The following is a 144179-nucleotide window of genomic DNA, read 5'->3' on the forward strand; positions in this document are numbered from 1 at the left end:
CTAATCACTCACCACCATATTTTCAAACAATCAATGTCTGAAACATGTCCTCTATGTCATAACGAACCAATTGATATCAACCTCTATGTCATAACGAACAAATTGATATCAACCATATAATTTTCTACTGTTCCTCTATTAATGAAGCAGAGCAAATACTATTTGGCGGCAAAGTTCTTCCTCAACTCCTATGTTCAATCACTTCTGAAAACATTGAAAACTTACTTACCCTTCTAAAACATTGTTACATCTATCATCTCATTTAAACTTCTCTCTTCTAAAATAAAGGCCGGTACTCTGTTCGGTTTTCGCGTTGAAACTCCATACAAAACCAAAAAATGCGAAAAATTTGCGAAATTTTTTCCATTTGTGATACTTTGTTTTTTCGTGTTGAAAAACTGACGTTTATAGCACGGCGCCATTTGCAATGTGAATTAAGAAATAATTTATTTATTAAAAACTATTTGTGCGGGTTTATAAAACAAACACGGACCATATTTTTGTTCCGAAACTATACAAAGGATCAAAGGAATAGCAGATCAATTGCCCAAGGAAAAATAAAATGTTATTTTGTAAAAACAAGCAACAACCACCAACTTAATCCAATATCGCTCCCTGTAAAATAACGCTCCAAGCTACCTAAAAAAACGCCGCTTTCTATGTGCGAAATAATGGTTTCCATAAAAATTTTTCGCAAGAATGAACATAGTACCGGCCTTTAGGTTTAATGTAAAGTAAATTATGAAGCCAAGGTATTAAATTTGTGTCACTTTTTCTATGTCAGTGATAAACTGGGATAATACCGCAGTAACCAGCCAAATCACCATCTTAGGGATAGGAATTCACCACCCAGGAATATATGGATTGATCCTCACATTCTAAATCACGAGAGCCAGCGAAAGAGAGCCTCTAGATCACGATTAATATAATTTGCTAAATTACAGGGGGAATTAGATTTGGTAAAAGATAATTTTTTTTCGTTGGTTTTTGATTGATAACTAAATTGCAGTCGAAATGAGACGACTTCAAGGCCGGTATGCACCTCTAGCGAAATTTTCGGTAGCAAAAATTTATTTAAGTCTACAAAACAAAAACAGGGCTGTGTACACAAATTTTAAACCAGCTAATCGCTTTTAAACATTGTTAATATATGTTCCAAATATTCCTCAAATAAATTGTTTATTATTTACAGACCTTTTAAAACGTTTACGCACACAATGATTGTAATAAATTAAATGTTTGCTGCCAAAATATGCTTTTGACAACCCTGTTATTTTCATTAGAGGTGCGTATCAGCTTACGAAATTGAACGCTACCGAAAATTTCGTCAGCATAAATAGCAATGCATTTCTTATGGAAATGAAATTTTTCGCTAGAGGTGCATACCGGCCTTCATCGGGGGCGGCGTCGACGGGACAAAAATTGTAGACACCGTCGATTTGTAAGGATAAAAGAACGAATGCTTCAAAACCCAATAAACACAAGCATTGGAGAAATGCTTATATTCAATACACTTTCATACATTTTTTTCAAATACCCTGCCAACATTTTTTGAATTTGGGGGCGCTTCTGAGAATCCCCAGTACGTCGAAAACAATCATATACGATATCAAAAACTCGTCGGAAAAGCGCCGTCACTATTGAGAAGTTGTACCACGCCAAGTTACTACAAAAAGGTTTCGCATGAGTGCAATTATTAGGTGCCTTTATAGATCAATTTAGAACGACGCCAATAAGAGACCCTCCAAACAATCGGAAAAAGCACATTTTAAGATAGTGGTAAAAGAATCATTGTGGTCGAGTAAAACACGTTTGCTTAGATATTTATTAATTTGATTAATCATTTACAAATTCTTAAAAATATAACATTTATACCACTATCACGTCACATTTAACATAATTTTTTGCATTAATTATGATGTAGAGTTACAAGTAGCGAGTTACATGTTGCAGCGTCTATCAGCCAGTGTTTTTATTCGATGGAGGCAGCGTGTCTGTAAAATATTTGAAAAACAATCACTTTATTCCATTTGGAAAATCAAAAATTGTTCACCAATATACCTTTCACAATTGTAAGCGTAAAATCTATGTTTTCAGAACTTTATTTTCGTTTTTATTTAAATAAAATATAGCAAGCTGGTTGCGCTTGGCGTTTCACAAAAAATAAAATGGCTTTTGTAAAAGTAGTGATGGCAAACTACATGTATGAAGAACATTTTGTACTTTATGATATGCTGCCCCCTATCACAGTAGGATGGTTGTAGTGACATTTACGAGTCTGTGGTAGCGATGAAGATGAAATGGAACTTTGAAATGCTGGCAGGGTAATTAGATTAGAATTCAATTTGAGAAATTGTTGAGAAAATCGCGTTCTCAACAAAAAACAGACATTACTCTCAACAATAGAATTCAACACGTTAGCAACAATTTCTCAACATCCCTGCCAGCATTTCAAAGTTCCATTTCAACCTCATCGTTACCACAGACTCGTAAATGTCACTTCAACCATCATGAAAAGGTACATCAAAAAGTATATGCAAGTAATTTGCCATCCCTACTGTTAAAAAAGCCATTTTTTTTGTGAAACGCCAAGCGCAACCAGCTTGTTATATTTTAATTAAATAAAAACGAAAATAAAGTTCTGAAAACATAGATTATACGCTTAAAATTGTGAAAGGTATATTGGTGAACAATTTGGTGATTTTCCAAATGGAATAAAGTGATTGTTTTTCAGATATTTTACAGACACGCTGCCTCCATGGAATAAAAACACTGGTTGATAGGCGCAGCAACATGTAACTCGCTACTTGTAACTCAACATCATCATTAATGCCAAAAATTATGTTAAATGTAATGTGATAGTGGTATAAATGTTATATTTTTAAGAATTTGTAAATGTTTAATCAAATTAATAAATATCTAAACAAACGTGTTTTACTCGACCACAATGATTCTTTTACAACTATCTTAAAATGCACTTTTTCTGATTGTTTGGAGGGTCCCTTATTGGCGTCGTTCTAAATTGATCTATAAAGGCACCTAATAATTGCACTCATGCGAAACATTTTTGTAGTAACTTGTCGTGGTACAACTTCTCAATAGTGACGGCGCTTTTCCGACGAGTTTTTGATGTCGTATATGATTGTTTTCGACGTAGTGGGGTTTCTCAAAAGAGTCCCCAAATTCAAAAAATGTTGGCAGGGATATTACCAACTAGAGGTGTGCGCGTGACACGAAATTTTCGTGACACGCGTGATTCACGCGTGAGTCACGTGATTCGTGAATGAAATTTTGACCAAATCACGTGAATGTGCGTGAATGGGACTGAACAAAAATGTGTCGTGCGTGATCGTGCGTGAACATCAAATTCTGTTCGTGAATGTGCGTGAGTAAATTTTTTTCAAATTCACGCTCACGACAAAATTCACGTTCACGAAAAAATTCACATTCACGAACAATTCACGCTCACGACAAAATTCACGCTCACGAAGAAATTCACGTTCACGAAGAAATTCACATTCACGAAAACTTCACACTCACGATGACATTCACGTTCACGAAAAAATTCACGTTCACGAAAAATTCACGCTCACGAGAAAATTCACGCTCACGAAGAAACTCACATTCACGAAAAATTCACGCTCACGATGAAATTCACGTTCTTCTTGTGCAAAATGTTAAGCAAAGTGGGGTAAAACTCTGGCTTCTGGGGCCATATAAGTTCAAATCGGGCGAAAGCTATATATGGGAGCTATATCTAAATCTGAACCGATTTGGCTGATATTTGGCAAGTTTTTCGAGACTCATAAAATATTCGGATGTACGGAATTTGAGGAAGATCGGTTGATATACACGCCATTTATGACCAGATCGGTGAAAAATATATATGGCAGCTATATCTAAATCTGAACCAATTTTTTCCAAAATCAATAGGGATCGTCTTTGAGCCGAAACAGGACCCTATACCAAATTCTAGGACAATCGGACTAAAACTGCAAGCTGTACTTTGCACACAAAAATACATCAACAGACAGACAGACGAACAGACAGACAGACAGACATCGCTAAATCGGCTCAGAATTTAATTCTAAGACGATCGGTATACTAAACGATGGGTCTCAGACTTTTCCTTCTTGGCGTTACATACAAATGCACAAACTTATTATACCCTGTACCACAGTAGTGGTGAAGGGTATAATAATGATTGAACATTTTTACATTTTTAAATTGAAAACATACTTCCAAATAAAAAATTAATAATTTTCGGAAATAATTGGTTTCATTGGTTCATTAAATTTTGGCTTAGATGTAAAAAAATAATTCTATATAGTATAATTATAATATATGTAATTATAATATAATAAAAAATAAAATAAGTAAACAATAACACTATAAATCATTGATTGCCTTAATTAAAAATGAATTAAGTTTTTCGGCCAAAATCAATCCAAATTTTAATTGAATTTATATTTTGATTTGATTAAAATGTTAATTGTATCTGTTAATTTTTTAATTGAGTACGTTTTCAACTTCAGATTTTTAATTAGAAATATTTTGGCGAATTTGTGTGGGTAGCTCATTTGTATCACGAGCGAGAGTGAGTAAGTTTTTAAGTTCGTACTCATTCGTGAATTACATTTTTTCGTTTGTTTTGTAAGTATAATAGTCGTGAACGTGCGTGAGTTGCATTTTACATCGTGAGCGTGCGTGAATAGTTTTTTTATGAATCGTGAGTGTGTGGAAGTACGTTTCATTGTTCGTGAACGTGCGTAAGTAGTTTTTTTCCGAATCGTGAGTGTGCGTGAATAAGTTTGTTGTTCGTGAACGTGCGTGAGTTGATATATCCCGTCGTGAGCGTGCGGTAGTCACTATTCAGCAATCGTGAGTGTTTATCTTTGCAGGATTTTGGTTCGTGAACGTGAGTGAGCGTGAATCAATAAAAACCTTCGTGCGTGAATGTTACGAATTCATTCGTGAGCGTGCGTGAGTGTGAGCAATTCCAAAACGGGCGTGCGTGATCGTGCGTGAATGTTACGAATTCATTCGTGAGCGTGCGTGAGTGTGAGCAATTCTAAAACGGGCGTGCGTGATCGTGCGTGAATGTTACGAATTCATTCGTGAGCGTGCGTGAGTGTGAGCAATTCAAAAACGGGCGTGCGTGATCGTGCGTGAATGTTACGAATTCATTCGTGAGCGTGCGTGAGTGTGAGCAATTCTAAAACAGGCGTGCGTGATTGTGCGTGAATGACATTTTGAATTTGTGAGCGTGCGTGAAAACTCCCTCACGCGCACACCTCTATTACCAACAACTTTTCAAACTAAATTTCATTTTAATGCTTCAAACCTATTGGAAAATTTTTTGAAAGCAAGCAATTTGCAAGCCCATTTGAAATAATGTTGAAGATGGGATTCACTATCAAATTGATATGGTATTACCTATGAAAAATGCTCATCCTTGTGTTTGTTGGGAATGTTTGTCAGTTTCAGTTTTGTATCAATCTAGCATTCTTTTTGGAATAGTTTATGGCAACACTATTAGGTGACATTGAGCAAACAGCTGATAGTGGGAGTATTTTGATAGTCTGTTTTGATTTCCGTCAACAAATCTTGAATTATGGTTAAGAAGATTTTAATGATTTGCCTTGGTAAGTTAGCCAAATCGAAAATTGATACGAAGTTTGTAAGTATTTTTGTTTTACAGGCAATATCTGCCGTTCGCCAATAGCGGAGGCGGTAATGGCGGACACCATCAAAAAGGCAGGAGTCTCTGATGAGTGGGAAGTAGATAGCGCTGCAATTGGAGCTTGGCATGTTGGAAATTCTCCAGATCATCGAGCTTTAAGTACAATGAAAAAACATGATTTGCCCTACAATAATAAGGCGAGACAAATAAAATCAAAGGATTTCGAGGAATTTGACTATATCTTTGGTATGGACGATGAAAATATGGATGACTTGCAGAGTAGAGCTCCTAAGGGCTCCAAAGCAAAATTACTTATGCTGGGAGATTTTGGATTGCCAAAAGCTGAGAGAATTATTGAAGATCCCTATTATGTAAGTATGCTTGATTTAGATATGAATTTGATGGCATCAGTGGTTGATAAACAAAAATTCGCTTTCTTTTATAGCAACGTGGAGATGCTGGTTTTGAAAAAGCATACCAACAATGTGTAATAGCCTGCGATGCATTTTTAAAAAAGGCTTTAGCTAATGAAATTTAAGTAAAAAAGCAAATCGCTTTATTTTACATATAAATTTTGTTAAGTTAGCATTATGCTATAATAGAAATCTGATTATTTTTAATTTCCGATTTACCTAAAATATGTGTTAGTTGGGTTAAAATAAGCAAAAAAAGGCTATCTAAGAGCTATTGTAATAGAAAAAAACATTGTCTTGAATTATACAAATATCTGAATTATTTTCAAATCAATTCATAGCACAAAATAAAAAAATTGTTGATCAAATTAATTTTTATACATAAAATATTTTTGATTTTTGAAAATCTATTTGAAAACTAACAATTTTGTGAATTGTGTGTTATACCAAGAATTACAAAAATATAACAGCGGACCCCAACTGCTCTGTTTGGCAGAATGTTTCCTATGAGTGAATTGTATGTGATTAATATGTTATGTGTAATCATGGCTTTGACGAACTTTCCGAAGTATTTAAACGTTTTATTTCATAAAATGTTAATATTTAACTATAGTGATTATATTTATATTGTTGAATAGATAGCACACAGTTCAGAGTTTTAACGTATAACGACATTAGTTTGACATCTATGTCTAAAGAGAACGATCGAACATTTCCACCTCTGAAAATAGAAAACTATTAGCTGTCAAATATATAAACAATTGTTTTGTAAATACCATAGTATATAAATTCTAAACTTGCTCGAGAATTTATCGCTAATACCTAAAATTCAATTAGTGTGGTAATAAATCTCGTCCATCGGATAATATTGTGGAAATAACATTGTGATTGGTCTTGGAAAAAATACATAATCACCATGGGACGTCTAAGAATCTTATTTATTTGTATCGGTAAGTTATTTAAATTTTAATAAATGCATCTAAAATTTGTCATGAAAAATGCAAAACATTCTAACACACATTTTTGTCAAAATTAAAAAAGAATCTAAACCTTAATAAAATTAAAAAAACAGAAGTCTAATTTGTGGAAACTATTAGTACACTGTAAAAAAATGTATTTAGGACAAGGATTATGTAAACTACACGTATGATTATATTTTTAGATTTCAAATATTTTTGAATATTACTATTTTGATTAGAAATCTATATTCTGTAGATTTGTTCTCCCATCCTCCCATTTGTTTTTTACCTCTGGTTTCAGGCAATTTGGAGGATCAGTGCGCATCAATCCCCTAACAAAATATTAAATCGGGAGATTGTGGTTCTAAGATACCTCCGCAATTTTAGGACAATAGCATAAACATTGGGGTGTCATAATGTTCAAGAAATCAAATCTGAAAATCGGTCTATAGGGGGGCTTTTCCGAATTCGACACTTGTTTTTGTGAACCTAAAATGCTTCTGGATTGCTAATTTTAAGCACATCGAAGATAAATTGCGGTGTCCAGAAGCCCAAGATGTCAAATGGACTGATACACACAATATTCCGCACATACATATTTGGATTCAAAATATTTTTAAAATGTCCAATTTTATGCAAACCGGGAAAAAACGGAAGATCGGTCTATATAGGGGATTTATCTAAGTATAAACCGATATAAACCAAAATCGAAACACTCGATTTTGTCGACCTAAAATACTTCTAGATTTCTAATTTATTGCGAACCGCTGATTAATTGCGGATGTCAAATAGGGAGAACGGCCTATACGGTAGATATACCAAAACATGGACTGATTCTACACGTATACCGCACATTTATTTTTGAATTCAAGATATTGGATTGCGCTGTTTAGAAACTTAGGAAGTCAATCGAGAGATCGGTTTATATGAGGCCGACACATTCCACATACGGTACACCTATTTGCGGACATGGAGTACCCCTGATTTGCGATGTCTTTATTCTCTCTCCCTAAGAAGATCGGTCTATATTCGGAACACATCTTTGTGAACCTAAAATACCTTTATATTTTGAACTTCAATCAAATCGGATAAAAATTGAGATGTCTAGACCCCCAAGAAGTCCGATCTACATGGGGGCTATACCTAAACATTGGACCGATATACACTATAACATAATAAGTGTGCTATTTGTGGACCAAAAATACCTCCTTATTTCTAATTTCAGGTAGATCGGATAAAAATTAAGGTCTCTATATGGTTCGGACCGGAAATCGGTCTACATGGGCCTATACCAAACCATGGACCGATACACAACATATTCGACACATCTATTTGTGGTGTTAAAGAACCTCTAGATTTTCAATTTCTGGCAAATGGAACAAACACTACGGCTTCTAGAAGCCCAAGAACTCAAATCGAGAGATTGGTCTATATAGGGGCTATACCAAAACATGGACCGATAAACACCATACTCGACACATCTATTTGCCGTCCTACAATTCCTCTAGATTTCCAAATTCAGATAAGTCGGATAAAACTACTGGAGATCGGTCTACGTGGGTGTTATACCAAAACATGGACCGATACCGTCATAAAACACTTTTAAATTTCCAAACTGATAAAAATTGGGATATAGCAAAATATGGACCGATATACACCATATGCGGCTCACCTATTCGCGGTGCAAGTAGATTTTCAATTTAAGGCAAATCATATTAAACCAGGGGTTTCTTGAAGCCCAAGAAATCAAATCGGGTGATATCCAAAATATGGACCTATACACACCATATTTGGCACACCTATTTGTGGATCTAAATTTCAGGTCGATATCTCCATTATTGAAGGCTATAGCGTGATTACAAAAGACAGACGGCCAGTACATTTTATGGTGGTGGGTATAAAAATAGCAGACAATATTTCCCTATCTCAGCAAACCGCGACTCTTTTTTCTTTTTCAGTCGTCTTTCTGCTCTTTTTGCAGTTTTCTGTTGTGCCTACTAACAAATATCTTTTTGTGTGTGTGTTTATTTATTTCAGGAAACACTTGCCGCTCACCAATGGCCGAAGGGATTCTGAAACATTTGGCCCTAAAAAACGAATTAGATTGGATTTGCGATAGTGCAGGTTTGCGTTCATGGAATGTAGGCAGGGAACCCGAAGAACGTTGTTTGAAAGTCCTCGGAGACCATGGCATAAAGTTGAAACATTATGGCAGAGAGGTAAGAGGAAATATCTCCAAATAAAAGTGATCTTATATACAGGGTGGCTTCTATGTAATGCCACAAAGGAAATAGCTATATTGTTTTTGTTTTGTTTATGTTATCCTTTAAAAGCAAATATTGTCGGAAATATTCGAACTGTCTATCTTTGGCAGGAATTATGGCCTTATAAAGGCCGTGGATTCAGATCCTGAGATTTTGGTCATGGTTTCGTAGTAGAATACGAGCAACATCCTGACGGATGCTGGCTACGGTTGCCAATAGAGCCATAAAGAATCTACCAATATTTAGAGCAAAAACACAAAACAATTATTTTATAAAATGTTATTACAATAAAACATTTGTCAAAATTTTATTTCTATAGAAAATTTTGTCAAAATTGTAATTCTATAGAACATTTTGTCAACCTTTTATTCCTATAGAAAATTTTATTTCAATAGAAAATTTTGTCAATTTCGATAGAAAATTTTGATATGATATGTAATGCAACAAAGTAAATCGCTATATTGGTGGTTGTTTGGTGGTGGTTTCGCAGTAGAATGCGATGAACCTCCTGACCAGTGCTGCCGCTACTACTTCAATCGAAGTATTTTGCTTCATTTTCACAAAATTTACTTCGTCACTCCTTCTTCCAAAAATCTGTTTCACTTTTTGTTCTGCTGCAAATTTTTAAAATTTTCCCCATATTACCTAATTGTTTGTCCTATTCCTTTAATTACGATGAACATAGCGGTTTTAATCATTGAATTATTAACCGACATGGACCAATTTTTGCATAGTTGTTAGAGACCATATACTTACACCATGTACCAAATTTCAGCCGGATCGGATGAAATTTGGTCCTCTTAGAGGCTCCGCAAGCCAAATCGGGGGATCAGTTAATATGGGGGCTATATATAATTATGGACCGATGTGGACCAATTTTTGCATGGTTGTTAGAGATCATATGCTGAAGCTATGTACCAAATTTCAGCTGGATCGGATGAAATTTGCTTCTCTTAGTGTCCCCGCAAGCCAAATTTGGGGGTCCGTTTATATGGGGGCTATACGTAAAAGTGGACCGATATGGCCCATTTGCAATACCATCCGACCTACATCAATAACAACTACTTGTGCCAAGTTTCAAGTCGATAGCTTCTTTCGTTCGGAAGTTAGCGTTTTTCAACAGACGGACGGACGGACATGCTCAGATCGACTCAGAATTTCACCACGACCCAGAATATATATACTTTATGGGGTCTTAGAGCAATATTTCGATGTGTTACAAACGGAATGACAAAGTTAATATACCCCCCCACCCCATCCATGGGTGGAGGGTATAATAAAATGAATTATATTGTTTGTTTTCAAAAATGTATGCTACTTCAATTTTATTCAATCTACTCCACTTTCTTCCAAAATCTACTTCACTTAATTTGTCACTAACGGCAGCACTGCTCCTGACGTATGCTGACCACGGTTGCCACTAGCGCTAAAAATAATCTACCAAAATTTATAGAAAAAACACAAAAATCTTATTTTGTAAAATGTTATTTAATGTTCAAATTTTATTTCTATAGAAAATTCTGTTAAAATTTTATTTCTATAAAAAATTTTGTCAAAATTTTATTTCTATAGAAAATTTTGTCAAATTTTTTTTCTATAGAAAATTTTGTCAAAATTTTATTTCTATAGAAAATTTTGTCAAAATTTTATTTCTATAGAAAATTTTGTCAAAATTTTATTTCTATAGAAAATGTTGTCAATTTTGATAGAAAATATTGATATGATATGTAATGCAGCAAAGTAAATCGCTATAACGCTGACCATGGTTGCCACTAGAGCCAAAAAGAATCTACCAAAATTTAGAGAAAAACACAAAAATCTTATTTTCTAAAATGTTATATAATGTTAAAATTTTATTTTTATAGAAAATTTTGTCAACATTTTATTTCTATAGAAAATTTTTTCAAAATTTTATTTCTATAGCAAATTTTGTCAAAATTTTATTTTTCTAGAAAATTTTATCAGAATTTTTTTTCTATCTTTTCTATTCTATATTTTTCTATTTTTTAGAAAATTTTGTCAAAATTTTATTTCTATAAAAAATTTTGTCAAAATTTTATTTCTATAGAAAATTTTGTCAAAATTTTACTTCTATAGAAAGTTTTGTCAAAATTTTATTTCTATACAAAATTTTGTCAAAATTTTATTTCTATAGAAAATTTTGTCAAAATTTTATTTCTTTAGAAAATTTTGTCCAAATTTTATTTCTATAGAAAATGTTGTCAAAATTTTATTTCTATAGAAAATTTTTTCAAAATTTCATTTCTATTGAAAATTTTGTCAACATTTTATTCCTATAGAAAATTTTGTCAAAATTCTATTTTTTTAGAAAATTTTGTCAAAATTTTATTTCTATAGAAAATTTTGTCAAAATTTTATTTCTATAGATTAAAAATTATCAAACCACTTTTATTATAGATCGACTCCTGATGAAGCAATTCAATGTAATTGCGAAATATTGAAAAATAAAGAAACCAATACATACAAAAAACGATCTCAAGCTTGATTAATTATTTTCTATTGGAAAAAAGAAAGATCGAATAAAATCAAAATTTCTAATTTCTTTAGAAAATTTTGTCAAAATTTTATTTCTATAGAAGATTTTGTCAAAATTTTCTTTCTATAGAAAATTTTGTCAAAATTTTATTTCTATAGAAAGTTTCGTCAAAATTTTATTTCTATTGAAAATTTTGTCAAAATTTTATTTCTATCGAAAATTTTGTCAAAATTTTATTTCTATTGAAAATTTTGTCAAAATTTTAGAAAATTTTGTCAAAATTGTATTTCTATAGAAAATTTTTTCAAAATTTTATTTCTATAGAAAAATTTGTCAACATTTTATTCCTATAGAAAATTTTGTCAAAATTCTATTTTTTTAGAAAATTTTGTCAAAATTTTATTTCTATAGAAAATTTTGTCAAAATTTTATTTCTATAGAAAGTTTTGTCAAAATTTTATTTCTATAGAAAATTTTGTCAAAATTTTATTTCTATAGAATATTTTGTTAAAATTTTATTTCTTTAGAAAATTTTGTCAAAATTTTATTTCTATAGAAAATTTTGTCAAAATTTTATTTCTATAGAAAATTTTGTCAAAATTTTATTTCTATAGAAAATTTTGTCAAAATTTTATTTCTATAGAAAATTTTGTCAAAATTTTATTTCTATAGAAAATTTTGTCAAAATTTTATTTCTATAGAAAGTTTCGTCAAAATTTTATTTCTATTGAAAATTTTGTCAAAATTTTATTTCTATAGAAAATTTTGTCAAAATTTTATTTCTATAGAAAATTTTGTCCAAATTTTATTTCTATAGAAAATATTGTCAAAATTTTATTTCTATAGAAAAATTTGTCAAAATTTTAATTCTATAGAAAATTTTGTCAAAATTTTATTTATATTGACAGTTTGTCAAAATTTTATTTCTATAGAAAAATTTGTCAAAATTTTATTTCTATAAAAAATTTTGTCAAAATTTTATTTCTATAGAGAATTTTGTCAAAATTTTATTTCTATAGACAGTTTTGTCAAAATTTTATATCTATAGAATATGTTATCAACATTTTATTTCTATAGAAAATTTTGTCAATTTTTTATTTCTATAGAATTTTTTTTGGTCAAAATTTTATTTCTATAGAAAAATTTGTCAAAATTTTAATTCTATAGAAAATTTTGTCAAAATTTTATTTCTATAGAAGGTTTTGTCAAAATTTTATTTCTATAGAAAATTTTGTCAAAATTTTATTTCTATAGAGAATTTTGTCGAAATTTTATTTCTATAGACAGTTTTGTCAAAATTTTATTTCTATGGAAAATGTTATCAAAATTTTATTTCTATAGAAAATTTTGTCAATTTTTTATTTCTATAGAAATTTTTTTCAAAATTTTATTTCTATAGAAATTTTTTTCAAAATTTTATTTCGATAGAAAATGTCAAAACTTTATTTCTATAGATAATTTTGTCAAAATTTTATTCCTATAGAAAATTTTGTCAAAATTATATTTCTGTAGAAAATTGTTCAAAATTTTATTTCTATAGAAAACTTTGTCAAAATTTTATTTCTATAGAAAATTTTGTCAAAATTTTACTTCTATAGAAAATTTTGTAAAAATTTTAGTTCTATAGAAAAATTTGTCAAAATTCGTTTTCTATAGAAAATTTTGTCAACATTTTATATCTATAGGACATTTTGTCAAAGTTTTATTTCTATCGAAAATTTTGTAAAAAATTTATTTCTATAGAAAATTGTGAAATTTCCTTCAAATTTTATTTCTATAGAAATAAAGGAATATTTTGCGAAGTCTACCAAAATATATAGAATTCTAACCGAGATGTATATCAGCTGATATGAGACTGTGAAACTTGCCTTCACTTTTCAATCGGACCTAATTTAAATATTTTTCATTGTATATGCCACTTGTTTTACAGATAACAAAAGAAGATTTCAAAAAATTCGACTACATATTGGGTATGGATGAGAGCAATCTTAACGAACTTCAAGTTATGGCCAAAATGGCTGGGGAAAATTGTCGAGCCAAAGTGGGATTGCTGGGAGCTTATTTGGATAACTATGAAATGGAAATCATAAAGGATCCCTATTTTGTAAGTGTAAAACCCATTTGAAATTTATTTCACTTTATAAAAAAAAATAACATCGTTATTTTCAGAGTAAGGGTATGAGTGCTTTCTGCAGTACATTTGATCAAATATTTGAAAGTTGTCAAAAGTTCATAGAAAAACATCGGCTCGATGATGTAGCCCATGAAGATGATGATACGCAAAGAGGAGGTGCAGAAACCACTAAAGTCTAATGCCATTAGGTGTGTTTACTGCAATTAAAACTTTTTTTTGAATATTTCATTCAATTTTTTTAAGTTACGTTTTCACATTTTTATAACTTCTAATTTTTCATTTAATTTTTATTAATTTTTGTAATTTTATGAATTTTGCAATTTTATGAATTTTGAAAGTTTGTGAATTTGGAAATTTTATGGATTTTGTATATAAACGATATTATTAAGAATTCTATGAATTTGAATCATTCTGTATCTGAAAATTATCCACTGTAATATAGTCTTTCTCCTTCTATTGTCGGACAGATGTTAAATGTGGCGGTCTCTTTTTCCTCAGTTTTTACTCAATTTTATAGTCCAGCGAGTTGACCTGTCAAATAACGACATAGATTGAGATCTCTTTTTAGTCTCAGCAGTTAACCAAACCACATCGTCCCCCTGCTACATTAAAATAAAACCAATACATATGTAAGTTGATTCTGAAAAGGAGCATTTTTTTTATATTTTTTGGTTGCACAAAAAGGTAATATCCCACAATCCCGTGGCTCAAATCTTCCCCCACATTCCAGTGGATTTGTTGATCTGTGTTTCATCACAGATTTTATATAAAATCGATTTAGAATCAAGTGTCACCTCGGACACAGAAATTTCCACTAAGCTTGAAAATATCTTTTCCAGATATTGTGACATTCACTAAAATTTAGGTCGTTTATAAAACTGTCTAAGTTTTGATATTAACAAAGGGTCTAAATTCCCCAAAACCCTTAACATGGTCCATTCGAGCCTTCCTAGTGATCTGGCAACCTAAGCTTCCCAAAAAATTGCAACGCAGTCATGTTTGACAACTCTTGTTAAACACGTTTTATCATTACTGTAAATCGCAATTTAAGCCAGTGAGAATAGTGAAGGAATAATATTTTTTGATATTTACGTGTTAATATTAAAGAAAAAATAAGAAACTCGTTCTAAGAGTCAAACGATATCTAAAGTGTTTCTTTCACAAACTCAGTTTTTTTGTTCCAACAAAGTGAATAAAATTTTTTGATTTCATTTATATATCTGTGCCTTGATTTGGACATTTAAGTGTAAAAGTGCATGGGGGACAACAAATATTTGATATAATCGTTTACTGTTGTCCCGTCAAAATCTCTTGCTACAAAATTTTAACTGTTCTCAATTTCCAAAACAAAATCATTCATCTCAAGAACCCCCTCACAAATCTACAGAGCAGTACATTTTATTAAACGTAAGTCTCACATTTTTTAACATAAATTCACAAAAAACTACAGTCCACATATATTTCTCTACATATCTATTTTTACTTGATAACATTAATATATATATACAACAACTCCATTTGGTTTTCGATTTTTTCAATGACAAATCCGTGTCTTTAAAACTATCGAACCAATAATTAATGTTATTAACAAGTCAAGTGTTATACTCCCTCTCGCCATTAACATAAAAAAAATCACAACAGCGATTTGTGAAAACGAAATAAAGAGAAAAGAGTGAGCAAGTTTATCGGTTTGGTTTGTGAACTCGCTAATGTTATGTACAAAATATTACTCTCACTATAAATTAATTTATTGAAATATCTCATACACAAGAATACAAGCGATAGAAGAAAACATATTTTTAACACAAAAAATCATAACAGCGATTTTATCAAACATAATTACAGAAACACATAAAATATCTTTCATATTTATAATTCATTAACATTTGCAAACTGGGAACAGTTGTTTCCAAAGTGAAATTACAACTGGGAACAGTTAAGTCAATTTGTTTGCAACACAGTGGTTTGTGAAGGACAAATTTCACTCGAAATACGAATTAAAAAAAAAACTATATATGCTTGTTGGATATTTTTTTATATGTATTTTATTACATATTTACAATTTTTATATTTTGAAAATATATATATTTTATATGGACATCGACCACAAACGATGGTTTTAAGGAATTTTGTTGAAAACTGAGTCCCCTTTCTCGTAAACGAATTTTTTTAAACATTTGTGATTGAATTTTTATTAATCTATTTTATTACAAGTTTTAATCACATTTTATTGATTTTTATATTTTTGAAAAAAATATATATACGAACATCGTTCACAATCGATGGTTTTTTTCGAAAACTGAAACCTGTTTTTTCGAAAGCTGAAACCTGTTTCTCAAAAACGTTTTTTCACGATTTTTTGATTTACGTTTTACTCATTTCTATTTTATCATATTTTTATGAATGCTCGTGTTTTTGGAAAAATATACATAATATATGGAAATCGTTAATAATCGATGATTTTTGTCCATTGTTGAAAATTGAAACCTTTTTCTCAAAACCCGTTTTGTTATCATTTTTTGGTTCACGTTTTTTATGAAGATATTGTTTTTATACAAATAAAAAGTCAATATTATTCTCCGAAATTTCGTTTGTCTCCATTTTAAATCACTATTGGATTTGAGTTATTGGGAAATATATTTTGGTTTTCATACATTTTACGCCATCGATATGAGTGAATTCATATTCGATTCCGACAATTTGGTCACATTCTGTGCAAATTTCGGCGATATCAGGGCAGAAGATCTATCTGACTCACGCCTTGAGATAGCTCTTCAAGAACTTGATGAAAGATGGGCTGCACTTCAAAAATCGTACAAACAACTCTGTTTAAGTACGGATCCGAAAACTGAACAGGGAATATTAGAATCTTCCAGGGAAAAATATTCCAAATGTACACACGATTTTCTGTCATGTAAATCTAAGATTTTAGACGCCCAAAAGGCCCTTATAACTCCTTCCACCACTTTGATTGAAAACCAAGTATCAAGCTCAATTCCTTGTCTAAAAGTGCCACCTTGTGACACAGAAATTTTTTATGGGAGTTATGAAGAATGGCCCTCATTCAGGGATATGTTCTCCGCGGTTTATGGAGAACATCCCAAGCTCTCTGCAGTACAGAAATTGTACCACCTCAGGCTAAAAACTAGAGGACAAGCTGCGCTCATTGTTAAAAAATATAGGCTATGCGGAGAAAACTTTTCGCTGGCCTGGGAAGCGTTAAGATCTCGATACGAGAATAGACGCATTTTGGTCGATAACCAATTAAAGGTTCTCCTCAATTTAAAACCTATTTCGTCCGAGAGCAGCGAAGCTCTTCAGGACATTCAAGCCACGATAAATGATTGTCTTGCTGCTTTAAAAGCCCAGCAAATTTCTACATCGGATTGGGATCCAATCCTCGTATATGTGTGCTCTACAAAACTTCCCCATGAAACCCTTTCATTGTGGGAACAATCATTAAAATCTCACAGAGATCTTCCAAGCTGGAAGCAAATGGACACGTTTCTGTCTAACCGATACGAAGTAGTAGAAAGGCTCAACAGCATTCAGGGTGTCAAATCGACATCTCGTAAAAGACCTGAGTCAGATGTCCATGCCTTTAACACTGAAAGCCAATCAAACTTCCCTTGCAAAATGTGTCAGATGAGTCACCCCCTCAAAAATTGCCAGCAATTTCTCAATATGAATGCTCAAGCTCGAAGCAATTTTGTACGTGATAATAAAATCTGTTTGAATTGCCTCTCTTATACTCATGTGCGTAACGAGTGTAAAAGCAAATTTCTTTGCACAACATGCAACAAAAATCACCACACACTTTTGCATTTTTCTAATTCGAACAGTAAATCATCTCCACCTAAACCTCCATCAAACTCCACAGCCACAGTAAATACAAATCAGGCAATTGAACAACCATCAACTTCTAATCATGTATCAGACCAAAACGTCACTCGCACTTCAGCTCATTACATCTCAAACAATAACCAACTCTCAGAAAATACTCTTTTGCCAACAGCAATCGTGTCCATTACCCACAATGGAGACACATTCAGCGCTCGCGCATTCCTTGACCAAGGTTCTGAAAAAACCTTTATTTCTAGACGTTTACAGCAACGTTTATCACTTCCAACAGAACCAAAAAGTTTTGAAATTCGGGGTATGGGCGGTAATGTCGTTGCACATTCCAATTCTCTGTGTCACCTCACATTATATTCTCCAAACCATGATTGTACTCTCGTCGTTCAAGCAATTGTTGTGCCTAAAATAACGAGATTATTGCCGAATTTTGTTGTATCAAAATCTGACTATGATTTGAGTGAAATTTCTAATTTGAATCTGGCAGATCCAAATTTTTACTCTCCCGGTCCTGTAGATTTGTTGATTGGTAGCAACGTCATCCCAAAATTACTTTTAGATGGTGTAAAAAAATTGTCAAATTCCCTTTTGGCACAAGCCACCATATTCGGTTGGATTATAAGTGGGCCCCTTGAAACTCGAAAATCTTCGACATTTTCCATTGGAGCCACTGAAACTTCCGAAGACCCATTGTTGAAACAACTTAGATTGTTTTGGGAACAGGAAGAAATCGCTACCCAAAAAACTATATCCGACGACGATGAGTATTGTGAATCCTTTTTCACACAAACAACGACTCGTAATTCTAGTGGACGCTATATTGTCAAACTCCCTTTTAAATCGGAATACCCACGAAATATTCCATTGGGTCCTTCTCGTCCTATTGCATTAATACAATTCATACGATTGGAACAGTCTCTCAAACGAAATCCTGAATTGGCGAATTCGTACCACAACATATTAAAAGAGTACATATCCCTTGGCCATATGGAAGAAGTATCTTCAAAAGAGATGATAGAAAATGGCGTTTTTAATTCATACTACCTCCCCCACCATGCTGTGCTGAAGCCCGACAGCCGCAGCACAAAGGTAAGGGTGGTTTTTAATGCCTCCAGGCGAACATATTCAGGAAATTCACTCAATGATACATTGCATGTTGGTCCATCCCTTCAATTAGATCTCTCGACTTTAATTTTGAATTGGCGTTTGTACAAATACGTATTTTCCGGCGACATCGAAAAGATGTACCGCCAAATACTGGTACACCTCACTGACACCAATTTCCAAAGGATTCTTTTCCGACCAGATCCTACAAGTCCTATCAAGGACTATGCTCTTAAAACCGTAACATTCGGTGTTAATTCAGCCCCATTTTTAGCAATAAGAACTTTATTGCAGTTGGCTTACGATTCAGCGGAAACCCATCCCGCAGCATCTCGAATTCTTCAAAAGGAAATTTATGTTGACGACATCCTCTCTGGAGGACATGACATAAATTCTGCTATTGACTCCCTCTGTCAATTAAGAGCCCTACTCAATTCAGCGGGCTTTCCTTTAAAAAAGATTACCTCAAATACCCCTGAGGTGTTAAATTCTGTCCCAAAAGATTGTCTATTAGATTCAAATTTTCTCAAATTCAATGAGACCAGCTCTGCGAAAACACTGGGCATTCAATGGAACGCTCTCACTGATCAGTTTTCTTACCAAATTGATGTAATTTCTCCCTCTGAGCAAATAACCAAAAGACAAATATTGTCCGCTGCATCAAAACTTTTTGACCCTGCTGGATGGATTTCCCCAATCATTGTCCAAGCAAAATTGATTTTACAGCAGCTATGGTTAGAGGGAACAGACTGGGATGAAAATGTAAAGCCCTCGTCATTGTTAAAATGGAACCAATTCGTTCAAGATTTATCCCAGTTACCACATATCAAAATTCCTCGATATATTTACTTTTCCCCTCAAGTGCAAACTCAAATACATGGCTTCTGTGACGCCTCACAGAAGGCATATTGTGCTACCATTTATTTACGTTTTAATAATCAAAATTCAGTCCAGTGTAATCTTCTTGTGTCAAAAACTAAAGTTGCCCCGATAGATCCAATAAGTCTTCCAAGATTGGAACTTTGCGGAGCCCTTCTCCTCTCCAAATTGGCAAAACAAATCATCTCATCACTCCCAATTCATAGTAATGATTTATTTCTTTGGTGCGATTCTACCATTGTATTGGGGTGGTTGGAAAAACCACCAAGTACATGGAAAACTTATGTGGCGAACAGGACCGCAGAAATTATTCGTAATGTTGGCAATTGCTCCTGGCGACATGTCCGTTCCTCTGACAATCCAGCTGATTTGGGGTCACGAGGGTGCAGCTCACTAGATCTAGTAAATAACCCCTTATGGTGGCATGGTCCCATGTGGCTACTAAACCCCCCCGAGGAGTGGCCAAAGTCCACAATATCGTTTGAAAATCCCCCCGAAATGAAAAAAGTTATTGTGTTCCACAATTTTAATGAGGAATTTGAAATATTAGATCGATTTTCAAAATGGGATAAGGCGATTCGTGTTATTTGTTATATTTTCAGATTTTTCTCAAAATTATCAAAAGGTTTTAACTACCCCCTCGTTGAAACCCACAAAATTTCTTCCCAAGAATTTAATTTCGTCAAAATAAGGCTAATTTCTTTAACACAAAGACATTATTATGCACAAGAGTACCACTCATTAAAAAATTTGAAAAATGTTAACAAGAAAAGTTCCCTTTTTCCCCTACATCCTTTTATTGATGAAAACGATATTATACGGGTCAATGGACGATTAGTAAATGCAGATCTTTCATATAATGAAAAATATCCAATTATTCTGCCTGTTCAATCTAAATTTTCTCAATTATTTATATCATTTATACATGATCTTCTCATGCATGCAGAACACTCTCTCATGATAAGAACAATAAGGCAAGAATATTATATTTCACGGCTGCGATCTAATATCAAAAAATGCATACGAAATTGTAAGACTTGTATTATATACAAGCAAAAGACGCAGTCTCAAATTATGGCTGCTCTCCCAACAGAACGAAGCTCTTTCTCCTTGCCATTCAATATCACAGGTTTAGATTTCGCGGGTCCTTTTTCTATAAAGACCTCGATAATTCGTCAAGCAGCATATCACAAAGGATATGTCTGCATATTTGTCTGCTTTAGTACAAAAGCTTTGCATCTTGAATTATGTTCTGACCTATCCTCCAATTCCTTTTTGGCAGCCTTCACCAGGTTTGTTGGCCGAAGGGGTCTTCCCAAACAACTCTTTTCCGATAATGGTACCAACTTCATTGGTGCCGAAAGAAAACTACGAAATGACTTCTTACAATTTATAAAATCGTCTTCTAAGGACATTTCTGAAAAATATGCATCCCACGGTTTTAATTGGTCCTTTATTCCTCCAAATGCCCCCCATATGGGAGGAATCTGGGAGGCAGGAGTCAAGTCATTTAAAACCCATTTTCGCAAAGTGTCACAAAATTACAAATACACGTTCGAAGAGTTCTCTACACTACTTGTGCGTATAGAAGCTGTCTTGAACTCTCGGCCACTATCTCCCATGACCGATGACCCCCATGAAATATTGGCCTTAACCCCTGGCCACTTCCTCAGAGGTGCCCCATTAATAGCTTTTCCGGAATCTCCTTTGGAAGAGATCACATTTGTCGACAGATGGGACAAGCTCAAATGTCTACAACATCAATTCGCTCGTCGATGGAAAGACGAGTATTTGAAGGAGCTCCATCGGCGACATAAGTGGCAAAATGAGAACGAAGATGTGACTGTTGGACAGCTAGTCGTTGTTAAGGATGAATTGCTTCCTCCTTGTGAGTGGCGGTTAGGCCGAATTAAACGAATATATCCAGGGAAAGACGGCCACGTTAGAGTGGCGGATATTCGCACAAAATTGGGCATAATAACCAGGGCTATTACAAAACTATGCATACTCCCCTCCGAGCCACCCTCCTCGAAAAAGTAATGTATTTTTTTTCTCGTACATTCAAAAAAAAAAAAACCTTTCTCGTATATAAAAACAATTCCTTTGTATAATGAAATACCTTAAAAACTCCTTTCACCATCTCAACCAAAAAGCTCCTTTACAGAATCAGTCGCCATACCTTACAATATATTTCTATCAACTCACACAAAAACCAAATATTGCTTTTATAGGGCTCCTAGAAATTCTAATCTTCACCAGTGTCTCATTTGCCGTAAGTATCATCCCATAAAATATTGCAGAAAATTTTTGGCAATGAGCATTAAGGACAGACGGCGAGCAGTACGACAACATGGATATTGTATGAATTGTCTAGCCAGGTCCCACGACGCATCAGGTTGCACATCTCCCGAGTTATGTCAGGTCTGCGGTCATGCACATAATACGCTTCTCCATCTTCCCATTGCTGCAAGACTTCAGCCAAGACCATCGAAGCGAAATGAAACGCAAAATCATGCTCGTCCTCGAAACATCGGCAGGTCCAAAAATCAACTGAATTCTGAACAACGGCGGACATCAACCAATTCTTACCAGCAACGGCTACAAAAACGACGAAATCAAACACATCCACGTAAATATCATGCTAGCCCACAAAGATGTATTAGAATCGCAATCCGAGCTTTGGAATGCCTCGAAAACACACTTTGATGACCACTTTTTCTTTTGGCCAATATTGGCCAAGAGGGGCAGGATGTTTACTGCAATTAAAACTTTTTTTTGAATATTTCATTCAATTTTTTTAAGTTACGTTTTCACATTTTTATAACTTCTAATTTTTCATTTAATTTTTATTAATTTTTGTAATTTTATGAATTTTGCAATTTTATGAATTTTGAAAGTTTGTGAATTTGGAAATTTTATGGATTTTGTATATAAACGATATTATTAAGAATTCTATGAATTTGAATCATTCTGTATCTGAAAATTATCCACTGTAATATAGTCTTTCTCCTTCTATTGTCGGACAGATGTTAAATGTGGCGGTCTCTTTTTCCTCAGTTTTTACTCAATTTTATAGTCCAGCGAGTTGACCTGTCAAATAACGACATAGATTGAGATCTCTTTTTAGTCTCAGCAGTTAACCAAACCACATCGTCCCCCTGCTACATTAAAATAAAACCAATACATATGTAAGTTGATTCTGAAAAGGAGCATTTTTTTTATATTTTTTGGTTGCACAAAAAGGTAATATCCCACAATCCCGTGGCTCAAATCTTCCCCCACATTCCAGTGGATTTGTTGATCTGTGTTTCATCACAGATTTTATATAAAATCGATTTAGAATCAAGTGTCACCTCGGACACAGAAATTTCCACTAAGCTTGAAAATATCTTTTCCAGATATTGTGACATTCACTAAAATTTAGGTCGTTTATAAAACTGTCTAAGTTTTGATATTAACAAAGGGTCTAAATTCCCCAAAACCCTTAACAAGGTGAGTGGCGCAGATCCCCGAAACTAAATCTGTTTGAGGAATACTGCAAATTGTTTAATGGTGTGTATTGTAATTTTATAAAAAAAATACTCTTTAGCATTAAATAGAGAAAAAATAAATAATTTTATTTATTATAAAAAAAAGCATAATTAAATATCTCCCTAAACTACTAAACCATTCAAGACATCATCTATGAAATGATCCCATTTAACTTGAAGCAGAGCATATGCTTTTTTTCTTTCTTCAGCCTCGAATGTGGAATACTTTATGGAATTCCATACTAACTGTTTTAGAGTCTTTAGTCCAGCATTATTGGGAGCCAAACTCATGATGGCATAATAGAAATCATAACTTAAACCCTTAGAATTCCAGAAACCAGGATCATCATTACATATAACCATCGGAACATTTTGAGCAAGAAATAGCGATCCCGGATGATTACGTAGATCCCAGACCAAATCTAAAACTTGATTTGATATGGGACTAACTTCAACAGCAATACCCCGAGATTTTGCAGCATTCCATAGAACAGGATGTTTCATCAAAGCAAAACCATGACCAATGCGAGTGGTATTTAATAATATGGCATCCAAGAGATTAAAATCTGTAGATGATCCAAACCAATCTGAAAAGTTCGAGATGAAAAAGAAAATATTAATGATTTCTGGGATGTGTCCTTTAGTGTTCCTAGTAAACTCACTTGTTTCTCCTGCATGGAAGAAATATTTGGCAGTTTTGGGTAAATCATGGAGAATATTCACAAAGTTAATTAAAGGTTTGCCTTTATCCTCTTGGCCCACCAAATCGAATCCTATGAGATCTTTGGGATATTTTGCACTGTAAATAAATAAATGGAAAATGTCATGATAATTGAAATCACACCATCAAAATGTTCTTCTTGGATCTGGAAGTATGATAAAATCGAATGAGAAGCAATAAAGCTTACATGAGTTGGCCATACACAGAAAGAAAATTTCATTAAAATTGAGCCAAGGATTTTTATACCCTCCACCATAGGATGGTGGGTATATTAACTTTGTCATTTCGTTTGTAACACATCGAAATATTGGTTTAAGACCCCATAACGTATATTCTGGATCGTGGTGAAATTCTGAGTCGATCTAGCTATGTCCGTCCGTCGAAATCACGCTAACTTCCGAACGAAACAAGCTATCGACTTGAAACTTGGCACAACTAGTTGTTATTGATGTAGGTCGGATGGTATTGCAAATGGGACATATCGGTCCATAAATATATATAGCCCCCATATAAACCGATCCCCAAATTTGACCTCCGGAGCCTCTTGGGGGAGCAGATTTCATCCGATCCGGTGGAAATTTGGTACGTGGTGTTAGTATAGGGTCTCTAACAACCATGCAAAAATTGGTTCATATCGGTCCATAAATATATATAGCCCCCATATAAACCGATCCCCAAATTTGACCTCCGCAGCCTCTTTTAGGAGCAAATTTCATACGATCCGGTTGAAATTTGGCACGTGTTGTTAGTATATGGTCTCTAAGAACCATGCAAAAATTTATCCATATCGGTCCATAATTATATAGAATCCCCATATAGTCGGATTCCCAGATTTCATTTCCGCAGCCTCTTTTAAGAGCAAATTTCATCCGATCCGGTTGAAATTTGGTACGTGGTGTAAGTGTATAATCTCTAACAACTATGAAAAAATTAGTCCATATCAACCGATGCCCAGATTTGACCTCCGGAGCCTCATGGAGGAGCAAAATTCATACGATTCGGAAATAGGATAAATTTAGGCCTCAATTTCGGAGATCACCTTTTCATTGCAGCCAAATTTTTTCCCTGCGAGCATCCTTTTGATGTCTGAGAACAAGAAAAAGTCGCTGGGGGCCAGATCTGGAAAATACGGTGGGTGGAGAAGGAACTCGAAGCCCAATTCATGAATTTTTGGCATCGTTCTCAATGACTTGTGGCACCGTGCGTTGTCTTGGTGGAACATCACTTTTTTCTTCTTCATATGGGGCCGTTTTGCCGCGATTTCGACCTTTAAACGCTCCATTAATGCCATATAATAGTCACTGTTGATGGTTTGCCCTTCTCAAGATAATCGATAAAAATTATTCCATGCGCATCTCAAAAAACAGAGGCCATTACTTTGCCAGCGGACTTTTGAGTCTTTCCACGCTTCGGAGACGGTTCACCGGTCGCTGTCCACTCAGCCGACTGTCGATTGGACTCAGGAGTGTAGTGATGGAGCCATGTTTCATCCATTGTCACATATCGACGAAAAAATTCGTGTGTATTACGAGTTAACAACTGCAAACACCGCTCAGAATCATCAACACGTTGTTGTTTTTGGTCAAATGTGAGCTCGCGCGGCACCCATTTTTCATCAAATATTGATGAATGATATGTCCAACACGTTATCTTTAAAGCCTCTGATATCTCGATCAACTTCATTTTACGGTCATTCAAAATCATTTTATGGACGCCCTCTTTCGGGCGTCCACAGCGTTCACCGTCCTCCGTGCTCATTTCACCACGCTTGAATTTTGCATACCAATCAATTATTGTTGATTTCCCTGGGGCAGAGTCCGGAAACTCATTATCAAGCCAAGTTTCAATAACACGATAACAAAAGTTGCTTCACAAAATACGCTCTATCCCACAAACTAATTGACTTACAGACGTCAAATTTTGACACGAATCATTTGAAGCTTGGTTCTAAAAAATAAAATAAAAATAAATAATAATAATGTGTCAGACCGGGGACTTATCAGCCAACCTGTTATATCCACATAAAGAAAATTTCATTAAAATTTGTTTCTACCAGTGTATGTTCTAAGGTGAAACATAATATGTTTGAACAATACAAACAATATTTTGTTTGGACCAATTCTGAAAATATATATGCTTGAAGCAAAATGTATTTGGGGTATATGTTACAGAAACGGTGTAGAGACCAAATATATTTTATCTCACAAGGGATTCGGAAATGGTTCTGCAAACCATTAGCGTAGCTAGACAATTTTCCTAGGGGGGGCTATAGCCCCCCTAGCTAAAACTTTCTAGACTGAACTTATATTTTTAACTAATGTTTTATTTCATAAAATTGAATAAAAAATAGACACCAAAATAACTCGACAATCAATTTATAATAAAGCAACTAAAAGTACCCTACGGGAAATTGGTGCAAATTGCCACTGACGGACCTATCACAGAACTGGTACCCGTGCTCCAGTTAGTTGCAATTTTCACATTTAGTGAAATAAAATTATCAGAATAACCTTTTGCTCAACATATTTCAAAAGTTTTTTTTTTCATTTCGGGTTCGATTAGGAGCCCAAATTGAAAGAGATTTCTAAGAGTTTGTCCGAGACTGGTTCCTGAAGACCTGTTTATGGGTTGCTCCTGCTAAATTGTCCCAGGACGTGTTCTTTGGGATGAGTCCAAGACGCGTCCTAAAATGTAAGTTTACTCCGTCAATGACAAACCCATGTTAAAGTGGACGGTCCCTTCCATACGTTTTGGTCAGAACTGGGACTGGTCCATACACACCAGGGACTAGTCCTGTACCAGGTCTGTGGTTGATCCGTTTCCCGTAGGGTAGTTCCACACTTTTCTTAGCAAAAAATTGGGAGTTGTTCTAAAGGCACAACTTTAAAAGCACTTCCAAAAATGTCCTCACAAAGAAGTTAACTATTTTAACTACACAGGCAGTTTATTTACTTCATTTTTTTATATTTTAATGCGTAATTTGTTGTTTTCTTTTTTCAAATAGTTTAAAAAAAGAGTAAGAATAAATAAAATGGTACAAATTATTCAAATTTTGCTACAAAAATGCTAAATCCATTATAGAAAAATCGATAATATTTGAAAATAGTCGAAGGAAAACGTTTCAAACAAGCGTTAGAATGCATTAAAAATCATAAAAAAGTATAAAAATTATTTATTTGGGAAAATATCACAAAATTTTTAATTCACATTCAAAACACTGAATTCGGATCACACCTTAAGAAGTGATGCAAATTCATTGCAACGGCTGTTGAAACGGTGGACATTCGTTCTATGACAAGTTCATATTACATTCATCGCTTCTCCGCCAATTTTGTACCACTTCCAGACCCAAAAAGAACATTTTCACTTCTTTTTTGGCGACACTTTTTTTGCAGTATTATTAATATTAATTTATTAATTTTAGAGAGAAGTTCACCAATGTAGTATCACAATGGACTGAATAGTCTAAGTGAGCTTGATACATCGGGCTGCCACCTAACCTAACCTAACCTAACCTAATATTAATTTATGAAAGAATAGTTTTAATATCAATTACTATTTTTTATTCAACTAAATCATAAATTCAACCACAGCTTTATTTCATAATTATCAGACTTCTACCACAACCCAAGTAATTCGATTGTGCATGAAAGTCTTTAGTGGAACTTTGTGCGTTGTACGACTATATATATACTTGTTTAATTTTTATAAAAATGTAAAATAGTAAATAGGTTTTCAAATTCTGGGGGGGCTAAAATTTTTCTGGGGGGGTCTAAGCCCCCTCCCCAGAGGCCTTCCTACGCTTATGCTGCAAACAAAGAATCTGACACCAATTTCACTCTGAACTTATTCAGTAGAGTCTAAATGTATAGTACGTTGAAGGAGCATTAGACGCCCTCTTCCAACACTACCTGATCAAGTGTAAATCCTTACCAAGAACCAATCCCATTTGGTTCGGCTTCAAAAGGGACCCGGTTCAATCATGAATGTCATGAGAGATGTTTATAGTCGTCCACCTACAGACTAAATAGGTCTACTACGAATTGAAACATCAGTAGGAATTCCAATAGCTATATCTCTGAAATGGTTCTGCTACTCAAAGGACCCCACACCAAATTCAATCTCAACTCATTCAGTAGAGTCTGAGAAGAGAAGGAATATGAATAAATTTTATGTTTGCGCAGGGAACTTGGTACATTTTTATCGCAAAAGTTTTATCGCCAAACATAAACAGGGTTCCCAAAATCAGATACATCGCTTACGAGAAAATAACATGATTGCAACAAACATTGTTTAAACAACTTTGTGGTGATCATATTATGAACAAATACGATAAATTAATTTTTACTATAGAATACTTACTGGAATTTCTTAAATACATCAAATCGCGTTTGCAGATCCACTGCATTTGTATTACGATTTGGAGATACAATTATTTTGATACCCAAGAAATCAGGATGATGTAATTTGAATTTCTCTACAATGTCCAACATTTCGGTAATACTACGTTCAGTGGGAAATATACGGCCACTAATGTCATATAGCTGAGAGAAAAAAAAAAGAAAATATTCAAGAACATCAACGAAATATCAAAAACTATTTCATACCTCATAGAAATTCATTCGAACTTCAGCATACATGATATTATCATTGTACATTTCTTCCAACATTTGCCAATGATACGATCTGTAGACGGGTAAATATAAAAGGACATCGGACATGGTGATAAACATATGTTGAAATTTACTCCATACTCTATTAATGGTAGGGTATTCTACTGAAAATTGTCCAGAAATGATTATTTGGATATCCATTCGCGATATAAAAATCCGCTTCAAAACTTACATTCCGGTGTGGGAGTATATAAATTGATCAACTTTTCCAAGGCATGATCGTATTCCACACGTGAGGCCGAATGACTTCTTTCCTCATTGACCACGACATATTTAGTAGCACATTCGTGTTTTTCGGGCATTTGTCGGAATGTTAAAATATTAACGCCATCCTTTCGGGTACATCTTAAGAGACCCGGCATATAAAAAATATTCTGAACTACCCATTTTGCAGATACCGAGGCTGAGGTATGCAGATGCAATATAGCACCTTTGGGCATTTGTTGTAAAAAGTGAAAAACTTTACTACGATCTATAAGAGGCTTGGCTTTGAAGAAATGCAGAGCACCAGCATTTTTATCATCATCATGAAAACCTCGGGCTAGTTCTTCATATTTGTATTTTAAAAAGATTTCATCAACTTTGGCTTCTCGACCATTCAAATGGATTCGGCCACCGGTAGAGAGATTATCTTCGGCTTGTATTACAGCTGCCCGAGCATCTTGATAGGCTGCAAGAAAGAACATGAAGATGGGTGTTAACATTTATAAGGTAATAATAAGAGAAATGAAAACGAAATAATAACTACATAGCGAGCAGTTAACACTATCTTTGAAAAAGTCGAAAAGGAATTAATTTCTGGCGGTAAATAAGAATAAAGCGAAGTTGACGGTATCGATGGATAAGATAAGGTGTCCACTTTGGTTAAGTTAGGTTAGGTGGCAGCCCGATATTTTCAGGCTCACTTAGAATATTCAGCCCATTGTGATACCACAGTGGTGAACTTCACTCTTATCACTGAGTGCTGCCCGATTAAGCCTGTGTTAAGCTCAATGACAAGGGACCTCCTTTTTATAACCGAGTCCGAACGGCGTTTCACATTCCAGTGAAATCACTTAGATAAGCTTGGAAACATTCAGAAATGTCACCAGCATTACTGAGGTGGGATAATCCACCGCTGAAAAACTTTTTGGTATTCGGTCGAAGCAGGAATCGAACCCACGACCTTGTGTATGCAAGGCGGGCATGCTAACCATTAAATAACGGTGGCTCCCAAGGTATCCACTTGGTATGACTGAGGAATTTTGTAACTACTTCGACTAGACAGTCGGCGATTTTTTCTATCTTCCTTTCCCTTATATACGCAGAAAAGGAATATGATCTCCTCAAATGTATTTTAGGAGCATAATGTTATTTTTGAAGGGGGGACATGGAACATATTTTATCGCCAAACATAAACATGCTTGCCGAAGTCAAATGTATAATTTCGAAGAAAATAACAATAATTTAACTTAGTGAGCCAGAAAAACGATCTGGCTCACTAAATTAAATTAATTGAACTCCAAAAAATTTTCAATTAAAAATTTAAATGGTTCAACAAATTTTTCAATTTAAACAAGTATATACGGCCGTAAGTTCGTCCAGGCCGAAGCTTATGTACCCTACACCATGGATTGCGTAGAAACTTCTACTAAAGACTGTCATCCACAATCGAATTACTTGGGTTGCGGTAACACTTGCCGATGGCAAGGTATCTTAAAACTTCCTAATACCGTCTTCTAAATAGCAAGGTAGTCCATATGTGGTATATATGGACTAAAAAAAGCCGATTAAATACGTATATAACGAAGTTTGACAAAATTTTCTATTGAAATAAAATTTTGACAAAAGTTTCTAAGAAATAAAATTTTGACAAAATATCTTGACAACATTTTCTATAGAAGTAAAATTTGGACAAATTTTTCTATAGAAATAAAATTTTGACAAAATTTTCTATTGAAATAAAATTTTGACAAAATTTTTCTATAAAAATAAAATTTTGGCAAAATTTTCTGTAGGAATAAAATTTTGACAAAATTTTCTATAGACATAAAATTTTGATAGATTATTTTTAGCTCGAGTGGCAACCATGATTATGAATGACCAAAAATTGGTCCATATCGACAAATTTTTGCATATGGACCAATTTTTGCATGGTTGTTAGAGACCATATACTAACACCACGTACCAAATTTCAACCGAATCGGATGAATTTTGACCCTCCAAGAGGTTCCGGAGGTCAAATCTGAGGATCGATTTATATGGGGTCTATAAATAATTATGCACCGATATGGACCACTTCTTGTGTGTTTTTTAGAGACCACATACTAACATCACGTTCCAAATTTCAACCGAATCGGATGAATTTTGACCCTCCAAGAGGTTCCGGAGGTCAAATCTGAGGATCGATTTATATGGTGTCTACATATAATTATGCACTGATATGGACCACTTCTTGTGTGTTTTTTAGAGACCACATACTAACATCACGTTCCAAATTTCAACCGGATCGGGTGAATTTTGCTCCTCCAAGAGGCTCCGGAGGACAAATCTGGGGATCGGTTTATATGGGGGCTATATATAATTATGAACCGATATGGACCAATTCGTACATGGTTGTTAGAGACCATATATTAATACCATGTACCAAATTTCAGCCGGATCGGATGAAATTTGCTTCTCTTAGAGGCTCCGGAAGCCAAATCTGGGGATCGGCTCATATGGGGGCTATATATAATTATGGACCGATGCGGTTCAATTTTTGCATGGTTGTTAGATACCATATACTAATATCATGTACCGAATTTCAGCCGGATCCGATGAAATTTGCTTCTCTTAGAGGCTCCGGAAGCCAAATCTGGGGATCGGTTTATATGGGGGCTATACGTTAAAGTGGACCGATATGGTCCATTTGCAATACCATCCGACCTACATCAATAGCAACTACTTGTGCCAAGTTTCAAGTCGATAGCTTGTTTCGTTCGGAAGTTAGCGTGATTTCAACAGACGGACGGACGGACGGACATGTTTAGATCGACTCAGAATTTCACCACGACCCAGAATATATATACTTTATGGGGTCTTAGAGCAATATTTCGATGTGTTACAATTCATGAATTGGACTTCGAATTGCTTCCCCACCCACCGTATTCTCCAGATCTGGCCCCCAGCGACTTTTTCTTGTTCTCAGACCTCAAAAGGATGCTCGCAGGGAAAAAATTTGGCTGCAATGAAGAGGTGATCGCCGAAACTGAGGCCTATTTTGAGGCAAAAACCGAAGGTCGTTATAATCGTTGTATTGCTCTTGAAGGGAACTATGTTGAATAATAAAAACGAATTTTGAAAAAAAAAGTGTTTTTCTTTGTTAGAACGGGGACTTATCAGCCATTCTGTTACACAGACAATTTTTTAATTTAATTTTTTTAACTCTTTTTTTCATATTTTTAATGGGTAATTTTTTGTTGTTTGTTTTTTGAAATAGGTTAACAAAAGAGTAAGGATTAATAAAATTTTAAAAAATATTTAAATTTTGCCGCAAAAATGCTAAATCCATTCTAGAAAAATCGATCATTTTTGAAAATATTCCAGGTCAAACGTTTCAGACAAGCGTTAGAATGCATTAAAAATCATAAAAAATTATACAAATTATACAAAAAATTGACTACTCTCGTGGGATGTATGCGTAAAAGGAAGTACCATTTTCGAATTAGACATTTCCATCACCATTATATGTTAATGGACACATATTTCAGAGAAAAGTGTGTTTCATGAATATGAAGATTCTTTCATCGGATTGACGAAAATCATCATCGGTGATATATTACACACAGAAAACAAATTTGTTGTGCCAACCAATTTTTTTGCCAACCAAATTATTTGGTCCCATCTACTATCAGAATATAACCGACAAAATTTGTTGAAGCAACCAATTGTTGTCTGACACAACAGTATATAAAATAGTTTGAAGAACTACATTTTGGGCACATTAACAGTATAATTGGCAATCACAACCAATAAAATTGCATTCGTTTGTGAATTTAAAGAAAAAATCCGTTGAATTCATTTTAGTTTTTATTTTATTATATATTAATGTATATTGTAGTTATTGACCAAAAAGGATCTTGTAAAAAGCCTTTTATGAAGGGTAAAATATAACCCCATGAAATAGCTAAGGTGGAGATTTGCAAAATCTTCAAAAGCACTATCAAATATTTCCAGTTGTTGTTGTAGTACCATATTATTATTATTAGAAGCGTCCCATAGCAAATGAATAACATTGATTTTTCCCAACTTCCGCCAATACTCACGCCCATACATTAACTTTGTTAGTTCGACCACTCACAATCACGTGGTCAATTTTCAGTATGACTTGGGATTCAATCAGGCTCATGTAGTTTTTCTTATATATCGGCAGCAGGGGAATGTTGAGATTTTGGGACCGATGATGAGGCAGACAAACCATATATTTACCTTTCCCAACCTCGGTAATGGTCACATTTGCTAAGATATCTCTACATATTTTATGGAAATTAAGAGAAATGGTGAAGAGTGAGTTGCAATTTGATGTTTATCTTACTTACCTTGAAAAAAATCTAACTTGATTTTTACAATTTTATGTAATTAATGAAACAAAAGATTATTTGTTGCCATATATGTAGTACGTAGCAACAAGTTCCTTTATAACTATCAAATCTGTTAACACAACCAACTTATTGGCCAGACAGACTTTCTGTTGGGTTTGGTGACACATTGGCAAAACAAATTAGTTATCACAACAATATGGAATAAATTGAAATGGTTGCTTACTTCAATATATAAATAACGACCAATATTTGGTCGGGTGTACGAACTTTTAGTCACACGGCTATTATATTGGTTATAGAAACCATTAAACAAGAGAAGTAACTAACATTTATTCCAAACAACTAAAAATTGTAGGTCTCCACTATCTATTTATTGTCGTACTCGAATTCCAACCAATCATTTCTCTGGGTGTATGGAAAAAAAAACTTAAAAATTTTGTCCCCCTTATATTAGAATGTGGAATAACTAGGAATAACTGGACTTCGTACCAACGAAATTAATTCTACCGTTAGTTTTGGGAAACTTTTCCTGAATCAGGGAGAATCGCCTCGTAGACGAAACTGGATCGTGAATGTGAATAACAATAAAAAAAAAGAAATATCGACTGAAAATGATTGATTTTGTTACGTGGCATACCGAAATACTCACATTGACGCAACTTTTCATCGCAAAAAACGAAAACACATTGATGAAACTGAGTCGTCAATGTGACGAACGCTTTTTCTTTCGGTGTATTAACTCTGATTACCCGTAGAAGAGATTGTATAAACTATGCTCAGAAAATGGATTATCTTATATTGCGTGACATATCCCTAAGTTTTGAAATAATTCGATTCACAAACAGAAATTTCATCAATACTTACGTAAATAATACTGCTTTTGTTTGATAAATGTAGTTGGCGGTGCAACTTCAATTATTCCTGCTTTGGTTGTTGGTGTTGTGATCCAGACGAGAATGGTGGCTATTAAGACAAATTTAAATTTGATCATTTCAAATGCGTTTTCCGTCGATCAGAAGCTGAATAAGAATAAAAATTAATAATCAATCAATCCATTTTAAACTATAGTACATATATAGGCTTATTGTGTTGTATAAAAATTATAATAGTGGTTTACCACAATTGCAATATATAATTATTTTTATTATTTATAAATCAATTTGTGTGAACCATTTCATCGTCAAAGCGACATTGGATCAATTTTATTGAAATTCAGCGAATCGTAATACACATTTCGACAAGTCGCAGCTGCCAATTTCTCATTTTTATACCCTCCACCATACACTGGTAGAAAAAGTTTTGTTATATTAATGAAATGTGTCATTAAAATTGAGCCAATTTTCTGTTAGTCAACGAAACGTTTCGTACTATTAACGAACATTTTCATGGTCTTAATGAAAATGTTTCCTTGTACTAATGGAAAAATTGTCGTTGGCTCGATTTTAATGAAATTTTCTTTGTGTGTAGGATGGGGGTATATTAACTTTGCCATTCCGTTTGTAACACATCGAAATATTGCTCTAAGACCCCATAAAGTATATATATCCTGGGTTGTGGTGAAATTCTGAGTCGATCTAAGCATGCCCGTCCGTCCGTCTGTTGAAATCACGCTAACTTCCGAACGAAATAATCTCTCGACTTGAAACTTGGCATAATTAGTTTTTATTGATGTAGGTCGGATGGTATTGCAAATGGGCCATATTGGACCACTTTTACATATAGCCCCCATATAAACCGACCCCCAGATTTGGCTTGCGGAGCTTCTTAGAGAAGGAAATTTCCGGTGGAAATTTTGTACGTGGTGTTAGTATATGATATCTAACAACCATGCAAAAATTGGTCCATATCGGTCCATAATTATATATAACCCTCATATAAACCGATCCCCAGATTTGACCTCCGGAGGCTCTTGGAGGAGCAAAATTCATCCGTTCCGGTTGAAATTTGGTACATTGCGCTAGTATATGGCCGCTAACAGCCATGCAAAAATTTGTCCATATCGGTCTATAGTTATATAGAGCCGATCGCCAATCACACAAAAATTGGTCCACATCGCCAAAAATAATCTACTAAAATTTTATTTCTATAGAAAATTTTGTCAAAATTTTATTTCTATAGAAAATTTTGTCAAAATTTTATTTCTATAGAAAATTTTGTCAAAATTTTATTGCTATAGAAAATTTTGTCAAAATTTTATTGCTATAGAAAATTTTGTCAAAATTTTATTGCTATAGAAAATTTTGTCAAAATTTAATTTCTATAGAGTATTTTGGCAAAAATTTTAGTTCTATAGAACATTTTGTCAAAATTTTATTTCTATAGAAAATTTTGTCAAAATTGTATTTCTATAGGAAATTTTGTTAAAATTTTATTTCTATACAAAATTTTGTCCAATTTTTATTTCTATAGAAAATTTTGTCAAAATTTTATTTCTATAAAAAATTTTGTCAAAATTTTATTTCAATAGAAAATGTTGTCAAAAATTTATTTCTATAGAAAATTTTGTAAAAATTGTATTTCTATAGGAAATTTTGTAAAAATTTTATTTCTATAGAAACTTTTGTCAAAATTTTATTTCTATAGAAAATTTTGTCAAAATTTTATTTCTATAGAAAATTTTGTCAAAATTTTATTTCTAGAAAATTTTGTCAAAATTTTATATCTACACAGAAAAAAATATCACCAAAATATTTCCAATTAAAAAGTTAATTGAAGTTGAAATTTTTTTCAATTAATAAATTAATTGGTACAATTAACTTTTTAATCAAGATAGAAACATTAAGTTAATTAAGTCAATGATTGAAAATTTTAAAATTTTTAATTAAAAAGTTAATTGATACAATTAACTTTTAATCAAATTCGGAAGACTAAGTCAGTTAAAAAAAAACGATTAACATTTTTTTTTAAATTTTTAATTAATTTTTTTTTTTCAAACAATCAATTGTTAATCCAAATAAAAATTCTAAGCCAATTCAGAATGTAATTGAAAATAGTTACCTTTTTTTAATTAATAAATTAATTGAGTTTTGCAATCAACATCAATTAAATTTTTAATTGAATCAATTAAAAAATTAATTGATATTTGGTAATGAAATCAATTAATTTTTTAATCAAGAATTTTTTCTATGCCCAATTAAAACTGTGATTGATACTATCATTTTCGTGATTGAAGACATTTCAATTAAAAAATTAATTGGATCAATTAATTTCGTCATTGAATCAGAAAAAAATTTTTTTGTGTGTATAGAATATTTTGTCAAAATTTTATTTCTATAGAAAATTTTGTCAAAATTTTATTTCTATCGAAAATTTTGTCAAAATTTTATTTCTATCGAAAATTTTGTCAAAATTTTATTGTTATAGAAAATTTTGTCAAAATTTTATTGCTATAGAAAACTTTGTCAAAATTTTGTTGCTATAGAAAATTTTGTCAAAATTTTATTGCTATAGAAAATTTTGTCAAAATTTAATTTCTATAGAGCATTTTGTCAAAAATTTTAGTTCTATAGAACATTTTGTCAAAATTTTATTTCTATCGAAATTTTGTCAAAATTTTATTTCTATAGAAAATTTTGTCAAAATTTTATTTCTATAGAAAATTTTGTCAAAATTTTATTTCTATAGAAAATTTTGTCAAAATTTTATTTCTATAGAAAATTTTGTCAAAATTTTATTTCTATCGAAATTTTGTCAAAATTTTATTTCAATAGAAAATTTTGTCAACATTTTATTTTAATGGAAAATTTTGTCAAAATTTTTTTTTATAGAAAATTTTGTCAAAGTTTTATTTCTAAAGAAAATTTTGTCAAAGTTTTATTTTTATTCGTTTTGTTTGTTATAGTTGGCTTCTCTTCAATCGTTATTGTTGTTTTTGATCTCAGCTTAAAGCCATGCATTGACTAAACTACAAGTGTAGCTTAACCAACAGAGGAAAAGTATGCTTGTCAAATTTATTTGGGCAAAGCCCTATAGACTGCAAGATGGTTGGATGTACAGCTGTTTCGGAATTACCACATTCCTCATCAGCATCCTCTACTTGCAGCAAAACTATCAACCAATTATCAGTATAAATTCGGGTAATTCACTCAACCCAAAGTGAACTACCCTTGAACCTCCCGAAAAAGGGTTTGATAGTCGGCTACTGCCTAAACAAATTTGTCAGCATATCTCTTTTCCTTTGCCAAACTCAAATCATCGATTTGAATGTATTTGGCTGGGTTTGTTTTTGAGCGTGCTTCCTCTATCTTCATTCGTTTTGTTTGTTATTGTTGGCTTCTCTTCAATAGTTATTGTTGTTTTTGATCTCAGCTTAAAGCCATGCATTGACTAAACTACAAGTGTAGCTTAACCAACAGAGGAAAAGAATGCTTGTCAATTTTATTTTTATAGAACATTTTGTTAAAATTTTATTTCTATAGAAAATTTTGTCAAAATTTTATTTCTATAGAAAATTTTGTCAAAATATTATTGCTATAGAAATTTTGTAAAAATTTTATTTCTATAGAAAATTTTGTCTAAATTTTATTTCTATAGAAAATTTTGTCAAAATTTTATTTCTATAGAAAATTTTGTCAAAATTTTATTTCTATACAAAATTTTGTAAAAATTTTATTTCTATAGAAAATTTTGTCAAAATATTATTGCTATAGAAATTTTGTCAAAATTTTATTTCTATAGAAAATTTTGTCAAAATTTTATTTCTATAGAAAATTTTCTCAAAATTTTATTTCTATAGAAAAATTTTCTCAAAATTTTATTTCTATAGAAAATATTGTCAAAATTTAATTTCTATAGAAAATTTTCTCAAAATTTTATTTCTATAGAACATTTTGTCAAAATTTTATTTCTATAGAACATTTTGTCAAAATTTTATTTCTATAGAAAATTTTGTCAATATTTTATTTCTATAGAAAATTTTGTCAAAATTTTGTTTCTATATAAAATTTTGTCAAAATTTTATTTCTATAGAAAATTTTGTCAAAATTTTATTTCTATAGAAAATTTTGTCAAAATTTTATTTCTATAGAAAATTTTGTCAAAATTTTATTTCTATAGAAAATGTTGTCATAATTTTGTTTCTATAGAAAATTTTGTCAAAATTTAATTTCTATAGATAATTTTGTCAAAATTTAATTTCTATAGAAAATTTTGTCAAAATTTTATTTCTATAGAAAATTTTGTCTAAATTTTATTTCTATAGAAAATTTTGTCAAAATTTTATTTCTATAGAAAATTTTCTCAAAATTTTATTTCTATAGAAAATTTTGTCAAAATTTAATTTCTATAGAAAATTTTGTCAAAATTTAATTTCTATAGAACATTTTTTCAAAATTTTATTTCTATAGAAAATTTTGTCAATATTTTATTTCTATAGAAAATTTTGTCAATATTTTATTTCTATAGAAAATTTTGTCAAAATTTTGTTTCTATATAAAATTTTGTCAAAATTTTATTTCTATAGAAAATTTTCTCAAAATTTTATTTCTATAGAAAATTTTGTCAAAATTTTATTTCTAGAAAATTTTGTCAAAATTTAATTTCTATAGATAATTTTGTCAAAATTTAATTTCTATAGAAAATTTTGTCAAAATTTTATTTCTATAGAAAATTTTGTCAAAATTTCATTTCTATAGACAATTTTGTCAAAATTTTATTTCTATAGAAAATTTTGTCAAAAGTTTATTTCTATGAAAAATTTTGTCAAAATTTTATTTCTATAGAAAATTTTGTCAAAATTTTATTTCTATAGAAAATTTTGTCGAAATTTGTTTACTAAAGAAAATTTTGTCAAAATTTTATTTCTATAGAAAATTCTGTCATCCACAATCGAACTACCGCAACCCAGCCAATTTGATTGTGAATGACAGTCTTTAGTAGAAGATTCTACACCCTCACAAAAAATCGCTTCTGTAACATATACTCCCAAACATATTTTGCTTCAAGCATATACATTTTTGGGTATTGCCCAAACATTTATATGTTTGATCTCTTCCAATATATAATATGTTTGAAAGCATATTGGTCTAAACAATATATGTTTGGGTAGTCTAAGTTCCAAACATTTTGTATTTTTGCATCCAAATTCAATAATGTTGTCTTCCAAAAAACAATATGTTATTATGTGAACATATAATATGTTTGGAAGCATTTTGCACCCAAAAATATTATATGCTTAAAAAAATTCTCCCAAACAATATTGTGCTCAAAATTTTATTTTTTTATTTATATATTTACAATCATAATGAATTATGAAAATAAACAGGTAATATAGGTGCTAACAACATAGGTTTTCGACCTGAATGCTCAAAATTTTGTTTCTGCCCAATTGTATATTCCCCCACATCTTTCTCACCTCCACGAGATTTTTTAGTTCTTAGCACCTTTTTCTGTAATACAAACATTGTAGAAGAAATTATTCAATTGTATGATTTTTTTTATTTTAATTTTACCTTTTGCCGGACGGGGATTCGAACAGCGAACCACACAGTTTGTAAGGATCAAAGATGTAGCTGATCAATTGCCCAAGGAAAAATAAAATGTTAATTTTGTAATAACAAGCAACAACCACCAACTTAATTCAATATCGCTCCCTGTTAAATAGCGCTCCAAGCTACTAATCACATATATGTTTATAGGCTATTTCTAAATTAATATATGTTTGCATCCAAGCATATTATATTTAAAAACATTTTATGTCCCAAACATAATATGTTCTAACATATTAACATATATGTCCCAAACATGTTATGCTAGTTTATGAAAATTATATGCTTGCACTCAAAAATATTGTGTTTAAAAATTTGTGTTCCAAACATATAATGTTTATAGCCAAACATATGAAAAACAGTCTTTTTCATCCGTGTACGCAATCCGTGGTGGAGGGTACATAAGATTCGGCCTGGCCAGAAAAAAATATCTAATTAAAACATAGACAAAGAAAAGGAATAGACGTCTTATGTGAATTCATAGCGCTGTAGTTTGTCTGTACACCATAGATGGTTAATTTTCGTCTGCAAATGAGTGATTTTTTAATTTGACTTTAATTTGTTTTCTTTCCTGTGTTCTCTTGATGAAACACCAAATATTGTAAAAGGATATAAAACTCTAGTCGTATACATCCACACCTTTTTTGTAATGAAAATTGACTGATTTGTATGGTAATTCTCGTTTTCCAAAAAGAAATTGAGTCACTTGACTGCGCAATTGAGCATAGACCAATTAAATATAAGACATCTCAAATAAATTCACAGAGCTGTAGTTTGTCTGCACACCGTAGAGGGATCTTTTTCGTCTGCAATTGAGTGATTTTTTAATTTGGCTTTATTTTTGTTTTCTTTCCTTTGTTCTCTTGATGAAACACAAAATATTGTAAAAGCTTAAAAAATTTGATCCATTCACACCTTTTTTGTAATGCAAATTGGCTGCTTTGTACGGTAATTCTTGTTTTCCAAAAAGAAATTGAGTCACTTGACTGCGCAATTGAGTGGAATGACTGCGCTCTGCAAATAAACAAAACCATGGTGAATTCACTTGAGATGTCTATACCTTCCTTGGTCTATGAATTGAGTAAAATGACTGTGCACTGCAAATAATCAAAATCATTGTGAATTATCAAATGACGTCTATACATTTTCTTTGTCTATGATTAAGCTTTTAATTTAATTTTTAAAAATATTTGATTAAAAATTTAATTGATACAACAAAAATTAATCACAAATGTATAATTGCATCAATTGATATTACAATTTCTGTGAAAATGTAATATCAATTAAAAATTTATTGGATCACTACAAAATTAATTGGATTTTGATTGAAAATAAAAAAATATTTTTTCTGTGTGGGATGTGACGACCCACTTTGACCCACTGCTAAAAATTTGCCCTATGCCAATAGAAAATTACGAGACATTTTGACCAACAACCGTTAAATACGAGGAAACGCACTGCCTGTACTCCGAGTCAAACTGAATTGACGGCAACGAACCAAATGGGTTAGACATATGTAACCCCACACGATGGAGAAATTTGCTTAATTTTTTGCTAAATTTGCATTGAAATGGGAAAATTAAAAATTTGGTTTGATGGTTTGTTTTTGTCTTGCATAAAATGTAGGATTTACTCAGAGTTTGTTTCGTTGTTTTTGGAGTAGGTTAGAACTGGACCCTAAATGGGTCTTAAATCACTTTCTGTTGTAATACTCCAAAAGTAAAGGTTGAATTAGATATCATGCGGTAATCCGTGCGTTGATGGAAGAGTTGATTTTCAGTTTGAAGCACTCTAGGTTAGGTTAGGTTAGGTTATGTGGCAGCCCGATGTATCAGGCTCACTTAGACCATTCAGTCCATTGTGATACCACAGTGGTGAACTTCTCTCTTATCACTGAGTGCTGCCCGATTCCATGTTAAGCTCAATGACAAGGGACCTCCTTTTTATAGCCGAGTCCGAACGGCGTTCCACATTCCAGTGAAACCATTAAGAGAAGCTTTGAAACCCTCAGAAATGTCACCAGCATTACTGAGGTGGGATAATCCACCGCTGAAAAACTTTTTGGTGTTCGGTCGTAGCAGGAATCGAACCCACGACCTTGTGTATGCAAAGCGGGCATGCTAACCATTGCACCACGGTGGCTCCTCTAACAAACTCTAACAAAACTGTTGCTTTCAAAGAGAAAATTCAACTCTTCAATCAACGGACGTATTAACGCATGGTATGTAATTCCTCCTTAAGTGTAATGAAATGATTTCACCATACGACAAAACAAAATATGAAAAAAAAACAAAATGTTCAGCTCAAATTGAAAATCGCAGATTATTGTTAAGACAAGTGTTTTGAATATATAATTTTGAAGAAAGAATTTGTTTGCGTTCATTAGTTATTGTTTTAGCTTATATTTAATTAAAATGCCTTTGCATGGAATTTACGTTTAGGTAAAAGCTTGGTTCGAATATTTGCTGGAATAGTTTCATTAAGCTTCAAACGTACTGCTCTGGAATCATATTCAAAATTTTGATATGACACCATACAAATTCTTTCGATAAACTATCAGTAAATTACTATGAATATACACTGAAAAAAATATTTACGTGATATTAAAGATTACGCAACCTCAATTTTAGGATTTTAGCGCAATTTACGTACTATTAAGGACAATTTTTGTTTAAATAATGAAATTTTAATTAAAAGAAGGTTTATAATATTGGCTTCAAATTTTTTTTTCATTAAATTTAGGAGACACCTTTTTAAAATTTGCGTTTCTTTGTTAAAGTTTCCTTTACTTTAAGGAAAATTTGCCTTAGGTTAAAATAAGGCAAATTTTCCTTAAAGTAAAGAAACACATTTTTGACCTAAAGGAATCGTTCTTAAATTTACTGAAATAGTGAATCTTTAGATTTAAGATAAAAACGCTTCAAGTATAGGCTAAGACTTATTTCGAGGATTTAGCATCTTTGGCTTAAAGTTTTTTTGGAATTAGGAAAATATTTTTTACTTCGAAGTATCCGTCATAATTTGGATTTTGTACGTGAATAGCTTTATTAATATAACGGAACAATAGAATGAAAATTCGGTAATTGAGATCTGTATGCTCATTTTAATTTTATAGATCCTAGATTTAAAGCCAGATAGGTCGCAAAAAAATCGTTTTTTTAGGAATTCTCATCGTTGGCTCGGAATCAATACCAAAATCTTTAAAGGAAGGTCAAAATCTTTGGATCCAAGTAAACTTTTTTTCTTGAGTCTAGGGGTAAGTGTGTGTCTAATTCATTATTTGAGTAGTATCTTATGTGCACTGAAATAAAAGCATACCTGGTTTTGTATTTATACTAATGACTTTGGTATTTATTCCGAGCCAAAGGAGGGGAGAATTGAGATAAGGATACTTTTAACATAAGACACAATTCTCTTTTAAGTTTGAATTTTGCGTACTGGATTCTCGGAAACATATTTTAATTTATTTGTTTTTCAGATTTTTCCATGTGTCATAAAAGTCCTTTAAAATGTGTTAACGACAACTTAAGTTTCCAAATTCAGACTCGACTTCAAGTAGAAATTATGTTATGTTTCAAATAAAACAAGTATATATGACCGTAAATTCGGCCAGGCCGAATCTTATGTACCCTCCACCATGGATTGCGTAGAAACTTCTACGAAAGACTGTCATCCACAAATTTCAACTTACTCTTATGAAATGATTATGGACTGATATGGACCACTTTTGGCATGGTTGTTAAATATCATATACTACCACCACGTACCAAATTTCAACCAGATCGGATGAATTTTGCTTCTCCAAAAGGCACCGGAGGCCAAATCTGCCGATCGGTTTATATGGGAGCTATATATAATTATGGATTGATAGGAACCAATTCCTGCATGGTTGTTGGATACCATATACTAACATCACGTACCAAATTTCAACCGAATGGGAAGAATTGTGCTCTTCCAAAGTGCCCCGGAGGTCAAATCGGGGGATCGGTTTATATGGGGCTTATATATAATTATGGACCGAGATCGACCAATTTTTGCATGTGTCTTTGAGGCCATATATTAACATCACGTACCAAATTTCAACTGAATCAGATGAATTTTGGTCTTCCAAGAGGCTCCGGAGGTCAAATCTGGTGATCGGTTTATATGGGGGCTATATATAATTATGGACCGATATGGACCAATTTTTGCATGGTCATTAGAGACCATATACTAACATCACGTACAAAATTTCAGCCGGATCGGATGAAATTTGTTTCTCTTTGAGGCTCTGCAAGCCAAATCGGGGGATCGGTTTATATGGGGGCTATATATAATTATTGACCGATGTGGACCAATTTTTGCATGGTTGTTAGAGACCATATACTAACACCATGTACCAAATTTCAGCCGGATCGGATGAAATTTGCTTCTCTTAGAGGCTCCGGTGGTCAAATCGGGGGATCGGTTTATATGGGGGCTATATATAATTATTGACCGATGTGGACCAATTTTTGCACGGTTGTTAGAGACCATATACTAACACCATGTACCAAATTTCAGCCGGATCGGATGAAATTTGCTTCTCTTAGAGGCTCCGCAAACCAAATCTGGGAATCGGTTTATATAGGGGCTATATATAATTATGGACCGATGTGAACCAATTTTTGCATGGTTGTTAGAGACCATATACTAACAACATGTACCAAATTTCAGCCGGATCGGATGAAATTTGCTTCTCTTAGAGGCATCGCAAGCCAAATTTGGGGGTCGGTTTATATGGGGGCTATACGTAAAAGTGGACCCATTTGCAATACCATCCGACCTACATCAATAACAACTACTTGTGCCAAGTTTCAAGTCGATAGCTTGTTTCGTTCGGAAGTTAGCGTGATTTCAACAGACGGACGGACATACTCAGATCGATTCAGAATTTCTCCACGACCCAGAATATATATACTTTATGGGGTCTTAGATCAATATTTTGATGTATTACAAACGGAATGACAAAGTTAATATACCCCCCATTTGAACGTCTATTTTTGAACGATTTTTTGCGTTATATTATAACATATGCAAAAAGTAAACAAATTTAAAGACGATTTAATTGGTTTTCAAGAATTTTTCAGAATTATTATTAGTCAAGTTGACCTTGGTCAAACAAAATTTTCTTTCATGTCAATACCTATTCCCATTTTTAAATCGGGTCGCTTAATTCTAAGGACAAAATGACTTAATGAAAAGTTGATTGGCTTTTGGACAAGACAAATATCTTTATATTGGAAAAATGCGTCTTCTATGCCAAGTAAAGCAATCGTATTTTAAGAACATGAAATCTTTGATCTCACGTCAATATTATTTTCATTATAGGTAAGAGGTGCCATTCATCGGAAAGATAGTGAATTTCAAGATTGGGAAGTACTGGGATTATTATATCAGCAGGATGGAATAGGAAGATGGTATATGTATGTTAGGAGGATATAACAAAATTTTCACAGTTCAAGGTGCTAGGCCACTTAGCCATAATTATCAATGCTCGGGTTAGGCTCGCACAGAAACAAAAACCACAATGTTAGCCACCATATGGCAATTTTGATTGTCGGTCAAGATGTAAACAAAGAGAACCTGCAAAGTTGTCAATTTTTGCTTCAAACTATGGGAAAATATCTAACGACTTACATGAATAATTGAAGGAGTTCTTATCCATCAATCATGAGGACCATCTTTCTCGATATTTTTGTCTTTATTTTAAATCAATTTCAAAATTTTTTTTTATATACAATAGTGTTATTTACGAATTTCTATTATGACATTAACAAAACATGTATGCAGGTATATTTGACTATAAACAAAATTCTGGCAGCATGGGGCCAAAAATTTCTTGTCTTCAAAATACGAATGCGAAATTTGCTTAGAATACAAAACAAGTATATACGGCCGTAAGTTCGGCCAGGCCGAAGCTTATGTACCCTCCATCATGGATTGCGTAGAATCTAAACACTGCCATCCACAATCGAATTACTTAAGTTGCGGTAACGCTTGCCGATGGCAAGGTATCTTAAAACCTCCTAACACCATCTTCTAAATTGTATGTAAGTCCATACGTGGTATATATTAAATCAAAAAAGATCGATCCAATACGTTTATAATTCCGTTTGACAAAGTAGACATAAAATTTTGACAAAATTTTCTACAGAAATAAAATTTTAACAAAATTTTCTATAGAAATAAAATTTTCACAAAATTTTCTATAGAAATAAAAATTTTGACAAAATTTTCTATAGAAAGAAAATTTTGACAAAAATTTCTACAGAAATAAAATTTTAACAAAATTTTCTATAGAAATAAACTTTTGACAAAATTTTCTATAGAAATAAAATCTTGTTAGATTATTTTTGGCTCGAGTGGACACCATGATTATGAACCGAATAAAATTTGAACAAAATTTTCTATAGAAATAAAATTTTGACTAAATTTTCTATAGAAATAAAATTTTGACAATGATGAAAATTTTAATATGAACCGAATAAAATTTTAACAAAATTTTCTCTAGAAATAAAATTTTGACAAAATTTTCTATAGAAATAAAATTTTGACAAAATTTTCTATAGAAATAAAATTTTGGTAGATTATTTTTGGCTCTAGTGGAAACCAGGATTATGAACCGATATGGACCAATTTTTGTGTGATTGGACCAATTTTGGTATGGTTGTTAGCGACCATATACTAACACCACGTGCCTAATTTGAACCGGATCGGATGAATTTTGCTCCTCCAAGAGGCTCCGGAGGTCAAATCTGGAGAATGTTTTATATTGGGGCTATATATAATTATGGACCGATATGGACCAATTCCGGCAATTTGCTTCTCTTTGAGACTTCGCAAGCCAAATCTGGGGATCGTTTTATATGGGGGCTATATATAATTATGAACCGATGTTTATCAATTTTTGCATGGTTGTTACACGCTCACAAAAAATCGCTTCTGTAACATATACTCCCAAACATATTTTGCTTCAAGCATATACATTTTTGGGTATTGCCCAAACATTTATATGTTTGATCTCTTCCAATATATAATATGTTTGAAAGCATATTGGTCTAAACAATATATGTTTGGGTAGTCGAAGTTCCAAACATTTTGTATTTTTGCATCCAAATTCAATAATGTTGTCTTCCAAAAAACAATATGGTATTATGTGAACATATAATATGTTTGGAAGCATTTTGCACCCAAAAATATTATATGCTTAAACAAAATTCTCCCAAACAATATTGTGCTCAAAATTTTATTTATTTATTTATATATTTACAATCATAATGAATTATGAAAATAAACAGGTAATATAGGTGCTAACAACATAGGTTTTCGACCTGAATGCTCAAACTTTTGTTTCTGCCTAATTGTATATTCCCCCACATCTTTCTCACTTCCACGAGATTTTTTAGTTCTTAGCACCTTTTTCTGTAATACAAACATTGTAGAAGAAATTATTCAATTCTATGATTTTTTTTATTTTAATTTTACCTTTTGCCGGACGGGGATTCGAACAGCGGACCACACAGTTTGTAAGGATCAAAGAAGTAGCTGATCAATTGCCCAAGGAAAAATAAAATGTTAATTTTGTAATAACAAGCAACAACCACCAACTTAATTCAATATCGCTCCCTGTTAAATAGCGCTCCAAGCTACTAAACACATATATGTTTATAGGCTATTTCTAAATTAATATATGTTTGCATCCAAGCATATTATATTTACAAACATTTTATGTCCCAAACATAATATGTTCTAACATATTAACATATATGTCCCAAACATGTTATGCTAGTTTATGAACATTATATGCTTGCACTCAAAAATATTGTGTTTAAAAATTTGTGTTCCAAACATATAATGTTTATAGCCAAACATATGAAAAACAGTCTTTTTCAACCGTGTAGAGACCATATACAAATACCAAATTTCAGGCGGATCGGATGAAATTTGCTTCTCTTTGAGGCTCCGCAACCCAAATCTCGGTTGTTAGAGACCATATACCAATACCATGTACCAAATTTCAGCCGGATCGGATGCAATTCGCTCCTTTTTGAGGCTTCGCAAGACAAATCTGGAGATCGGTTTATATGGGGTCTATATATAAATATGGACCGATGTGGACCAATTTTTGCATGGTTGTTAGAGACCATATACCAACACCATGTACCAAATTTCAGCCGGATCGGATGAAATATGCCTCTCTTAGAGGCTCCACAAGCCAAATCTGGGGATCGGTTTATATGGGGGCTATATATAATTAAGGACCGATATGAACCAATTTTTACATGGTTGTTAGAGACCATATACCAACATCATGTACCAAATTTCAGCCGGATCGGATGAAATTTTCTTCTCTTAGAGGCTCCGCAAGCCAAATCTGGGGATCGGTTTATATGGGGGCTATATATAATTATGGACCGATGTGAACCAATTTTTGCATGGTTGTTAGAGACCATATACCAACACCATGTACCAAATTTCAGCCGGATCGGATGAAATTTGCTTCTCTTTTAGGCTCCGCAAGCCAAATCTGGGGATCGGTTTATATGGGGCTATATATAATTATGGACCGATGTGGACCAATTTTTGCATGGGTGTTAGAGACCATATACCAACACCATATACCAAATTTCAGTCGGATCGGATGAAATATGCTTCTGTTAGAGGCTCCACAAGCCAAATCTGAGGGTGCCTTTATATGGGGGCTATAGGTAAAAGTAGACCGATATGGCCCATTTTCAATACCATCCGACCTACATCGATAACAACTACTTGTGCCAAGTTTCAAGTCGATAGCTTGTTTCGTTCGGAAGTTAGCGTGATTTCAGCAGACGGATGGACGGACGGACGGACGGACGGACATGCTTAGATCGACTCAGAATTTCACCACGACCCAGAATATATATACTTTATGGGGTCTTAGAGCAATATTTCGATGTGTTACAAACGGAATGACAAAGTTAATATACCCCCATCCTATGATGGAGGGTATAATAAAAAATCCAAGGAAATCCGGGGATTTTCGGAACGGGATTTATCTTGGGTGACAGCCCTAGTTTGAACACATACAGCGTTTTGTTACTGATTCAATCACAAAATTAATTGATTCAATTAATTTTTTAATTGAAATGTCTTCAATCACGAAAATGATAGTATCAATTGCAGTATTCATTTTTTAATCAAATATTTTTGATTAAAAAAATTGATTTGATTTGAAAATTTCAAATAATTTTTTGATTGCTGTTGATTGCAAAAAACAATTCTTTCTTAATTGATTTAATTAATTATTTAGCTAAACTTCAATCCAATTTTAAATAAACTTTTTAAGCCCAAACAATTAAACAATTAAAAGAGTTTTGTAATCGACAACAATTACATTTTTTAATTAAATTGTTAAGTGAATCAATTAATTGTTAAAAATACAGTGAACATTTTCACTCATTTTCTTAACTAACTTTGTGTTCTTAGTTTGATTAAAAAAATGAATGTATCCATTAATTATACCCACTATAGAATGGTGACTGGGGTATAATAAGTTTGTCATTCCGTTTGTAACACATCGAAATATCGATTTCCGACTATATAAAGTATATATATTCTTGATCAGGGAGAAATTCTAAGACGATATAACGATGTCCGTCTGTCTGTCTGTTGTAATCACGCTACAGTCTTCAATAATGAAGCAATCGTGCTGAAATTTTGCACAAACTCGTCTTTTGCCTGCAGGCAGGTCAAGTTCGAAGATGGGCTATATAGGTCCAGGTTTTGATATAGTCCCCATATAAACCGACTTCCCTATTTGGGGTCTTGGGCTTATAGAAATCGTTGCTTTTATCCAATTTGCCTGAAATTTGAAATCTAGAGGTATTTTATGACCATAAAGAGGTGTGCCAAAAATGGTGAGTATCGGTCCATGTTTTGGTATAGCCCCCATATAGACTGATCTCCCGATTTTACTTCTTGGGCTTATAGAAACCGCAGTTTTTATTCAGTTTACCTGAAATTGGAAATCTAGAGCTATTGTAGGACCACAAATACGTGTGCCAAAAATTGTGAGTATCGGTCCATATTTTGGTATAGCCCCCATATAGACCGATCTCCCTATTTTACTTCTTGGGCTTATAGAAACCGCAGTTTTTATGCAATTTACCTGAAATTGGAAATCTAGAGGTATTGTAGGACCACAAATACGCGTGCCAAAAATTGTGAGTATCGGTCCATGTTTTGGTATGGTCCCCATATAAAACGACCTCCCGATTTGGGGTCTTGGGCTTATAGAAACCGTAGTTTTTATCCAATTTGTCTGAAATTGGAAATCTAGAGGTATTTTAGGACCATAAAGAGGTGTGCCGAAAATGGTGAGTATCGGCCATATTTTGGTATAGCCCCCATATAGACCTATTTCCCGATTTTACTTCTTGGGCTTCTAGAATCCGAAGTTTTTATCGTATTTGCCTGAAATTGGAAATCTAGAGGTATTTTCGGGTCATAAAGAGGTGTGCCGAAAACGGTGAGTATCGGTACATATTTTAGTATAGCCCCCATAAGAACGATCTCCCGATTTAATGCCTTGGGTTTCTAGAAACCGTAGTTTTTATCTGATTTGCCTGAAATTGTAAATATTTTATAAATATATTATTTTAGGCTCACAAAAACGTGTATCGGATTAAGTTTTTATCGGTCCATTTGATAATGCCTCCATATAGACCGACTTCAATTCTTTAGGGTATAGAAGGCGCACTGATCATGAAAATTGCTTGAAACTCAATGTAAAATTTCCAGATTTTATTTCTACAGATTTAAGATTTCAAATCAAGACGTTATTTTATAATTTTCTTGCACACTTACAAGAGATGTTAATGATTCCTCTAAAACTCAAACAAAAATGGTTCTTATAAATCCAGAATTTGATATAGTGCTCATAGGTGAAATCTTTAAATTTATCATCGGGAAGTGCCCTCAAGTCCTCAAGCCCTCCTGAAATTTCAAAGGAAACCCTAATATTTGGTTCATGGTGATGGGTATTTAAGATTCGGCCCGGCCGAACTTACTGCTGTGTATACTTGTTTGATATCTGGTGGAGTATGTACACCTCCTCTTTGTTCTATTTTCTTGGAAAATTTAAAGTTTTCTGATTTTCTTGAAATATGCTTGGAAGGTAGAGGATGGTCCTTTAGGGAGCCACCGTGGTGCAATGGTTAGCATGCCCGCCTTGCGTACACAAGGGTTCGTGGGTTCGATTCCTGCTTCGACCGAACACCAAAAAGTTTTTCAGCTGTGGAATACCCCACCTCAGTAATGCTGGTGACATTTTTGAGGGTTTCAAAGCTTATCTGTGGTTTCAGTGCAATTTGGAACGCCGTTCGGACTCGGCTATAAAAAGGAGGTCCCTTGTCATTGAGCTTAACATGGAATCGGCAGCACTCAGTGATAAGAGAGAAGTTCACCAATGTGGTATCACAATGGACTGAATAGTCTAAGTGAGCCTGATACATCGGGTTACTACCTAACCTAACCATGGTCCTTTATGGGAGCTAATTATTAAATTTCTTTCTTTGCTATTCCCCAAATCACCAAGGTACACAAATGTACGTTAGAACATTTAGGTGTTCTTACACTCGAGAGAAAAAGTCAAATGTATGAGGGTTTCAAAGCTTCTCTAAGTGGTTTCAGTGCAATTTGGAACGCCGTTCGGACTCGGCTATAAAAAGGAGATCCCTTGTCATTGAGCTTAACATGGAATCGGGAAGCACTCAGTGATAAGAGAGAAGTTCACAATGGACTGAATAGTCTAAGTGAGCCTGATACATCGGGCTGCCACCTAACCTAAACATGGTCCTTTATGGGAGCTAATTATTATACCCTCCACCATAGGATGGGGGGTATATTAACTTTGTCCTTCCGTTTGTAACACATCGAAATATTGATCTAAGACCCCATAAAGTATATATATTCTGGGTCGTGGAGAAATTCTGAGTCGATCTGAGCATGTCCGTCTGTTGAAATCACGCTAACTACCGAACGAAACAAGCTATCGACTTGAAACTTCGCACAAGTAGTTGTTATTGATGTAGGTCGGATGGTATTGCAAATGGGCCATATCGGTCCACTTTTACGTATAGCCCACATATAAACGGACCCCCAAATTTGGCTTGCGAGGCCTCTAAGAGAAGCAAATTTCATCCGATCCGGCTGAAATTTGGTACGTGATGTTAGTATATGGTCTCTAACAACCATGCAAATATCGGTCCATAATTATATATAGCCCCCATATAAACCGATCCCCCGATTTGGCTTGCAGAGCCTCTAAGGGAAAAAAATTTCATCCGATGCGGCTGAAATTTGGTACGTGATGTTAGTATATGGTTAATGACCATGCAAAAATTGGTCCATATCGGTCCATAATTATATATAGCCCCCATATAAACCGATCACCAGATTTGACCTCCGGAGCCTCTTGGAAGACCAAAATTCGTCTGATTCTGTTGAAATTTGGTACGTGGTGTTAATATATGGCCTCAAACACCAATGCAGAAAGTGGTCGAAATCGGTCCATAATTATATATAGGCCCCATATAAACCGATCCCCAGATTTGACCTCCGGAGCACTTTGGAAGAGCAAAATTCTTCCCATTCGGTTGAAATTTGGTACGTGATATTAGTATATGGCATCCAACAACCATGCAGGAATTGGTTCCTATCAGTCCATAATTATATATAGCTCCCATATAAACCGATCGGCAGATTTGACCTCCGCTGCCTTTTGGAGAAGCAAAATTCATCCGATCTGGTTGAAATTTTGGTACGTGGTGGTAGTATATGATATTTAACAACCATGCCAAAAGTGGTCCATATCAGTCCATAATCATTTATAGCCTCCATATAAACCGATCCCGAGATTTGGTTTTGGAGCCTCTTGGAGGAGCAAATTTCATCCGAGTGAGTTGAAATTTGTGGATGACAGTCTTTCGTAGAAGTTTCTACGCAATCCATGGTGAAGGGTACATAAGATTCGGCCTGGCCGAACTTACGGCTGTATATACTTGTTAAATTTCTTGATATTCGCCCGGGATGAGACGCTCCTTTCCGTTTATTGACAGACAACATAGATGGTGCTTCATTTTCCGGTAAATACTCGGAAAGGCATCGTCCCTGTAACCCACATTTTAAAAAATGTTATGATTATATTTTTAGAACTTTTAAATATTTACTTTCTCTCACTTAATTTGCAGGAAACATTGAGTGTTTTTATCTTCCTCCATGGATTCCTCACAGGAGGAAGAAAAAGGTAAAGGGACTTCGTAGGTCCTACTCTTTAAAAGAGTTCTTCGGTTTACTTTTTTTGGTTGATAACTTGATGGAATTTTGATTATTGATTTGCTTATATTATTATTCGCAAAAATTTAAATACTTCCATGAGTGAAATCTCCCTTAAAAATAAGCGTCAATTCTGCTGAACGACTAAAAATGCTATGGGTAACACCAATTCAAGATAAATAAACCACAGATGAAAGAAAAATGTTGTGTTCACCGGGAACCATGTATCGTACGTGGGCTTATATATATATATATATATATATATATATATATATATATATATATATATATATATATATATATATATATATATATATATATATATATATATATATATATATATATATATATATATATATATATATATATATATATATATATATATATATATATATATATCCTACGAAATATTCTGTGAAGGATATGGTTCTTCCCTAAAAATGAAATATTTTTTACCAAATAGTCTCTCAGTTTACAAAAATCATGAAGGCGCAGTGAAGCGGGCCGGGTTCGATTAGTTATTATATATAACTGTTATGGAAGTGGAAAAGTAAAACGGCATCGGTTCGAATTACCATTGCAGTAAAATGTTTACTTCTGTTATTTGGAGGCTATTATGGTGACGTGTCCTATTATCCTTAAATGGGTTAATAATTTCTTTTAAATTTCTTTCGAATTAAAAAAAAAAACGAGATTCACATCAAACAGATCATCGAATTGATTTTTAATATAAATCCATTTCGTTTTTCCCCCGCATTTTTGCCCCACACAAACATAGTGTGTGAGATGACGAAGATTTCTCATTAGACCAAAACTGTTTAAAAATGTTAACACTTAACATTATTGTGATAAATGGATTGATCAATAAATTATTCAATATTTGCAATTATTGACACATTCAGGTGGTATTCAAAAATCGATTACAATAATTAGTGAGTAGCGATTATTGCATGAGCGAAGAAAACCGAATGCAACACTTTCGATTTTTAAATTTCTCCAAGTTCTCTAGTTGCTTGGAGAATAACATTTTCTTGTTAAAAAAATGTGGTTTCTTTTTAGTTCACTGTTCTAAATTCACTTTTTCACATTTGCATTGTTTTATGTCGTTATTGAAATAAAAAACAAAATATTTGATATATTTTTGATTGTGTGTAGGTGTTAATTGCATTTAGTAAAGATTTAACAAAGACACTGTTTAAGGGGAGGGGAAATTTTAGTAGAAAGTGACTGTATTTTTGGCGGTAGTTCCGCTTAATCACCAGAATAATTCGTCGTCGTTTAAAGCCAAGCAACCGCTTTTTAGCAAAGACCGCTCACTACTGACTGATGGCTGGGTGAAAAGACCAAATTTTTGGAGTGTTTGTCGCACGCAGACCACCACAACGAAGGCTCATACACAACACTTCTTTTTTGTTGTGTTCATTAGATTTTTCTGATATTCGAATGATAATTGTTAAATATATTTGGCACAAACAAAAAAAGCGAATAAATACAGTTTTCAGTATTTATGTATTTATATTCGACAAACGGGCATTTTCAATAAAAGCAGCGAAATTATATTCAAATACCAACAAAACGTTTGCTTTGCTATTCCCCAAATCACCAAGGTACACAAATGTACGTTAGAACACTTAGGTGTTCTTACACTCGAGAGAAAAAGTCAAATGTATGAGGGCAAAAATTGTCTAGCGGATATTGTAGAGGAGAAAATAAGTTTTGACTAATTTTTATTATACCCTCCACTATAGGATGGGCGGTATATTAACTTTGTCATGTCGTTTGTCACACATCGAAATATTTCTCTCATAAAGTATATCTATATATAGGGATTTCTCTCCACTTAGCGATATCCGTCCGTCTGTTGAAATCTCGCTAACTTCCTATGTATTGATGTACACTGAAAAAAACTTACCCAGTCTCGCTATCGGCTTATTAATTTTTTTTGTATTGATTCCAAGCAAACACCCAAAAAAAAGTTTGCTTGGATCCAAAGATTTTGACCTTCCCTTAAGGATTTTGGTATTGATTCTGACCCAAAAATGTGTTTTCTTTCAAATAAAGATTTTTTAGACCGATCTGAATTTAAATCTAGGACCAATAAAATTAAAATTAAGATACAGATTTCATTTATTGAGTTTTCATTTTCTTTTTGCGATAAATTAATAAAGGTATTCACGTACAAAAAAAATCCCGGTATAAATATCCAAAGACATACGACTTTAACACAGGGGCGTAAATTCCAAGATTTAAGGAAAAACAAAATATGGATCAAAATTTATAAATTTATTTTTTATTTAGAAATTTGTCCTTAATATTGTGTAAATTGAGTGTCATAAAATTTAGATTGTATAGATATTAGGTTAATAATTTTTTCAGTGTAGGTCGAATTGTATTGTAAATTGGTTGTGTAAACCCATCCTATGTTGAAGTTTATGTTAGGTTTGGTTAGGTCTAGTGACAGGTTTATTTTTACCATATACTATTCAGTCCAATGTGAAACCAGAAGTGGTGAACTTTTCGCTTATCAATGGGACCTCCATTTTATAGACGGGTTCGAACGGGGTTCCACATTGCAGTGAAACCACTTAGAAAAGCTTTGAAACACTCAGAAATGTCACCACCATTTTTGGTAAGGGATAAACTTCTAGGTGGTCAATCGAAACTGGGATTGCGTACAAAGGATCATAGGTTATGGCCCTTTGCATGCAAGGCGGGCATGCTAATCATTCACCACAGTGGCTCACGGTTGCCACTCGAGCCAAAAATAATCTACCAAAATTTGAAGAAAATTTTACCAAAAATAAAAAAATATTATTTTGCAGTGTTCGATCAAATTTTTGTGGTTATTTAAAAAAAATGTTTCTTCAAAAGAAATTTATTATTTTATTTTAGAAGTTTATTTAATATTTCTTTTGATCACATCTAAAGCCGAAAATTTATTCGATTGTATAAATTATCCCTTGAATTGAAAATGTTTGAAGTTTTAAATTTTGTATTTTGCACCAACAAGAGAAAGTTAATACTTTTGCAAAGTTTAAAAGATATTGACTTCTACAAAGGCAGAAAAAGGCAGAATTTGTTAGTATGGCCTAAACCAAAAATTAAAATTATACAATTTTGAAAATTTATTTCTATAGAAAATGTTGCCAAAATTTTATTTCAATAGAAAATTTTGTCAAAATTTTATTTCCTTAGAAAATTTTGTCAAAATTTTATTTCCTTAGAAAATTTTGTCAAAATTTTATTTCAATACAAAAATTTTGTCAAAATTTTATTTCTACAGAAAATTTTGTCAAAATTTTATTTCTACAAAAATTTTTGTCAACATTTTATTTCTATAGAATATCAAAATTTTATTTCTAGGGAAGATTTAGTCGAAATTTTATTTCCTTAGAAAATTTAGAAAATGTTGTCAAAATTTTATTGCTATAAAACATTTTATCAAAATTTTATTTTTACGGAAGATTTAGTCAAAATTTTATTTCTATGGAAAATTTTGTCAAAATTTTATTTCTATAGAAAAATTTGTTAAAATTTTATATCTATGGAAAATTTTGTCAAAATTTTATTTCTTTAGAAAATTTTGCCAAATTTTTATTTCTATTGAAAATTTTTTAAAAATTTTATTTCTATAAAAAATTTGATCAAAATTTTATTTCTATGGAAGATTTAGTCAACATTTTATTTCTATAGAAAATTTTATCAAAATTGTATTGCTATAGAAAATTTTTTCAAAATTTTATTTCTATAGAAAATTTTGTCAAAATTTTATTTCTATGGAAAATTTTGTCAAAATTTTATTTCTAAAGAAAATTTTGTCAAAATTTTATTTCTATAAAACATTTTATCAAACTTTTATTTCTATGGAAAATTTTGTCAAAATTTTATTTCTATAGAAAAATTTGTTAAAATTTTATTTCTATGGAACATTTCGTCAAAATTTTATTTCTATAAAACATTTTGTCAAAATTTTACTTCTATGGAAAATTTTGTCAAAATTTTATTTCTATAGAAAATTTTATCAAAATTTTATTTCTATGGAAAATTTTGTCAAAATTTTATTTCTATAGAAAAATTGTTAAAATTTTATTTCTATGGAAAATTTTGTCTAAATTTTATTTCTTTAGAAAATTTTGTCAAAATGTTATTTCTATGGAAAATTTTGTCAAAATTTTATTTCTATTAAAAAATTTTTCAAAATTTTATTTCTATGGAAAATTTTGTCAAAATTTTATTTCTATTAAAAATTTTATTTCTATGGAAAATTTTGTCAACATTTTATTTCTTTAGAAAATTTTGCCAAATTTTATTTCTATAAAACATTTTATCAAAATTTTATTTCTACGGAAGATTTAGTCCAAATTTTATTTGTTTAGAAAATTTGGCAAAATTATATGTCTATAGAAAATTTTGTCAAAATTTTATTTCTGTTGAAAATTTTGTCAATATGGAAAAATTTGTTAAAAAATTTTTTCTATAGAAAATTTTGTCAAAATTGTATTTCTATGGAAAATTTATTCAAAATTTTATTTCCTTAGAAAATTTTGTCAAAATTTTATTTCTACAGAAAATTTTATTTCAATAGAAATTTTTGTCAAAATTTTATTTGTATGGAAAATTTTGTCAAAATTGTATTTCTGTAGAAAATTTTATCAAAATTTTATTTCTATAAAACATTTTATCAAAATTTTATATCTACGGAAGATGTAGTCAAAATTTTATTTGTTTAGAAAATTTTGTCAAAATTTTATTTCTATTGAAAATTTTGTCAATATTTTATTTCTATGGAAAATTTTGTCAAAATTTTATTTCTATAGGAAATTTTGTCAAAATTTTATTTCTATAGAAAATTTTGTCAAAATTTTGTTTCTATAGAAAATTTTGTCAAAACTTTATTTCTATGGAAGATTTAGTCAAAGTTCTATTTCCTTAGAAAATTTTGTGAAAATTTTATTTCAATAGAAAATTTTTTGGGAGCCACCGTGGTGCAATGGTTAGCATGCCCGCCTTGCATACACAAGGTCGTGGGTTCGATTCCTGCTACGACCGAACACCAAAAAGTTTTTCAGCGGTGGATTATCCTACCTCAGTAATGCTGGTGACATTTCTGAGGGTTTCAAAGCTTCTCTAAGTGGTTTCACTGGAATGTGGAACGCCGTTCGGACTCGGCTATAAAAAGGAGGTCCCTTGTCATTGAGCTTAACATGGAATCGGGCAGCACTCAGTGATAAGAGAGAAGTTCACCACTGTGGTATCACAATGGACTGAATAGTCTAAGTGAGCCTGATACATCGGGCTGCCACATAACCTAACCTAACCTAATAGAAAATTTTATTTCAATAGAAAATTTTGTCAAAGTTTTATTTCTACATAAAATTTTGTCAAAATTTTATTTCAATAGATAATTTTGTCAAAGTTTTATTTCTACAAAAATTTTTGACAACATTTTATTTTTATAGAAAATCAAAATTTCATTTCTAGGGAAGATTTAGTCGAAATTTTATTTCCTTAGAAAATTTTGTCAAAATTTTATTTCTATGGAAAATTTGGTCAAAATTTTATTTCTATAGAAAATTTTGTCAATATTTTATTTCTATAAAACATTTTACCAAAATTTTATTCCCACGGAAGATTTTGTTAAAATTTTATTTGTTTAGAAAATTTTTCAAAATTTTATTTCTATTGAAAATTTTGTCAAAATTTTATTTCTATTGAAAATTTGGTTAACATTTTATTTCTATGGGTTTTTTTTTCAAAAATTTATTTTTATAGAAAATTATGTCAAAATTTTATTTTATTTCTACAGAACATTTGTCAAAATCTTATTTCTATTAAAAAATATTTCAAAATTTAATTTCAACAGAAAATTTTGTCAAAATTTTATTTCTACAGAAAATTTTGTCAATTTTGTGCCTTAGAAAATTTTGCCAAAATTTTATTTCTATTGAAAATTTTGCCAAAATTTTATTTCTATAAGAAATTTTATCAAAATTTTAATATAAGATTTAATCACAATGTTATTTCTATGGAAAATTTGTCAAAATTTTATTTCTTTAGAAAATTTTGTCAAATTTTTATTTCTATTGAAAATTTTGTTAAAATTTTATTTCTATAAAACATTTTATCAAAATTTTATTTCTATGGAAAATTTTGTCATAATTTTATTTTTGTAGAAAATTTTGTCAAAATTTTATTTCTATAGAAAATTTTGACAAAAATTTATTTCTATAAAATATTTTATCAAAATTTTATTTCTATAGAAAAATGTGTTAAAATTTTATTTCTGTGGGAAATTTTGTCAAAATTTTATTTCTATAGAACAAATTTTATTTCTATAGAAAATTTTGTCAAAATTTTTTTTCTATAGAAACATTTGTTAAAATTTTATTTCTATGGAAAATTTTGTCAAAATTTTATTTCTATGGGAAAATTTGTTAATTTTAAAATTTTATTTCTATTAAACATTTTGTCAAAATATTATTTCTATAGAAAATTTTGTCAACATTTGATTTCTTTAGAATATTCTGTTAAAATATAATTTTTATAGAAAAGTTTGTCAAAATTTTATTTTTATAGAAAATTTTATTTCTATAGAAAATTTTATCAAAATTTTATTTCTATAGAAAATTTTGTCAAATTTTTTTTTCTATAGAAACATTTGTTAAAATTTTATTTCTATGGGAAAATTTATCAATTTTAAAATTTTATTTCTATTAAACATTTTGTCAAAATTTTATTTCTATAGAAAATTTTGTCAATATTTTATTTAGGTACATAGAAAATAAAAATTTTATTTCTATGGAAGATTTAGCCAACTTTTTATTTCCTTAAAAATTTTTGCCATGATTTTATTTCTATTGAAAATTTTATCAAAACTTTATGTCTATAAGAAATTTTATTAAAATTTTATTTTAATATAAGATTTAATCAAAATTTTATTTCTATAGAAAATTTTAGCAATATTTTATATCTATAGAAAATTTTGTGAAAATTTTACTTCTATAGAAAATTTTGGCAAAATTTTATTTCTATAGAAAATTTTTTTAAAATTTAATTCTTTAGAAAAATGTACCAAAATGTTATTTCTATTGAAAATTTTGACAAAATTTTATTTCTATAGAAAATTGTGTCAAAAAATAGAAAAAATTTTAGCAATCTTTCAATCAGTAAAAAATCTACTATTTTTGGTGGACTTCTACCAACTGTGACAACCGTGCAGTGGCTCCCAAAACGTTTTGTTTTTTTTTTTGTTGCGTGTTTAATAAATAGTTCATTTGTCTTTTTTCTTTGAGGGTTTGAAGTTTTCTGTTAGATAAATCAAATTTATATATGACACGTTACTGAAATGGTTAATAGCAATTTATTATGTTAGCTAGCAATTACATTTGAGCGGTGTTGTAGGATGATAGTTTTTGAATATGATATTAATTTGAATTTGAAACAACCTTACCACATGAATTCATTAAATTTTCATATAATTTAGTTTAGTGTAATTAGTTTCAATATGATAAGTGTTACAAAGCGCCTAACAAACTCATTGAAATTAAAGTTTGCAATGATTTAATTGCTCAGATAAAAGTTGTTTTGGGGTAGAAAAATGTATTCATTATAAATCTAGGTTCATACGGGGATGTGAAAATAAAACAAAATTGAAGTATGGTTTGTATTTGTCACTGGCAGACTATTTGCTTAACTCTGTGATATATCAGTATATTACAATTATAATTGTAATATACACTATTTACTACTATACAGTATAGTGTATACTATAATATACTAGTATACACTATAGTGGATCCCTTTAAATCATTAATCAGGAGATCAACCTATAGCAAGATATTCAGTTCATTAATTGCTGATAAGATACTCTAGAAAAAAAAAACCCTTATTACCAAATAATCTTGGAGGTATCTTAGTTAAAATTGGTAAGCAATTATTATTAAGTGGAAATTTTGTTTATTTTTGCAATGGCATGTCCTACGAGGAAAATACTCCACTGCTGCTTTACCTTGATTTTGTAATTGTAAGTGTGGGCGGAAATGGGAGAAATACCCAACAAATGTATATTCTACGTGGTGTACTTCCGGTAATACTGAAACATTTACAACGAAATCTATATTCCAGACAAATCGAATGAGAAATTCGGCTTCTACACCCTCTATAAGTAAAATCGAGACTCGATATATATGAGTGCTTTATTATGTGGACTAAGGCATAAAACGTTGGGGACTGTAGAAGACTTTTAAGAAATTGTTAAAATTTAAAAAATTTCGACTTCGCAAATATGTTTTTGTGGAAATACTCAAGCCAGCAGTACTACCGAGAATTATAACCACAATTAGGGTCTGCTATTCAGTTAATGCCGGGTTTATGAAGTTTACAGTTTTGTACTTTTTGGTACTTATTGAGTAAACAACAAAGTACCACGGTATCAAAGCGACATATTTTCAACTTTCATTAAATTAAATAAAATTATATTATGAGCATTAATCCATTCGACTCATAAGTGGAGCTCAATTTGTTTTCACCAACTATTGCGAATTCCTCAAACTACCACTTTTAACAGGTTGGCTGATAAGTCCCCGGTCTGACACATAGGTGGCGTCGCTAGTATTAAATGCATATTATTATAGTCACCCTATAGAATAGTGACGGGGGTATAATAAGTTTGTCATTCCGTTTGTAACACATCGAAATATCGATTTCCGACTATATAAAGTATATATATTCTTGATCAGGGAGAAATTCTAAAACGATATAACGATGTCCGTCTGTCTGTCTGTTGTAATCACGCTACAGTCTTCAATAATGAAGCAATCGTGCTGAAATTTTGCACAAACTCGTCTTTTGCCTGCAGGCAAGTCAAGTTCGAAGATGGGCTATATCGGTCCAGGTTTTGATATAGTCCCCATATAAACCGACCTCCCGATTTGGGGTCTTGGGCTTATAGAAATCGTTGTTTTTATCTAATATGCCTGATATTTTAAATCTAGAGGTATTTTATGACCATAAAGAGGTGTGCCCAAAATGGTGAGTATCGGTCCATGTTTTGGTATAGCCCCCATATAGACCGATCTCCCGATTTTACTTCTTGGGCTTATAGAAACCTCAGTTTTTATTAAATTTACCTGAGATTGGAAATCTAGAGGTATTGTAGGACCACAAATACGTGTGCCAAAAATTGTGAGTATCGGTCCATGTTTTGGTATGGTCCCCATATAAAACGACCTCCCGATTTGGGGTCTTGGGCTTATAGAAACCGTAGTTTTATCCAATTTGTCTGAAATTGGAAATTTAGAGGTATTTTAGGACCATAAAGAGGTGTGCCGAAAACGGTGAATATCGGTCCATATTTTAGCATAGCCCCCATAAGAACCATATACCGATTTAACTCCTTGGGTTTCTAGAAACCGTAGTTTTTATGTGATTTGCCTGAAATTGTAAATATTCTGGTATTTTTGGGTCACAAAAACGTGTATCGGATTAAGGTTTTATCGGTCCATTTGGTAATGCCTCTATATAGACCGACTTCACTTCTTGAAGGTGTAGAAGGCGCACTGATCATGAAAATTGCTTGAAACTCAATGTAAAATTTCCAGATTTTATTTCTACAGATTTAAGATTTCAAATCAAGACGTTATTTTATAATTTTCTTGCACACTTACAAGAGATGTTAATGATTCCTCTAAAACTCAAACAAAAATGGTTCTCATAAATCCAGAATCTGATATAGTCCTCATAGGTGAAATCTTTAAATTTATCTTCGGGAAGTGTCCTCAAGTCTTCAAGCCCTCCTGAAATTTCAAAGGAAACTCTAATATTTGATTCATGGTGGTGGGTATTTAAGATTCGTCCCGGCCGAACTTAGTGCTGTATATACTTGTTTTTATATAGTACCTTCAAATGATTCGTGTCAAAATTTGACGTCTGTACGTCAATTAGTTTGTGAGATAGAGCGTCTTTTGTGAAGCAACTTTTGTTATTGTGAAACAATGAAAAAAAAGGAATTTCGTGTTTTGATAAAATACTGTTTTCTGAAGGGAAAAATACGGTGGAAGCAAAAACTTGGCTTGATACTGAGTTTCCGGATTCTGCCCCAGGGAAATCAACAATAATTGATTGGTATGCAAAATTCAAGCATGGTGAAATCAGCACGGAGGACGGTGAACGCAGTGGTTACCAACGAAAACATCAAAAAAATCCACAGAATGATTTTGAATGACCGTAAAATGAAGTTGATCGAGATAGCAGAGACCTTAAAGATATAATAACCATCAAGAGTGACTATTAAAGGGTGATACGGTCAAAATTTGGTCAAGGGAAAACACGTGTAAATCGGTGAAATCGTTTATTTAAAAAATCAAATTAAATTTCTTTTTCAAGTTCAATTAGTATAAAATTCAGGAAAAATATTCAGTTAGGCTTTCGCTTTTCCAAATCCGAATTGCCGGGCCTCAGATTTTGTACAGCCACCTTGTCCACCTTCTTCGCCGCAGAAAACCAGTTTGCCTTGAACTGCTGCTCGTCCTTTGCAGTTTTTTTGGTCTTCTTTAGGTTCCGCTTGACAATAGCCCAGTATTTCTCAATTGGGCGGAGTTCTGGCGTGTTGGGAGGGTTCTTGTCCTTGGGAACCACCTGCACGTTGTTGGCGGCGTACCACTCCATGGCCTTTTTACCGTAATGGCAAGATGCCAAATCCGGCCAAAACAGTACGGAACAACTGTGTTTCTTCAGGAAAGGCAGCAGACGTTTATTCAAACACTCTTTCACGTAAATTTCTTGGTTGACAGTCCCGGAAGCTATGAAAATGCAGCTTTTCATGTCACAGGTACAGGTGGCTTGCCAAACCAGATATTTCCTTGCGAACTTTGAAAGTGCAAAATTTGCCGCATAAAACTCCTGTCACGGAAGCTGCTTGTAGTCGGCTTTGACGTAGGTTTCGTCGCCCATTACCACGCAGTCAAACTTCGTCTGCATCGTCGTGTACAGCCTCCGGGATCGCGCTTTGGCCGTCGTATTTTGTTTATCATCGCGATTTGGAGTCACTACCTTCTTCTAAGTCGATAGTCCGGCTCGTTTTTTGGCTCGATGCACGGTTGTAGACGATACACCCAGTTTATTTGCGGCATCTCGGAGAGAGAGGTTAGGGTTTTGCTTGAAACTACCGGAAACTCTCTTTGTCGTCTCAGCGGCTTCCGGTTTTCGATTTCCCCCCGATCCAGACTTCCTGGCTGTCGACAAACGTTCCCCAAACACTTTAATTACATTTGTAACGGTTGATTTGGCAACTTTTAGCGATTTTGCCAGCTTTGCGTGCGAGTAGCTCGGATTTTCGCGATGCGCGAGCAAAATTTTGATACGCTGCTCTTCTTGCTTGGACTGCATTTTGACAACTAAAGAGTGAATTCCAAAATCAAAATAGGAGCAACATTCTACACATACACACCTTCAAAATGAGGGGCGTTCAGGTTTTTTAAATGCAAAATTGAAAGAAATACGTCAAGTTTATATTGACCAAATTTTGACCGTATCACCCTTTAATATAGTCGGCCCCGCTCGACTTTAGACGTTCCTTACTTGTTTTAAATATGGAAATGCGGTGTATCTCCCAAATCCATACCATTGATACCCCACAAATGTTTATGTTTACTAATTCAGTGAGTGGTGTAGAGTATTATATAGTCGGCCCGTCCGACTTTTTACTTTACTTATTTGTTTTTTTTTTCATACCATTAATTGCCCACAAATGTTTATGTTTACTAATTCAGTGAGTGGTGATGGGTATTATATAGTCGGCCCGTCCGACCTTTAACTTTACTTATTATACCCTCCATCATAGGATGGGGGTATATTAACTTTGTCATTCCGTTTGTAACACATCGAAATATTGCTCTAAGACCCTATAAAGTATATATATTCTGGGTCGTGGTGAAATTCTGAGTCGATCTAAGCATGTCCGTCCGTCCGTCCGTCCGTCTGTTGAAATCACGCTAACTTCCGAACGAAACAAGCTATCGACTTGAAACTTGGCACAAGTAGTTGTTATCGATGTAGGTCGGATGGTATTGAAAATGGGCCATATCGGTCCACTTTTACGTATAGCCCCCATATAAAGGAACCCTCAGATTTGGCTTGTGGAGCCTCTAACAGAAGCATATTTCATCCGATCCGGCTGAAATTTGGTATATGGTGTTGGTATATGGTCTCTAACAACCATGCAAAAATTGGTCCACATCGGTCCATAATTATATATAGCCCCCATATAAACCGATCCCCAGATTTGGCTTGCGGAGCCTAAAAGAGAAGCAAATTTCATCCGATCCGGCTGAAATTTGGTACATGATGTTGGTATATGGTCTCTGACAACCGTGCAAAAATTGGTCCACATCGGTCCATAATTATATATAGCGCCCATATAAACCGATCCCCAGATTTGGGTTGCAGAGCCTCAAAGAGAAGCAAATTTCATCCGATCCGCCAGAAATTTGGTACATGATATTGGTATATGGTCTCTAACAACCATGCAAAAATTGGTCCACATCGGTTCATAATTATATATAGCCCCCATATAAACCGATCCCCAGATTTGGCTTGCGAAGTCTCCACGAGAAGCAAATTTCATCCAATCCGGTTGTAATTTGGAACATGGTGTTAGTATATGATCTTTAACAACCGTGGCAGAATTGGTCCATATCGGTCCATAATTATATATAGCCCCCATATAAAACGTTCTCCAGATTTGACCTCCGGAGCCTCTTGGAGGAGCAAAATTCATCCGATCCGGTTCAAATTAGGAACGTGGTGTTAGTATATGGTCGCTAACAACCATACCAAAATTGGTCCAATCACACAAAAATTGGTCCATATCGGTTCAAATCATGGTTGCCGCTAGAGCCAAAAATAATCTACCAAAATTTTATTTCTATAGAAAATTTTGTCAAAATTTTATTTCTAGAGAAAATTTTGTTAAAATTTTATTCGGTTCATAATAAAATTTTCATCATTGTCAAAATTTTATTTCTATAGAAAATTTTGTCAAAATTTTATTTCTATAGAAAATTTTGTTCAAATTTTATTCGGTTCATAATCATGGTTGCCACTCGAGCCAAAAATAATCTACAAATATTTTATGTCTATAGAAAATTTTGTCAAAATTTATTTCTATAGAAAATTTTGTTAAAATTTTATTTCTTTAGAAATTTTTGTCAAAATTTGCTTTCTATAGAAAATTTTGTCAAAATTTTATGTCTACTTTGTCAAACTGAATGATATACGTATTGGATCGATCTTTTTTGATTTAATATATACCACGTATGGACTTACATACAATTTAGAAGATGGTGTTATGAGGTTTTAAGATACCTTGCCATCGGCAAGCGTTACCGCAACTTAAGTAATTCGATTCTGGATGGCGTTTAGAAGAAGTTTCTACGCAATCCATGATGGAGGGTACATAAGCTTCGGCCTGGCCGAACTTACGGCCGTATATACTTGTTTTTTTATTTTTTTTTTTATTTATTGAAATTACTTCAACCACGTAAATGATAGTATCAATCACAGAATTAATTAGAAATAAAAAATATAATTGATTAAATTAATTAATTATTAATTATAATAATTAATTTTTTAATTGGTTCCATTAAAACTTTTATTGATTTTGGTCACAAATTGTTGTATTAATTGTTATATTAATATAAATTGAGGCAATTAATTTATTTTTATTATTTTTTATTTATAATTATTTTACCTTTAGGTTGTATGTTATTTTTTCGTGCAATTTTATAAGAGTTCATAGGATTTTAGCAAAAATTTAATGAAGCCATGAATAGTATATTTGTAACTAAATTTAACAAATAAAATTTGAGTTATATTTTTAATTTGGATTTTTTTTATTAAAAAAAAAATATAATTGGGATAATTAATATTTTACTTAAAAAATTTTCAAAAATTTTCTTAACTGACTGTATTTTTTAATTTGATTAAAAAATAATTGTAATTAATTGATTACGTTATCAACTTCAATCATTTTTTTGATATTTTTCCTATGTACTTATTACGTTTTCATGGATTGTAGAAAATATAAAAAAAAAATTAATAATAAATTAACTTTTCCGTGGATTGTGAAAATCCTAACCATGGTACCATGACTGTTATCTAGGGTCAAAAATCATTCAATATAAATATGTTGACAAATTAGATTATGAGTCAAATTATTTATAATCAGATGTGATTACATTTGCTAAACCAAAGTCATATTAATTATAACCCTAATACCATCATCAAAAATATGTTAAAAATCGATAAAAAAAAAACCGAAGCCAAACAGCAACCTACAACCAGAAGAGGAAAAATAAACAAATTATTTGACATTGTTTTAGAAATTCTAAATACCACACTCCCTTACCACTACGCCTACATCTCTGTCTCTCTCACTCCCTCTCTCTCACAATAGAACTACTGAAATCAATCATTCATACACCCACTTCCACACCCTCCACGCAGTGGTATGCTTGAGGTCTGACTTGAATTTAAAAAATTATTAAGAAAAAAAAAACAGAAAATCTCCAAATTAAATATTTTTAAAATTTTATTTCACTACCGCTGACGTTATAATTGCGTACGCCAGTGTCGAACGATTTGGCAGAACGTCACCTAACATATTCTAGCGTTGTTGACGCCAATACTCAGAGATATTTTTAATGACACATTTTAGGGAAAAAGAAGCCCATAAATGGAATTTAAATTGTTTTGTTGGTTATCCAGAACTATAATCTTGTAGTAAATATTATTTTGGGAGTACTGCCCTATGATGATTCCCAAATGAGTGTTGACCTTGTGTAATATATGTATTGTCATGGTATCATTTAATCGTTTCATTACTGAATGTAATGAACTAATTTTATGAATTAAGCAGGAAACTTAAGGTTAAGCAAAATGCCTATGTAAGGGTAGATCGGTGGAAATGTCCCTATATAAAAGAAAAATCCTCCGATTCAAAGCTACACAAAACTGTTTCATAAGAAGAATTAACTACCTTGTGCGAAAATTGAACTAAATTGTACTCTATATTTTGAGATTTCCATAAATCGGAGGAAAATTTAATACCCTGGTGTACTTTTTAACTGCAATTCTCGAAATTACACCCTTTCATAGAAGAAAAAATTAACTAAAAATAAAGAAGAAAATCATTGGCGCCAAATCATGGCCATTTTAACCATACTGCAGTTCATTTTTATTATTTTTGGGTATCGTACGAAAACTTTCTTTCGCGTTAGTTCATATTGAACTTATGTGCACGGTCATTGAACTTTATACCCACGTTTAGTTCATAACAGGTTGGCTGATAAGTCCCCGGTCTGACACATAGATGGCGTCGCTAGTATTAAATGCATATTATTTTTATATAGTACCAACCTTCAAATGATTCGTGTCAAAATTTGACGTCTGTAAGTCAATTAGTTTGTCAGATAGAGCGACTTTTGTGAAGCAACTTTTTTATTGTGAAAAAAATGGAAAAAAAGGAATTTCGTGTTTTGATAAAATACTGTTTTCTGAAGGGGAAAAAATACGGTGGAAGCAAAAACTTGGCTTGATAATGAGTTTCCGGACTCTGCCCCAGGGAAATTAACAATAATTAATTGGTATGCAAAATTCAAGCGTGGTGAAATGACCACGGAGGACGGTGAACGCAGTGGACGCCCGAAAGAGGTGGTTACCGACGAAAACATCAAAAAAATCCACAAAATGATTTTAAATAACCGTAAAATGAAGTTGATCGAGATAGCAGAGGCCTTAAAGATATCAAAGGAACGTGTTGGTCATATCATTCATGAATATCTGGATATGCGGAAGCTCTGTGCAAAATGGGTGCCGCGCGAGCTCACATTTGACCAAAAACAACAACGTGTTGATGATTCTGAGCGGTGTTTGCAGCTGTTAACTCGTAATACACCCGAGTTTTTCCGCCGATATGTGACAATGGATGAAACATGGTTCCATCACTACACTCCTGAGTCCAATCGACAGTCGGCTGAGTGGACAGCGACCGATGAACCGTCTCCGAAGCGTGGAAAGACTCAAAAGTCTGCTGGCAAAGTAATGGCCTCTGTTTTTTGGGATGCGCATGGAATAATTTTTATCGATTATCTTGAGAAGGGAAAAGCCATCAACAGTGACTATTATATGGCGTTATTGGAGCGTTTGAAGGTCGAAATCGCGGCAAAACGGCCCCATATGAAGAAGAGAAAAGTGTTGTTCCACCAAGACAACGCACCGTGCCACAAGTCATTGAGAACGATGGCAAATATTCATGAATTGGGCTTCAAATTGCTTCCTCACCCACCGTATTCTCCAGATCGGGCCCACAGCGACTTTTTCTTGTTCTCAGACCTCAAAAGGATGCTCGCAGGGAAAAAATTTGGCTGCAATGAAGAGGTGATCGCCGAAACTGAGACCTATTTTGAGGCAAAACCGAAGCAGTATTACCAAAATGGTATCAAAAAATTGGAATGTCGTTATAATCATTGTATCGCTCTTGAAGGGAACTATGTTGAATAATAAAAAGGAATTTTGACAAAAAAATGTGTTTTTCTTTGTTAGACCGGGGACTTATCAGCCAACCTGTTATTGGTTCGTAATTATTTCTTCCCTCTATTGTATACCGCTCAAGAACTGAATATATACGTATTTGTTTTGCCTAATATATACCCCGCATGGACTAACTTACAATCTAGACGATGGTCGGCCGCAACCCAATTAATTCAATAGTGGATGACCTTCTTCAGTAGAAGTTTTTACGCAATCCATGGTGGAGGGTACATACGATTCGGCATGGTCGAACTTACAGCCGTATATACTTGTTTTTTCGGTTACTCTATTCTAATCCATTATTTTTGAAATTTGATACAATTTTAACCCGAAAAGTACACTTTTGATTCTCGTTGGTACAATTTAAAAATTAGATTTTTCATTCCTGCAATTGAAGAGTCAAGTTTTCAGAACAAACTCATACAGCTCTTGAAGTAATTGAGGTAGATCCTCAAAATTAATTTTTACATGCGGTTAGTACATGTAAAAACAGAAGACAAAGATTTAACTTTAGGTTTATTTCGGTAATGATGATCCCAGCAAAAAAAGCGTCGCCAAAAAAGTAGTGAAAATGTTCCTTTTGGATCCGGAAGTGGTGCAAAATTGGCGCAGAAGCGATGAATTTAACATGGGCTTGTCATAGGACGGATGTCCACCATTTCAACAGCCGTTGCACTGAATATGCATCACTTCTTTAGATGTGATCCGAATTCAGTGTTTTGGATGTGAATTAAAAAATTTTGTGGTATTTTGACAAATAATTAATTATTATAATTTTTTATGATTTTTAATGCAATCTAACGCTTGTCTGAAACCCTTGACCTCAAATATTTTCAAAATTTCGCAATTTTTCTAGAATGAATTTAGATTTTTTTTCGGCAAAATTTAAATAATTTATACCATTTTATTAATCCTTACTCTATTTTTAACATATTTGAAACAAAAAGTTTTAAAATTGCCCTTTAAAAGTATGAAAATAGCGAGTTATAAAAAAATTGAATTAAAAGAACTTCCTGAGTAGTTAAAATAAAGAACATCTCTGGAAGGACATTTTTGGAAGTGCTTTTAAAGTTGGGCCCTTAGAAGTACTTCCAATTTTTTTTGCTGGGATGATCTTCAAATAATAAGTTAAACCAGAAATATTTCTGCAATTACGACCCAATTCTTTTCAGTGTAAGGGTTGAATATTATTTATATTGTTTACAAACAAATCAAGTGACAACAAATTAAATTGCAAAATGTTAACAAATTGCACCAGTGAACTTGAAAATTGAATGTGAGATGATGGTGATAATGATAACGAAAATGTGATGCCTCTGCTACTGTCTATCGTGTATGCATAGATCGCACCTCAATGAAACTAATTTCCCACTACCATTATTGACCCCACTGTCCACCTCCATCGCCACATTTTGTTCATCATAATGCTATGAATGGAATAAAATCTGGAATCGAGGAAAGAGCGTCAACCATGAATGGATGCCATTAGTGATAACACTTTTGTTTTCACATTCAAAGGGGTGATTCTCATGATGACCACCATCATCATCATCATCGTCATCTTCGTAGCAAACGTCATCACCCATAAGCATTATCATATTGATGATGATGACAATGAACCAAAAGTAATCCAAAAACAAAGTCTCTCACCACTCTTGGTGTTCTGGACTAATGAACAAAAAACTACATCAATTTCTGACTGAAATAAACCAAAAAGCAACGAGAAGAAGAAGAAAATGATTTTTTTGTTTGTTTTAAATGAAATTGTGACGGACAAATGATTTGTGACGATGATGTTTTTTTTATAATACGAGAATAATAAATCTGAGTAAACCATTTCCGAGAACATATTACAAAAATGTGGTGCAATGGTTAGCATGCCCGCCATGCATACGTTGGTTCGATTCCTGCTTCGACCGAACACCAAAAATGTTTTCCAGCGGTGGATTATCCCACCTCAGTAATGCTGGTGACATTTCTGAGGGTTTCAACGTTTCTCTAAGTGGTTTCACTACAATGTGGAACGCCGTTCGGACTCGGCTATAAAAAGGAGGTCCCTTGTCATTGAGCTTAACATGGAATCGGGCAGCACTCAGTGATAAGAGAGAAGTTCATCAATGTGGTATCACAATGGACTGAATAGTTTAAGTGATACATCGGGCTGCCACCTAACCTAACCTTCGTAAAAAGTTCGTACTTTTAACGAAATGATAGTCACATTTCATGACTTTTGTTAAATCATTTTTATGAATTCTTAATATTTTACGAAATATTTTGCGTTAAAATTTCTTCATTAAAAGAAGAACATTTGTCTTTGAAATTGCGAAGAAAATTCCGCAGAACATTTTTAACGAAATATTCTGCGTTAACATTTCTTCATAAAAAACTAGAATACTTTTCTTTGAAATTGCGAAGAAAATTCCGCGGAAATTTTTCCTACTTTAAATATATGAACTAATAGAAACATTTTCGTTATATTAACGAAATGGGTCATTAAAAGTGAGCCAGTGAAACAAATTCGTTAATACAACGAAATTTTTCGTTAATATAACGAATTTTCTGTTAATCAATGTAACGTTTCGTACTATTAATGAATATTTTCATTGTATTAATGAAAATGTTTCGTTATATCAATGAACAATTTTCGTTGGCTCAATTTTAATGAAATTTTCTTTGTGTGTGGGCCTATGGACGAAAATTTTAAAGATTCGTATCCAAACTGTAATGAAATGAAATTTTAAGACAATTTCATTAATACAATGAAAATATTCGTTAACAGTATGAAACGTTACGTTGATTAACAGAAAATTCGGCATAATAACGAAAAATTTCGTTATATTAACGAATTTGTTTCACTGACACACTTTTAATGAAACATTTCGTTAATATAACGAAAATTTTTCTAATCTGATTCTGTTTTCTCCTCCGGCCATAGAAATCTAGAGAGACTCTTTAGAAGCATCTTCCAATTTTTTCTATTTTTTAATGAAAATGTCATTAAATTTGAACCAACGAAAAGTTTTCATTGATATAACGAAACATTTTCATTAGTACAATGAAAATATTCGTTAACAGTATGAAACGTTACGATGATTAACAGAAAATTCGTCATAATAACGAAAAATTTTGTTGTATGAACGAATTTGTTTCACTGACTCACTTTTAACGACACATTTCGTTAATATAACGAAAATTTTTCTATTAGTGAAAATCTGATTCTGTTTTCTCCTCCGGCCATAGAAATCTAGAGAGACTCTTTAGAAGCATCCTCCAATTTTTTCTATTTTTTAATGAAAATTTCATTAAATTTGAACCAACGAAAAGTTTTCATTGATATAACGAAACATTTTTATTAATACAATGAAAATATTCGTTAACAGTATGAAACTTTACGATGATTAACAGAAAATTCGTCATAATAACAAAAAATTTCGTTGTATTAACGAATTTGTTTCATTGACACACTTTTAATGACACATTTCGTTAATATAACGAAAATTTTTCTATTAGTGAAAATCTGATTCTGTTTTCTCCTCCGCCTATAAAAATCTAGAGAGACTCTTTAGAAGCATCCTCCAAAAGTTTCAATTTTCGCCTCTGATAAATTTTTCCAATTAGTTGTCAATTTTCGATTCAATCTCTCAAACGAAATTCTATTCTCTACCTCATTTTGGAGGGCAGGAAGGAATAAACCTCCCACAATCCTCTTCCATACTTTTGCCGTTGGCTATAATTTTGATTCGTTATCCTCAACAACAGGTGTTAAGCTATTCAAATTTATATATATGAGATCAATGATCACTTGTTCTTCAAACTTTGTGGTTCTAGAGGATCGGTCACTCGCCACACTATACTGGGGTACTTCTCTTTTAGCGATAAGAGTAATTTCGTTTTCAAAACGCTCTAATGGGGGGGTAGATTTTCCACCTCCGGGTTAGGTTAGGCTTAGTAGCAGGTTCACTTAGAATATTCAGCATATTGCAGTGGTGCACATCTCTCTAATCACCGAGTGCTGCCCGATTCTATATTTAGCTCAATGACAAACCGAGTCCGAAACTGGTATTGAACACATGACCCTTTTGTATGAAAAGGCACCAATATCAATATTTATGGTACAATTAAATGAGGAATGTACGAGTATTAGGAGTCATGTTGTGAAGATTCATGTACAATATCCTTTTGTTGAATTCCAACACATTACCACTGCACTGGCAATCTTCTGGGTTGGATGATATAGCTGACATTGCTGTGAAGAAAATTGGTATTAGTGCCCACAAGATGTTGGAAATTCTGTTCAACCACTGCCTGAATTGCGAATACTTTCCGAATGTCTGGATGATGGCAGTGGTTGCATCGATTCCAAAAGCATGTGCTTCTACAAAGTAATGTTCGAGTCTGCGGGTGGGAAATATTTCGAAACATTTATTTTACAAAGAGTTGGAGAATACGCTGAAAACCCGGCAATTTAAGATGACACCAAATATGGCTTTCGCTGGGGACATTCCACTTCCTATGCACTGGTTCATGTCATCAATGCCTTCGAAAGACGACACGATACCATTGCCGTAGAGCTGGATTCTGCCAAGGCATTAGACACTGGTGATACAGACACCCAGAGAAGGAATACGATCAACTCAAACATGTTTCAATATTAAACCTAAACATGTCTAAATATTATTTTTGTACTATGTGTGTCGCAACCATGTTATTGCCTCAGAAATTATGTATATGATTTCGGCAACCTTGTGTATTTTTGGCGAGAAAACAATAGTTTTGCGACAAGCATATTCCATGTTCTCCGTCTAAAAATAACATATTGCTCTTGAAACATGTTGAGGGTGATCATATTCCGTCTCTGCGTGCAATAAGCAGATATTTAGACCATGTTCGAAGGCGAAGGCAAAGAAGCCTTAATTTGGGTACGTTTATACCCAAATAATCTGACCTATTAACTCTCAAGTCTTCCCCATATGGTTTGGAATTTATTCCAGCCGGATGGAAAGACTCAGGAACAGAGAATGAAGCCGACCCATTTTTGTAGGCGGCAGCTGACAATAAAGTTTTGCCTCCGGCAGCGGCTTACGGCTAAGCCGATATACATTTGTCCATTCGGCGGCGGACAATTATCCATTATAAAATCAATTTGAAGTTATTCGAATAGTAATGAGATTAGTTGTACAACCAATCATACAATCAAACTTACATTTCGTTAAAATTCTCTGAGCTACACAGACAAAAATTCGCGAAAATTTTTCCAATTAAAATCTTAATTGAGTTTTAAAAAATATTCAATTAAAAATTTAATTGATTCAACAAATTTTTTAATTGAAATAAAAATCAATCACACAAATTAATATTATCAATTAATTGTTTAATTGGATCAATTAATTTTTTAATTGACTGTCAATAATTGTTTTTAATTGATACTATCATTTCTGTGATTGAAGACATTTCTATTAAAAAATTAATTGGATCAATTAATTTCGCGATTGAATCAGAAAAACATTATTTTGTGTGTACATTTTGGAAAAACTATTATAGCAGCTTGAAATAAGCAGCGCGACTCGGCGGCTTCATTATCTGCTCAGGAAATGAGAAAGACGAGATCTTCCTGAAGTCAAAGTGCTAGACGATATCCATCTTCTATACAGTGTTGCCAGTATTGGGGATTTTCCACAAATCGGGGATATTTTTTCGTGGATTGAGTTGGGGACTTGGGGATTTGGTGGGGAATTTCCACAAATTTGGGGATTTTTGTGGGGAATTCTGGTCAGTATAACAAATCATGTTTTGAGTAATGGTTTATATGAAATTCTTTACTTCTACATGCTTAAAAAGCGGCTTAAAGATGTACAGAGAATCTTCAAAATATGAAAAAAAAACTTTCTATTCCGAGAGCTACTTTACAATTTACTTTGTTTGTAAGAAATTGTTTACTATTGTGAAATTATTTCGTAAGTACTTGGGTCGAAGTGTTGGCACCTGCATACATCACTGATTTGGAAAATATATATATCAAGCATATATAATAGAGTTCATATCGAGGCAACAACGCCTTTCAGAACTAAGTTTTGATTCATAACTACACATGTGGACCCAACTCCTATTTTTGATTCTCGAGCATATAGAAAACGATTTGCATAAGACACTAATTTGATGACTCTTTATACCAATAATTAATTCTGATGAGGGATTGTATCAGATATTATTTTGGGCACCCGTCTTATTCTTTGGATTTTGAAATTTTAATCTGATTGTTTCTCGAAAAATGGTATGACAAAAATTGCTCATTTTTTCCAATTTTAGATTATGACGGTTTTTTTACAGCAGAGCCTATTCCTTTTTACAAAAAAACTTGCCAAAACTGTATTGGGAATTTTTGTGGGGAATTATAAATTAAATTGGGGATTTTTGGGAATGAAAGCGTCTTATTTTGGGGACAAGAGCTCGAAAAATACTGGCAACATTGGTGCTATAGCAGATATATTATATTTAAGAGATATTTATCTCTAAAGAGAGGTTCTAGATTAGAGGTGTGCACGTGAGTAATATTTTACTCACGCTCACGCACACTCACGACGGAGAAATCTTATTCACGCACACTCAAGTACGATATTTTTTGGTAGGACTCACGCACACGCACGCTCAGGAGAAGAAAATTTGTGACTCACTAAAACTATCGTGACTCACGAAAAATGTCGTGACTCACGAAAAATGTCGTGACTCACGAATAATTTTATGAGTAATTTACATATAGGTTAGGTTAGGTGGCAGCCCGACGTATCAGGCTCACTTAGACTATTCAGTTCATTGTGATACCACATTGGTGAACTTCTCTCTTATCACTGAGTGCTGCCCGATTCCATGTTAAGCTCAATGACAAGGGACCTCCTTTTTATAGCCGAGTCCGAACGGCGTTCCACATTGCAGTGAAACCACTTAGAGAAGACCCTCAGAAATGTCACCAGCATTACTAAGATGGGATAATCCACCGCTGAAAAACTTTTTGGTGTTCGGTCGAAGAAGGAATCGAACCCACGATCTTGTGTATGCAAGGCGGACATGCTACAGTTGCGAGAGCGTTATAAAACTTTTAACACTTAGGATCAGTGCTGCCGCTACTGAAAAATTGAGTGAAGTAGATTTTGGAAAAAGTGGAGTAGATTGAATAAAATTGAAGGAGCATACATTTTTGAAAACAAAAGGATAGCGTCGGTGAGCGTATTCCTTTGCTAAAGATATTAAAGAATTTATAATTAATAATGTATTTATATTTTTCATGGAAATTATTGCACTACTTACCGATTCATCTTGCACATCACATGTCCACACGTTATTTACTCACAACAATTTGACAGTTCACGCATTGACACTTGTACAAAGCAAAAATAAAGGGTTGCCATTCCAGCGATGAAAAATAGGGTTTGTATATGTTCAATGATTAAAACCACTATGTTCATCGTAATTAAAGGAATAGGAAAAACAATTAGGTAATGTGGGGAAAATTTTAAAAATTTGAAGCAGAACAAAAAGTGAAGCAGATTTTTGGAAGAAGGAGTGACGAAGTAATTTTTGTGAAAATGAAGCAAAATACTTCGATTGAAGTAGTAGTGGCAGCACTGCTTAGGATGTCACTAAAATTATATATGAATTGAAGTCGTAAGCATTTCATGTTCGTAAGCGGTATTATTTTCGTGAGCGTGTTTTTCCGAAATTCGTTACTCACGCACACTCACGAAGATACTATTTTCGTGACTCACGCACGACATTTGTTTGGTTAATTACGCTCACGCCGTTACCATACAGTTACGTGAGTCACGACAATTTCGTGTCACGTGCACACCTCTATTCTGGATAGAGCAGTCTTTATGATGCAGGGTGCATTTCGATTCATAGATTAATATACAATTTTCACTTGGAACTAACTCGGAGAAGGCATTTACCTCTGACGGCAATTAAATGTCTTAGTGACAATGTTTACAATACCATGCAATAGTTTCTCGAAAATGGTTTGTAAATATGTATACAGTCCCTTGGTTTTAAACTGTTCATTTACTTTATTTCCAAAACAAACAAAAATAGACAAAAACCTTTTTCTGTCAATGTCTATGGAAATTGTGTAAAACTATCACAGCTGGAATATAAATTTCATGCATTTTAGTTTCAGCTTATCTGCCTAATGTGCAGTAAAATCAGTTGCAATGCATCTGTGGACCGTTTAACAATTCTTCAAAATCTTCAAAATATAAAAACGAGCGGTGTCGTATCGAGGAAATTTTGCACATAGCAGCAATTGAATTAACATTAAATTTATTGTGCCTTAATCATGGTGAAAATTTTAATACTTTTAAGCCTTGTGGTTTTCATAAGTTCTATTCAATCCATGGAATTATGTGAGTGTCCATAATAAAGAAGAAAATACCATGTAAATGAATACAATTCAAAGTGATTTTTTTGTTTTCAAAACTTACATAACTAAGTGTTATACAACATAAGAAAATATGGAAAAATTTATAAGACAAGAGAACAATAAAAATATATGTGAGAAGATGTTGTATTAACATCCACTTCACTTATGGAATGTTTCGTTTTTGTATTTTCGTTTTTTTTTTTGCCATCTTAGCCAACTTTACGATAAAAGTGATCTATGATAATCTACCGACAGGTGCGCAGAAATATCCACAATTAAATAAACAAATATCCCAAGTGCATGACCCTAACTATCTTCATAGTAGAGTCATTGCATTAGTAATTACATTTACAAAACCTACACATTAGTGAACAAAAAATAGTCTTCCCGAAAAAGAAAATTGTTAAAAATATGTGTAGTTAGCAAAGATACCAACCAATATAAATATAAGGAACAGAGAATATTTTAATTGAGACTGCTAAGAGGGATAAAAATTGATTTTACGACATTGGAATATTTGCATACACCGAAACAAAGGTGAATTGTTTTTTTTTTTAGGAAAACTTAACTAACAATACTCGCACAATGAAATTGAACTACATAATAACCCGCTCTGCTTTTTAATTACTATTTATGAAATTAAGGCTTCTGAAAAACAAAACTGAACTAAAAGTAAAGTAAAACTTTATTTGCGCGAAATCATGACCATATTTATCGTGTATTGGTTCATTCTTACCATTTGTGGGAATTTTACAAATAAAAGAAATATCACCAAAATACTTCAAATTAAAACAAGTATATACGGCCGTAAGTTCGGCCAGGCCGAAGCTTATGTACCCTCCATCATGGATTGCGTAGAAACTTCTTCTATACACTGCCATCCACAATCGAATTACTTAAGTTGCGGCAACGCTTGCCGATGGCAAGGTATCTTAAAACCTCCTAACACCATCTTCTAAATTGTATGTAAGTCCATACGTGGTATATATTAAATCAAAAAAAGATCGATCTAATACGTATATAATTCAGTTTGACAAAGTAGACATAAAATTTTGACAAAATTTTCTACAGAAATAAAGATTTAACATTTTGACAAAATTTTCTATAGAAAGAAAATTTTGACAAAAATTTCTACAGAAATAAAATATGAACAAAATTTTCTATAGAAATAAACTTTTGACAAAATATTCTATAGAAATAAAATCTTGGTAGATTATTTTTGGCTCAAGTGGCAACCATGATTATTAACCGAATAAAATTTGAACAAAATTTTCTATAGAAATAAAATTTTGACAAAATTTTCTATATAAATAAAATTTTGGTAGATTATTTTTGGCTCTAGTGGCAACCATGATTATGAACCGATATGGACCAATTTTTGTGTGATTAGACCAATTTTGGTATGGTTGTTAGCGACCGTTTACTAACACCACGTTCCTAATTTGCACCGTATCGGACGAATTTTGCTCCTCCAAGAGGCTCGGGAGGTCAAATCTGGAGAACGTTTTATATGGGGGCTATATATAATTATGGACCGATATGGACAAATTCTGGCACGGTTGTTAAAGATCATATACTAACACCATGTTCAAAATTACAACCGGATTGGATGAAATTTGCTTCTCTTGGAGACTTCGCAAGCCAAATCTGGGGATCGGCTTATATGGGGGCTATATATAATTATGAACCGATGTGGACAAATTTTTGCATGGTTATTAGAGACCATATAACAATATCATGTACCAAATTTCAGGCGGATCGGATGAAATTTGCTTCTCTTTGAGGCTCCGCAACCCAAATCTGGGAATCGGTTTATATGGGCGCTATATATAATTATGGACCGATGTGGACCAATTTTTGCACGGTTATTAGAGACCATATACCAATACCATGTACCAAATTTCAGCCGGATCGGATGCAATTTGCTTCTCTTTGAGGCTTCGCAAGCCAAATCTGGAGATCGGTTTATATGGGTTCTATATATAATTATGGACCGATGTGGACCAATTTTTGCATGGTTGTTAGAGACCATATACCAACACCATGTACCAAATTTCAGCCGGATCGGATGAAATATGCTTCTCTTAGAGGCTCCACAAGCCAAATCTGGGGATCGGTTTATATGGGCGCTATATATAATTATGGACCGATGTGGACCAATTTTTGCACGGTTATTAGAGACCATATACCAATACCATGTTCCAAATTTCAGCCGGATCGGATGCAATTTGCTTCTCTTTGAGGCTTCGCAAGCCAAATCTGGAGATCGGTTTATATGGGGTCTATATATAATTATGGACCGATGTGGACCAATTTTTGCATGGTTGTTAGAGACCATATACCAACATTATGTACCAAATTTCAGCCGGATCGGATGCAATTTGCTTCTCTTTGAGGCTTCGCTAACCAAATCTGGAGATCGGTTTATATGGGGGCTATATATAATTATGGACCGATGTGGACCAATTTTTGCGTGATTGTTAGAGACCATATACCAAAACCATGTACCAAATTTCAGCCGGATCGGATGAAATATGCTTCTCTTAGAGGCTCCACAAGCCAAATCTGGGGATCGGTTTATATGGGGGCTATATATAATTAAGGACCGATATGGACCATTTTGTGCTTGGTTGTTAGAGACCATATACCAACAACATGTACCAAATTTCAGCCGGATCGGATGAAATTTGCTTCTCTTTGAGGCTCTGCAAGCCAAATCTGGGTATCGGTTTATATGGGGGCTATATATAATTATGGACCGATGTGGACCAAATTTTGCATGGTTATTAAAGACCATATACCAACACCATGTACCAAATTTCAGGCAGATCGGATGAAATTTGCTTCTCTTTGAGGCTCCGCAACCCAAATCTGGGGATCGGTTTATATGGGGGCTATATATAATTATGGACCGATGTGGACCAATTTCTGCATGGTAGTTAGAGACCATATACCAACACCATATACCAAATTTCAGCCGGATCGGATGAAATATGCTTCTGTTAGAGGCTCCACAAGCCAAATCTGAGGGTCCCTTTATATGGGGGCTATACGTAAAAGTGGACCGATATGGCCCATTTTCAATACCATCCGACCTACATCGATAACAACTATTTGTGCCAAGTTTCAAGTCGATAGCTTGTTTCGTTCGGAAGTTAGCGTGATTTCAACAGACGGACGGACGGACGGACATGCTTAGATCGACTCAGAATTTCACCACGACCCAGAATATATATACTTTATGGGGTCTTAGAGCAATATTTCGATGTGTTACAAACGGAATGACAAAGTTAATATACCCCCATCCTATGATGGGGGGTATAAAAATCGTGAACGGATGGCAACGAACTGAAGAGAAAACGTTCACTAAACAATCAAAACGGAATGTTCATGGTTTCGTCCACGGACGTTCACGATTTCATGAACGGCGTTCGATTTCCTTTGGCCATGAATAGTCTTGAAATAATCGTTAGACGTTGTTATGACAATTCAGTTAGTATTGGAATGTGTTAAGGCGACTGTTAATACGTTGGAGCAGACAAACCAGTTACCAGTTCGAGTTACGGAAGCGGAAACAATTTTAGATGTATAAATACATAGATTAATTTGTAATGTAAATTTTGTGCAAAAATTACAAAGTGTAAATTAGTATTCATAACAATGATACTGTGCAGGATTAAAAAAATGGTGTAAATCGTTTTCTCCACTTGTACCCCCATATACATAAAAGTTAAAGTAAACTTTAAACCTACTATTATCATACAAATTCCTTCGATAAACTGTTAGTAAATTGTTATGAATATATGCGATAGTACCCAGCAAAAACTTTTGGAAGTTCTTCCAAAGGCACAACTTTAAAAGCACTTCCAGAAGATGCACTCCCAATGATGTTCTTTATTTTAACTACCCAGGAAGTTCTTTTAATTCAATTTTTTATAACTTGGTTTTTTCATACTTTTAATGGGTAATTTTAACTTTTTTTGTTTCAAAGAGGTTAAAAACAGAGTAAGAATTCATAAAATGGTACAAATCATTTAAATTTTGTCGAAAAAAATGCTAAATCCAATCTGAGAAAATTGTCAATTTTTGAAAATATTTGAGGTCTAACGTTTCCGACAAGCGTTAGAATCCATTAAAAATTATAAAAATTATTTATTTGACAAAATATCACAGAATTTTTTAATTTACATCCAAAACATTGAATTTGGATCACACCTAAAGAAGTGATGCAAATTCAGTGCATCGACTGTTGAAATGGAGGACTTCCGTCCTATGACAAGCCCATGTTAAATTCATCGCTTCTGCGTGAATTTTGCACCACTTCCGGATCCAAAATGAACATTTTCATTACTTTTTTGGCGACGCTTTTTTTGCTGGGTAGTTAAAGAGCTAAAAATAAAAAACAAGTAAGTAAAGTAGAAAGTCGGGCTGGGCCGACTATATCATACCCTAAACCACCCCTACTGAATTAGTAAACATAAGCATTTGTGGGGTATCATTGGTATAGGTTTTGGTGAACATAAAGGGGGGTACATGTTTATGGGTGTCTTGTCACAATCTGAGCAGAAATGTCTAATATTAGGAGCTATAGTTTATTTTGCACCAAAAGAGTTAGTATGCCATTAATATTGAGTCCATTATTAAACAAGAGGAAATCGGTCAATTAGTTGTGGGTAATAAATTCAAATTTCTGCAAATACACGCAAAGAAAAAAAAACGTTTGGAAAACGTGTACCGAAAACGTTTTTCTTTTGTTAGAGTTTTTTGAATTGCTTCGAAAATTTTAAACTTTTATCACCAAAAAAATTCGTTTGTTACAAAGTTTTTATTTTTTTCAATAAAAAAAGTTAGTTTTGAAACAACAACTGAGTCCATTTCGTTTATATCAAACACTGCTCTTTTCTGACTTTTGGTCTTTAATAAAACAAATTTTGCAGTTCAAAATTTAATATAGTACAATGTAATGTTAAACATATTTTCGGAATCTTCCGAACATATGTGGAATGTATGTAAAAAAAAAAAAAAAAAAAACTTTGGTCGAAGCAGGGATCGAACCCACGACCCTTGGCATGAGAGTCAGACGTAGCAACCACTGCTCCACGGTGCCAAACTAAATGTTTGTTTCTGTTAAATAAACTTTGTTTATTCGGTTCGTGGGCGCCGCAAGCTATGCTATATAAATATAACTTATATGGATAATTATCTATTGATGACCATAACATGTACATAGCTCAGTGGTTAGTGTGTTGGCTTACAAAGTGCATGGTCCGCGGTTCGATTCTCCGTCCAGGCGAAAGGTAAAAAAATTTTAAAAATTTATAAATTCGTATAATTTCTTCTACATTGTTGGTATTACAGGAAAAGGTGTTAAGAACTAAAAAAACTCGTGGATGTGAGAAAGATGTGAAAAAATGCAATTAGCGAGAAAAAATTTTTTTTTAGTTAGTCTTTATGAAATTGTTGTTACATCCTGGAAAAGAATAAATGTTTATCACAAAAAGTATATACTTTTCTTCCAAATATACTTCCTTACAGCGAAAAGCAAATAAGAAACGAACTTTGTTTGTCTAAAATTTCGTTTGGGAGGAAAGAATTATTTTTTTGCGTGTATGGCAAAAGATTTATGTAAGAGCTACATGTAAGTCTAAACACGATCAGCTAGTACAACAAAATTTGAAATTTGAATAACATTTGAATAACAAAATCGAGCGATGCATATTTATGGGACCTATATCTAAATTTGAACCAATTTGTATAATATTTTGCAGGTATGATTGATACCACAGAAGGTCACTTTGTGTAAAATTTGAGTACGATCAGTTAATAAATGAGGCCCCTATGGTCAAAAATAAGGTTATTAGGGGCAAATTTTTCAAAATCGGGCGATACATATATATGGGAGCTGTATCTAAATTTGAACCGATTTCGATGAAATTTTGCACATACAGTTAGTGCTATAGATGATTACATTTAGCCAACCTTGGTTATGATCGGTTGATAAATAAGGGTTTTACGGCCAAATTTGGCAAAATCGGGCGATACATATATATGGGAGCTATATCTAAATCAGAACCGATTTCGATGAAATTTCGCACATACAGTTAGAGCTATAGAAGATTACATTTAGCCAACTTTGAGTACAATCGGTTGATAAATAAGGGTTTTACGGCCAAATTTGGCAAAATCGGGCGATACATATATATGGGAGCTATATCGAAATCTGAACCGATTTCGATGAAATTGCGCACATACAGTTAGAGCTATAGAAGATTACATTTAGCCAACTTTGAGTACAATCGGTTGATAAATAAGGGTTTTACGGCCAAATTTGGCAAAATCGGGCGATACATATATATGGGAGCTATATCTAAATTTGAACCGATTTCGATGAAATTTCGCACATACAGTTTGAAGAAGATTACATTTAGCCAACCTTGGTTACGATCGGTTGATAAATAAGGGTTTTACGGCCAAATTTGGCAAAATCGGGCGATACATATATATGGGAGCTATATCTAAATCAGAACCGATTTCGATGAAATTTCGCACATACAGTTAGAGCTATAGAAGATTACATTTAGCCAACTTTGAGTACAATCGGTTGATAAATAAGGGTTTTACGGCCAAATTTGGCAAAATCGGGCGATACATATATATGGGAGCTATATCTAAATCAGGGGCCAAATCACCGCATTCGTCATCGAGTTCTGTTTCGTATCGAGAAACATTTCGATCGCTGTAAAATTTTGGATCACCGCATTCGATCGTAATTTATTTTGTCTACTACTTTTTTTTACATTGCTGTAAACATATGGTAATAAGAAATTGGAAGCAAAAGATGATTTCAAAATAACTTTTTGTGATCAAAATATGTATATGTGTAAAAATTATTATGAATCCATCTGTTTTTGTTTTCTTCGTCTTCGGATTCAGAGGATGAGTACAAAGTGGCATTAATAAGGAAAAATATTCGAGACAAAATCAGTCGTTTAGCATTGCCTGTAAGTGATTCTATATTGAAGTGAGTGCTTTTAACTAATTGTGTTTTAACATCCATAGAGTTAAAAGACGCTTTCGTCTGTCAAAAGAAGCTTTTAAAAACGTTCTTGAAAAAATGAGCTTTTTGAAGCGGCTACTGAGCTCCTTTCTTTGTTCCGTTTCCCTAAATGCAAGTAAAATTACATTTTCTTAAATGTATTTCGCGAAAATATATAAATAATACTTTCATTTTCACCAACTACTTGTTTCTTTTTGTTCACCTTTTTTCTGCTCAAAAATCACTACATACTTCGTTTTCGATAGCATGCTACCTATCGTGTTCAACTTCGAGTAGAAACAATTCGATAACGACTGCGGTGATCCGCGTAAACTACATTACGAAGACGAAGTACTCGATTTCGACTGCGGTGATTTGGCCCCAGAACCGATTTCGATGAAATTTCGCACATACAGTTAGAGCTATAGAAGATTACATTTAGCCAACTTTGAGCACTTTCGGTTGATAGATAAGGGTTTTACGACCAAATTTGGCAAAATCGGGCGATACATATATATGGGAGCTATATCTAAATCTGAACCGATTTCGATTATTTTTGGCACATATTGTCAGTACCATAAAAGATTAGAGTAAGCCAAGTTTGAGTAAGATCGCTTAATAAATAAGGTTTTTATGGCCAAATTTGGGAAAATCGGGCTATACATATATATGGGAGCTATATCTAAATCTAAACCGATTTCGATGAAATGCAGACTTAAAGGGTGATGAAAAAGTTTACTATGTGCAAAATTTGATGACGATCGGTTTGTAAAAAAGCGCAACGTGACTCCATTTGTCGAAATCGGGCGATACATATATATGGGAGCTATATCTAAATTTGATCCGATTTCTTCCAAATTCAATAGCGTTCGTTCTTGTGCCCAAAAACACCCTGTACCAAATTTCATCCAAATCGGTTAATAATTGCGACCGGAATCATGTGAACAACAAATACATGGACAGACGGACAGACGGACACCAAGCGCTAGATCGACTCAGGAGGTGATTCTGAGTCGATCGGTATATATTTTATGGATCGAAAATCAATATTTCTGGTAGGCACTTTTTGTGGCCGATCAAACTTATTATACCCTGACCACTATGTGGTTTAGGGTATAAATAGGAGATTCTATTCTAAACTTTATTTTAAAGACTTTTTTTTGAAACATAGCATGGTTTCTGTTGTTGTCGAGTACGAATTTGGAAATATAAGTTGTCGCTAACATAATTTTAATGTACTCTGATAGCACGTGAAGAAAAAAGCTGATTAAATTAAACTTTGTTTCCTAGAATTAAGTACGTAAAACTCACATTTAAAAGAGAATTGTGTCTCAAATGTATCCTTACTTCAATTCTCCACTTCTTTGGCTGGGGTATCAATACCAAAATCATTAGTATAAAGACAAAATTTTTGGAACTGGGCATGCTTTTTTTTTTTTTTGAGTGCAGTCCCTTGAGCTCAGTGTTGTCAGTATTGGAGTTTTTCCCCAAATCGGGAAAATGGATCGGGACAAAACTTTTGAGTTGGGGATTTGGGGATTTGGTGGGGAATTTCCACAAATTTGGGGATTTTTGTGAGGAATTCTGGTCAGTATGTTATAACAAATCAGGTTTTGAGTTATGGTTTATATGAAATTCTTTACTTCTACATGCTTAAAAAGGGGCTTAAAAAGTACAGAGAATCTTCAAAATATGAAAAAAAGAACTTTCTATTTCGAGAGCTACTTTAAAATTTACTTTGTTTGTAAGAAATTGTTTACTATTGTGAAATTATTTCGTAAGGACTTGGGTCGAAGTGTTGGCCCCTCATCTGTATACATCATTGGTTTGGAAAATATATATCAAACATATATAATAGAGTTCATATCGGGGCAACAACGCCTTTCAGAACTTCAGTTTCGATTCATAACTACAGATGTTGACCCAATTCCTACTTTTATTTCTCGCACATATGCTGGTTAAAATTTCAAGGGCCGATGTTGATTTTGAATAAAACACAAACTATTTAGCCTGAATCTTAATCGGGCTGCCACTTTAACCTAACCTAACCTAACCTAGAAAATTGTTGTAATTTTATTTTATTATGATATATTGGTATTACTCAATTATGTATGGAACAAAATATCGGCCAAAGGGACGCCGCGACCTCGGTGGCACACCTTCATCCGATGGTCCAAATTTTCGATGACGCTGAGGCATAAATGACGCTATGCCGTTAATGTGCCGAATTATCTCATCCTTTAGCTCTTGACTTGTTTCTGGCTTATCGACGTATACTTTTTCTTTCAAATAACCCCAAAGAAAAAAGTCCAACGGTGTTAAATCACATGATCTTGGCGGTCAATTGACATCGCCATTACGTGAGATAATACGGCTATTGAATTTGTTGCGCAAAAGAGCCATTGTTTCGTTAGCTGTGTGGCAAGTGGCACCGTCCTGCTGAAACCACATATCGTCCACATCCATATCTTTCAATTCGGGCCATAAAAAGTTCGTTATCATCTCACGATAGCGAACACCATTCACAGTAACTGCCTGACCGGCCTCATTTTGGCAAAAATACGGCCCGATGATGCCGCCAGCCAATAAACCGCACCAAACAGTCACTCTTTGTGGGTGCATTGGTTTTTCGACAATCACTCTTGAATTCTCATTCGCCCAAATGGGGCAATTCTGTTTATTGACGAATCCACTGAGGTGAAAATGTGCCTCATCACTGAAGATTATTTTCTTCGAAAATTGATCATCCACTGTTGCCATTTCTTGGAACCATTTAACACGTTGTTGGATTGTGTATCTCTCCATGGTTCAAATTGAGTAAGTCTGAAATAGAGAAATGTCAAATAAAATTCGGAAAAAACTTGGCGTTTAGGTGTGGTTCACATTCAACATCGGCCCTTACAATTTAACCACCCTTTAGAAGACGATTTGCATTAGACACAAATTCGATGACTCTTTATACCAATAATTAATTCTGATGAGGGATTGTATCAGATAATATTGTGAGTACCCGTCTCATTTTTTGGATTACGAAATCTTAATCTTATTGTATCTCGCAAATTGGTATAACAAAAATTGCACATATTTTCCAATTTTTAGATTATGACGGATTTTTTACAGCAGAGCCTATACCTTCTAACAAAAAACTGTATTGGGAATTTTTGTGGGGAATTTTAAATTAAATTGGGGATTTTTGGGGATGAAAGCTTCTTATTTTGGGGACAAGAGACCGAAAAATACTGGCAACACTGCTTGAGCTGGTATATCGACGTCCGTTAATTTGTCTTAATCTAAATTGTTCGTTATTTCAATTAAAAGGTTTCATTGAATCAATGACATTTTCTTTGTGTGTAAGTTGAGAGCATCTTTAAATTGTTGCTTGTGCATTCATCCCGTAGTAAAAAATTCACCCGAGGTCCTCCTTAACACACCTTAGAAAATAGAATCCTGAAATTTTGAAACGCAAACTTGTAGCATAGTTTTGACTTCGTACTTCATTGCCAAGTGTCATGAAATTTTAATTAATTTGCTGTTAAACTTAATAACACTTAATTTGTTTTTTTTTTTAGCTTATGATGCCTTACGAGCAAAAATCATGGAAGCCGAACGGTCATCTTCTCTGGGTGGTAACATTTGGTTATCTTCAGCCGAAGAGAAAGCCAATAGCATTTTAATGAATGCCAAGAAGGAAGAGGTTTGTTCTTATCTTCACTTAAGACCCTATACATGTATGCATATCAAAAGCACCCGATTTTTAGATCAATGAAGGTTTGAAGGATCCCACCAAATATCCACCAGCCATGCATTTCTTTCAAGGCAGACAATTCCTGAGACAAAGTGAAGTCTTTCGAATAATACAGAAAATGCCCAAGGGAGCATTATTACATGCCCACAACAAAGGTATGGTCACATCGAAATGGGTCATTGGAAATCTTACGAATCTCTATAACCTATACACCTGTCGCGATGTCAGTGGCTTGTTAATTTTCACCTACGACCAGGCTCAATGTCACAGTGAAATAACCAATGTCTGTTTGGAACGTGTCAATGCCGAGGATAAACGGGTCTATGAAAAACGCTTGGAGAAACACATTAGCATGTATAGCATGCATCCTGAATGTAAGTTAGGGAAGATATTTTGGGACAAATGTTTGTGTTTTCGTATTATTTGAAGGATGTTTTTTCAGCTGCGATTACTGATACCCGGAAATTGTGGAAACGTTTTGAGAATATCTTCGTTACAATGGATCAAATGTTTAAATATCAACCGGCATTTTGTAATTATCACAAACGTTTGCTGGAGGAACTATGTGAGGATAATATAATCTATGCCGAAATACGAGCTTCATTGTCACCGGTAAGAAATTAATATGGGTTAGAAAATTAAATTAAATTAATATAGAAAAAATGTTGCATACATGCAGTCTTACAAAAGTTTTTATGTATCTAAAATTTGTTTGAATCTATTAAATTTTATTGTTCAAAAGCAAAAAATGTCTGAAATGCTACAAAATTTAGAATCAGTTTAGATCTGTGCTGCAAGATTTTGGGCCATTCCTTGCGAAGCGCCGTCTTGATATGGTCGACCAAACTCACTCTCCGAAATTCTCCAAGGCGCAAACGGAATGATCGGATATGAAGCATGGTTGATGCAATGTCCATGGCTTTCGGACGCAATGTTTGTCTGCCCAGGCCTTCAGTACTCTCTCTATAGGACATTTTCTCGTGAATGCGGGCGAGAAGCGACCAAATGTCCTCACGGCGGTCTATGCTATTGCCTTCGATAGCCCTTGAGTTCTGGTGGCAAATTGAACGTGTACATTTTCAGGTGACCTCTTTGGCAAACAACCCCGATTATTTTGTGTGTTCACAAACTGCTCAATTTGAAATTGTTTCTAGTAGGAGAAAACCAAATTCGGTATGTGACCACTATCGTGCAAGTGAAGCGACTCTTTGGATCTTCTCAGTCTAACCTTTTTGCTCATTTTGCAAAATGTATAGCATCCATGCTTGTGTTATCAGCACATGAGTATATTTCCACCCCTGCACCGTGGGTTTACGATCCAATGTGGCCTTCACCTTTCGGATCATTTCTTGTGTTGTTACTTGTTTTTTTTTTCATCCATTTGTTGGGCGCGATGCAATACTGCCAGTATCGAATAAGCGTGAAGCCAAAGATTTATTCACAATTAAATGCTGAAGGCCTCTAACTATAATCACTTGCGTTTCTAGCCAAATATAAAGCAATCACAATAAGGCTTGCATTCTATCACGAGTGCAATATATCAAAATGGTTTTGTAAGTCAATGGAACAAATCTGTCAGCCACTCCGTATTGATTGTGATATTAAAATGGACTTGTTGTATGATTGTCTGAGTTGGTAGAATTCTACCACAAATGGTGGATTTTTCACTGTTTGGTAGATTAGTAGAGTTCTTCATATTTTGGTAGATTTTTCTAAATATTCTTTCCTAACTACAATTTTACATCACACTACATCAGTTTTTTATTGAAATAAAATTTTTGACAAAATTTTCTATAGAAATTAAATTTTGACAAAATTTTCTCTAGAAATAAATTTTGACAAAATTTTCTATAGAAATAAAATTTTAACAAAATTTTCTATAGAAATAAAATTTTGAGAAAATTTTCTATAGAAATAAAATATTGACAAAATTTCTATACCAATAATATTTTGACAAAATTTTCTATAGAAATAAAATTTTTACAAAATTTTGTATAGAAATAAAATTTCGACAAAATTTTCTATAGAAATAAATTTTTGATAAAATTTTCAATAGAAATAAAATTTTGACAAAATATTCTATTGAAATAAAATTTTGACAAAAATTTCTATAGAAATAAAATTTTGACAAAAATTTCTATAGAAATAAAATTTTGACAAATTTTTCTATATAAATAAAATATTGACAAAATTTTCTATAGAAATAAAATTTTGACAAAATTTTCTATAGAAATAAAATTTTGACAAAATTTTCTATAGAAATAAAATTTTGACAAAATTTTCTATAGATATAAAATGTTGACAAAATTTTCTATAGAAATAAAATTTTGACAAAATTTTCTATTGAAATAAATTTTTTCTAAAGAAATGAAATTTTGACATTTTTTTCTTTTTGTCTATTTTCTATAGATATAAAATTTTAACAAAATTTTCTATAGAAATAACATTTTGACAAAATTTTCTATAGAAATAAAATTTTGACAAAATTTTCTATAGAAATAAAATTTTGACAAAATGTTCTATAGAAATAGAATATTCACAAAATTTTTTATATAAATAAAATTTTGAAAAATTTTTCTATATAAATAAAATTTTGACAGAATTTTCTAAAGAAATAAAATTTTGACAAAATTTTCTATTGAAATAAAATTTTGACAAAATTTGCTATAGAAATAAAATTTTGACAAAATTTTCTATAAAAATAAAATTTTGACAAAAATTTCGATAGAAATAAAATTTTGACAAAATTTTCTATAGAAATAAAATTTTGACAAAATTTTCTACAGAAATAAAATGTTGACGAAATTTTCTATATAAAAAATTTTTTTGACAAAATATTCTATTGAAATAAAATTTTGACAAAATTTTCTAAAGAAGTATATTTTTGATAAAATGTTCTATTGAAATAAATTTTTTCTAAAGAAATAAAAATTTGACATTTTTTCTTTTTTTCTATTTTCTATATATATAAAATTTTTACAAAATTTTCTATAGAAATAAAACTGTGACAAAATTTTCTATAGAAATAAAATTTTGACAAATTTTTTTATAGAAATAAAATTGTGACAAAATTTTCTATAGAAATAAGATTTCGACAACATTTTCTATAGAAATAAAATGTTGACAAAATTGTCTATATAAATAAAATTTTGACAAAGTTTTCTATAGAAATAAAATCTTAACAATATTTTCTATAGAAATAAAATCTTCACAAAATGTTCTATAGAAATAAAATTTTGACAAAATTTCTATAGAAATGAAATTTTGACAAAATTTTCTCTAGAAATAAAAATTTGACAAAATGTTCTATAGAAATAAAACATTCACAAAATTTTTTATATAAATAAAATTTTGACAAATTTTTCTATATAAATAAAATTTTGACGAAATTTTCTATTTAAAAAAATTGTTGACAAAATATTCTATTGAAATAAAATTTTGACAAAAATTTCTATAGAAATAAAATTTTAACAAAATTTTCTGCAGAAATAAAATTTTGACAGAATTTTCTAAAGAAATAAAATTTTGACAAATTTTTTTTCTTTTTTTCTATTTTCTATAGAAATAAAATTTTGACAACATTTTCTATAGAAATAAAATGTTGACAAAGTTTTCTATAGAAATAAAATTTTGATAAAATTTTCTATAGAAATAAAATTTTGACAAAGTTTTCTATAGAAATAAAATCTTGACAAAATTTTCTATATGAATAAAATTTTGGTAAAATTTTCTATAGAAATAAACTCTTGAGAAAGTCTTCTATAGAAACAAAAGTTTGAGGAAATCTTATATAAAAGCATTTCAAACAACACATTCAGACAAAATTTTCTATATTCTTTTGTGAAAATTTCTATAGAAATAAAATTTTGTCAATATATTCCATATATAAAATATCAAAATATTTTACCAAAATTTTATTCCTATAGAAAATTTTGTCAAAATTTTATTTCTATAGAAAATTTTGTCAAAATTTTATATCTATAGAAAACAGAAAAAAAAAGAAATGACATTTTCACAAACATTTTCTATACATATAAAATTTGGACAAGATTTTATTTTTATAGAAAATTTTGTCAAAATTGTTTCTATACAAAAAATTGTAAGTTGTAGTGTAAACTCAAACGCAGTGGCGAGCAAGTCACTTTTTCTTATTAAAAAATTTAATTTCCCTGAGGACGGACAACGATGGTGTTCGAAATATTTGAAAGAATTAAAAATAAAAGCACTATAAAATACTAAGATTTTATTTTGTTTTATTACAACATGACCTCAAGCCTTACAAACTCTAGAAATAATTATACTAAAAGGTCAACCATACAACAACTACCAAAAAAAAAAATATTTCAATAAAAAATTGTGTCAAAATTTTATTTCTAAAGAAGATTTCGACAAAATTTTATTTCTATAGAAGATTTAGACAAATTCTTGTCAAAATTGTATTTTTATTGAAAATTTTTAAAAGTTTTATGTTTATATAAGATTGCCTCAAAATTTCATTTCTATAGAGAAATTCTCAAAATATTATTTCTATAAAAAATTTTTTCCACATTTTATTTCTATAAACATTTTTCAAATCCTTTTATTTAAATTTTAACAAAATTTTCTATAGAAATAAAATTTTGACAAAATCTTATATAGAAAGAAATAAATTTTGACAACATTTTCTATAGAAATAAAATTTTAACAAAATTTGTTATAGAAATATTTAAAATTGCTATAGAAATAAAATGTTGAGAAATTCTTGTAAAGAAATAAAATTTTGAGGAAATTTGATCAAAAATTTTCTACAGAAATAAAATGTTGACAGAATTTTCTAAAGAAATACAATTTTGACAACATATCTAATTATACAATTATTTTTCGAGCTTTATGGACAGATATAGATTAAGGAACATGGTTAATAGAGCCATTGAAAAGAAAACGCCAGATACCAATCTATACACGCCTGGACTGTACATGTTTCGGTTCGGGCGAATGAACCTTTCCACAGCCTTTAGTATAGATCTGGCTGGGAGAGATAACTCAATTTTGGGCCCTTTATGCTAACTCCTTATGGAGAAAACATTTGGGAAATTTCCTCTTACAAATTGAATCATCTTTTCTCCCACTGTACATCATCTTTTCATATAACTTACGAGTCCCTTAATCTTATTTTTATTTCGTTTTGTTACATAGTAATGCAACAACACGAAATTTATTTTTAGAAAGCTAATTTGTTGGAATTCACCTAAGTGGTGAACAGTCGAACAATGCTTATTGTTTCTACAGTCAACTACAACATATGACAATTAACAGAAACTGGTTTCCAGGATACAACAACAATTCTAACGCGTACATTAGTCGTGTTTTTCCTAGTTTTACGACGGGCTCATCGTTGCTTATTATATTACATGTTAGCCTGATACCGAAACAGGCAATTGACGTCCAAATGCATTATATCTAATTATACAATTATTTTTCGAGCTTTATGGACAGACAACATTTTTTTCTTTTTTTCTATTTTCTATAGAAATAAAATTTTGACAAAATTTTCTAAAGAAATAAAATTTTGACAAAATTTTCTATGGAAATAAAATTTTGACAAAATTTTCTATGGAAATAAAATTTTCGCAAAATTTTCTATGGAAATAAAATTTTCACAAAATTTTCTATAGAAATAAAATTTTGACAAAATTTTCTATGGATATAAAATTTTCGCAAAATTTTCTATAAAAAGTAAAATTTTGACAAAATTTTCCATAAAAAGTAAAATTTTGACAAAATTTTCTATGGAAATAAAATTTTGACAAAATTTTCTATGGAAATAAAATTTTGACAAAATTTTCTATGGAAATAAAATTTTGACAAAATTTTCTATGGAAATAAAATTTTCACAAAATTTTCTATGGAAATAAAATTTTGACAAAATTTTCTTTGGATATAAAATTTTCGCAAAATTTTCTATGGAAATAAAATTTTGACAAAGTTTTCTATAAAAAGTAAAATTTTGACAAAATTTTCTATAAAAATAAGATTTTGAGAATCCACATCCGACAAATTGTCGCTGATAGGAGTGGTCATTCATTCATTCAAAGAAAACTATAACTTTTTTTCATACTAAGCTCTAAGATTGGATGAAAAACTCCAAAAATATATAAATTTTTATATTTGGTAAATGTTTGTTAAAATTTTCGTCAACTTTTGGTAGATTATTTGTGGCAGGAGTGGCAACCATGTTTGTTGGTGTAAATGAAATAATAGAAATCTACAAAACTTAATCTAATCACATCTACCCGAACTTTCAGGAAATTAATTTAAAAATAAAATGTTGAGAAATTCTTGTAAAGAAATAAAATTTTGAGGAAATTTGATCAAAAATTTTCTATGGAACTAAAATTTTGACAAAAAAAATTTTTCTATTGAAATAAAATTTTGACAACATTTTCTATAGAAATAAAATTTTGACAGAATTTTCTAAAGAAATACAATTTTGACAACATTTTTTTTCTTTTTTTCTATTTTCTATAGAAATAAAATTTTGACAAAATTTTCTATAGAAATAAAATTTTGACAGAATTTTCTATAGAAATAAAATTTTAACAAAATTTTCTATGGAAATACAATTTTACAAAATTTTCTATGGATATAAAGTTTTCGCAAAATTTTCAATGGAAATAAAATTTTGACAAAATTTTCTATGGACATAAAATTTTCGCAAAATTTTTTATGGAAATAAAATTTTGAAAAAATTTTCTATAAAAAGTAAAATTTTGACAAAATTTCCTATGGAAATAAAATTTTGACAAAATTTCCTATGGAAATAACATTTTGACAAAATTTTCTGTGGAAATAAAATTTTCACATAATTTTCTATGGAAATAAAATTTTCGCAAAATTGCTATGGAAATAAAATTTTGACAAAGTTTTCTATAAAAAGTAAAATTTTGACAAAATTTTCTATAAAAATAACATTTTGAGAATCCACATCCGACAAATTGTCGCTGATAGGAGTGGTCATTCATTCATTCAAAGAAAACAATAACTTTTTTTCATACTAAGTTCTAAAATTGGATGAAAAACTCCAAAAATATATAAATTGTTATATTTGGTAAATGTTTGTTAAAATTTTCTTCAACTTTTGGTAGATTATTTGTGGCAGGAGTGGCAACCATGTTTGTTGGTGTAAATGAAATAATCGAAATCTACAATACTTAATCTAATCACATCTTGCCAAACTTTTCAGGAAATTAATTAAGACCTCTCCTCGTTACAGCTTTACGGTGACAATAATCGCACTTTTAGCTCTCTGGAAGTTGCAACGGAATTAGAGAAAATTGTTGAAAGCTTTAAAGTAAAGCATCCAGATTTTCTGGGTATGAAGATCATCTATACGAAGCGCAACAAGGGAACAGTGGATGAAATGGCGCAGCATATAATGACATTTAAGCAATTGCAGTGAGTAGGGTCCGAAGACAACTGCCCAAATTAAATATTGCGTTAATTAATTCATTTACCTCAATCTATTTGGTTTAGCAATGCCAAACCAAATTTCATTATAGGCTTTGATTTGATCGGCAATGAAGACAATGGAGATCCTTTACAAAAATTTTCCAATGAATTGACCGATTTACCGCCGACAGCAAATTTCTTTTTTCATGCGGGAGAGACAAGTAAGTTGAAATTTTTATGTTATGAAAACTAAATAAAATCCAATTGACTCTACAAATAATGATTTCGCCGTTTGTAGATTGGTATGGTAAATCTGATTGGAATATGATGGATGCATTGCTGTTAAATACCAAACGTATAGGTCATGGATTTGCCCTGCCCAAACATCCTCAATTATGGTCTACCATTAAGCAACGTAATATCGCCATTGAAGTGAGTCCATTGTCCAATCAGGTATTGGGCTACGTTTGGGATTTACGAAATCATCCAGCTTCTTTTTTGATTGCTGAGAATTTCCCTGTTGTAATAACATCGGATGATCCAGGTCTGTGGAATGCCAAAGGATTAAGCTATGATTTCTATTACGCTTTTATGGCTTTTGCACCGGCGGAAGCTGATTTGAGATTTCTGAAGCAGTTAGCCTTAAATTCCATAAAGTAAGTGTTAAATTGTAAGGAATATGATCACTTCCTAGAGCTAAATGTTATTATTGATTGGGTTTTACCGCAAAAATTTTGTAAACATCAAATGATTGTAGAACTCGAATAAATAATGTCGGAGAAACATGTTACATGTTCACCTTCCAAAAATAATATTTTGCTCTAGGAGGTGATATAGTCTATTATACGAATTTGGATTTATATCGAATAATTTTCTGCGAGTGTTTTTCTTATTTCAGATATTCCGTTCTAACATCTGAGGAGCGACGTAAAATCAATCGCATTTTTCAAAAGAAATGGGAAGAATTCATTTACAATGTTATTAATATGAAATTTTAATTGTTATACGTTTATTTTGTTGCTTTATTTTTCAGAGCTTTAAATGTTCCAAAGTGAAATGTTGTTCAAATAAAAATTAGAAAATTAATGGTAAATATTGTTTTTTGTTTTTTTTTTATTTTTTGCAAAAGATGTAGTTGACCAAATATTTTTATATTATGTAACACATTGAAGACAGAAGCCATTGATTGGAGATTTATTTCTATTACTGACAACTCTACAAAGTGATGAACATGTAAACATTTTCAAGACTGAAAATGTACTGTACACACAATCATATGAATAACATTAAATAAAGGTTAAGCCTAAATGTATGCTATGTAAAATCATACATTTACTATTGATGCCCCAAAAAATGTCGGTTCATTTTTACCATCATGTTGCAATGGTTACCATGGCCGCCTTGTCAAACCCAGTTTCGTCCGAACACGAGATAAAGTGACTTGCTCGCCACCCAAACGCCGTAAACACTGCAAACTCAATCCTCCAGTTAAAAAATTTAATTTCTCTGAGGATGAACAACGATTGTGTTCGAAATATTGGAAATATTTGACAATAAAACACTATACAAATTAAGATTTTATTTGTTTTATTACATCATTTCGAGCCTTAGGTTAGGTATAGTTAGGGTTGCCAGATGGTGGTTGCCGAAATCCGAGACATTGCGCCATACATTCCGGGATTTATCAGGACAAGCAAAAACAGTCACATCCCAATAAACACAAACGTTTGAAAAATGCTAAATTTCAACAATTTTTCAAACATTTTTTCAAAGCATTAGGGTAATATTCCAGTTGAGAAATTGTTGAGAAAATCGCGTTCTCAACAAAAAACAGACATTACCCTCAACAGTGAAATTCAACACATTAGCAATAATATCTCAAGTGTTATCCTCAAATTGAAATGCATCGCTACTCAATAATTTGTCAAACAATTTTCGATGCGAGTCAAATTCAAAATTAACATCGTTGCAAATACTTTTCAACCTAAATTTGTATGAATGATATCCCCACTTTAAATTGAAAGTCAAAGCCAAAATTCTATGCATTTTGTATAATTTATTCATTTTTATCAAAATAAAATATATAATAATACACTACACTACATAATACACTACAATACCAATTGATAAATAATAATCTTATTAAACATATCAACAAATAAGAACAAAAAAAAAAAAACAACAAAACTTTAAATATCTTAAACATTATTAGTAAAGACTTTTGCATTGATAATTCGATTTCCTTCCTTTTGGTGTCATAAAACCGCATTAAAATGTATTAACATGCGGGCAATTCGAAATTAGGAACGTACTAGACCGCGTGTTAGAATTGATTTCCAGCAGAAGGAATTCACAAAATATCCATTTTAAACTGATAATAGCATATGAATTAAACTGACGATGTGATGCACATTTTCATCCAGAAGTTGTTGATTTCAACAATTTGTTGTTTTTAACATTTCTAATTGGTTGCACTTGTTTGTAATGTTTCTGGAATCTTTTTCTTGTCGATAAGCCACTCATTTTTCATTGGTCAGCTTCTTAATGTTTGCAAGAATGTAGCATCCAAAGATTTTAGTTTTCTGCAAAGAGATTTAAATTTAGTGACTTCTCTAAAGTGTTGATTTAATTTTTCATATTGACGTACCAATTATTATAAATTATTGGAAGCAGTTCAAGTTAATTGTCCACCATTTTTTCATCGGTCAGCTTTTTAATGTTTTCAAGAACGTAGAATCCATAATTTTAGTTTTCTGCAAAGAGATATATATTTAGTGGCTTCCTTAAAGTTTTATTTCATTTTTTATTTTCACTTACCTATTTTTATAAACTATTTGTCTAAAATTTTCCATTTTTTTTATTTCTTGCAATTGACCACGAACTTCGTTGCACAAATAAGTATTGAAAACCACATGGTTTTTTCGTTGCATTTTAGGGTAGTGTTTTGTCAAAGTTTTCTCATATTATCTTCAACACCTTTTCAAAGATTTCGTCAACATTTTGGCAAATTGGAAGTAATTCGCAAACGATTTGAAGATGTATTGAAGATGAGCTATTTCAAGTCAAGTTGAATTTATGTTGAAAATTATATTTACCCTCAAACTGAAAAGTTGTTGCATTTGAAAAACGCTCATCCTGTGTTTATTGGGATTTTTCGAAAATAGTTGCCCATAGTTTATCACTTAGTAAATTTGCATAAACGCCATGGCATAGTCGTTATTGTCTGCAGACTATGATATTCTTAAATATGCCTCTGAAACTTTCTCCCATGGTTTTATATCAAACGTAAATATTTTTTTTTTAACGGAAACCTAAACTCATATTTACTGGCATATTACTTGCGGTTTTGGCTAACAAACTTAATCTCTGAGATGACAATCGCTGCCTTTCAATACTGGGAATTTGGATATCGCCAGGGATATGGTTTGGGTATATTTCGCATCAGAGTTGGGGATTGTTATAGTGTCACTAAATAGTCTATGGTAGTGATAGGGATAAAATCGAAGTTTGAAATGTTGGCAGGGAGTATAGATATGACTTATAATTTGTAAAAATGCATTTCACAGAAAAACGTGAATTTGAAACAAGTATCGGCCAGGCCGATGCTTATGTACCCTCCACCATGGATTGCGTAGAAACTAATACTGAAGACTGTCATCCACAATCGAATTACTTGGGTTTCGGTAACACTTGCCGATGGCAAGGTATCTTAAAACTTCTTACCTTATTTTTGGCTCGAGTGGCAACCATGATTATGAACCGATATGGACCAGTTTTTGTGTGATTGGGGATCGGCTATATATAACTATAGACCGATATGGACCAATTATGGCATGGTTACAAGCGGCCTTATACTAACACCACGTTGCAAATTTCAACCGGATCGGATGAATTTTGCTCCTCCAAGAGGCTCCGGAGATCAAATCTGGGGATCGGTTTATATGGGGGCTATATATAATTATGAACCGATATGGACCAATTCTTGCGTGTTTGTTAGAGACCACATTCTAACACCATTTTCCAAATTTCAACCGGATCGGATGAATTAAGCTCCTCCAAGAGGCTCCGGAGGACAAATCTGGGGATCGATTTATATGGGGGCTATATATAATTATGGACCGATATGGACCAATTCTTGCATGGTTGTTAGAGACCATATAATAACACCACGTACCAAATTTCAGCCGGATCGGATGAATTTTGCTCCTCTAAGAGGCTCCGGAGGTCAAATCTGGGGATCGGCTTATATGGGGGCTATATATAATTATGGATCGATATGGACCACTTTTGCCATGGTTGTTAGAGACAATATACTAACACCACATACCAAATTTCAATCGGATCGGATGACTTTTGCTCCTCTAAGAGGCTCCTGAGGACAAATCTGGGGATCGGTTTATATGGGGGCTATATATAATTATGGGCCGATGTGTACCAATTTTTGCGTGGTCATTAGAGAACATATACCAACACCATGTACCAAATTTCAGCCGGATCGGATGAAATTTGGTTCTCTTAGAGGCTCCGCAAGCCAAATCGGGGGATCGGTTTATATGGGGGCTATATGTAATTATGAACCGATACGGTCCAATTTTTGCATGGTTGTTAGACACCATATACTTACTCCATGTACCAAATTTCAGCCGGATCGGATGAAATTTGCTTCTCTTAGAGCAATCGCAAGCCAAATTTGGGGGTCCGTTTATATGGGGGCTATACGTAAAAGTAGACCGATATGGACCAATTTTTGCATGGTTGTTAGACACTATATACTTACTCCATGTACCAAATTTCAGCCGGATCGGATCAAATTTGCTTCTTTTAGAGCAATCGCAAGCTAAATTTGGGGGTCCGTTTATATGGGGGCTATACGTAAAAGTGGACCGATATGGCCCATTTGCAATACCATTCGACCTACATTAATAACAACTACTTGTGCCAAGTTTCAAGTCGATAGCTTGTTTCGTTCGGAAGTTAGCGTAATTTCAACAGACGGACGGACGGACGGAAAATTTTGTCAAACTATATTATATACGTATTTAATCGGCCTTTTTTAGTTTAATATATACCACGTATTGACTACCTTGCAATTTAGAAGAGGGTGTTAGGAAGTTTTAAGATACCTTGCCATCGGAAAGTGATACCGCAACCCAAGTAATTCGATTGTGGATGACAGTTTTCAGTAGAAGTTTCTACGCAATCCATGGTGGAGGGTACATAAGATTCGGCCTGGGCGAACTTACGGCCGTATATACTTGTTTTAATCTCTTATTGATAGAGGATTGTAACGATAGCCAGCTAAATATAAAACACTTACTCTAACACGCTTGTGTTCTGTCACGAATAAGTTTATTTCTGAATGCAATGGATCAAAATGCTTTTGTAAGCTTGTAAATAATAAAATGAACTTTCACGAGAAAAAATCTATAAATTGTCAGACGAGCGGTTTAGAAATTAAAGCAACCCGAAATTGATTGCATTTGATATCAGCCATCCTGTAGATATGACAATATTTATAACTAATGGCCGGTACTCTGTTCGGTTTTCGCGTTGAAACTCCATACAAAACCAAAAAATTAGCGAAATTTTTTCCATTTGGGGTACTTTGTTTTTTCCGAGTTGAAAAACTGACGTTTATAACATGGCGCCATTTGCAGTGTGAATTATTAAATAATTTATTTATTAGTACTATTTGTGTGGGTTTATAACGCAAACTAGGATCATATTTTTGTTCCGAAAATATACAAAGGATCAAAGGAGTAGCAGATCAATTGCCAAAGGAAAAATGTTAATTTTGTAATAGCAAGCAGCAATCACCAACTTAATTCAATATCGCTCCCTGTTACATAACATAACATTTTTATTATTTTTATACCCTCCACCATAGGATGGGGGTATATTAACTTTGTCATTCCGTTTGTAACACATCGAAATATTGCTCTAAATAATATCCATGCCAAAATTGGTCCATATCGGCCTAAAGTTATATATAGCCGATCCCCAATCACACAAAAATTGGTCCATATCGGTTTATATTCATGGTTGAATTCTATATATACTCTGTTAAAGAACACACGTTTTGTTACCCGCTCTGGAAGATTGGCCTGGATATTCGTTCGTAAGACTCGCAGCAGCACATGAAACAGCAATTTGGAAAGCTCTGTGGATGTTGTGCATGGATTTAGTGGAGTACAGGGTTTTGCCGTTGAGAAGAGTGAGTTTTCACCGCACAAAAAACTTTAAGATTTCACAAATCCGAGGAAAATTACACCAACATTTTTAATTTATGTTAACCGGTAGTTGGATAAAATTATTCAGCGGAATGTATTAATAACAAACAGCTGGTATGTGTTTTGACATTTTATACTATTGACATCTGATCAAACAAAATTGGCAATTCACTATATTCAAAAGCGCTCCATTCATAAAATATTACAACAGCCTAAAAGTATACATTATATTTCTAAAACTATAATACCCTTCACATCACATTAAGAAGTAACTGTCAGTAATTCAAAAAACGGCATTTCCATATCAAAATAAAATATAAACTGTAGTATACGGTATGTCCGATACTCCGAGGACCACAATCAAACAGTTAGAGCAAAAAACAAAGAGAAAACTTCAAGAGACATCACCTGAGGAAGATAAGATGGCGAAGAAACCAGTAGGAAATATGGAAGTGGGCGATTTAATGAATTTAATGAAGATTACAATGGAGAGTTTACTTGAGGAAAAGTTACAAAACCTGCCAACAAAACAGGATATGGACGAATTGAAGATTGGTATAGCACAAGCAACATCGGAAATATCCGATCTAAAGGCTGAAAACAAAAAACTTAAAGAGGAGATTGAGTTGCTGAAGATAAAAATGGAAAGGGACGGAGCTACTTTAAGATGGTTTGAGCACCACATCAATAACAATAGGCTTATATTCAAAGGACTTCCAAATGACAAACCTGCACTAAATGCTGCCCGGAGTACCTGTACTGAACATCTCAAAATTACACCGAAAATAATCTCGGCTAAAACAATAACTTCAAAAAAAGGCACACAAACAATATCAGTGGAATTTGAAAACGAAGATACTGTAAAACAGGTCTTGAAGAACACTAGAAATTTGGCTGGAACAAAAATTTCAATTGACAGAGACTTAAACCCAAGAAGACAACGAAATAAAGTGGCGATGCTCCTCATACGGAAAAAGATACTAGAACAAAGCGATAAATATAAGATCATAGTCAGAGATGATAATATGAAAATCAGAGATAAATGGTTTACCCTGAGCAATGATGGGAAATTAAAATGTGGGAAAGAAGATGCTGAAACAGTACTCAAAGAACTATATGGAAACAATATACAGAACGTTTCTTTTGAGAACATTTTTGAATGTATTGATTCAAAAAACTTTTAAATGGTCAAGTCAACAAAAGAACTAAAATAATAAAAGAAAAAAACAATAACATAAGTCTAAAAATAATGTCGTATAACATAAACGGATTGGCAAATAAATACCTTTACCCCCAGTTTTTTACGTTTTTACAGTCGTTCGATATCATAGTTCTTGTAGAAACTCATTTAATGAAAGAATTTACAAATCAATCCGAAAAATATTTTCCACAATTTAATGTATTATGGGTAGATGCAACCAAAACTAACAGATTTGGGAGAGCAATAGGAGGAATCATGGTGGGAATTAAAAAAAGCTTACAGAGCTGTAGTATTCAATATGAAGTTCTACAATCAAACAATATATTTGCACTATCTATAAAAATAGAACATATGAAGGTAATTCTACTTCCATTGTACCTAAGGAGTGCTAACTGGAATCGGGATTTCCATTTAGCTAAGAAACTAATAGAGGATGTTCAAGGTGAAAATATCATATTAATTGGAGATATGAATATAAGGATTGGGGAATTACAACAAGATATTTCGATGTACAGAGATGAATTCCATGCAGCTACTGAATTGAGAAAATCTATGGATAAAGAAATTAACCTCAGAGGCAAAACGTTCATAGACTACTTAAATGATCACAGCATTATTATACTAAATGGCCAAACCACAGGTGATGACGAAGGAAGACTTACTTTCGTTAGCTCAGTTGGTGAGTCGGTTAATGATATTTGTGGAGTATCACATAACATGTTAAAATTTGTGGAGAGTTTTGTAGTGGAAGATGGAATATGGTCGGACCACTTACCCATTGTACTTCATTTACAACTATATGTAGCAAATACCAAAAGGATGAATCTTCTACCTAAACTGTCATGGAATCAGGGAAATATTAATGACTACCAAAACAAACTCAATTCTAGTTTAAGCAGAGTTTTACAAAGGGTTGATACGTGTTCTCTGCAGGATTTGACGGACATTATTATTGCCTCAAACCAGCAAAGAAATATTGTGAGGAAGTTTGTCCCGGTAAATAAATGGTTCAATGCAAGATGTTTTTGGGCGAGAAAGAAATCATTCAAATCCTTAGCAAAGTTCAGGAGAACTAATTCTGACGACGATAAAAAGTTGTATTTAGAGGCACAAAAGAATTTCAAGGAGATATGCGAGTCCAGCAAACGGAATTATTTTCACCAAATCAGTCTAAGAATAAATGAAGTAACTGAGTCGAGGGAGTGGTGGAAAATCGCGAGAGAATTGAATAATCAGTGCTTTCAAATAAGTCCCCAAGTAACGGCAGCCGAATTTAAAGAATACTTCGAACAACTACTGAATCCAGAGCAACAACCAAGAATGATTGCATATGTCCCGCTTTTTAGAACAGAAGAATCTCTGGATAGGAACATCACAGTACAGGACATATATACTATGTTGTCGAAGGTTAAAATGAATAAAGCTCCGGGTGAAGACAGAATACCTTACGAGTTCTTTGTAAATGCCTCTGAAGAGTTTCTAGCTGAGTTGGCTAAAGCTTATGATAAAATGTATGCCAGTGGGAGCATAGATGAAGCATTTGTTAAAACGATTATTTTTCCCATACATAAAAAAGGAAATATGAACGAGGCATCCAATTACAGAGGAATATCATTTATGAACTCTATAGCGAAGATATTCATGGGAATATTGAATGATCGTTTGTGTTCATGGGCAGAAGAGAGGAGAGTACTTATTGAATACCAAGCTGGGTTCAGACAAAAATATTCAACCATTGACAACATTTATAATCTTGCGACGATTATAAAAATTAAACTTGCACAGAAGAGGAAGATATATGCCTTTTTTGTAGATTTCAAGGCGGCATTTGATACTGTGTCAAGAAATCTTATGATATACAAGCTGTATGAGCTAGGAATTTCGTATAAAATGGTAAAAATTATTGAGAGTGTATATCAAAAAACAGAATCAGCAGTTTGGACGGGAGATGAACTTTCGGAGTATTTTAATACGAATAGCGGAGTAAAGCAAGGTTGCCTACTATCGCCTTTATTGTTTGCTCTATACATAAATGATTTACATGATATCCTTGGAGGTGGTGTAGCCATTGAAGAAATTAGAGTTAAAATATTGCTTTATGCAGACGATATTGTAATATTGGCAGAGGATAAGGAGGTTCTCCAATCAATGATAAATAACTTAGAAAGCTATTGCAATAAGTGGAATTTAGTTGTAAATTTGTCTAAGTCGAAAATAATGGTTTTCAGAAACGGTGGCCGATTATCGAGTCAAGAGAAGTGGACTCTAAACAACCAACCAATTGAAATAGTGTCAGAATATAACTACTTAGGTGTCATACTGACACCCCAAATGAATTTTACTAAACATATCGAAGCCAGAAACCTACAGGCAAAAAATGCAATAAACATGACATGGAAAAATTTTCTTGGGAAATCGAGCATATCGCTAGAACAAAAATGGAATCTATTCAAAGCAGTATGTAGATCGATTCAATCTTATGGTGCACAAGTCTGGGGTTTCAGTTATTATGATGAGGTTGATAAGCTACAGCGATTCTTTATAAAGAAATTACTACGATTGCCAGACTCTGCCCCTAATTATGCAGTAGCCTTGGAGACTGGACTTGAGGAAGGCCATATATATATGATGCAAATGCATCTCAAATATATTATGAGAACGAAATTCAAATACACGGCTGAACGATTACCCCACCAGTTAACAAGGAAAGTAATACAAAAGAATTTATTTTGGGCAAATCAAATAAATACTATCATTGATCAGCTTGATATGCCCCAAATCAACGAGAATATGAGTTTGAATTCTTGGAATACTATGATGGCAAACCTGGTCCAACATATGATTATGAAAAACAGAAGTATGTCAATACTAAGAGCGCAACAAAGCACCATGAGAATATATAGATACCTAGATTACTCCAGAAGTCATCTTTATTTTGGGGGAAGTTACACCGTAGACGACATTTCATGGATAATTAAGGCCAGATGTGATCTAATACTTCTTAACGCAAATCCGTACATCCCTAATCCAAATGGCAACGATCAGTGCACACTATGCAATATGAATCAGAAAGAAACACTGCAACATTTCCTTGGTGTTTGTCCCATTTTAAGTGAGATTAGGGTGCTCTACTTTAGGAGGAACCCCTTAAATGAGGATAATATCATAAGTATACTAGATGGAAGAGAAGTGGAAGACTGGAGAAATCTTATTGGATATCTTAAAGCAGCTTTACGATACCGTGACCTGATTATCAGAGAGTTTGCATAATTTTTTGTTTTTTATTTCTTTTTGAATAATATGTTCTTTAATTAACACGTTACAAGTACTCAGGCTGACGACGTTAAGTCATAGCCGTAAAATCTTTATTTAAAGTATTATATCAATTAAATTTTTTAAACATTGAATTGTATAGATGAATTTATAAATAATAAAGATTCAACTAACTAAAACTATTCATGGTTGCCACGCGAGCAAAAAATAATCTACCAAAATTTTATTTTTATGGAAAACATTGTCAAAATTTTATTTCTATAGAAAATTTTGTCAAAATTTTATTTCTGTAGAAAATTTTGTCAAAATTTTGTTTCTATAGAAAATTTTTTCCAATTTTTTTTTCTACAGAAATTTTTTTCCAAATTTTACTTCTATAGAAAATGTTCTCAAAATTTTATTTTGTCAAAATTTTATTTCTATAGAAACTTTAAACTTAATTATATACGTATTTAACCGGCCTTTTTTAGTTTAATATATACTACGTATGGACTACCTTGTAATTTAGAAGACGGTGTTAGGAAGTTTTAAGATACCTTGCCATCGGCAAGTGTTACCGCAACCCAAGTAATTCGATTGTGGATGACAGTCTTCAGTAGAAGTTTCTACGCAATCCATGGTGGAGGGTACATAAGCTTCGGCCTGGTCGAACTTACGGCCGTATATACTTGTTATTATTTTGATTTTTAATATGCTTTCAAAATTGATAAGCATGAAACAATTGCAATTATTAATAATAATATTAAAATGTACTGTATAAACAAATGTACTGTAAACCAATATAAATTTAAAGCCTTAAAGTATGCTTTGAATATGCCAATTAATAGGAAAAACCGACATAAAAAATGCCAGTGAAACCTTTAAAGTAATAATGAAATATAGAAGAAAAAACAAATCCGATTAGCTTAACTATAAGGACAAAACGACTTAACTGAAAAAATCTATCGACTTTTGGACAAGGAAAAACATTTACATCAGAGAAATGCGTCTCTGGCAAGCAAAATTCGCATTCGTAGTTTAAGGACAAGAAATCTTTCGCTTCACGGCAATTTTTTCAGTGAAGGCATACAATTTACCTAAGTAATATAGCTTGAAATACAACTTTAAAAGAGTTTCTAAAAATTTTAGCCTACGCCTATATCAGTATTTGCCATAAGGTGGGACCAAGAAGAGTCTTCATCCCAATAAACAAAAGCAATCTCATGTCTACATGTAGTGTCGACAAACAACTCTCATCTAAGGATACCGATAAACGTAGCCAAATGTAGCATTTGTATTATTAGGATTTTAACACATTTGATTTCCACGTTAATTTTCATCATATGCCATTGTCATATTCCTTCTGTTACGTTACGTTTTTGTATCCCACAGACGATGATCAATCTTCAATTTTCATCGCTTCTGTCAAAAAAGTCCTTTTTCCCAAATAGCATAGCTGCTATCATTCTTGCTACATACATCGGATACATTGACCAAACCACTCAAAATGGATTTTTTATGTTGTCGCTTGGATGTTCTGTACTCAGGTGGCCTCTCAATATCCAGTTGTTACCCGTATATCCTTTTGTGACTGTATGATGGTGACACTAACATAGAAATTTGTGTTGAATATTGAAAGTAAAACCATTTAGTCCCAGGGGTATTTTCCTTTTATTATCCATTGTGGGCAATGTGGAGAATTTTTGAATTATTGGCGGGGTAGGATATGAATTTCGTAGAAGTATTGAGAGGTAAAAGGTTTTCGTCTTAGTTCTATAGAATTGGTTTTAGCTATGCATAAATGAAAATATATAAAATTTTATATTAAACCAACAACTTCTTTTGCACTGGAGAAAAAAAACTTGCTTTTTGTCCTTAAATTACACTAGTTTACAAAATATTTTTTTTCATGTTTGATGAAAGGTGACTTTTATTATGTATTTTATTTTCCGGCCTTTTTTTAATTAAAAAATCTTATCTCGAACTGGAAATGTTCGATTATATCGTTGTTGGTGCTTGAATACAAGGTATTGAGGTGTCGAATATATTAACACCATCCATCCAATTTAAACCGGATTGGATAAAATTTATACCTCTAAGGCTCCGAAAATCAAATTTGGGGATCGGTGGCTATAGATACCCAGTAAAAAAAACCGTCGCCAAAAAAGTAATGAAAATGTTCGTTTTGGATCGGGAAGTGGTGCAAAATTGACGCAGAAGCGATGAATTTAACATGGGCTTGTCATAGGACGGAAGTCCTCCATTTCAACAGTCGTTGCACTGAATTTGCATCACTTCTTTAGGTGTGATCCGAATTCAATGTTTTGGATGTAAATTAAAAAATTCTGTGATATTTTGTCAAATAAATAATTTTTATATTTTTTTATAATTTTTAATGGACTCTAACGCTTGTCGGAAACCTTTGACCTCAAATATTTTCAAAAATGTACGATTTTTTTCAGATTGGATTAAGCATTTTTGTCGACAAAATTTAAATGATTCGTACCATTTTATGAATTCTTAAACTTAACCAATTTGAAGGGAGCCACCGTGGTGCAATGGTTAGCATGCCCGCCTTGCATACACAAGGTCGTGGGTTGGATTCCTGCTTCGACCGAACACCAAAAGTTTTTCAGCGGTGGATTATCCTACCTCAGTAATGCTGGTGACATTTCTGAGGGTTACAAATCTTCTCTAAGTGGTTTCACTGCAATGTGGAACGCCGTTCGGACTCGGCTATAAAAAGGAGGTCCCTTGTCATTGAGCTATGTTAAGAATCGGGCAGCATTCTGTGATAAGAGAGAAGTTCACCAATGTGGTATCACAATGGACTGAATAGTCTAAGTGGGCCTGATACATCGGGCTGCCACCTAACCTAACCAATTTGAAATAAAAAAGTTAAAATTGCCCATTAAAAGTATGAAAAAAACCAAGTTATAAAAAATTGAAATAAAAGAACTTCCTGGGTAGTTAAAATAGAGAACATCATTGGTGTGCATCTTCTGGAAGTGTTTTTAAAGTTGCGCCTTTGGAAGAACCTCCAAATTTTTTTGCTGGGTAATTATGGACCGATAAGGATAAATTGTTGCATGGTTATCAGAGACCATATACTTACACCACATACCAAATTCCAACAGGATCGGATGAAATTTGCTTCTTCCAGAAGCACCGCAAGCCAAATCTGAGGATCGGTTTATATGGGGGCTATATATAATTATGAATTTGAACCAAGTTTTGGGTGGTTTTTAAACGTCATATACTAACATCACTTACTAAATTCTAAACGCATCGGATGTAATTTGATACTCCAAGAGGATCCGAAAGCAAAATCTAGGGATGTGGGCTATACTTAGAAGTGGTCCGATAAGGCCCATTTGCAATACCATCCGACTTACATCAATAGCAACTACTTGTGCCAGGCTTCAAGTCGATCGCTTGCTTCGTTCGGAAGTTAGCGTGATTTCCACAGACGGACGTACACTGAAAAAAATATTTACGTGATATTAAAGATTACGTAACCCAAATTTTAGGATGCGAAATTTACAAAATATTTTCATTAAAATAATGAAATTATAATTAAAATAACGTTTATATTCTTTGTTACAATTTTTTTCATTAAATTAAGGACACAAATTTTGTAAATTTACGTCCCTCCGTTAAAGTCGCATGTCTTTAAACTAAAGCTAATTTTCCTTAAAATAAAAAAAAAACACATTTTTGATTTAAATAAATTATCCTTAAATTAACTGCAATATTGAAACTTTAGATTTAAGATAAAAACGCTTTAAATATACGCTAAGACTTACTTTGAAGATTTAGTGTCTTTGGTTTAAAGTTTGTTTGGAATAAAGAAAACATTTTTGCTTTAAAGTATCCGTTATAATTTGGATTTTTAAACATGCACTTGTTTGTACGTGAGTACCTTTATTAATAAACCGCGAAAAGAGAATGAAAATTTGATAAATGAGATCTGTATCCTAATTTTTATTTTATTGGTCCTAGATTTAAAGCCAGATAGGTCGCCAAAAAATTCTTTATTTTAAAGATGCCGCATCTTTGGCTCGGAATCAATACCAAACTCATTAAAGGAAGGTCAAAATCTTTGGATCCAAGTACACTTTATTTGAGTGTAGCCGGACAAACTGACGGACGGACATCGTTAGATCGACTCAGAATTTCACCATGACCCATATGGGATCTTAGACCAATGTTTCGATGTGTTACAAACGGAATGATAAACTTAATATACCCCCCATCCTATGGTGCACTGAAAAAAATATTGTCGTGAGGTCAAAGATTTCATGTCTTTAAAATACGAATGCAAATTTTGCTTAGCATAGAAGACGCATTTCTCTAATATAAATTTATTTTCCTTGTCCAAAAGTAGTCTGACACATAGATGACGTCGCTAGTATTAAATGCATATTATTTTTATATAGTACCATCCTTCAAATGATTCGTGTCAAAATTTGACGTCTGTAAGTCAATTAGTTTGTGAGATAGAGCGTCTTTTGTGAAGCAACTTTTGTTATTGTAAAAAAATGGAAAAAAAGAATTTCGTGTTTTGATAAAATACTGTTTTCTGAAGGTAAACAAAACGGTGGAAGCAAAAACTTGGATTGATAATGAGTTTCCGGACCTGCCCCAGGGAAATCAACAATAATTGATTGGTATGCAAAATTCAAGCGTGGTGAAATGAGCACGGCGGACGGTGAACGCAGTGGGCGCCCGGCTCCATGACTACACTCCTGAGTCCAATCGACAGTCGGCTGAGTGGACAGCGACCGGTGAACCATCTCCGAAGCGTGGAAAGACTCAATAGTCCGCTGGCAAAGTAATGGCTTCTGTTTTTTGGGATGCGCATGGAATAATTTTTATCGATTATCTTGAGAAGGGAAAAACCATCAAGCAGCCTTGCTTTGATGTACCGTAGCATCTAAGGCGCCCAGTTTAACTTTATCCTTTAGTTCTGTAGCGGCTCTAACTCATTCAGGGGCCAAATTTTGCAATGACCGCACCAAGGGGTGAAAAATTCAACCAATCAATCGTCTTCAGAGTGCAAAATAAATTTATCAAAGTTATCGTCTGTCAATTCGATGACGTCATCTTTGCCACTATCTCCACCAGAGGAAATATCTCTGCTGCCACCTCCAAAAGCCGCTTGAACTTTTTTCTTAGCTTCGGCCAAAGCCGGCTCCGCAATAGCTTTTGCCGTACGTTGTCCATTGTAGTCCGTGGGCGAGCGTACACCCTCAAAAAAATCGCTTCTGTAAAATATAGCCCAAACACATTTTGCTTCAAGCATATATATTTTCAGGATTGGTCCAAACAAAATATTTTTTGTATTGTTCAAACATATTATGTTTCACCTTAGGGCATACACTGCTAGTAAAAAATTTTAATGAAATTTTCTTTGTGTGGATATATTTTTAAGGCGCCAATTGGTTACTTCCATTATTTTACTTGCAGCATACTCTCCAGGTCTCTCTTTCTAAACACATATATGTTTATATACTATTTCAAAATTAATATATGTTTGCATCTAACTAAGCCTATTATATTTACAAACATTTTATGTCACAAACATAATATCCCAGCAAAAACAGAGCTTCCAAAAAAGTAGTTTGGATTCCCAATCTGTAATCCGGAAGTAGTGCAAACTTGGATCATCTCCAATGAATTTTACATGGGCTTATCATAGGACGGAAGTACTCCCTTTTTGGATCCTTTGCATTGCTTTAGAAGTTGTGCCCTGGAAGTTAATTTGACTGAAGAAATGTAAAAAGCGAAAAAAAAATTTTTTTTCAGCCAATTTCACTTTTTTTCATCCATAATGTTTTTTTACACAATTATTTTCCTATTATCTAATTTTTACAATTTGAAAAACTTTTTCTCTCCGACCAGGGGTTGAACCTGGTTTTGCTGGCACCATAACAGAACGTCTTAGCACACTCAGCCACAAACGCCATTGAACATAAAGTGTCGAAAGGTCAATTCAAACGTTTGTGATATGATCGTAATACGACACCAAGGAACAACATTCTAATTGCTTCTCGAGATGTTCTTTATTACTATGAACGAAAAAATAAGAAACGCAGGTTCAAATCTCACCAGTGGCAATTTTTTTTATCAAATATTTTTCTAAAAAATCATTTTTTATGGCATGCATCGTTTTTATACCCTTCACCACTACTGTGGTACAGGGTATAATAAGTTTGTGCATTTGTATGTAACGCCAAGAAGGAGTAATCATAGACCAACCTTTAAGTATACGGATCGGCTTAGAATTAAATTTTGAGTCGATTTAGCGATGTCCGTCTGTCTGTCTGTCCGTCTGTCTGTCCGTCTGTCTGTCTGTCTGTCTGTTGATGTATTTTTGTGTGCAAAGTACAGCTCGCAGTTTTAGTCCGATTGTCCTAAAATTTGGTATAGGGTCCTGTTTCGGCTCAAAGACGATCCCTATTGATTTTGGAAAAAATCGGTTCAGATTTAGATATAGCTGCCATATATATTTTTCGCCGATCTGGTCATAATTGGCGTGTATATCAACCGATCTTCCTCAAATTCCGTACATCCGAATATTTTATGGGTCTCGAAAAACTTGCAAAATACCAGCCAAATCGGTTCAGATTTAGATATAGCTCTCATATATAGCTTTCGCCCGATTTACACTCATTTGCCCAAAGAGGCCAATTTTTAACTCCGATTTGGTTGAAATTTTGCACAGGGAGCAGAATTAGCATTGTAACTATGCGTGCCAAATTTGGTTGAAATCGGTTCAGATTTAGATATATCTCCCATATATAGCTTTCGCCCGATTTACACTCATATGACCACAGAGGCCAATTTTTAACTCCGATTTAGTTGAAATTTTGCACAGGGAGTAGAATTAGCATTGTAGCTATGCGTGCCAAATTTGGTTGAAATTGGTTCAGATTTACATATAGCTCCCATATATATGTTTTTCTGATTTCGACAAAAATGGTCAAAATACCAACATTTTCCTTGTAAAATCGCCACTGCTTAGTCGAAAAGTTGTAAAAATGACTCTAATTTTCCTAAACTTCTAATACATATATATCGAGCGATAAATCATAAATAAACTTTTTCGAAGTTTCCTTAAAATTGCTTCAGATTTAAACGTTTCCCATATTTTTTTACTAACATTGTGTTCAACCCTAGTGCATTAACCGACTTAAATTTTGAGTCTATAGATTTTGTAGAAGTCTATCAAATTCTTCCAGATCGAGTGATATTTAAATGTATGTATTTGGGACAAACCTTTATATATAGCCCCCAACACATTTGACGGATGTGATATGGTATCGAAAATTTAGATCTACAAAGTGGTGCAGGGTATAATATAGTCGGCCCCGCCCGACTTTAGACTTTCCTTACTGGTTATTTTTTATTTTCGGCATATATTTTCGTATAAATATATTTTTACCATTAAAAATCAACAAAAAAATTAAAAATTCTCGTAATTTTCAAAACCTTCTCAAAAGAACTTCCATGGAAGCGAAAAAGTCAAACGGCACAGTTTCAAATCCCAGCGGGGATGAAACTAATTTTTATTATTATTATTTTTTTTTTACTTTTTTATTAATTTTCTATTTTTTTATTAGTTTTCTATTTTTTTGTAAAATTTAATTGTCCAAAATTTGCACATAAAATAGCCTGATTGCGTTCTTTCTAATACTTGTCCACAAGGACTGCATCGGAAGGGGAAAAAATCATTGGGGGATCCAACGATGCGCTTTAGAAGAAATGTTTGTGGATTTGTCCAAAAGGACTGCATCGGTAGTTGAAATTGGGAGATCCTACGATGCGCTTTAGTAGAAATGTTTGTGGACTTGTCCAAAAGGACTGCATTGGAAGTTGAAAAAACTCAATGGGGATTCTGGGATGGGCTTTAAAAGAAATGTTTGTGGAACAACTTCCAATTTTTTTTTGCTGGGATGTTCTAAAATATTAACATATTTGTTCCGAACATGTTATGCTAGTTTATGAACATTATATGCTTGCACTTAAAAATATTGTGTTAAAAAATTTGAGTTCCAAACATATAATTTTTACACCCAAACATATGAAAAACAGTCTTTTTCGTCCGTGTACACCTTATTGACCACGCAAATATTTATGCTCATCAGCATCTACAGCTCCTGCTTTGATGACACCCTTCAGAGCTTTAGTCAATTTTTTGTAGAATTCAACAACCCAAATGGCATCATCTTGAACAACAGGCCGATCAAAATTGGAGGGAGTTAGTTCAACAACAGCGTCACTGGGCGAATACATGCCCCAAATAGTGGGCATCACTGGATACAGAAATTCCAAAAATATTGCACGCAGTTTAAAATTTTTCACTCACAATGTATTTCCATACCAATAAGAAACATTTCACATGAGTAACACAAAATCAAAACAAACATTTTTGTATTTGTTTATATACTTTTTACTGACATTTAGTTTGACGTTATGATGATCTGCTTTTATGTTTTTGTTGCTATTTTTGAGAAGGTACCTTATAAATAATTGTATCATGAAATGTTTACCCTACCTTTTTTTGTTTTGCTTCCAAATAAAATTCTTTGCGCTACAATTTCAGTTGGGCGTGTATAATGAATCAGCCTAAATATTTAATAGAAAACATTTTGACTTCAAAAATTTCTTATGTATGAATCTAATTTTTCATAATAAGACATCGGTTATTATTTCCTATTATCTCAAATAATTCAACTGCTTTCAAAAAATGACCATTTATTCAAACCTGTAACTTTCGCAAATGCCCTTCAATTTGTTTCAAGTTCAAATGGCTCATTTTTCCAAATCTCTTAAAAATTAAGTAAAGTTCATGTTATGAAATTGAAATTCCATTAAATTGTAACAGAAATCAAATTGTTTATGTTGGATAATTATTTAAGCATTTTACCCGCTTGTTAGAGTTAAATGAAGGTAAGCTTTAATTCAATTCCATAGCCCAAAACGGGCTTACCTTTCACATCTCACGGTTTTGACTCAAGCCAATAAAAGCCTACATCATATAACGAAGTGAGGTAAATTTAACAACAACAAAATCACATGGATTTCCTATTTAATTCTCATTTATTAGACCAGTAGCAAAATTGTAAAAAAAACTGTAAAAATATTTTATGCTATAAAATAATGGTCTCATTAAATGGAATTGTTGTGTTGAGAAAAAGAAATAACGTAAGCTGAATTCATATGGTGGAAGAGCTCAAAACATGCATATACCACAAAGATTCCAAATTTTGAGGAATGTCTGTTAACTTGGGTTTCTTCACCACAACAATTTCATTGGAGGTTTATTAGCATGGTAGAATAGGTTCCATAGATCATGCTGAGTTTATTCCATTACACCTTGATTGAAATACATGTGTGCATATATGTCCGTCCATCCGCCCATTCATTCATTTATTCCTTCATTCATCTATGCATCCGTAATCCATAACAAACATTATGGAATGGTACATTTAAATACAAAAGAAAAGTTTATGGACGTGGACACAATAAACGGTCATTTAATGCTCTTAATGTGGTCAACATAACGCCAAAAAAAAAGAACAAGTATATACGGCCGTAAGTTCGGCCAGGCCGAAGCTTATGTACCCTCCACCATGGATTGCGTAGAAACTTCTACTGAAGACTGTCATCCACAATCGAATTACTTGGGCTGCGGTAACTTTTACAAGGTATCTTAAAACTTCCTAATACCGTAATATATACCACGTAGTCCATACGTGGTATATATTAAACTTAAAAGGCCGATTAAATACGTATATAACTAAGTTTGACAAAATTTTCTATAGAAATAAAATTTTGACAATATAAAATTTTGACAACATTTTCTATTGAAGTAAAATTTGGACAAAATTTTCTATTGAAATACGATTTTAACAAAATTTTCTATTAAAATAAAATTTTTACAAAATTTTCAAAAAATTTAAAATTTTAACAACATTCTCTATAGAATTAAAATTTTGACAACATTTTCTACAGAAATAAAATTTTGCCAAAATTTTCTATAGAAATAAAATTTGACAAAATTTTCTATAGGAATAAAATTTCGACAAAATTTTCTATAGAAATAAAATTTTGACAACATTTTCTATAGAAATAAAATTTTGCTAGATTATTTTTGCTCGAGTGGCAAGCATGATTATGAACCGATATGGACCAATTTTTGTGTGATTGTGGATCGGCTATATATAACTATAGACCGATATGGACCAATTTTGGCGTGGTTTTTTGCGGCCATATATTAACACCACGTTTCAAATTTCAACCGGATCGGATGAATTTTGCTCGTCCAAGTGGCTCCGGAGTTCAAATCTGGGGATCGGTTTATATAGGGGCTATATATAATTATGGACTGATATGGACCAATTTTTGTATGGTTCTTAGAGACTATATACTAATACCATGTATCAAATTTCAGCCGTATCGGATGAAATTTGCTTCTCTTAGAGGATCCACAAACCAAATCAGGGAATCGGTTTATATGGGGGCTATATATAATTATGGACCGATATGGACCAATTTTTTTATGGTTGTTAGAAACCATATACTAATACCATGTACCAAATTTCAGCCGTATCGGATGAAACTTGCTTCTCTTTGGGGCTCCGCAAGCCAAATCTGGGTTTATATGGCGGCTATATATAATATTGGACCGATGTGGACCAATTTTTGCATGGTTGTTAAAGACCATGTACTAACACCATGTACCAAATTTCAGCCGGATCGGATTGGGGGTCCGTTTATATGGGGGTTATACGTAAAAGTGGACCGATATGGACCAATTTTTGCATGGTTGTTAGAGACTATATACTAACACCATGTACCAAATTTCAGCCGGATCGGATGAAATTTGCTTCTCTTAGAGCAATCGCAAGCCAAATTTGGGGGTCCCTTTATATGGGGGCTATACGTAAAAGTGGACCCATACGGCCCATTTGCAATACCATCCGACCTACATCAATAACAACTACTTGTGCCAAGGTTCAAGTCGATAGCTTGTTTCGTTCACAATGGACTGAATAGTCTAAGTGAGCCTGAATCTTAATCGGGCTGCCACTTTAACCTAACTTTAACCTTCGTTCGGAAGTTAGCGTGATTTCAACAGACGGACGGACGGACATGCTCAGATCGACTCAGAATTTCACCACGACCCACAATATATATACTTTATGGGGTCATAGAGCAATATTTCGATGTGTTTCAAACGGAATGACAAAGTTAATATACCCCCATACTATGGTGGAGGGTATAAAAAGAAAAACAAATCCCATATAGAGCATTGAAAAAAATGCGTACGAATGTGTTCCATTATTTCTTTTTTTCATTAACCGCAAATAGCTGCACGGATTTTGGCCGCAAATGATCTTGACAAGGTCACAAACCATTGCTTACCAATAGGTTGGAAAGTCATCGGACATCAGGTACACCATTTAGGTATGTACGTCGTATGCACAATGTGGGGTGTATATCCAGTGGTTATTAACGATTTGTTGGCCAGCCTTCCTGTCCGCTTGTCCGTCTATCAGTCACACGATCAGTCGTTAGCTCATAATCAAAAATAATTAATCTGATCGACAAGGAGTGTATGAGTGAATAAATGAGTAATGCCGGTTAGTTGGTTTTATTTCTTGGATTTCTTTTTTTGTGATTTGATTTAAAACCTAATTTAAATTATTTAGCTAATAGTTTGATGTATGACCGATACTTTTGGAAATAATTTTATTTCATTTTTTTTGCTGGAAAGTAAACGGACGTGTTAAAGCTCATGTAGACAATGACATTGTAGAAATTATTGGACTGGTGAATATATTTTAGTGGCCAGTTTATACAATTGCTACCGGAAAAACTAAACTAACATATTTTATAGGAAGAATGAACTACTTCGTGCGAAATTCACGAAATTACATCCTCTCATAAAAGAAACAAGTATATGTCGTACAGTAGTAAGTTCGGCCGGGCCGAATCTTAAATACCCACCACCATGAATCAAATATAATAGTTCCCTTTGAAAATTTCAGGGGGGTTTGAAGACAGATCAGTTCAACCAGTACGCTTCCCACACATAAATGTAAAGATTTTACCTATGAAGACTAGATCAGATTCTGAATTTATAAGAACCTTTTTTTTTTGAGTTTTAGAGAATCATAAACATCTCTTGTAAGTGTACAAGAAAATTATGAAATAACGCCTTGATTTGAAATCTATAATCTGTGGATTTTCATCCCAATAATTTAAATGACTACGAGAAGTAAAATCTGGAAATTTTGCATTCAGTTTCAAGCAATTTTCATGATCAGTGCGCCTTCTATACCCTCAATAAGTGAAATCGGTCTATATGGAGGCCTTACCAAATGGACCGATAAAACTATATCATATACACTTTGTTATGCATTTAAAATGCCAGTATATTTTCAATTTGTGGTAAATCGGATAAAAAGTACAATTTCTAGAAATCCTAGGAGTTAAATCGGGAGTTCGGTGTAATCGAGGCTATACCAAAACATGGAAGGATAGACACAGTATTCAGCACATTTAATTGTAGTTCTAGTATCTAGACCCAAAATGGGAGGGCCTGTTTATAAGATAGCTATATCAAAAACTGTACCGATACTCAATATATTCGGCACACCCCTTTATGGTCCTAGAATACCTCCAGATTTCCAATTTCAGGCAAATTGGATAAAAATTACGGATTCTAGAAGCCCAAGAAATAAATCTGAAGATCGGTCTATATGGGGGCTATATCGAAACATGGTCCGATAATCACCATTTTCGGCACATCTCTTTATTTTCCTAGAATACCTCTAGTTTTCCAATTTCAGGCAAATTGGATAAAAATTACGGATTCTAGAAGCCCAAGAAGTAAAATCGGGAGATCGGTCTATGTGGGGGCTATATCAAAACATGGACCGATAATCACCATTTTCGGCACATCTCTTTATGGTCCTAGAATACCTCTAAATTTCCAATTTCAGGCAAATCGGGTAAAAACTACGGATTCTAGAAGCTCAAGAAATAAAATCGGGAGATCGGTCTATATGGGGGCTATATCAAAACATGGTCCGATAATCACCATTTTCGGCACATCTCTTTATTTTCCTAGAATATCTCCAGATTTCCGATTTGAGGCAAATTAGGTAAAAATTACGGATTCTAGAAGCCCAAGAAGTAAAATCGGGAGATCGGTCTATATGGAGGCTATATCAAAACACTCAATATTTTCGGCACACCTCCTTAAGGTCCTAGAATACCTCTAGATTTCCGATTTGATGCAAATTTGATAAAAACTCCGTATTCTAGAAGCGCAAGAAATAAATCTGAAGATCGGTCTATATGGGGGCTATATCGATACATGGTCCGATAATCACCATTTTCGGGACATCTCTTTATTTTCCTAGAATACCTCTAGACTTCCAATTTCAGGCAAATTGGGTGAAAACTACGGATTCTAGAAGCTCAAGTAGTAAAATCGGGAGATCGGTCTATATAGGGGCTACATCAAAACATGGACCGATAATCAGCATTTTCAGCACATCTCTTTATTTTCCTAGAAAACCTTGGATAAAAACTACGGTTTCTAGAAGCCCAAGAAGTAAAATCGGGAGATCGGTCTATATAGGAGCTATGTCGAAACATGGACCGATACTCACCATTTTCGGCACACCTCCTTAAGGTCCTAGAATACCTCTAGATTTCCGATTTGAGGCAAATTGGGTAAAAATTACGGATTCTAGAATACCAAGAAATAAAATCGGGAGATCGGTCGATATGGTGGCTATATCAAAACATGGACCGGTACTCTCGATTTGCGGCACACGTCTTTATGGTCCTAGAATACCTCTAGATTTAAAATTTCAGGCAAATTGGATAAAAACTACGGATTCTAGAAGCCCAAGAAGTAAAATCGGGAGATCGGTCTATATGGGGGCTATATAAAAACATGGACCGATACACCCCATTTTCGGCACACCTCTTTATGGTCCTAGAATACCTCTAGGTTTCCAATTTCAGGCAAATCGGTTAGAAAATACACTGTCTTGACGCCCAAGAAACAAAATCGGGAAATCGGTTCATATGGGGGCTATACAAAAACATGGACCGATAGGCACTATTTTCGGTACACTGGTTGATGGTCCTCAAATACCACTAGATTTCCAATTTCAGGCAAATTGGATAAAAACTACAGTTTTTATAAGCCCAAGACCCCAAATCGGGAGGTCGGTTTATATGGGGACTATATCAAAACTTGGACCGATATAGCCCATCTTCGAACTTGGCCTGCCCGCAAACAAAAGACGAATCTGTGCCAAATTTCACGACGATAGCGCCATTATTGAAGGCTGTAGCGTTATTACAACAGACAGACAGACGGATATGCTTATATCGTCTTAGAATTTCTCCCTGATCAAGAATATATATACTTTATATGGTCGGAAATCGATATTTCAATGCGTTACAAACGGAATGACAAACTTATTATACCCCCGTCATCATTCTTCTTAAATTAAAGAAAAGCAAGTAATACGTAAGTTCGGCCAGGCCGAATCTTATGTACCCTCCACCATGGATTGCGTAGAATTTCTAGTAAACTTCCACAATCGAATTACTTGGGTTGTGGTAATACTTACCAATGGCAAGGTATCTTAAAACTTTTTAAAATCATCTTCTAAATTGTAAGTTAGTCCATATGTGGTATATTTTATACACAAAAGTCAGATTAAATAACATACATATATAATTCTGTTGTTCAACGGTATATATAGGGAAGTCTACAAATAATTACGAACCGATATTTACTTTTGCCAGAATTGAAATATGGGGGCCAATTTTTGCGTGGTTGTTAGACCACGTAACGACTTTCAATCGGATCGGATGAATTTTGCTCCTCCAAGAGGCTCCGGAGGTCAAATTTGGGGATCGGTTTATATGGGGGCTATATATAATTATGGTCCGATATGGACCAATATTTGCATGGCTGTTAGCTACTTACACCACGTACCAAATTTCAACCCGATCGGATGAAGTTTGCTCCTCCAAGAGGCTCCGGAGGTCAAATCTGGGGATCGATTTATATGGGGTTGTATATAATTATGGACCGATATGGACCACTTTTTGCATGGTTGTTAGAGACTATATACTTACACCACGAGATCATATACTAACAGCACATACTAAATTTCAACAGGATCGGATGAAGAAGCAAGGAAAATCTGGGGTCGGTTTTTATGGGGGGCTATACGTAAAAGTGGTCCGATATGGCCCATTTGCAATACTATACGATCCACATCAATAAAAACTACTTTTGCACGCAGAGAAGGAATATGATCACCTCAAATATGTTGCAAGAGCAAAATGTTATTTTTGTATGGTGACCATGTAACATGTTTGTCACTAAAATGTTATTTTATCGTCAAATATAACCTGCTTGCCGAAATCAGATACATGATTTCCGAGAAAATATCATGGTTGCAAAAACCATATTACATGGTCACCATCCAAAAATAACATTTTGCTCTTAAAACATGCTTGAGGTGATCATATTCCTTCTCTGGGTGTGCCAAGTTTCAAGTCGATAGCTTATTTCGTTCGAAAGTTAGCGTGATTTCAACAGACGGACGGACGGACATGGCTTAGTGCAAATTTCGGACATGTCCTGGTTAAACGAGCGCTCTGTTTTCTTTGAGTCCGTCAAGACTTGAGGATCCAGTACTAAAAGAAAACAAGCCTAATTTCACTGGTATGTTATTTTTTCGGTTTTAACCGGTCAACTAGTTTGGGTCAAAAAACCCGAAAGCCGGTTTGAATTTTTGGATAAACTAAAAACAGTGGTTTTGACCAGACGCTATACACACATTTCTATACATCTTCTCTCCTTTACTATCATTAACTCCATATTGTGTTAATTCGTCACTTCATCTACCATTTATCCACAATCCTTATATATAAATGAAGAAAGAAACACTGAACACTTTGCTGCTGGGCCAGCAAACTTTTTTTCGCCTATTGCAATTTTTTATTGTTTAAACCTAAATTAATAACAAATTAAAATTTTGTTTAAAATTCGAAACATCGTTTGAAGTATCCCAGCATTGATTCAATGTTTTAATGTTAAGCTCCCATTGAGAGTTTCACCGATGGTCCAATGTTGATCAATCATTTGCGAGGGAAATTATTGAGACATTTTCATCACGAAAGAGATCCAATCTGTTACCTGGAAAGAAAAAGCACAAATATAATAGAATTTTTCTTAGGAAAATTTTATTGTCAGCAATGTTATTAATGTTTCTTTTAGTACCCAATAAAAAATCAAAAGTTATTAGATTTAATGTGCATCCAAAAATATTCTTCTTAAGACAGACTTCATTTTCCCTTCGCAAGAAGTTTTTTTGTTTTTAAGGTGATATAAAAATTTGTTTGTTCTTTCGCAATAAACGTTCATAAAATAATGGAAATTCCCAAAATCCGATCAATTTGGGCAACTGAAGTGGAATTTCTCATAAAATATATGCTTGTATAAATAGTAAAGAAAATTATGATTGTTAGGTTTATTATTTTTTTAACTGAAGAATTAACCCTTTCACTACCAATGTCCACTGAGAAGGACATTCGAAAAAGACATCAAATTATATTTTCCCACTTAGTTTCGATTTATTTCTCGATGTTATTTTGAAGTAGAGGCTTTCATCTAAATAAGCTATAAGTATTGCCCATATTGGTGAAGTCTAAAATAAATTTTTATAAACTTCTTTAACAATAAAAGAAAAATACGAAAATTTGAAACAAATTTTGTACTGTATGTTTCTAGTAAATGGACATTTATACAAAAACTATAGCTGATACTTTTACGGTTTCTTTTTTGTATTTTTCTCATACTTTGAAAGATATTATAGGCCAAATAGCGCTTATTTTCGTAAGGTCATTTAGTCACAATTCAAGAATCAAATTTTCAGAACAAGCTCATATAGCTCTTGAAGTATTTGAGGTAGGTTTTCAAAATGGCAATTTTTGTTATACATGCTGTTAGTACAAGTAAAAACAGAAGAAAAATTAAAGTTTTTAACATTAGGTTTATCTCGGTAGTGAAGGGGTTAATGCGAAATCAAGGCAGGGGATGCTTACAAATATGAATTCGACCCTATGACAAGCCCATGAAATTCATTGTTTCCGATCCGATTTTTTGTCTCGTAATTTTAATATTTTAAACTCATATTTTTACTATATCCCATAAAAGCGAGAATAAAAATTCGATAAATAAGATTTGTGTTTATACCCACCACCATAGAATGGTGACGGGGGTATAATAAATTTGTCATTCCGTTTGTAACACATCGAAATATCGATTTCCGACTATATAAAGTATATATATTCTTGATCAGGGAGAAATTTAAGGACGATATAGCCATGTCCGTCTGTCTGTCTGTTGTAATCACGCTACAGTCTTCAATAATAAAGCAATCGTGCTGAAATTTCGCACAAACTCGTCTTTTGTCTGCAGGCAGTTCCAGTTCGAAGATGGGCTATATCGGTCTAAGTTTTGATATAGTCCCCATATAAACCGACCTCCCGATTTGGGGTCTTGGGCTTATAGAAACCTTAGTTTCTATCCAATTTGCCTGAAATTGGAAATCTAGAGGTATTTTAGGACCACAAAGAGGTGTGCCAAAAATGGTGATTATCGGTCCATGTTTTGGTATAGCCCCTATATAGACCGATCTCCCGATTATATTTCTAGGGGTTCTAGAATCGATAGTTTCTATCCAATTCGCCTGAAATTGGAAATCTAGAGGTATTTTAGCACCATAAAGAGGTGTGCCAAAAATGGTGACTATCGGTTGATGTTTAGGTATAGCCTCCATATAGACCGATTTCCAGATTTTAGTTCTTGGGCTTCTAGAATCCGTAGTTATTATCCAATTTGGTTGAAATTTGTAATCTAGAGGTATTTTAGGACCATAAAGATCTCCCGATATGGGGTCTTGGGCTTATAGCAGCCGTAGTTTTTATCCAATTTGCCTGAAATTGGAAATCTAGAGGTATTTTAGAACAATAAAGAGGTATGCCGAAAATGGTGAGTATCGGTCCATGTTTTGGTATAGCCCCCATATAGACCGATCTCCAGTTTTTACTTCTTGGGCGTCTAAAATCTGTAGTTTTTATCCAATTTGCTTGAAATTAGAAATCTAGAGGTATGTTAAAAACCTAAAGAGGTGTGCTGAAAATGATGAGTATCGGACCATGTTTTTATATAGCCCCCATATAGACCGATCTCCAGATTTTATTCTTCGGCTTATAGAAACCGTAGTTTTTATCCAACTTGACTCAAATTGGAAATCTAGAGGTAATTTAGAACCATAAAAAGGTATGCCCAAAATGGCGAGTATAGGTCCATGTTTTGATATAGCCATCAGATAGACCGATCGCACGATATTACTTTTTGGGCTTCTAGAAACCGTAATTGTTATCCACTTTGCCTGAAATCGAAAATCTGGAGGTTTTTAGGAATATAAATAGGTGTGCAAGAAATGATTTTATTTTGTAGGCTTCTAGAATCCGTAGTTTTTATCTAATTTGCCTGAAATGAGAAATCTAGAGGTATTTAAGGACCTTAAATAGGGAACCACCGTGGTGCAATGGTTAGCATGCCCGCCTTGCATACACAAGGTCGTGGGTTCGATTCCTACTTCGACCGAACACCAAAAAGTTTTTCATCGGTGGATTATCCCACCTCAGTAATGCTGGTGACATTTCTGAGGGTTTCAAAGCTTCTCTAAGTGGTTTCACTGCAATGTGGAACGCCGTTCGGACTCGGCTATAAAAAGGAGGTCCCTTGTCATTGAGCTTAACATGGAATCGGGCAGCACTCAGTGATAAGAGAGAAGTTCACCAATGTGGTATTGCAATGGCCTGAATAGTCTAAGTGAGCCTGATACATCGGGCTGCCACCTAACCTAACCTAGGACCTTAAATATGAGAGCCGAAAATGGCGTGTATTGGTCCATGTTTTGGTTTATCTCCCAAATAGACCGATCTCCCGATTTTACTTCTTGGGCTTTTAGAAACAATAGTTTTTATCAAATTTACATGAAATTTTAAATCTAGAAGTATTTTAGGAACATAAAGAGGTGTGCCGAAAATGGTGAATATCGGTCCATGTCTACTGATAATGAAAATTGCTTGAAACTGAATTATACTTTCCAGATTTTACTTCTGGTAATCATTTAAATAATGGGGGTAAAAATCTACAGATGTTAGATTTTAAATCAAGGCGTTATTTCATCGTTTTCTTGCACACTTGCACACGATGTTTATGATTCCTCTAAAACTCAAACAAATATGGTTCTTACAAATCCAGAATCTGATCTACACAGAAAAAAATATCACCAAAATATTTCCAATTAAAAAGTTAATTGAAGTTGAAAATGTTTTCAATTAATAAATTAATTGATACAATTAACTTTTTAATCATGATAGATACATTAAGTTAATTAAGTCAATGATTGAAAATTTTAAAATTTTTAATTAAAAAATTAATTGATACAATTAACTTTTTAATCAAATTCGGAAGACTAATTCAGTTAAAAAAATGTGCTGATTTTTTTTTTTTTAATTTTTAATTAAAAATGTATTTCAAACAATCATTTGTTAATCCAAATAAAAACTCTAAGCCAATTCAGAAAGTAATTAAAAATATTTACCTTTTTTAATTAATAAATTAATTGAGTTTTGCAATCAACATCAATTAAATTTTTAATTGAATCAATTAAAAAATTAATTGAAATTTGCTGAAAAAATCAATTAATTTTTTAATAAAGAATTTTTTCTATGCCCAATTAAAACTGTGATTGATACTATCATTTTCGTGATTGAAGACATTTCAATTAAAAAATTAATTGGATCAATTAATTTGGTGATTGAATCAGAAAAAAAATTTTTGCGTGTAGACTTCATAGGTAAAATCTTTGAATTTATCGTCGGGAAGTGTACTGGTTGAACTGATCTGCTTGTCATCAAATCCCCCTGAAATGTTCACAGGAAACTATAATATTTGATTCATGGTGGTGGGTATTTAAGATTCGGCCTGGCCGAACTTACTGCTTTATGTACTTGTTTTTGAGTGTGCCTTGTTCTAAAAAGTTCTCTGTGCAAATTTCATAAATGTAGTTTACGAAATTCGAAGACCAAATAGGGCTACGTTTACACGGACGAAAAAGACTGTTTTTCATATGTTTGGGTGTAAAAATTATATGTTTGGAACTCACATTTTTAACACAATATTTTTAAGTGCAAGCATATAATGTTCATAAAATAGCATAACATGTTTGGGACATATATGTTAATATGTTACAACATATTATGTTTGGGACATAAAATGTTTGTAAATATAATATGCTTAGATGCAAAAATATATTAATTTGGAAATAGCCTATAAATATATATGTATTTAGAAAGAGAGACCTAGAGAGTATGCTACAAGTAAAATAATGGAAGTAACCAATTGGCGCCTTAAAAATATATCCACACAAAGATTTTACTAGTTTTTTTTACCAGTAGTGTATTCCCTAAGGTGAAACATAATATATTTGAATAATATAAACAGAAGCGATTTTTTTTAGGGTGTATCTGCAGTTATCGACATGGTATAAATCCAATAGGTTAGGTTAGGTTATGTGGCAGCCCGATGTATCAGGCTCACTTAGACTATTCAGTCCATTGTGATACCACAGTGGTGAACTTCTCTCTTATCACTGAGTGCTACCCGATTCCATGTTAAGCTCAATGACAAGGGACCTCCTTTTTATAGCCGAGTCCGAACGGCGTTCCACATTCCAGTGAAACCACTTAGAGAAGCTTTGAAATCCTCAGAAATGTCACCAGCATTACTGAGGTGGGATAATCCACCGCTGAAAAACTTTTTGGTGTTCGGTCGTAGCAGGAATCGAACCCACGACCTTGTGTATGCAAGGCGGGCATGCTAACCATTGCACCACGGTGGCTCCCAAATCTGCAGTTATCGACATGGTATAAATCCAATATTTCTGGTAGATACGTTTTCGCGGACACTGCAAACAAATATTTTCGTAAATACAGAGACTTTATGTTCTTAAAATACGAATTTCATTCTTGCGTAGAAGATATATGCTGCTCTTAAACTGAACCGAACTGTGACCATATAAGTGCATATTGGGTGAATATACCCTACGGGAAATGGATTAATCACAGGACAGGTACATGACTATTCCCTGGTGGGTATATACCAATTCTAGTTCTGGAAGGGACCGGTCACTTTAACATGGGTTTGTCGTTGACGGGGTAAATTTACACTTTATGACACATCTTGAACTCGTTCCTAAGTAGTAGCACTCCATAGACAGTTTTAGCAGTAGCACTCCATAGACAGGTCCTCATGAACCAGTCTCGGTCAAACTCTTAGGAATCTGTTTCATTTTGGTTATCCAAATCGCACCAGAAATGAAAAACTTTTGTAATATGGTGCACAATAGATTATTCTGGTTTTTCTACTTCACTAAATGTGTAGATCCAATAAGATTTTTATATCAAGCTAGTATGGAAATCATTAAAATTATGATTATTTAAAACAGCGACAAACTGAATCACCGGTGCCAGTCCTGTGATAGGTCCGTCAGTGGCAATTTGCACTAATTTCCAGTAGGGTAAACACATAAAAAATAATTTTTCGATTCAATAACGAAATTAATTTTTAATTGAAATGTCTTCATTCATAGATATAGATCACCGAAGTAAATTAAACAAGTAAGGAAAGTCTAAAGTCGGGCGGGCCGACTATATTATACCCTGCATCACTTTGTAGATCTAAATTTTCGATACCATATCACATCCGTCAAATGTGTTGGGGGCTATATAAAAAGGTTTGTCCCAAATACATGCATTTAAATATCACTCGATTTGGACAGAATTTGATAGACTTTTACAAAATCTATAGACTCAAAATTAAGTTGGCTAATGCACTAGGGTGGAACACAATTTTATTAAAAAAATATGGGAAACATTTAAGTCTGAAGCAATTTTAAGGAAACTTCGCAAAAGTTTATTTATGATTTATTGCTCGATATATATGTATTAGAAATTTAGGAAAATTAGGGTAATTTTTACAACTTTTCGTCTAAGCAGTGGCGACTTTGCAAGGAAAATGTTGGTATTTTGACCAATTTTGTCGTAATCAGAAAAACATATATATGGAAGCTATATCTAAATCTGAACCGATTTCAATCAAATTTAGCACACATGACTACACTACCAATTGTACTCCTTGTGCAAAATTTCAAGCTAATCGGGATAAAACTCTGGCTTCTGGGTCCATATAAGTGCATATCGGGCGAAATATATATATGGGAGCTATATCTAAATCTGAATCGATTTCAACCAAATTTGGCACGCATAGCTATAATGCTAAATCTACTCCCTGTGCAAAATTTCAACCAAATTGGGCCAAAACTCTGGCTCTTAGGACCATATTAGTCCATATCGGGCGAAAGATATATATGGGAGCTATATCTAAATCTGAACCGATTTCAATCTAATTTTGCACACTTGACTATACTACTAATTGTACTCCTAGTGCAAAATTTCAACCAAATTCTGCCAAAAATCTGGCTTCTGGGGCCATATAAGTTCATATCGGGCGAAAGATATATATGGGAGCTATATCTAAATCTGAACCGATTTCAATCAATACTATACGACTAAGTGTTATGTCTGTACAAATTTTCAAGCAAATCGGTATAAAACTCTGGCTGCTGGGTCCATATTAGTGCATATCGGGCGAAAGATATATATGGGAGCTATATCTAAATCTGAACCGATTTCTTCCAAAATCAATAGGGTTCTATTCTCACCCAAATTAGGAACATGTGCCAAATTTGAAGACGATTGGACTTAAATTGCGACCTAGACTTTGATCACAAAAATGTGTTCACAGACAGACGGACAGACGGACATGGTTATATCGACTCAGGGACCCACCCTGAGCATTATTGCCAAAGACACCATGTGTCTATCTCGTCTCCTTCTGGGTGTTACAAACATATGCACTAACTTATAATACTTTGTTCCACAGTGTGGCACAGGGTATAAAAATTAATTGAACCAATTAAAAACTTAATTGATACTATTACATTTTGTGATTGATGTTTGTTTTAATTATACTCTTTTTGAATCAATTAAAATTTTAATAGAATATTTTGATACCCTGCGCCACACTGTGGAACAGGGTATTATAAGTTAGTGCATATGTTTGTAACACCCAGAAGGAGACGAGATAGACACATGGTGTCTTTGGCAATAATGCTCTGGGTGGTTTCCTGAGTCGATATAACCATGTCCGTCTGTCCGTCCGTCCGTCTGTCTGTGAACACAGTTTTGTGATCAAAGTCTAGGTCGCAGTTTAAGTCCAATCGACTTCAAATTTGGCACATGTTCCTGTTTTGGGTCATAATAGAACCATATTGATTTTGGAAGAAATCGGTTCAGATTTAGATATAGCTCCCATATATATCTTTCGCCCGATATGTACTTATATGGCCCCAGAAGCCAGAGTTTTATCCCGATCTGCTTGAAATTTTGCACGCGGAGTACAATTGGTAGTATAGTCAAGTGTGCTAAATTTTATTGAAATCGGTTCAGATTTAGATATAGCTCCCATATATATCTTTTGCCCGATATTGACTAATATGGTCCTAGAAGCCAGAGTTTTGGCCCAATTTGGTTGAAATTTTGCACTAGAAGTACAATTAGTATTATAGTCATGTGTGCCATATTTGGTTGAAATCGGTTCAGACTTAGATATAGCTCCCATATATATCTTTCGCCCGATATGGTCCTAGAAGCCAGAGGTTTGGCCCAATTTGATTGAAATTTTGCAATAGGAGTACAACAAGTAGTGTAGTCAAGTGTGCCAAATTTGATTGAAATCGGTTCAGATTTAGATATAGCCCCCATATATATCTTTCGCCCGATATGGACTAATATGGTCCCAGAAGCCAGAGTTTTGGCCCAATTTGGTTGAAATTTTGCACAGGGAGTAGATTTAGCATTATAGCTACGCGTGCCAAATTTGGTGGAAACCGATTCAGATTTAGATATAGCTCCCATATATAGCTTTCGCCCGATTTACACTCATATGACCACAGAGGCCAATTTTTTTACTCCGATTTAGTTGAAATTTTGCACAGGGAGTAGATTTAGCATTATAGCTATGCGTGCCAAATTTGGTTTAAACCGATTCAGATTTAGATATAGCTCCCATATATATGTTTTTCTGATTTCGACAAAAATGGTCAAAATACCAACATTTTCCCTTTTAAAATCGCCTCTGCTTAGTCGAAAACTTGTAAAAAGGACTGTAATTTTCCTTATCATCAAATACATATATATCGAGCCATAATCATAAAAAAACTTTTGGGAAGTTTCCTTAAAATTGCTTCAGATTTAAATGTTTCCCATATTTTTTTACTAACATTGTGTTCCACCCTAGTGCATTAGCCGACTTAAATTTTGAGTCTATAGATTTTGTAGAAGTCAATGAAATTCTGTCCAGATCGAATGATATTTAAATGTATATATTTGGGACAAACCTTTATATATAGCCCCCAACACATTTGACGGATGTGAAAATTTAGATCTAAATGTGGTGCAGGGTATAATATAGTCGGCCCCGCCCGACTTTAGACTTTCCTTACTTGTAGAAAATTCAATTAAAATTTTAATTGGAAATATTTTGGTGAAATTTTTTTTGGCACACTTAGTGATACTGTCATATAAATTTTCATTCCTCTGAAAAGAAATCACTTCTTTCAATATCTATGGGAGCTCTATCTAAATCTGAATCGATTTTAACCAAATTTAGCACACGTTACGACACTGACAATTGCATAAATTTTTCTTCGCATGAATATATTTTGAAGGCAGCAATTGGTTACTTCCATTTTTTACTTGCAACATACAGCCAGAGAAGGAATATGATCACCCCAATCATGCTTCGAGAGCAAAATGTTATTTTTGGACGGAGAACATGTAACATGTTTGCGGCAACCATGTTATTTTCTCAAAAAGCATATGTCTGACTTCGGCAATCATGTATATGTTTGCCGAGAAAACAACATTTTTGCGACAAAAATGTTCCATGGTCACCGTCCAAAAATAACATTTTGCTCTCGAAACATGATTGAGGTGATCATATTCCTTCTCTGCGTGTACTCTCTCGACATTTCTTTATAAAGAAATATATGTTTATAGGCAATTTATAAATTAATACATATCTATATATAAAATTCAATCTATGTTTGTTTATTTGTTTGTTTGTTTGTTTGTTTGTTTGTTTGTTTGTATGAACCTAGTTGGCTCCGAAACGGCTGAACCGATTTACTTGAAACTTTCAGAGATCATAGGGGACGTTCATGTGGTGAAAATAGAGTACCTCATTTTTTGACACCTGGTCGCGGAGGGGGACCTCCCCTTTGTCGGACTTTTTGAAAATTGGACCAAAGTTGACCGATTTGCTTGCAATTTTCATTGAAGGTTGGGGTTGGCAACTAGACAAAGATCCGCTACTCTATATTTCGATATTTAGTGGCGGAGGGGGACCTCCCCTTTGTTCGACTTTTTTTAAAGTACAGTAAAAAAACTAAAATTCTCTAAATTATCTGAGATTTAAAGAGAACATGCGGTGAGGTTATGGAATTAATATGGGTACCTGATGATTTCATATGTGGACGGGGAGGGGGACCTCCCTCTTGCCCTACTTTTTGAAATTTGGAACAAGATTATGCGATTTGTTTGAAATTTTCATTGAATGTTGGGGTTGGCATCTAGACAAAAATCCGCTACATTTTTTCGATATTTGGTCGGGGAGGGGGACCACCCCTTTGCCCGATTTTTTTTTTTGAAAGTTCAAACAAAACTAAACTCCCCCGACTGAAATTTTACGGAAAAAATGGGTTATGAAATTTATATCAGGTTCTTGATTTTTTAATAAAAATAAAAGGGCAAAGGGAGACATCCGCTTCTCTTAAGTACATACAGAGAAACAATTAAACTTTACCGAGTTACTTGAAATTTACAGAGGACTGAGGAGAGATCGTAACCTCTGTCAACCGTAATAGTTGATACCTGATTTTGTGATTTTTGGACGGAAGAGAGGCCGCCCCTTTAGGCTTATAATTTGCTTGTCATTTTCTGGGCATTTACAAAAGATACGCTTTTCGACATTTGGTCGGGGAGGAGGTCCTCCTCTAAAACTGCAAAAAAAAATGGCTCTATTAACCATGTTCCTTAATCTATTTCTATCCATAAAGCTCGAAAAATAATTGTATAATTAGATATAATGCATTTGGACGTCAATTGCCTGTTTCGGTATCAGGCTAACATGAAGTATAAAAAAATTTAAGTTTTCTTGAAATTTACAAAGGAAGCGGGGGAAAAGGTTATAAATGAAGAGGCAACCTTCATTGCCCCACACTTGAAGGAAAGTTTCACGAATTTTCAGGGAAGGTTAGGGGTGCTATTCACTACGGTGTTTGTCGATATTGTATCGGGGAAAGTGACGTCCCTTTAAAACAATAGAGCAAAAATTAAACATCTCCGATCTACTTGAAATTTTCAGGGAACGTGGGAGGAGGCGATGAAATTTATACATGATTTTTAAATTAATATATGATTTTTCGATATCTGGTTGGGGAAGGGGAAAATTGAAATAAACTTTGTCGATTTACTTCGATAGAATTTATAGGGACCATTGAGTAGTTGCGAAATTAATATAGGGTACGTGATAGTCCGATATCAGGTCAGAGTGGAGCGATGGTGGGGAGAGAGTTCCCTTTTGTCGGTTTATTCTCTTAAATTGAAAGTGGAGGGTTGTCCGTAAATGGGAACTCGGTATATTTATAATTTTATGATTTTTGCACAGGCTTCTTTCTTCCAGACTTCTTATTAGTAAAGAGAGGGTTCCCTTTTGTCCGTTTTTTTTTTTTCTTAAGTTGAAAGTAGAGGGTTGTCCGTAAATGGGAACTCGGTACATAATTTTATGATTTTTGCACAGGCTTCTCCCAGACTTCTTTTTAGTAAAGAACTTAAATTTACATGAAATTGGCAGCCAACGTAGAGGGTGCATTATTTTCCAACATATTAGCAAATGTTAATGCGGTAAAATTTTTTACTACTTTTGCCTTTTCCGATTTATTGGATGGGAAACAGTAATTCTTTGTATGTTATTATAATATAATGCTTAATTTTCAGATATGTTGAGGAGAAGGATACCTTTCCTTGACAAACCACACTTAAAATTCACAAGAAATATAGAAGAAGGTACACCCTCTCCCGCCGTATTTGTACCTATAAACGAAAAATCAAGTAGTCCGATTTGTTTAAAAGAATTCAAATCTTTTCGAATTTGTTTTCAGCACGAAGGATATAGTTGACTAAGTTAACGCAAAATGTTCCTCCAAATACGCTTTGGGAGGCGCAGCGAAGCGGGACGGGTTACGCTAGTTGTATTTAAAACAAGTAAGGAAAGTCTAAAGTCGGGCGGTTGTATATAATTTGTATACCAAAAAATTGTCGCTAATAAACTTCTAAAATAAAATAACAAAACATTTCTTTTGAAGAAAGAAACATTTTTTTCATACTAACTAGAAAAACTTCAAAATACGATTTTTTAAATTTGGTAGATTTTTGGTAAAGTTATCTTCAAATTGACCAGATAATCGTAGATTATTTTTGGCACAAGTGGCAACCGCAAAGATTTTTGTAAAAAGTTCAAATTGCATTCACTCAAAAAATAGATTTCTGTTGTGGGAAACGAAATTTTCTTTTGTTCCTAAAGTTGTTTCATTCAGAATCAGAAACAATCTTTCTTGGGTACACACTTGGCATCGGATTACATAAAAAAACGATTTATTTGTCTTTAAAAGAGACAATTTTTACCATCACAAGAAAATTTCCTTTGACTAAATTTTCGTTTCGGAGGCCAAACGTTTATCACATAAAAATGCCACTGCGGGAAAATTGTCCCTTTTGCTTTCACTCGTTTCAGATATCTTCTACATGCCATTCGAGCAAACATACACAGAGATTATCATCTACTTTGTTCGAGGTATTAAGGATCCCGTTCATACCTTTTTGTCAGCGAAACAGGAACACAAGTGTAAAGTAATCCATATTCTGCTTAGGCTGTCATAGGGATTGATTTAACAGACTGATGGTGATGCTCCTTCTGCTTAAAGGTTGATTGCTCCATCGCTTATAATGGTTGAGTATGGGTAGAAGATGCTGCAGAATGGTAAATTTCCATGGAAGTCCAAAAAAATTGTGTAGATCTCCGCAAGGATATGATCGGGAACACCGCATAAAACTCTAAACAGTCTCAACACAAAACACTGAATGAGATTTCCTGGTCAGACAACCTATATTTATAGTAACAACCTAGGAAGGCCGGAATCATTGAAGGAACTCAAGGCACAACAAAAAATCTGCTGCAAATCAGTGAAATTGAGTAAAAATGTAAATCAGATCAGCAGCAAGCGGTGATGGCAGCGACAGCATCTCCTCAATCAACGATGTCATCCTGCTGACCAACAAAAACACATCCATACGAATGGAATTCTACCAACAACTTTAGAATAGACGTGAAATAATCTTGTAAAAGGGATAGTGGTTGATAATTGATGGGACAAGTTTCCAGAGTCCTCCAGCCTAGAGGGCAAAGGGGGGTTAGTATAGTGAGATCACTGCATCATCTGCTGCTAATGTTGGCAGAGCAGAAGCCAGAAATCATCGTCTGAAACACAAAAAGGGGTTTGTTTTTATGAAGATTTTCCATTGTTCTAGTGTGTTTTTGTCTGTGTGGAGTGATCCTTTTAGTAAATCTTTATTTTTTTTTTGTGAGGAATTATCATCATCTTCGAGTTAGCTTAAGGGAGTGTCATTGTTTACTGGACCTTAAGGCAATGTTCTTTACTGCATATTTGATCAGAATGCACTCAAAAAGGTCAGCAACTTTATATGACCGCCACTTGGTTGTTTTGTTTTTTTTTTTGCTCTTATTTTTTTTCTACTTTTATTTTTGCCGAGCCCTTACGTTTTCGTTAAAGAAATTTATATATGCAGCGCACAAAATAAAATTAAGTTCACAATTTTATTTATATTTTTGATTTGTCAACGGCTAAATTTACAAAATCTTATTAAAATGATTCATATTACCAGTTTTATTATGAAATTTCATTTGAAGGAGAAGAAAAATTAATTTTTTTACAAAGAGTAAAGATTGTGCTTTTACTTTTTGTCATTTTTAACTTTTGGAACTGTCGTAATTATTCTACAAATTCTATACAATTAAAAATTAAATCGACTAACGACACATCATGTTAGTATCAACAAGTATATACAGCAGTAAGTTCTGATGGGCCGAATCTTAAATACCCACCACCATGAATCAAATATTATAGTTCCCTTTCAAATTTCAGGGGGGTTTGATGACATATATTCTCCCAAGCAAAGCAGTTCTATCAGTACACTTCCCGAAGATAAATATAAAGTTTTTACCCATGAAGACTATATCAGATTCTCTATTTATAAGGATCATTTAACATAAGTGTGCAAGAAAATGATGAAATAACGCTTTGATTTGAAATCTAAAATCTGTAGATTTTCACCCCCATTATTTAAATGATTACGAGTAGTAAAAGCTGGAAATTTTACATTCAGTGTCAAGCAATGTTCATGATCAGTGCGCCTTCTATACCCTCAAGAAGTGAAATCGGCCTTACCAAATGGACCGTAAAGAACTAAATCCGATACACGATTTTGTGAGTCTATAATACCAGTATATTTATACCCTCCACCATAGGATGGGGGTATATTAACTTTGTCATTCCGTTTGTAACACATCGAAATATTGCTCTAAGACCCCATAAAGTATATATATTCTGGGTCGTGGTGAAATTCTGAGTCGATCTGAGCATGTCCATCCATCCGTCCGTCCATCTGTTGAAATCACGCTAACTTCCGAACGAAACAAGCTATCGACTTGAAACTTGGCACAAGTAGTTGTTATTGATGTAGGTCGGATGGTATCGGTCCACTTTTACGTATAGCCCCCATATAAACGGACCCCCAAATTTGGCTTGCGGGGACTCTAAGAGAAGCAAATTTCATCCGATCCGACTGAAATTTGGTACATGGTGTCAACATATGATCTCTAACAACCATGCAAACATTGGTACACATCGGTCCATAATTATATATAGCCCCCATATAAACCGATCCCCCGATTTGGCTTTCGGAGCCTCTAAGAGAAGCAAATGTTATCCGATCCAGCTGAAATTTGGTACATGGTATAAGTATATGGTCTCTAACCACTATGCAAAAAATGGTCCACATCGGTCAATAATTAATATAGCCCCCATATAAACCGATCCCCAGATTTGGATTGTGGAGACTCTAAGAGAAGCAAATTTCATCCGATCCGGCTGAAATTTGGTACATGGTGTTAGTATATGGTCTCTAATGACCATGCAAAAATTGGTCCATATCGGTCCATAATTATATATAGCCCCCATATAAACCAATCACCAGATTTGACCTCCGGAGCTTCTTGGAAGACCAAAATTCATCTGATTCAGTTGAAATTTGGTACGTGGTGTTAATATATGGCCTCAAACACCCATGCAAAAATTGGTCGAAATCGGTTCATAATTATATATAGCCCCCATATAAACCGATCACCAGATTTTACCTCCGGAGTCTCTTGGAAGAGCAAAATTCATCCAATTCGGTTGAAATTTGGTACGTAATGTTAGTATATGTTATTCAACAACCATGCAGGAATTGGTTCATATCAGTCCATAATTATATATAGCCCCATATAAACCGATCCCCAGATTTGACCTCCGGTGCCTTTTGGAGAAGTAAAATTCATCCGATCTGGTTGAAATTTGGTACATGGTGGTAGTATATGATATTTAATAGCCATGTCAAAAGTGGTCCATATCAGTCCATAATCAAATATAGCCTCCATATAAACCGATCCCAAGATTTGGTTTTGGAGCCTCTTGGAGGAGCAAATTTTATCCGAGTCTGTTGAAATTTGGTACATTGTGCTAGTATATGGCCGTTAACAACCTTGCCTAACGAGGTCCATATCGGTCTATAGTTATATATAGCCCTCAGATAAATCGATCCCCAATCACAACAAATTGGTCCATATCAAGTTCATAATTGTATATAGCCCCCATATAGGCGACCCCCATATTTCAATTCTGGCTCTCTAGATTCAATTCTGGCTCTTAGATTTAGCTCCCATATATATTTCGCACGATATGGACTTATATGGCCCCAGAAGCCAGAGTTTTACCCTAATTTGCTTAAAATTTTGCACAAGAAGAACAATTAGTACTATAGTCGAGTGTGCCAAATTTTATTGAAATCGGTTCAGATTTAGATATAGCTCCCATATATATCTTTCGCCCGATATGGACTAATACGGTCCCAGAAGCCAGAGTTTTACACCAATTTGGTTGAAATTTTGCACTAGGAGTACAATTAGTAGCGTAGTCAAGTGTGCCAAATTTTATTGAAATCGGCTCAGATTTAGATATAACTCTCATATATATCGTTCGCCCGATTTACACTCATATGACCACAGTGGCCAATCTTTTACTCCGATTTAGTTGAAATTTTGCACAGGGAGTAGAATTAGCATTGTAGCTATGCGTGCCAAATTTGGTAGAAATCGGTTCAGATTAACATATAGCTCCCATATATAGCTTTAGCCCGATTTACACTCATATGACCACAGAGGCCAATTTTTTGCTCCGATTTAGTTGAAATTTTGCACAGGGAGTAAAATTGGCATTGTAGCTATGCGTGCCAAATTTGGTTGAAATCGGTTCAGATTTATATATCTCTCATATATAGCTTTCGCCCGATTTACACTCATATGGCCACAGAGGCCAATTGTTTGCTCCGATTTAGTTGAAATTTTGCACAGAGAGTAGAATTGGCATTGTAGCTATGCGTGCCAAATTTGGTTGAAATCGGTTAAAAGAAAAATCTTTGTATGAGAGTAATGCTACGCAAAATGTCATTCGTATTTGAAGGACATGACAACTTTGTGCTTATAATAATTTTTTTTAAGTGTAGCATTTACAAAATTACGTCTCATCAAAATGAAAATTAACACAAATAAACCTAGCAAAAAATTGAAAATTTTGTACAGATCTATTCCCAGAGAAGGAATATGAGCACCCCAAACATATTTCAAGTTGTTTCACAATGTTACTTATTCACGTGAAACATGGAATATTTTTATCCCCAAAAGATATTGTTTTCCCAAACATTTCCAAATCAGATACATAATTTTTAAGAAAATTATTTTGAAGATGGTACATGTTCTTCGTGCAAAAAGTAACATTATGCTCTTAAAGCATGTTTCAGGTCCTCCCGTGAAATCATTCTAACTTCCAAGGAGTACCAGAAGTTATTATTGATGTAGGCCGGATGGCATGGCAAATGGACCATATCGAACCGCTTCTAACAAAGCGGTCATAAAAACCGATCATCGGATACGAATTCTCATACCTTCTGAGGACGCTTTTTTATCTGATCTGGTTGAAATTTGATATGTTATGTCAAGATCCGTGGGTGGGTAATATGTAATACAACAAAGTAAAGCTCTATATTTTTATACCCTCCACCATAGGATGGGGGTATATTAACTTTGTCATTCCGTTTGTAACACATCGAAATATTGCTCTAAGACCCAATAAAGTATATATATTCTAGGTCGTAGTGAAATTCTGAGTCGATCTAAGCATGTCCGTCCGTCTGTTCAAATCACGCTAACTTCCAAACTAAACAAGCTATCGACTTGAAACTTGGCACAAGTGGTTGTTATTGATGTAGGTCGGATGGTATTGCAAATGGGCCATATCGGACCACTTTTACGTATGGCCCCTGACGCTCAGATTTTGCGGAGCCTCTTGGAGGAGCAAAATTCATCCGATCGGGTTGAAATATGGTACATGCTGTTAGTATATGGTATCTAACAACCATGAAAAAATTGGTCAATATCGGTCCATAATTATATATAGCCCCCATATAAACCGATCCCCAGATTTGGATTGCGGAGCCTCTAAGATAAGCAACTTCCATCCGATCCGGCTGAAATTTGGTACATGGTGTTAGTATATGGTATCTAACAACTACGTCAAAATTGGTCCACATCGGTCCATAATTATATATAGCCCCATATAACCGATCCCCAGATTTGACCTCCGAGCCTCATGGATGAGCAAAATTTATCCGATTCGGTTGAAATTTGGTACGTGGTGTTAGTATATGGTCTCTAACAACCATGCAGGAATTGGTCCATATCGGTCCATAATTATATGTAGCCCCCATATAAACCGATCCCCAGATTTGACCTCCGGAGCCCCTTGGAAGAGCAAAATTCATCCGATCCGGTTGAAATTTGGTACGTGGTGAAATTTGGTACATTGCGCTAGTATATGGCCGCTAACAACCATGCCAAAATTGGTCCATATCGGTCTATAGTTATATATAGCCGGTTCCCAAAATAATCTACCAACATTTTATTTCTATAGAAAATTTTGTCAAAATGATATTACTATACAAAATTTTGTCAACATTTTATTTCTATAGAAAATTTTGTCAAAAATTTATTCCTATAGAAAATTTTGTCAAAATTTTATTACTATACAAAATTTTGTCAACATTTTGTTTCTATTGAAAATTTTGTCAAAATTTTATTGCTATAGAAAATTTTCTCAAAATTTCATTTCTATAGAAAATTTTGTCAAAATTTTATTGCTATAGAAAATTTTGTCAAAATTTTATTCCTATAAAAAATTTTGTCAAAATTTTATTTCTATAGAAAATTTTGTCAAAATTTTATTACTATACAATATTTTGTCAACATTTTTTTTCTAAAGAAAAATTTGTCAACATTTTTTTTCAATAGAAAATTTTTCAAAATTTTATTGCTATAGAAAGTTTTCTCAAAATTTTATTTTTATAAAAAATTTTGTCAAAATTTTATTTCTATAGAAAATTTTGTCAAAATTTTATTTCTATAGAAAATTTTGTCAAAATTTCATTTCTATAGAAAATTTTGTCAAAATTTTATTTCTATAGAAAATTTTGTCAAAATTTTGTTTCTATAGAAAATTTTGAATTATATACGTATTGAGAAGATGGTGCTAAGAAGTTTTAAGATACCTTGCCATCAGCAAATGTTACCGCAACTCAAGTAATTGTGGGTGACAGTCTTTCGTAGAAGTTTCTACGCAATCCATTGTGGAGGATACATAAGATTCGGCCGTATATGGCCGTATATACTTCTTTAAATTTTATTGGTCAAAAGCAACAAATGTAAAAAATAACTGAAATTTATTTATTAGAACCAGTTTAGATTAGTTCGAATTGGCTACCTTCTGCAGATGATGAACACTTTGCCATTTTTTAGAGCCAACCTTACTCTCCACAATGCTCGAGCCACAAATGTCCAACGGATTGAGATCAGTAAATTTTGGTGGCCATTGTGCGGTCGAAATGTAGCGAGGTACCTCTAGGTCATTCTTGGTTAACGTGTGCTGAGTATTGTTGGAATGTCCGTTGTCCGTGGCCGAAACGTTTGTTTTTCTAGGACTTCAATACTGTCCTTAAGAAACTTTCCCCAATATTTGGCATTTATTTTGATCCCACAGGCGAGCGGCAACCGATCATAGGCCGTTATGTTATTGTGGTGGCCAATGGAAGGTGTAAATTGTCAGTTGACCTCTATGGCAAGTAAACTCGATCATTTTGTTGGTTCACAAAATGCTCAATTTCGAATGGCTTCTCATCGAAGAAAGCCAAATTTGGTAATTGGCCCCACTTTTGTGCAAGCGAAGCAACCCCATGGCTTTTTCCAGTCAAACTTTTTTTGTACATCGATGAGCTCATTCACTTTTTGGAACTTCAATAGCTTTAGTAAAAGCTTAATTTTCAATATATGGTACATCTTTTCTCAAAAATATTTATTTCATATAAAAACAGAAATTAACATAGTTGTGCATGTATTTCAGTAAGTAATAACAAATTAAATTAACTTAATAACTTTGATCTGCAAAACAATGTGCTTATCAGAAATATTGATTTGTATCGATCTATCCCTTTGTGTCCGTCAGTCCATGTATATGTTGTTCGTAGGATTCCGGTCCCAATTATTAACCGATTTTGATGATTGTTTTTTGGCACAAGGACGAATAACTATTGGATTTGGAACAAATCGAATATAGCCCCAGTAAAAATGCTTGAACGTAGCTAATATCATCATTTTTGGGGCAAATATCGGAAAATTGTCATTTGCTATTTTTTGAGTAAAAAATCATCAAAATGCCGATAAATCGGCAAAATTGGCAGCCCTGGTTGCAATGGCACTTGCGAAGTTTCAATCTGTTGACTTTTGAACAACGAAAAACATTTCCTTCGGACTATCTCAGCTGTTAGGAAAAAAAAATCAACACTTCAACTTAGTAATTCAACACTCCTAAGTAGAGCTATGACCGTAAATCTATTTAATACATCTGAACTTATACTATTTTTGCTCACTGTAATAGCAATAGCTTTGCATTGAGCTTCACGTAATCTTAGATTTTTGTTTCCCTCTCAATCACACAGTAAACAACATTACATTACCCTATTTTTTCATGTAATTCTAGGACCAGGTGTACGAATCGCCCCATTGAAATGACCAAGCTAGCAAATGGGGTAACAAAAAAATGGACACAAGGAACTATGAAGGAGTAATGAACTCTGAAGGATTACGTTACATGATATTCGGATAAATTCTGGAAAAAGTGTCTGGGATTCAATGTAATGACCTTGAGCACACTTGTGACTAAACGATGTCATGTAAACTCTACTGCCATCATCCAGCTTAAGAGAATTCACAACCAAAGGGTTGATTGGATGCATGGATGTAAACAAAGAAACCTTTGACTGGCATAAATTAAAGCACCAACAGATGTTTACTTCGATGAATCTGGTTACAATATATTTGTTCCCTAGAATCTAGAAACAAGATTTCATAGTCATGGGAGAATATCAATTGTAAATGTTCTTTGCATGTTCTAATCATTGTTCTTTCTCCGATGGTAGAGTAGGGACTTCAAGATTTTGTTCTAGCAATCACAAGATACGATCAAGGGATGCATTTGGATAATGCATAAACTTGTTGGTCAAGTTAAAATTGTAGCTTCATTAGTTAAATTGCATTTCCTTGTGAAATTGTGATCTGGGGAAGCCAGTCTAAAAATCGAACAACTGCACATGAGTGAAGTCGTTTAACTCTACGAGACAAGTTGATGACACAGTGGAATGAGATGAGAAATGAGAGTTAAGGAAATGAGATTTAGAGCTAAATGCATATACAATAAACAACTACAACAACAACAACTAGGCACATAAACACATTTCACTCATTTTCAGTGGTCATTGCACTCGCAGTCCAACGGTGGACTGCAGCTAGGCATAGTGAGTCAATATCATCACACATTAAAACTACTGCTTTTAAAGGGAGCTAAATCTAAACAGAAGAGAGTAAAATTCTCTTTAGGAAATGATAAAATGACGATTGAAATGAAACTTTATCGGTACACAGATATTTTTTTCTGATTAAATTATGAATTTAATTGTTTTACAAATATTTTTTTAAATTATTCAATTAAACATTTATTGATCCTGGGGGCTAAGCCATCCTCAAAAAAACCAAAGGATATTTATGTGTAGAATTGTTTAAGTCGCCCTATATGCATAAGCGTTTATCTTTGCAGCATTTATATCAAACAAATTTAATGAGTTTTTTTTTTAAACGGGCGAAAAACGTTAAATCACGTGAGTTTGGGAGCCGAAATGAGATATGAGAAACAGAGACATCCATAACAAGTAATTAAAGTATAAAGTCGGGCGGGGCCGACTATATTATACCCTGCACCACTTTGTAGATCTAAATTTTCGATACCATATCACATCCGTCAAATGTGTTGGGGGCTATATAAAGGTTTGTCTCAAATACATACATTTAAATATCACTCGATCTGGACAGAATTTGATAGACTTTT

General features: G+C 33.2%; 4 protein-coding genes, 3 long non-coding RNA genes and 1 pseudogene across 11 annotated transcripts; 4 read left to right on the forward strand and 4 right to left on the reverse strand.

Moving 5' to 3' along the window:
- Positions 1 to 2450: 2450 nt before the first annotated feature.
- Positions 2451 to 2948, forward strand: LOC142242951 (uncharacterized). Its single transcript, XR_012724269.1, has 2 exons — positions 2451 to 2677; positions 2735 to 2948. It is a non-coding gene; the product is annotated as an uncharacterized LOC142242951 (long non-coding RNA).
- A 2571-nt stretch (positions 2949 to 5519) lies between these two features.
- On the forward strand, positions 5520 to 6483 carry LOC142222270 (low molecular weight phosphotyrosine protein phosphatase 1-like). The gene is made up of 3 exons (XM_075292308.1): positions 5520 to 5645; positions 5702 to 6054; positions 6129 to 6483. Exons 1-3 carry the CDS (start codon positions 5615 to 5617, stop codon positions 6219 to 6221), a joined length of 477 nt encoding a protein of 158 aa, XP_075148423.1. The 5' UTR covers positions 5520 to 5614; the 3' UTR covers positions 6222 to 6483.
- Positions 6484 to 7012: 529 nt separating this feature from the next.
- On the forward strand, positions 7013 to 14129 carry Argp (Arginine phosphatase). The gene is made up of 4 exons (XM_075304510.1): positions 7013 to 7046; positions 9093 to 9274; positions 13747 to 13920; positions 13986 to 14129. Exons 1-4 carry the CDS (start codon positions 7013 to 7015, stop codon positions 14127 to 14129), a joined length of 534 nt encoding a protein of 177 aa, XP_075160625.1.
- Adgf-D (Adenosine deaminase-related growth factor D) lies at positions 13996 to 97393 on the forward strand. Of its 4 annotated transcripts, XM_075292304.1 has the most exons (9): positions 77782 to 78074; positions 78305 to 78346; positions 88697 to 88821; positions 88886 to 89246; positions 89315 to 89484; positions 96125 to 96306; positions 96385 to 96521; positions 96599 to 96956; positions 97199 to 97393. In XM_075292304.1, exons 1-9 carry the CDS (start codon positions 78008 to 78010, stop codon positions 97296 to 97298), a joined length of 1542 nt encoding a protein of 513 aa, XP_075148419.1. In that variant the 5' UTR covers positions 77782 to 78007; the 3' UTR covers positions 97299 to 97393. The 4 variants fall into 4 exon arrangements, with proteins under 4 accessions (XP_075148421.1, XP_075148422.1, XP_075148419.1 ...); XM_075292306.1 differs by lacking the exons at positions 77782 to 78074; positions 78305 to 78346 and adding an exon at positions 13996 to 14138; XM_075292307.1 differs by lacking the exons at positions 77782 to 78074; positions 78305 to 78346 and adding an exon at positions 15241 to 15357.
- Positions 23380 to 54445, reverse strand: Adgf-C (Adenosine deaminase-related growth factor C). Of its 2 annotated transcripts, none has more exons than XM_075292302.1 (7): positions 54354 to 54445; positions 34139 to 34293; positions 28885 to 29382; positions 28647 to 28816; positions 28402 to 28583; positions 23981 to 24117; positions 23380 to 23905 (listed from the first exon to the last, which is right to left on the reverse strand). In XM_075292302.1, exons 2-7 carry the CDS (start codon positions 34263 to 34265, stop codon positions 23442 to 23444), a joined length of 1578 nt encoding a protein of 525 aa, XP_075148417.1. In that variant the 5' UTR covers positions 34266 to 34293; positions 54354 to 54445; the 3' UTR covers positions 23380 to 23441. The 2 variants fall into 2 exon arrangements, with proteins under 2 accessions (XP_075148417.1, XP_075148418.1); XM_075292303.1 differs by lacking the exon at positions 54354 to 54445 and adding an exon at positions 45418 to 45525.
- An 843-nt stretch (positions 97394 to 98236) lies between the features above and the next one.
- LOC142242952 (uncharacterized) lies at positions 98237 to 99579 on the reverse strand. The gene is made up of 3 exons (XR_012724270.1): positions 99118 to 99579; positions 98948 to 99053; positions 98237 to 98882 (listed from the first exon to the last, which is right to left on the reverse strand). It is a non-coding gene; the product is annotated as an uncharacterized LOC142242952 (long non-coding RNA).
- A 12308-nt stretch (positions 99580 to 111887) lies between these two features.
- LOC142233561 (protein disulfide-isomerase A6 homolog) lies at positions 111888 to 115382 on the reverse strand (annotated as a pseudogene).
- A 7611-nt stretch (positions 115383 to 122993) lies between these two features.
- On the reverse strand, positions 122994 to 135433 carry LOC142242953 (uncharacterized). Its single transcript, XR_012724271.1, has 2 exons — positions 135174 to 135433; positions 122994 to 123235 (listed from the first exon to the last, which is right to left on the reverse strand). It is a non-coding gene; the product is annotated as an uncharacterized LOC142242953 (long non-coding RNA).
- Positions 135434 to 144179: the final 8746 nt, after the last annotated feature.

Source organism: Haematobia irritans, chromosome 1, assembly GCF_050003625.1.
Source record: "Haematobia irritans isolate KBUSLIRL chromosome 1, ASM5000362v1, whole genome shotgun sequence".
Classification (NCBI taxonomy): Eukaryota; Metazoa; Arthropoda; class Insecta; order Diptera; family Muscidae; genus Haematobia; species Haematobia irritans.

Excerpts from the sequence above, each read along its gene's own strand:
- Adgf-D (XM_075292304.1), top strand. The coding sequence starts at position 78,008 with ATGGTGAAAATTTTAATACTTTTAAGCCTTGTGGTTTTCATAAGTTCT. Across the intron at positions 89,247-89,314 it reads GTATAGCATGCATCCTGAAT|CTGCGATTACTGATACCCGG; the intron begins GTAAGTTAGGGA and ends ATGTTTTTTCAG. Across the intron at positions 96,307-96,384 it reads ATGACATTTAAGCAATTGCA|CAATGCCAAACCAAATTTCA; the intron begins GTGAGTAGGGTC and ends TATTTGGTTTAG.
- Adgf-C (XM_075292302.1), bottom strand. The coding sequence starts at position 34,265 with ATGATCAAATTTAAATTTGTCTTAATAGCCACCATTCTCGTCTGGATC. Across the intron at positions 28,817-28,884 it reads ATATACTCCCACACCGGAAT|TAGAATACCCTACCATTAAT; the intron begins GTAAGTTTTGAA and ends GACAATTTTCAG. Across the intron at positions 24,118-28,401 it reads GATGTATTTAAGAAATTCCA|TGCAAAATATCCCAAAGATC; the intron begins GTAAGTATTCTA and ends ATTTATTTACAG.
- Argp (XM_075304510.1), top strand. The coding sequence starts at position 7,013 with ATGGGACGTCTAAGAATCTTATTTATTTGTATCG. Across the intron at positions 9,275-13,746 it reads TGAAACATTATGGCAGAGAG|ATAACAAAAGAAGATTTCAA; the intron begins GTAAGAGGAAAT and ends CTTGTTTTACAG. Across the intron at positions 13,921-13,985 it reads TCATAAAGGATCCCTATTTT|AGTAAGGGTATGAGTGCTTT; the intron begins GTAAGTGTAAAA and ends CGTTATTTTCAG.
- LOC142222270 (XM_075292308.1), top strand. The coding sequence starts at position 5,615 with ATGGTTAAGAAGATTTTAATGATTTGCCTTG. Across the intron at positions 5,646-5,701 it reads GATTTTAATGATTTGCCTTG|GCAATATCTGCCGTTCGCCA; the intron begins GTAAGTTAGCCA and ends TTTGTTTTACAG. Across the intron at positions 6,055-6,128 it reads TTATTGAAGATCCCTATTAT|CAACGTGGAGATGCTGGTTT; the intron begins GTAAGTATGCTT and ends TTTCTTTTATAG.